This window comes from Acomys russatus, chromosome 17 (genome assembly GCF_903995435.1).
Source record: "Acomys russatus chromosome 17, mAcoRus1.1, whole genome shotgun sequence".
Classification (NCBI taxonomy): Eukaryota; Metazoa; Chordata; class Mammalia; order Rodentia; family Muridae; genus Acomys; species Acomys russatus.
In genome coordinates this window covers 61,508,497-61,647,841 of record NC_067153.1, presented here as the reverse complement: position 1 = coordinate 61,647,841, position 139,345 = coordinate 61,508,497, and the positions used below count along the sequence as shown (strand labels likewise).

Below are 139,345 nucleotides of genomic sequence, written 5' to 3'. Positions count from 1 at the left end.
CTGCTCTTCCAAAGGTCCTGAGTTCAATTCCAAGCAACCACATGGTGGCTCACAACCATCTACAATAAGATCTGGTGCCCTCTTCTGGAGTGCAGTTGTATATGCAGGCAAAACACTGTATACATAATAAATAAATATTTTTTAAAAAAATAAGTAAGTTAAGAAAGAGAACAGGAATCTAAGCTGGGTATTGGAGGTGCACGCCTTTAGTGCCAGCAGAGGCAGAAGCAGGCGGATCTCTGTGAGTCTGAGGGCAGCCTGGTCTATAGAGCGAGGCCAGCTCAACCAGGGCTACACAGCCCTGTCCAAAAAAACAAAAAAAAAACAGGAAGAACAGCAGTGCAGCTGGCCATGATATCCAGGCTGTACAGGTGACTACAGGGTGAAGGTTTAGGGACTGAGGACACCCAGGCCTTTACACTGTACCAGGGAAACAGGAGAAGGCAAGAAGCCAACGTCTGATGGTGGGGCATGGGGCCGTACGGGATTCCTGGCTCTCTAACTTCCACATGAAGAAAAAAAACAAAGTCAGAGTTGGAGTCTTATTGGAAGCCCCATCTTTCTTAAAAAGATGGCTGCTGACTCCTCCCATAGTGACGAGCTGGGAACCAGGTCCCCAAGGGGCATCGGAGCCTACTGTGACTAACATTCCAGCACTAGCCAGGAGAAGAGCATGCAACCACACCAGACACCAATAACCTCCAGGGCATACATTGTGCAAAGGTTAACAAAACAGCGGGCAAGCCACAGGTCTGTCTCACTCTCACTTTTGACACAGTAATGAGCTTAGGAACTTAAACTCAATACAACCACCCCGTCCTGCCAGGCGCCTGGCAGCGCGACAAGTGGCTCCAGCACACACAGGCTCACCTGATGACGTGATTAATGATGATGGGTTCTGGTGGCATAAGCAAGGCATGGAGCCGCTGAGGGATCTCTGAAAACTTCATCCGCTGAGATTCAAAGATCTGAGAGACACACATGGAGAGCAAAGTGGCTACAGATTGGCACTTTAGTGCCACTAGACCCTCCAAACAGAGTGTGCCCCTCACGTACCTGCTGGAGGTACTTGTCACAGACAACAAACTCTCGCTCGTGTGGGTCCTGGAGCTTATGTGTTTTAATATATTGCCACAGTGCCTGGATGATCACTGGACGCGTCTGCGTATGGATGCCCAAGAGCCGAGCCAGGCGAGGGTCTAATTTAAACTGGGGCGGCTGTGGAGAACCAAGAGTGTAGGTGAAGCTAATAGCTGGTTCCACGTGCTTCTGGGGTGCTGAGTATGGCAGCACGTTCACTCTCATAAACATTAGTGAGTCTGAGCAGCAGTTACTGAAGACCTCATGGGATGTGGCCATGAGAGTGAGACCCTTCACGCCTGCAAATACCTGGTAATCGAGCATCAGCAGGACCGTACACCGCACGTTCACGTCGCCCGGCCGCTTCACCTGGAAGCCGTCGGTCTCCTGGGTAGTGGCGGTCCTGTGCCACTAAAGAGAGGAAGATGTCAGGGGGTGCTCCTCCAGAGGAGGATGCTGAGGAGCAATGACTCACCACTCCACGTGGAGCACTGAGGCTACTGGGAAAGAGCAACAGCACGAGGCGTCTCTGAAATCGCATCCGGCCTCGGAATTATCCCCTGTATAAAGCAGAGCCTTTCAGCTCTTAGCTGTTTGGGCTGACTGCATGTAAAATGGCTGGAGTTCCAGTGGGAGGCTACGGCAGCTTCGGCTTACTGCAGGCGGCCCTGACCTTCACCTGGACTAGCATTTCCCTCCAACACCCACAGGACAGGTGTGCCTAGCCCTCCGACAGTGAGAGCAGTGCTCCCTGGGAGGAGGAAGTAACCCAGGGAGGCCAGTGTGTAACGGAGCTGAAGCTTGCGCTCCGACCTGTCTGACTCAAGGCCACAGTCCTCCACTGCTATAAAATCAAGTGTCGTCACAGCCCCTGCGGGCTCCATGACTTACTTCCCCTTAGGTGGCTGAGACCTTCCCATGTCTCCTACTGGTTGAGGTTAAGGGGCTGCAGCTACAGTGGTAAAGAAAGGGCAGGTTAAGTTCACATGGAGCACTGGCCTGTTCTGGGTTTGTGTCCCAAACACTGTTGCTAACACAGTCTTCAAAACATTGTGCAACCAGGTGCTGCAAAGCATTTCTGGCGATTTCATCTATAAATCTAAAGGAAGGTCCAGGGCTAACCTACACCAACACTAGTACTCTATTGGTCGTCCTGCTAACTACAGCAACTGCTACCAGGAAAGTAAAACGTGAGTCACAACTACAGCCCACCAATACTTATAAGCAAGATGCAGAGAAGCCGGAAGTGTAGGGCTCCATCAGAAGGCTCTCTGCGGCACCTCGAGTCAGGAGACTGCAAGAGCTCTTGGGTCCCAACTAAGTGCAGCTAGCGCCACCTAGAGGTCAATGTGCAAGCTGCAAAGGTGGAATCCCACACCTGGGCGAATCCCCTATTTTACGCCTCCCTCTTCCCCCGATGGTCAAGTCTGGCTCCCATTCCCCAACACGGCTGAAACCTGGGAGGCAGAACTACTCACTTCTACCAGATGGTTGTCTGGCCCATAGAGGTCTTTGTCCAGTTCAATCACCAAGGACTTAAAAAAGGAAGAGAACTTTCTCTTTTGCTTGGTGGCATCATATTTGGACAAGGCCGACTAGAAAACAGATGGAGAGGTGTCATGTTACACAAGGCCAGAAACAAGTCCCCAAGACAAAGTTCCTTAAAAAGAGACTGCTAACTCCAATGGGGAAAAGTCCTGGGAAATATCTTCAGAATACGGCAAGGAGGTCCCTAAGTCAGTGGTGGCTGCAGCACTCCTGTAAGGACAGGCTCTCTACTGCCCACTGGGCAAAGGAGCAAGTTAGGCCAACCATTAACATAACAAAGCACACTGAAACAAAGAAAAGCTTGACTGAAGAGGGAAATAAATCACAGGCAAAAAGCTGTGAAACAAAAACTGGCTTTATCTGGACAGAACAGCATGGCCAGCAAACAGACTGGACCTATCCAGAGAAGGCTCGAGCTCTCGTGCACACAGCTCAAAATAGTGCCAGAGTGCAAAGGAAAGACTGGAGAACGAGCCTCCCTAACAGGTACTGAGTGGAAAGTTTGGGGGGCTCTTACTGGTCTGATGTTTCCCTTGGAGCAACAAAGACCCAAGCCTTTGGGGGACCACCGTACTTAAACTGTGGTACCTCCAACGAAATCTGGAAGACAGAAATAACCTCAACGACCCAAAAGGGGACACAGGGCCTCACGTGCTAAGCACAGATGGGCAGTGGGGATGAGGGACCACTGAGAACAACTACCGATGCTGCTAACTCCCAAGGCCAGCACCACCAGGGCAAAGCAAACAACAAATGGGACCCCAGGACAATGCGTACCGGGAAGCTGTGGGAACAGATACAAAGGACCATTGTCTCAGTGTGCAGGGGACATGGAGCCCACCCCCCCCCCCCACTTTCCGGAAGCTCCCAGCAGGAGCTGGGAGCACCAGTCAGGTTTCCTGCTGACCAGACAGCTCTGTTTGGTCCCAGCAACTCCCACCCTGAGCACCAACCACAGTGGACCTTAGACTCACGTCCTCCAGGAGCCGTCCTTCTACCCGAAGCTCCCAGGAGGCCACCGTCCCTTCCCCATCCTCGGCATCCGACTTAGCCGGATTGAAAGTGTTAGAAATGAAAATTCGCAGCTTCCGTTTTTGCTGAGGAAGGTAGAAACAGGGTTGATGGTCGGGCTCCAGTAGTCTGATGTAACTAACAGGCTGGCTTACTATAGGTGGGTAAAGCCTCCACTAGGCCGAGTACGGGCCCCGAGCCTGAGTGTAAGGAAATACCCGGGGTAACAGGTAGACAAAACCATGCAAAGTGGCAGGTTCCCAAGGTAGCAAGCAGTTACAGCAAAAACACCGACAGGGTGTATTTCTGGAGCAAGAGGCGTCGCAAGCTCCCCGCCCCTTTCCCTGCCAGCTGTTCAACTCTTATGCTCCTAATGTAATTCCTGGTTTGTAGGCGGAAGGGAAAGATGCAATTTAAAAGCTGGGGAGGGCTGTGCTGCGCCTTTGATTTTTCATCCTAATCCTGGTGATGGTTTCTGGGTCCCCTCCCTTGACCCTCTGCCTGGTACTTTCCTGTGGTGACGGTTTCGGGGTCCCCTCCCTTGACTCTGTGTTACCTTGATGGGCCGTTTCAAGGCCTCCTGGATATCTAGCCGTTTCCTCATAATAGTCTGGTCCAGTTTCCTTTCAAAAGCCAGGAGATCCATATAGGCCTGTGATTCTGGCACCAATTCCCGAATCTGAGGAAAGGAAAGATGTGCTTGGGCACTAGAGCTGACCACCTCTCATTCTCCAAGTCACTGCACCTTCAAGACCTCTCTAGTCTGCACTCACCCTCTGAGGTAGGATTTTGTCGGCCATCTTCTTTTTCTTTGCACTGTTCAAAATAAATACTATTATCAGGTTGGGGGTAGGAACTAGTCAGAACAGGAGCTAAGCTGCCAACACCTTCGTTTATACTACAGCTAAGGCTGCAAAAATGACTCTCCGTTTACAGACTCTGCCATGACCATCAGCAGCTCCATCTCCACCCCATCACGGGGCCTGAAAGCCTTGCCGAGGGTGAGTTCCCGAAGCACCATTTGGTGACTGACTTAGCACCACCACTCACTTCCTGGGTCAGCACCCCCAGTGCCTGCACCCTCACGGGGGTGCCTCCTCCCATCACCTCCTTTCCTTCACCCCCAAGAGCCATCTTACTTGTGATTTCGGTTTTGGACTGCCTGCTGCTGGACCTGCTGGATCTGTTGAGGCGCAGGTCTCTTGCGGGACTGGTCCACTCCTGACTGGGCCAGGCCAGGGCGGACTGAAGGGTTCCCCCCATAGCCAGGAGGTCCCATAGAAGGTCCCTGAGGTGTCATTCGGCTGCCTGGCAGCATACCTGGTCTCTACAGAAGGGAGAGGACCCAAAGATGTCATACTTTTCCTCGCTAGCCCCACCGAGAAAGGCAAAGTGTTGGAAGCCTGGGTTTTAAGAATGGAACAGAGAAAAACACGCCAGGCTTCTGCGGTAACCGGACCTTCTTCAGGCCTAGCACTGACTTCGTAGAATGTAGTTTAGCAACTAGATTGTACTCGAATTCTCTGGTCTAACCGGGATCCGACTCAGACATCTCTAGTCCTACGTTTACTAGCTGCGGTCTCCTCTGAAGCTGACCTCAATTTGCAGCTGTAACTCAGGTGTTCCTCTGGACCCTGGGGCTGCCCACTCCCCTCTGCATTCCATGCCCATCCCAGGGCCCGCGTCACCCACCCCGGTTCCACACTCACTCCTCACACGGAAACAATGCCGCGGGGAGCAGGTAAGGATGCTAACCTTCCCCCCCCCGCCCCTCCACCCAGGACCCGAGCCCCTCCCAGGGGATCCGTCCCTCCCACTTTCTCCCTCACACTTGTCAGTCCTCCGCCCTCGCTCGGCCCCGCCCCCGGCCCGCGCGCCCCTCCTCCTGCCCCACTCACCGGATAGGCCGCCCCGGGCATCGGGGAGCGGTACAGCCCTTGACCCGGCGCCGGGCCCATTCGCACGGGAGGCCCGGGAGTTCCGCCTGGGCCCAGAGCAGCCGCCACGCCCGCTCCGCCTGAGGCTCCGGCGCCGCCGCTCGGAGCCACAGACTGGAAACCCGCCCGGGCCGCCATCTTCCCGGAGCCGCCGCTGCAGCTGCACAAAGAACCGGAACCGGAACTCCCCCCGCCCCCCGCGCGCCCCCCGAGCGCCTGGGCTGTTTGTGGGCCCGGCCCGCCGGCGGGCACGGGCGGCTCGGGGCAGCGAGACTACGGGCTAGAGGGGGCGGCTAGCGGAACAGGCGTGCTGACCACTCCCTCCTGCCTTGCCGGTCCTGGAGGGAGCACCATAGAGAGGTGATGCGCGGATAAAGAGGTGCCAGGAGCGGGCGCCCCCAGGCGGTTGGAGGACGACAAGGCCTTGGAAAGAGACCAGCCCACCCCGCAGGCTGGCGTGCCGGCTTCACCCGGCACGGTGCCTTCACCTCTCCAAAGCGTTCTAGTCGCTTTTCGTTCTCCTTCTGCTCCGGGTGCTAAAGAGGGAGACGTACCATTTATTCGTTTTACAAACGGAAAAGGAGAACTCAAAGGAGGTAAATGTCTTGGCAAAGACAAATTAGCAAATTAAAAGAAAAGCCATCCTGGATTTCTGTCTCCTGGCTGTTGGCCCGGGCCTCCTTTCACAGGTAATGGCTCAATAGCTCCCGGGGCGGGAATTTAACCCTTCATCTCAGACCTTTAACTTCAGATTTTAATGAATTTTTTTTTAACACGGAATCTTCTCCTGGAAATTTGTTGCCTTAGGTTACTTTGCTCTTCCGATGGATCAGTGTTTACATGATCAAATATGTAAGCTCTCACTCAGGTAGCCCAACCTTGCATAAAACTCACTGTGTAATGGAAGATAGCTGCTTCCGTGTGTTGGGATTACAGGTATAACCACCACAGCAGGCTACTCCTCTGGTTTCCTGGCCCTCAAGGCAAACTCCATTCTAATACTAACACCTATCGGGTTTTCAACAAAGCAGCACAAAAGTAAGCTGTCGGTGGTGCACGCCTTTAATCCTAGCACTCGGGAGGCAGAGGCAGGCGGATCTCTGCGAGTTCAAGGCCAGCCTGGTCTACTAGGTGAGTCCAGGACAGCCAGGGCTACAAGGAGAAATTGTCTCGAAAAACCAAACCAAGCAAACAAATCAAAACAAGGGCAGGAAGAGATGGCTCAGCGGTTAAGAGCACTGGCTACACTTCCAGAGGCCCTGAGTTCAATTCCCAGCAACCACATGGTGGCTCACAACCATCTGTAATGAGATCTGGTGCCCTCTGCTGGCCTGCAGGCATACATGTAGGCAGAATACAGTATACATACATAACAAATCTTTTTTAAAAAATCAAAACAAAACTAACAAAAGCCCAATACCGAACTGGGTGTTGGTGGTGCACACCTTTAATCCCAGCACTTGAGAGGCAGAGGCAGGTGGATCTCTGTGAGTTCAAGGTCAGCCTGGTCTACAAAGTGAGTGCAGGACAGCCAGGGCTACACAGAGAAACCCTGTCTCCAAAAACAAACAAACAAAAAACAACCCAACACTGAAGAGATGGTTGGAACCCAGTTTATTAGACCAGAGGCATGCGTCACCCAGAGCCCCTCCTGCTGTCCCCCCACCCCACCCCCAGCCAGTGCACACTTCTTGGCTTTGCCCCTGGTTCCTTCTGGGGAGTTCTGATCCCTGAAGAACTCTTGGGAACCAAGACTCTGTAGCCTCACTCTCTGGCTCCAGGCCAACGCACACAGGTGATCTGCCCACAAGTCCTGTTTTGGGATTAGAGGCCAAGAGGCAGTGGGGACAGAGAAGGCTTGGGAAGGGGTTGCGGCTCTGGCCTGGGAAGAGTGCCTAGTCGGGGTGGGGAGGCCCTCTGCCTCAACTTGTGGCCCCTTAAGGTAGGGACACACAGCAGCAGCAGAACTTTCAAACCCCACCCCGCCCGCCCCTGGGCATCAACGTGAGGAAGGGGCACTGGGCACCCAGAGGAGAGAAAGGTCACTAAATGGGGACTTCAGCTTCTGGCTGCGGGTACCCACTGCCCCAGCTGCAAGAGCGAGTCAGCAGTCCCAGCTCCCATGTCTCTAACACTTTTGGCTTGGGGTCCAGCAGACCTCCATTCCTGGGCAGGCACCCCCTCTGCAATCCCTTCCCTTGGGGAGGCCACAGTCAGCCAGGCAAAGGGCACTGGGATAGGTGGAGCAAGGAAGAGGGTATGTTAAGGCTGTGGGGAGGGCAGAGGGCGCCCCGATTGTGGGGGCAAAGGGCCAGGCCAGAAAGAGGCAGAGCTTGTGATTCACAGCTTCCTTTATGTCGCCACCGAGACAGTGCGAAGGTTACAATGCGCGTGTCGTCTCCTTGTGCTTCTCAAAGGGATGTTGTACACAGTACAGACACCAGGGGAAAGTCCAACTCTTTATACAGGCAAAGGCATTCAGAGACGGAAGGGGGAGGGGGGGGGGAGGGGAGGGGGAGGGGCGGACGAGGGAGGAGGGGGAGAAACAGAAGGGAGAACTTGGGGCGGGAGGGAGGAAGGTTCTCAAGAGACAAGAGGGAGCAGGGTAGAGACAAACAGGGTTCGAGAAAGTTATGTACAGAGATAATAGCAATATAGAGTCTGTATCTTATAGAAATAGAAAATGCAGATGAGGTTGCCGAGAAGCAGATGAAGCTGGGGAAGAGGACTTGGGAGAGTTCCATAAGAAAATTTATGGATGTGGCCCTCCGCAGCGGCCTCCGAGAGAGAGAGAGAAGCCGTGAGGTCGAGTGCCTGCACCTCTCTCCCCGAGCTGGAAGCTCACCAGTAGGTCTTTTTTTTTAAACTGGGATGTAATGGAGGGTGCCTCTTGAGATGTCTCTCCAGCAGCTCTGGGGGTGGAGGTGACTTACAGGTACTGAGATGTGGCCTACAGCACCAGGGCCACACGGGGTCCCCATCTCAACTTCTTCAGGAGATCCCCTGCCCCCTAAAGATTCCATATGCTTGAGGGAGCAAACTGGGGGTTTAGTTCTTACCTGGAGACTTGGGCTCGTGGGGAGTGACCGGGCTGAGAGAGACTCTTAAGGCTAGGGAAGCCCCGCACTAGCCCCTCCCTTACATACATTCTCTGGTTTGGGGCCAAACTTCAGACCCTAGAGATCCCTCCACCCCTCACTGGGAGGGGGCTTTGGTGACCGACGGCAGCGGAATGTAGGCAGGACACTCAGATGACAGACAGACAGCCGGACGGAATTCAGGCTTGGAGCTAGGGGAGGCAGCATGGAGCAGAGAGCCACAGCCTGAGGTCCTGGCCGGATCTCTCTCTCTCTCTCTCTCTCTCTCTCTCTCTCTCTCTCTCTCTCTCTCTCTCTCTCAGTTTAATTCATTAAAATAAAAAGATGGGATAGAGACTGGGAGAGAACTATGGTCAAGACTCCTTTCTCACCACAGACGAGAGGAAATCACTGCCCGGGAATGCAGTAGCGTCCCCAGGGTAGGGGTGGGGCAGTTGGTGGCCCCTTGCTCTCCTAGCCTTCCCCACCTAGGCCTTTGGTACAGTGGCCTGCAGGGGCTTAGCAGGTAAAGTCCTCAAACGTGCCTCGAGCGGGATGGTGAGGTAGGATGTTGGCAGCGTATGTCATCCCGGCAGGGTGTCCCCGGAGGCCCTCGCAGGGATTCTAGCGGAGAAACATAAGACAGGAGTGGGTTACAGAGAGGGCTGCAGGTAAAAAGGTGGCGTGGAGACCGAGTTGGTGCGAGGCTGTGGGCGGGGGGGGGGGGGGGGGGGGGAGGGCAGGCCAGAGGATGCCCCCTGCCTTGCTCCCTCACGTGTCTTTTGACGTCATCCAGGCTGAGTGCCACGCCCTTATCTGCGCTGCTCCTCTTGGCTTCCTTCTGGCACTTCCCTCGTCTACACAGCCGGTGCTTAATGACCTGGGAGAGGTCGGCGCACGGTGGGTGGGCTGGAACCCCCAATCCGGAGTGGCCCCACCCAGCCCTGCCTTACCTCCTTACCTCGTAAGCATAGTCAAAGAGTTCCAGCACCGTGAGGATGCTGGCCCCAATGAACAAACCCATCTGGCCTCCGATGTCACCTGCGGCGGGGGTGGGGGGGTGGGGGGGTAGAGGCGGGGGTCAGGTCTGAGAGGTTAATGGGCTCAGGACACTGAGAGCCGGGGGGGGGGGGGGGGGGGGTGATACGGCCCAATAGCACTCATGTTTGCAGACATTGGTGCCCGATACAGAAAGAGCAGAAAACCAGACTCTGGCAGGATTTTTATTCTCTCTGCTTTTCTGCATTTTCCTCTTTTCCCCGAAGGAGCAGTTATCATTCAGGAAAAATGAATTCTTTACAAAGCGCATTGCTTTCTTAGTTACCTGGACCACTTTCAAGGAAGTGTGAGACAGTTTCTGCCTCTAACCCTCAACCTCTTCTCCGACACCTGTCTTTTTCCACTCACTTTGTCCTAAGAGAAGGTCCAGTCCCTTTCCTACACTTTCTGCCACACAAGGGAGCTCAGGGAAAGGCCCGCAGGGGACTGGACTGAAAGAGAGCGCCCAGCATTGGGCAGGAGGGAGACACGTCATGTGGGCATCCACGAGCTCACCCAAGAGCCCTGCAATCTCATAGGCCTTTTTCTGCTCGATGGTCTCATAGTTGAGGACTTCAAAGAAAATGTCCAGCACCAGAATGTTCTCCCTGCACAGGGGCGAGAGGAGGAGAGCTAGGTTCAAGTCCTATGTCTGCTGGGCAGCTGATCTTAGCATGTTAGGCTCTCTGAGGCTGGCCTCACAGTCCTAAATGAGACAGTGACGGTGGGACCTGCCTTCTAGGGGTGCTGTGAGGATGAAATGGCCTGGCATGGTATGGAAAGACACTTGGCATGCTGGCGAGTGGGAGGCCATCCCAGTCGCAGCAATGAAGATGGAGTGCTGGCGTTAACTTATTCCAGGCTGATCTCCCCACTCACAATCCACACTCCTTGGTCGCCTCTTGGACCTCCGGAGAGTTACCTCGACTTCTTCGTGCCTGTGAGACTCGCGGTGAAGTCCTCCTGTGCCCTCCGCAGCTCTTGCTCAAGGGCCCCACCCTGCGCCTGCGCGGTGGAGTGCTTACCCTATGTACTGTTCAGATTTGTTGAACTTCTTGGCTAGGTACTTGGCGGAGGCTTTGCTGGGGATCTTGACCATGGACAGCTCCTTGCCGTACCGGGTCAGGTTGCAGGGCATTTCACACACGCAGTACTCCTGGTCTTTCTCCACTAGGAAGTCTGTGCCCAAGCCAGAGGCACTAGTTGAGCGGTGTCCTTCTGCCAGCGCCTTCCCAACATGGACACGCTGGCCCTGCCCAGAGAATCCCTCGGATCCTCTCTTTTGCCTTAACCCTGCATCTACCCTTAGCTCCTCCTCACCCAGCCTCCCCATAGGTATATTTAATTTTACATGTCGTTCCCTCGAGGTTCTCAAGGGCCAACCATCTGAGGCTGAAAGAGGGTGAAGGCCCCTCCCAAGAGGCTCTTGTTGCCTCTCCACAGGGGCCTTGAAGGTGCAACATTTAGAGGCAGATGTGTGTGGAGCAACAGCCGAGTGCAAGAGTTCACTCAGCCTTGACCTCAGTCAGTCCCCTGTACATGTGGAAGGCCGAGTGTGTTCTCTTCCCTCCCCCATGACTGCCCCAGGCCAGAGACGCTCACCCAGGGCGGGGTCTGCTTCCCTCCCCCATGACTGCCCCAGGCCAGAGACGCTCACCCAGGGCAGGGTCTGCACACTCCTTGTACTGTTCTGGGGTGCAGTATGGGGCGTCCCCTGCAAAGAAGAGGAGGTGGCAGGACAGGGAGAGATTAAAGGGGTCTTGTGATGGCATGGCGCGGTGTAAGGAGGAAGCTGGAAGCTGGAAGCTGGGACAGCAGGACGAGACAGCCCTGGTGCCCTGGAAGTGGCCTCCTCTCACAGCCTGCCCCTTTTAGGCCCTTCCCCCCCCTCCCTGTAGACATAGGGAGGGACCGAGAGACAAGAACCAGAAAGGTAAGGACTGACGTGATCAGGGGCAGGGTTAGGAAGGCCAATACAGACAGGGCACAGGCGAGGGGCCCCGTAGCCTGAGATAGCCCAGGGCGTGCCTGGGCTCCTGGGGGCTGACCTGGCATGTGCACCATGCGGCAGTTGCAGTTCTCCACCAGGTAACGAGTCTCGCAGTCAATCCGGCAGGCGGTAATGCTGTAGGAGTCGAAGAAATCCGAGTCCATGGTAACAGCATTGCAGGTGCCCCAGGGCGACGGTAGGTAGATGAGCTGCTGGGAGAGCCGGGGAGCTGGGGCAGTGTGGGGGACATCTCCCCAGCTTAAGATACAGAGCTGGGGAGTCTCAGCCCCGCACCCCCAAAGGGCTTAGAGTTTGCCCTCCTGTTCTTTTTTTAAGATCTTATTTATTTATAATTATGTCTACAGTGCTCTGCTTGAATGTACACCCTAGAGGGCATCAGGTCACGTTACAGATGGTTGTGAGCCACCATGTGGTTGCTGGGAATTGAACTCATGACCTCTGGAAGAGCAGACAGTGCTCTTAACCGCTAAACCATCTCTCCAGCCCCTGCCCTCCAGCTCTCAGTTGAGGTCCTCATGCTTGCGTAATAAGCTCTTTGCCCACGGAGCCATCTTCCCAGTCCCCATCTTCTCAACACCCGGAAGTGGCCTTCTACAGTCCCCTCACCCTCTGCTCCTGGCAAGACACAAAAGTCTGGAAGCCTGGGGCCACGCCGAAGCCTAGCTGGTCAATGAACGGAGGCTCGTCCTGACTGTGGATCTGCACTTTGATGCCCGCTTCGAAGGACGTCTCGTCTGTAAAGAGAAAGGCATACGAGTTGGGAGGACTTACGAGGCCCTTAATCATCTTCAGAGGCCGGGGCAGCACACGTCCCCTGGTAATGTTCACAGCGTCTGCCGGGGACTTGGTGAGGAGGCCACGGGGTCCCAGCACACCTCCAGCCTCCTGCCTCAGCAGCTCCGCGGTGCTCCAGTGACCTCTGCACCCTACACACTTCTCTTCTTACCTGATGCCTGCAGTGTATTTGGATATTTCAGATTATTTCTCCAGAGTATCACTGTCCCAGCCACTCTCCATTCCTCCCCATCTCTCTCCCTGCCCCTACATCCCCTGAGACCAGACAGGCAGGCAGCCCAAGAAGAGAGGGAGTTATTTATAGAGTAAGTGGCGGCCACTGATGGAAGAGGAGGGCTGGTTACCTTGGAGAGTAACTGAACCAGGAAGGAGGAGCCAGGGAACTGAGAGTGTGGAAGTCACGCAGGGGCAAAGGCAGACATGGTGAGATCTTGGGAAAAGGGACGGAGTCTGAGTCTGGCCTCAGGGCCACGCAGTGGACCCCTAGGTGAGTCTGGGGCCAGAGGGGCCCAGGGAAGGGGCTCCTGAGCAGGGTGACATACCAGTCTCTCCCCACACAGGCAAGTATTCATCTTGCTGGATGTCCAGCATGATCTCCAGGCCGTTGCCAGTTCCGCCTTTCATGGTCTTCAGCCGCGGCCGGCCATCTTGGCCAGAATTGAATGTGTAACACTTCCCGTACCTGGTGAAGACCTGGCGGAGGGTGGAGGAGAGAGCGTGAGAGTCCTGCCAGCCAGGACGGCTGAACCACAAGGGACCAGACACAGGCAGACAGAGAGGGGAGTACTGAGCCCTCTCCTTGCCTCTGATACTGGCAGTGGCTTGGCCCCTTTGTGACTGTCACTCTTGCGGGGGGGCGGTCCCCTCTGTGCTTCTTCTGCCTAGAAGTGATAACAATTCCCCACTATGACCAGCTGTATTGGCCCCCCCTTACCAGCTTCTTAATCCTGCACACAGCTCCCCAAACAGCCCCTTTGTTAAAGCCTTTTCAACTGAACTACCAAGGGACCACCTTTTTCTTGCTAAGACCCTAACATGTACACCTCTGCCACCATGATCCTATAACTGCCAAATCTCTGAGGCCTTCTGAAATAGATCTTTATATCACAGCTTTAGGAGTTCACCCCTGAATCAGAAATCCTTCCAAGACCTTCCTCCGCACCTAAGCCCCTCAAAGCTAAGCCATTTCAGCTTCTCCCCCTATCAGCATCTCATACCCACCATTATCACTAGAACCTGAAAGTAGACTCGGTTGCTGTGCCAAGAGCCACACTTGCTCAAGCATTTCACCTCTTCTCCCTGGACTCGGGACTGAATCCTAAAGCAGGGCATTTTGGGGTGCTCATAGAGTTCTGGGGGCCTCAAAAGCAGATACTTTCCTTGCTAGATGATCCTGTATCTCCTGTCTTCCTGAGACCCAGTGGACAAAACTACCAGGTGAGAGTGAGGTGACACCCGTGTGTTCCTACATGGTAAGGCATGGAGGGCCAGGCATCTGCAATCTGCACTGGCCAGAGGGGCATCAGGCCAGACAGGACTACAAGCCTATCTGGGGGATGGTGGGATGGCAGGTGGCTCCTTATCTAGAAAGTCCCAACACCTGTGGGTGTGGAAACCAATGAGGAAAGGTGACATTTTCTGATGACAGCTTCCTCCAGGAAGAAAGTCCTGGCCACTTAATCAGAGGTGGGACCATGGCTTTGATTTAGAGGCTTCCCAACTTCATAGACAGACAAATGGATCTCTCTCTCTCTCTCACACACACACACTCTTACAACTCACATACACTCACTCATGGACTCACACACACATACATTCTCACATACTCACTCATGCACTCACACCCACGCTCACACACACTCACTCATGCACTCACACCCACGCTCACACTCACTCATGCACTCACACCCACGCTCACACACACTCATTCATGCACTCACACCCACGCTCACACTCACTCACTCATGCACTCACACCCACACACACATTCTCACACCCGTGCACTCACACACACACTCACATATACAGTCACACACACACACACACACACACACACACAGCTTGTAAGGCATGGATTCCCACAGGGAAGAGCACAGGAGACAAAGATCTGCTGACCACAGGAGACAAAGTTGTGAGATCTGCTGACCAGGTATTGGAGTGAAGGTGGAGGGTGCCCGCCCCATCCATGACCCCCTTCTGCACTGCTAGAGACTAGGTGCCTCCTCCCCAGTCATGGGCAGCCCCCAGCAGATTGAAGGTTTCCTTCATAGCTAGAACAAGGCTGCGGGGCTTAAAGAGGCTGGGGGGGGGGGGGGGGGAAGGGCAGGTGAGACTAGAGGATATTTCAGGTATCAGAACAGCAGCTAATTATTTGTGGGGACATATTTCATGACACAACTAGGAGAGGCTGTGAACCTGGGCCTCTTTTCCTAGCTCCAGGCTCTGGGATCCCAGGTGAGCTCTGGCCCAGGCTAGGTAGGGTTCAGCAGTTACCAGCCCCAGCCCTAGGTGCTGATGGCCAGAGAGAGGCACATAGCCTCTGGGGTCTCACTCACCACTGAGAAGTTGTGGGGACCACAGGGGCCCCCACAGTAGGAACAATAGAGCAGCATGTCCTCCAGCCGGTGGCAGGAGCGATTGTAGAAACGATGGAGATTAAAGGGCTCCCCGGAGAAAGCCTCTGGCCCAGGTGGAGCAAGGGGTACCCCAGGGTCATCACTTTCATCCAGCCCTAACATGGGGGCCAGGTAGAGCAGGTCAGGGTAGCTGAGCTGGGACAAGCGCACGGCGTTGGTGTTACAGAGGGTGACCGCTGGGAAGACCAGCTCCGTGGTGGCCACTTCATCTAGCAAAGTTACGTGCGGGTAGCTGAGGTAATAAGCAACGCGGTCCCCTACCTGGCACAGAAAGGCACCCAGTGCTATGACAAAGGCCACTGCCCACAGGGCCTGCCTTGGCCCTGGGCCCCCTTCCACAAAGACATGGCTGGCACCATGGAGGGTACAGCTGTTGGCGAAGGCCACCAAGTCCCTGGGTGGGTCTCCCTCATCATCAACCTCTTTTACTGTCTCCTTTCCCTTCTCTTCATCTTCCGAGTCTGAGCTGTCCTGCTGCTGCCGGTGCTGGTGGTGCTGGTGGGGACCCCAGATATCTCCCATGGGTCCTGGGGCCTCCTCTCCGGAGGAGAATGAAACAGAGCAAAAGATCTGGATGGGCATCCTCTCCAGGGGACAGGAGGAAGGTGCCGGAGGGGACGGAGATGGGAATTCACCAGCCTAGCTGTTTGTCCTTCCTCACCAGGGCCTCTGTGGTAGTGTGGCTGAGTTGGGACAGGGCACGGGGAGGAGGAGGAGGAGGAGGAGGCCCAGACTGCCCCGCTGGGGAAGGTGGAGTCAGGACTCATGAATAATTGATGACAGTGGGAGAGGGAGGCCTGCGGGGGAGGAGCACAGCTGGAGACCTTTGCCTGCCACTGGCTCCGGCAAGATGAAGGTTTTAAGCAGAGTGAAAACCCTGGGACCAGTGTGGCTCTTTTGATACCCACTCCTCAGGTGAGGTGACACCTACTCCTCCCTTTGCCGGGATGACCTCGGTGGCTGCCCACCTCCGGGAGCTGCACGGACATGCTCATCCCTCCGTTTCCCCACCCCATTCTGCCTTCGAACTTTATCTAGATCTTCTGGGCCCTCTGAAGGATCTCTAAATCCTCTCCCCCTATGATCTCTCCAATTGTTTCATTGACCATTGACCGAGACAGACAGACAGACACACACACACACACACACACACACCCCACCCAGGCTCCCCTTAGGCCTCTGTTCACTCTTACTATTCCTCTGATATTTAGTTCCCTTCCGGTCACTGAGCCCTCAACTTACTTCCAGTCACTCCCTGAGCCCCCAGTATCCCTGCCCTCAACCCCTTGACCCTCAAGCTCCCCCTCCCCCAGCTAGTCTCTAACTCTCCTTCTCCTTGACCTACAGCTCTATTTTGGGTCCACATCCCTCCCCGCAAGCTCACTACACTTAGGTCTCATCCCCTCCCCCGTCCATATTTTTGTGGCTTGTAGGGCAGTCCAGGTTCCATTAGCAGACATTTCTCATTGACCACAGACTCATTTCGGACCAGTTCCCAGCACTGGGGGGTGGGGGGGCGGGGACTCTTGAAACTGAAAAAGCTTGCTGACAGAACACCACCAACTCCTCCACAGCTTGCCCTTCCCCCCTAAAAAACAAAACAATCACTTTAGAAGGGGGTGTGGGAAGTTCTCCTCCAGGCGGGTGGAAGAAACTGTGACCAGAATGTGACCAGAATGGAGGCAGAAGGTCTTTGGGCAGGTGGAGAGTGTTGGGAACTGACCTGAGAGCTTGCCAGCCCAAACCCTAGCGGCACAGCCCCCTCAGGCCCCTCTGTGTGTTCTGATTACCCAAGGCCACTGGTTGAGGAACTTGAGCAGCCAATTCTCTAGGGCCAAGAAGGTGACCTATGGAAGGGGAGGGGGGCAGGGGAGAGAGAGGGAAGGAGGGAGGGAGGGAAGAGGCAAAGCAGATGAACTCTTTCTCAGTTTTTTCAGCAGCAGCGTCAGCAGTTTGGGCTGAATACTTGGGCTTTCCCATTCCCTGCACTGTAAGACCCATTTGCAGGAGAGACCCCCGGGCTATGTTGGGTTCAGGAAGAGCTGCCTGCTGTGCAACTTTTGGCCTCAGCTTTACTGCTCAGGGCGAGGAGCCCAGGAGAAGAGAAAGCCATGAGGTCTGGTCCCTCTCCAGCCTTCCACTGCCCTTAGACATGTCTCATTTCTTTTATATCCCTCTATGAATGGCAGCGTCTCCTTGTCCGTGCCCTCAGTTCATGTCACTATCCTGCCCAGTTTCCTGCTTAAAACTCCTCCGTGCCTCCTGCTAAAGCTCAGTCCCTAAGATGGACCCGTGCAACTGAAAGCCCTGCGCCCTCATTTCTGACACTGTCCGCCCCCACCCCCGCCACTCCCCCAACCCAGCATCCAGCCACCAGAAGCCTCCCATACATACTGGGCTCACCCACAGCCAGACTCCCCAGCTCCTACTCATTTTTTCTCATCTCATTTATTTTATTCATTATGACAGTGCGTGTTGAGTATACAAATATGGTGGTCGGAAGACAACTTTCAGGAACTGGTTTTCTTTCTCCACATTGGGCTCTCAGAACCAAACTCGAGTTATTAGTTCTCTGCTTTTCCCTGTAGAGTCATCATGCTGTTCCTCTGATGATGATGTCATCACCACCACCATCATCACCACCATCACCACCACCATCATCACCACCACCACCATCATCACCACCATCACCACCACCATCACCATCATCACCATCATCACCACCATCACCACCACCATCATCACCACCACCATCACCACCATCACCATCATCACCACCATCACCACCACCACCACCACCACCATCACCACCACCATCACCACCACCACCACCACCACCACCATCATCACCACCACCATCACCACCATCACCATCACCACCACCACCACCATCATCACCACCACCATCACCACCACCACCACTACCATCACCACCACCATCATCACCACCATCACCACCACCATCATCACCACCATCATCACCACCACCACCATCACCACCACCACCACCACCACCACACCACCACTACCATCACCACCACCATCATCACCACCATCACCACCACCACCATCACCACCACCATCACCATCACCACCACCACCACCACCATCACCACCACCACCACCATCAGCACACCACCCATCATCATCATCACACCACCATCACCACACCACCACCACCTCACCACCACCATACCACACCACCACCATCACCACCACCACCATCACCACCACCACCACCATCACCACCACCATCACCACCACCACCACCATCATCACCACCACCACCATCATCACCACCATCACCACCACCACCACCACCACCATCACCACCACCACCATCACCACCATCACCACCACCACCATCACCACCACCATCACCACCACCACCACCATCACCACCACCATCACCACCACCATCACCACCACCACCACCATCACCACCACCACCATCACCACCACCACCACCATCACCACCACCACCATCACCACCACCACCACCCTCACCACCACCATCACCACCACCATCACCACCACCATCACACCACCACCACCACCACACACCACCACACCACCACCACACCACCACCACATCATCACCACCATCACCACCACCACCACCACCACCATCACCACCACCACCACCACCATCACCACCACCACCACCACCACCACCACCACCACCATCACCACCACCACCACCATCACCACCACCACCACCATCACCACCAACCACCACCTCACCACCACCATCCCACCACCACCACCACCACCACCACCACCACCACCATCACCACCACCACCACCATCATCACCACCATCACCACCACCACCACCACCACCATCACCACCACCACCATCACCACCACCACCACCATCACCACCACCATCACCATCATCACCACCACCATCACCACCACCATCACCACCATCATCACCACCACCATCACCATCACCACCACCATCACCACCACCACCACCATCACCACCACCACCACCACCACCACCACCACCACCACCACCATCACCACCACCACCATCACCATCACCATCACCACCATCATCATCATCACTATCATCATCAACAACAACAACATGGTCTCACTCGATAGCCCAGGTTGGCCTGGAATTTATTATGTAGATCAGTCTAACTTTGAGACCACAGAGATCCAACTGACTCTCTGTGCTAAGATTAAAGGGCGCACCAACACGCCCGGTGCCTCTGATTATTTTTTAAAGTTTATTTTTTACTATTTTTGTTTACGGGATGTTTTGTCTGCACATGTTTCAGAGATAAATTCTGGCCTTGGTTTACCGGCTGAGGTTGCCCATAGCTGCCCATCTGTCTTTTGCCCACTAGAGGGCACTCTCTCCCTCCTTCAGACATCCTGGAGCTGACCTTAACTTGGATTCACAAAAAAAGAGGAAACTAAGGCAGCGGGGAGGGAGCTTCATGCTGAGAGTCCCCACCAGAGAGAAAGCTATGAAAAGAGACAGCAGCTTCAGAGGCTAGCGACTCGCTGTAATTCCTCCACACACTTGTACCAAGGCACACCTTAGAGGCACACCTTACACTCCTACACAGCAACACACAGGCACAGAGACACACACACACATACACACACACGTATACACACACACAGACACATGCACATACAAACAGGAACACACACGTATACACATACAGACACATGCACACACAAACAGGCACGCGCGCGCACACACACGGCAACACATGCACACCCACACATACATGCACACATACCTGTATACTTTCCCCCTCCCCCACCCCTTCCATCCTCCTTCCTTTAAAATTCACTCTTGGTTTCATTTCATTCAGGTAAGCACATTCCAGGGTCCTCAGTACTGGGAAGGCGAGAGGGAGGCCAGGAAACACGCACAGCCTCTGGACATGCACAGGGGCCCCTGGAGAGATGACCAAGGGCATGCAAACACAGGTCTACACTCAACTCTGGGCCCTTGGTGGAGGATCTAGCTTGGCTGTGGAGTGTTCGCTTGAGCGAGGTCCTGGATTCGCTCCCTCAAGCCACATAAACCAGATGTGGCACCATGTGCTTGCAGTTCTAGCACTTGAGAGGCAGAAGCAGGAAGATCAGAAGTTCAAGGCCACTCTCAGCTACACCTCGAGATACAGGAGACCCCGTTTCAAAATGAACACAGAGCTGGGTCTGGTCAAACACACCTTTCATCCTAGCGCTTGGGAGGTCGAGGCTGGCAGGTCTCTGGGTTTGATGCCAGGCTGGTCTACATAGCAAGTTCTAGGCCAGCCAGGGTTACATAGTAAGATATGCATGTGTATATCTATGCACTCTGGCCCATGTGGCCCTGTATGGGCACCAGAGGTTGGGTGACCTCTTCTAGAAATCTCCATCTTATAGTCAAAATAAACATAAATCCAAGAGTAACCAGTCTTGAGGCTTTCCATCAAGGACAAGCCTCTTCTCCCATGTCCCTCCCCCCAGTACTGCTCCCTGGCAATGTGTAGGGACCGGGTGGTTTCTTACTTTCTCTACATCCTTTCTGAATTTCACCTCCTTCCATATCGGGACAAGGTTTGGTGATTTTCAAGGAACAGCTCATGGGTTCTTTTCACAGCTCATCCATAGAGTAACCTCATCACCATTTGATGAACAAGAACAGAAGCACAGGGCTCGGGAGACGCCTTGACCAAGAGGTGACGACAGGTGTCATGTGTGGGCATGAGGATCCGAGCTTGGATCCCCTGTACCAAGTAACACATGGACAACTGTCTAAAACTGCAACCCTGGGAAGGTGGAGCCAGGTGGGCCTCAGGGGCTAGCTGGGTACTAGCTAACTTACGAGCTCCAGGTTCAGTGAGAGAGTCTGTCTCAAGAAGGTAAGTCAAGAGTACTGGATACTCTTTCAGGGGACCTGGGTTCGATTCCTGGCACTCACATGGCAGCTCACAACTGTCTGTAATTCCAATCCCAGGAGATTACACCCCCTTACATGGTACACGGATGTACATGTAAAAATTCAAGCCAGGTGGTGGTGGCGCACGCCTTTAATCCCAGCACTGGGGAGGCAGAGGCAGGCGGATCACTGTGAGTTCAAGCCCAGCCTGGTCTACAAAGTGAGTCCAGGACGGCCAAGGCTACACAGAGAAACCCTGTCTCGAAAAACCAAAAAAATAAAAAATAAAAAAATTCAAATACATACAATAAAATAGAATAATTTATTTCAAAATAAATAGATGGAGAGTGATGGAAGAGGACACCCAACACTGACACACATGGGCAAGAGCAAGCTTGCTTACACACACACACACACACACACACGTACACACACACACACACACGTACACACGTACACACGTACATGAACGAGAGAGAGCGCGCCACAACAATCAACTCAAGTCTCCTGATGAGCAAGTAATGAGATTAGACCAGGCTGTGGAATGGCATATATACACTTAAAGGCAGACACAGGCTAGATCTCTCTGAGTTCGAGGCCAGCCTGGTCTACAGAGTGAGTTCTAGGAGAACCAGAGCAAATAGTTTTTAAAAACACCTCAAGACAAACAAACAGACTGTCAGTAAAATGAGGTCTCTATCGCTAAACCCCTTCTTTCTGCGTTGCTCATCAACACAGTGAGGAACAGAGAGTGGGCCAGACCCTGGCCTTATGGAGTTGTCTAGTGATTTAAGAACATTTACAAAAGAAACTATGATGAGTGTTATGAAAACACTATTGGGGCAGAGGGCCGGGAAGCCTAGCTCAGAGTGGGAATCGGGAAAGCACCCTGAGGAAGTGAGTGAGGTTTGAAATTCATTGGAAACAATCCTCTCCCCCCCCCATCTCTGTGCTGCTGTCTCTGTCTCTCTGTAGTTCCCCGACCCCTGCTGCCCCTTGTGCTTTTCAAACAGAGAAGAGTGAGGAGGACCTGAACAGGGAAGGGAGGAAAGGAGACCAACCAACCGAACAAACCAGAAAGAAAGAGAGGATGAGAGCACGTTCTATCAAGGCAGGCAAGGGAGCCGGGGTGCCCAGTCAGTCTGCACAACCCATGGGGCTGCTCTCCGGAGCAGGCGTGCAGGGCGAGGCAGGCTTTTGGCTCAGTACGTGCTGCCTTTCGGGAGCTTCAAGGCCACCTGAGTAAAGACGCTAATGGAAAATTGGCCATTGGAGCTGACGCTGTGGGGAGCGAGCTGGCCTGAGACATGGGGCTGGCGGCTGGCAGCGTGTAAGTGGTGATCAGCGTCATGAGCGAATGTGCGACTGCCCAAGAACAGAATATAAGCCACGCGCTGGTGCGCACACCTTTAACCCCTGCACTTGGGAAGCAGAGGCAGGGGGATCGCTGTGAGTTTAAGGCCAGCCTGGTCTACAAAGTGAGTCCAGTACAGCCAAGGCTACACAGAGAAACCCTGTCTCAAAAAAACCAAAACAAACAAACAAACAAACTATATATAATATACATAATACATATATAAACAAACAAACTATATATATGTAATATATATATATATTTCAAAAAGAACGATAGAAAGGAAATGAGACCTGATTTGGCAGTATCCACTAAAGCTAAACAGAATCCTACCTTCTGACTTAACCACAGCTCTACACCCAACGGGAATGAGTACGTGTGTCAACGAAACACCAGGAACAAGAATGTTCACAGTCGCTCTATTTATAACAGCCCCAAACTGGTGACAACCCAAATGTCTAGCAATAGCAGAATGGCTAAATGAAGTCACATTCTATTAATGGACTGAGATACCACACAGCGTTGAAGAAGAAGTGGCTGTCACATGACTGACTCTCACAAGTTACCGTGCACAAAAGTAGATAGCTGGAGAAGTACGGTATTTTGGGGACCACAAGACGCACTTTTTCCTCCCAAAAGTGTGTGTGTGTGTGTCAGGGGGGGGAGGAATTAGGGGGTGCCTTATAGTCCGATTGATGTTTTTACTGTTTTTCTTGTTTTACTGCTCTAAAAACTGGGTGCGTCTGGGGGGGAGGAATGGGAGGATACAAGGGATGGGATAAACATTGAGATGTAAACAAGAATAAATTAATAAATAAAAAAAATTAAAAAAAAAACTGGGTGCGTCTTATGGTCAGGTATGTCTTATGGTCAGGTATGTCTTATGGTCAGGTGGGTCTTATGGTCTGAAAAACCTGGTAGATTGAGGGTAAGTACAACTCAGGGACATTTAAAAGAAATTTATCCTTACTGCTAGAACAATGGCCAGCTCTCATGGGGTGGTGCTGACCTGAAGGAACCACCTGAGGTGTTGGAAATGTTTTGTGTCAATGAAAATACATACCAGTGTAGTCACTGTAAGACATCCCAGTGCAAACTTCTCCAACCTGTACCTTTAAGTGATATCCTTATGACTTAGAAAAATAAAACCACAGGCTGGGCCTTGAGTGCACACTGTACATACTAGCCAAGTAGAAGAAGAGATTGAACTGGCAAAGAACCAGAGAAGTGGCCAGACATAAGAGATAAGCCAAGACTTGACAGTCAGGAGACATAATGGCTTAGAAAAACGGGTAGGGTCAATTTGCTGCAGCTCTGGGGATCAAAGCCAGAGCCTTCAGCGTGCAGGCAAGCTCCTTAGCATTGAGTTTTCCCCCACCCCCTTAAAGATTTATTTTTAAACTTATTTTGTTGTTGTTTTCTTTTATGTTTCAGGTTAAAAAAACAAAAGATTTATTTACTTAATGTATATGAGTGCTCTATCTGCATGTACACCTGCATGCCAGAAGAGGGCATCAGATCCCAGTACAGATGGTTGTGAGCCACCATGTGGTTGCTGGGAATTGAACTCAGGACCTCTGGAAGAGCAGAGAATGTTCTTAACCGCTGAGCCCCTTATATTTCCATTTTTAAAGACAGTGTCTTCTGTAGCTCAGACTAGTCTTGAACTTTTTATGTAGTTGAGGATAACATTTAGCCTTTGATCTTCCTGTTTCTTTCTTTCTTTCTTTCTTTTTTTTGGTTTTTCGAGACAGGGTCTCTCTGTGTAGCCTTGGCTGTCCTGGACCCGCTTTGTAGACCAGGCTGGCCTCGAACTCACAGCGATCCACCTACCTCTGCCTCCCAAGTGCTGGAATTATAGGCATGAGCCACCACGCCCGGCTTGATCTTCCTGTTTCTCTCTCCCAAGAGCTGGAATTAAGGGGATGGGCCACTATACCCACGTCTCCACACACCCCCCCCCTGCACTTTAGAGACAGGATGTCACATGTATCCCAGCTGGCTTTGAACTAATTATGTAGGGAAGGGTGATCTTGAACTTCTGATCCTCCTGCCTCCACCTCCAGAGTGCTGAGATCATAGGAACAAGCTACATTACTCTGCTGGATAGGGCTGGAGATAGGACCCAGGGCTTCATGCAAGCACCAGGCAAACCCTCCACCCACTGGGCAGGCCCCCAGCCCTCCCTGGGGTGGTTTCAATGAGAATGACCCCCACAGGCTCATATATTTGAAAACTTGGTCCCCAGTGGGCAGAACTGTTTGGGAAGGATGAGGAGGTGTGGCCTTGTTGGAGGAGGTGTGGCCTTGTTGGAGGAGGTGTGGCCTTGTTGGAGGAGGTGTGGCCTTGTTGGAGGAGGTGTGGCCTTGTTGGAGGAAGTATGCCACTGGGGTCAGGCTTTGAAGTTTCAGAAGTCCATGCCATTCCCCCAGTTAATGTCAATGCCTCCTGTTTGTGGATCAAGATGTGACCACTCAGCTCCTGCACCAGCACCATGTCTGCATGGCTGCTGCCATGCTCCCTGCCATGATGGTCATGAACTCTAACCCCCTGGACTGTGAGACCTAAATTAAATGCTTTCTTTTATAAACTGCTCGATCATGTTGTCTTGCTTTGGCAAAATATATGAAACTAACATGCTAATTGGACCAAGTGAGCAGGAGGCAACAATCACTTCACACTTATTTGTAACATGTGTGATCAGAGTATGCAAAATAAATCCAATCAAAATTCAAGGGCTGCCAGGCGTGGTGGTGCACACCTTTAATCCCAGCACTCGGGAGGCAGAGGCAGGATTGCTGTGAGTTTGAGGCCAGCCTGGTCTACAAAGTGAGTCTAGGACAGCCAAGGCTACACAGAGAAACCCTGTCTCGGAAAAAAAAAAAATTCAAGTGCCTTCTACCTCAGTGAAGTGTCTAGGAGTCTGGTTGCAGTGGGGCACGCCAAGACACTCCTTCTAAGGTGAAGGGCGGAGTCACTGCACTTGGCCCCTCCCACCATAAGGAAAGAAGCTCAGTGCTCAGCGGGCCAACTTGGAGTCTGAAAGCAGCGTGTTCCTTACTTGGGGCGCGTTATTCCACCCGACACACCAAGTGACTTGGAAAGCTGCCGGCTTTGAGAGCGGCCCGGAACAGAAGGGTCCGCAACAGCTTGAGGCTGCTCTACTGCTTGGATCATGTGATTCGGCTGACTCAGTGGCCCTTGAGGTGCCAGTGATGATAAGAATGCTGTTTGGGCCTGACGGCGGCGCACACTTTTAATCCCAGCGCTCGGGAGGCAGAGGCAGGCGGATCTCTGAGTTCAAGGCCAGCCTGGTCTACAGAGTGAGTTCCAGGACACCCAGGGCTACACAGAGAAACCCTGTCTCGAAAAAACAAAACAACAAAACAAAAAAGACTTCTGTGTGGAGCCTTTGGTGGCTGCAATAGGTGGATCCCAGAGGGGACTTTATTTATGGTACCAAAGTCTTAGATACTTTTCCTATTTCCGTGATAAGACAATACGTCTAAGGCAACTTACGAAAGAAAGCATTTAATGCGGGGCTCAGTTCCAGAGCGTTAGAGCCCATGGCCATCATGGCGGGCAGGCGAATGAGCTGAGTGGTCACATCTTGATCTACAAGATACAGGCGCGGCACAGAGATAGCTATCTGGACTAGCATGGGCTTTTGAAACGTCAAAGCCTGCCCCCAGTGGCCCACCTCCGCCAAGGCCACACTTCGTAGTCCCTTCCCAAACAGTTCCAACAACTGGGGGCCAAGTGTTCAAGTACATGAGCCTATGGGGACCAGTCCCATTCAGAGCACCACGCATCTCATCGGGTAGCCTAGGCTAGCCTGCAATTTGGGATCTTCCAGCCTCAGTTTCCTGAGCAGCTAGCTGGGTCTGCAGGCCTGTGCTGCCACGTATGGCTTGGCTCAACAGTTATTTGTTGTTGTTGTTTCGTTTTGTTTTGTTTTTTCCCCCCGAGACAGGGTCTCTCTGTGCAGCCTTGGCTGTCCTGGACTCACTTTGTAGACCAGGCTGGCCTCAAGCTCACAGAGATCTACCTGCCTCTGCCTCCCGAGTGCTGGGATTAAAGGCATGTGTCACCATGCCCACTGGCTTAACAGTTTTGTAAAAAATATTTTATTCATTTATTTTATGTATATGAGTGCTCTATTTGCATGTACACCCGCAGGCCAGAAAAGGATATCAGATCACATTATAGATGGTTGTGAGCCACCTTGTGGTTGCCGGGAATTGAACTCAGGACCTCTGGAAAGGCAGTCAGTGCTCTTAACCACTGAGCCATCCCTCCAGCCCGGCTCAACAGTTTTGTTTTTTTTTTTTTAATTTTTTAATTTATTTTGTTATGTGTACAATGTTCTGCCTGCATGTGTGACTCTCCACAAGATTTCATTATAGATGGCTGTGAGCCACCACGTGGTTGCTGGGAATTGAACTCAGGACCTCTGGAAGAGCAGTCAGTGCTCTTAACCACTGAGCCATTCCTCCAGCCTGGCTCAACAGGTTTTTTAAAGCTATTAAAAATCAAGAATTAAACATGTTCGCCAGATTTGGCAATTGGTCTTTAGTTAAGCCATTCAGAGTGGTAGGATCAGGGAAAGGCAGCTGGGGATGCTGGTCTGGAGGAACCGTGCACTGAGAGCTGCACACATCGCTTTTAATAACACTGCCGAGGAATCCCAATAGTGTGGAGGGACCCCGAGAGATGGCCCACTGCTTAAGCAGCGCTCTTCCAGAGACCTGGCTTCAGCACCCGCCATGTGGTTGCTGCTAAGAACCCTAAGTACCTTCAGTCCAGGGAATCTGATGCCCTCCTCTGGCCTCCCCAGGTACTGCATACACACAGCACACAAGACACAAGGAGGCAAAACACCCTTACACAGAAAATATAGATAAATCTCAAGCTGGGTGTGATGGCGCACAACTTTAATCTCAGCACTCCACTAAGGAGGCAGAGGCAGAAGGAACTCTGAGTTTGAGGCCAGCCTGGTGTACAAAGTGAGTCCAGGGCAGCCAGGGCTACACAGAGAAACCCTGTCTCGAAAAACAAAACAAAACAAAATAAAACAAAAAGTCTAAATAATGTGGTAGTCCTGAGACTACCACTGCAGGGTCAGGGGACCAGTTGTGGGTTCTTCGAAGGTTGGGGATTGGAAAGATGATGAAATTTAAAAAAAAAAAAAAAAAAAAAAGCAGAGTTTTTGCTGGGTGCAAATAGCATATGCTGTTAGTCCCAACATTTGGGAGACAGAGGCAGGTGGATCTCTGGGAGTCTATATAGTTTCCATAAAATAAAACAAAATAGCTGGGTGTGGTGGCGTACACCTTGAATCCCAGCACTGGGAGGCAGAGGCAGGCGGATCACTGTGAGTTCAAGGCCAGCCTGGTCTACAAAGTGAGTCCAGGACAGCCATGGCTACACAGAGAGACCCTGTCTTGAAAAAACCAAAATAAATAAATAATAATAAAAAATAAAATGCTGGGCAGTAGTGGGGCTCGCCTTTAATGCCAGCACTCAGGATGCAGAGGCAGGTGGATCTCTGTGAGTTCCAGGCCAGCCTGGTCTACAGAGCAAGTTCCTGGACGGCTAGATCTACACAGTGAAACACTCTTTCAAATCCTCCCCAAAATAAAAACAATAAAAAAACAGAACAAAACAAAAAAACCCAGACATCTAAATATTTGGTACACTCATGAGGGGGTGGGACTTCTGGGGTCATTTCTGTCTCCTTTCCTTCCCTTCCTGCCCTATCACACTGCTTCTCCTCAGAGCACAAGGAGCTGGGGGAAGCCAGAGCAGCTCGGCCTGCCACTCAGTCCTGTGCCCACAGCCTGAGGAGCCTGGACTTGGAAGACCCAAAGTTAAAGCCCTAGACTGTCATGATCTCTGGCAAATCTAACATCCCTGACCTCAGTTTCCCCATCTTTCCAATGATGGAATCAAGTCTTTTTTTTTTTTTTTTTTTTTTAAGATTTATTTATTGTATATGAGTGCTTTATCTGCAGAAGAGGGTACCAGATCTCATTATAGATGGTTGCGAGCCACCATGTGGTTGCTGGGAACCGAACTCAGGGCCTCCGGAAGAGCAGGCGGGTGCTCTTAACCACTGAGCCATTTCTCCAGCCCGGAATCAAGTCTTAAATGAACATAAAGGGAATTTATAATCCCAAAGCAAGACTGAAAGTTCCTGCCCTGGGCTCCTCCTGCAACGAGTCTGTCTACACAAAAGGCCCCTCCCACAGCACACACAACTGTGGTACCCCCACGGATATCCACATGTGTCCACTCCACATTCTCCCCCAGACGTGGACATGAAGGAGTATGTGCACACTTGCTCCCTAGAGGCACTCATGCAGGGCGTGTGCTCCAAGAAATCTGGGTTTCATGCAGGGCGTGTATTCCAAGAAGTCTGGGTTTGGTCGTGGCTCAGGCCACACTGCCTGGGACACAGCAACTAGAGAGACACAACACTAAAGAGTAAAGCCCAACCTCCAGGGCCCAGAGACAGTCACATCAAAGGCCTGCAAAGGAGGGGTGATGGGCTGCGGGGCTGGGGACTGGGGTGTGTGTGGGGTGGTATTTCCTTCTTAAAACTCATACATAGGATCTCAAAAGATCTTAAACGGCTGCTCATGTTTTTTTTTTTCTCTCTCTCTGTCTCTCTCCCCCTCCCTCCCTCTCTCCCTCTCTCCCTCCCTCCCTCTCCTCTCTTCAGATCCCAGTTCTTACAACCTCTTAAGGGAGCACAGCAGTTTCAGTCTCACTTAAAAATATCACCCAGGGCCAGGCACAGTGGCACACACCTTTAATCTCAACACCAGAGAGGCAGAGGCAGGTGGATCCCCTGAGTTCAAGGCCAGCCTGGTCTACAGAGCGGAGTCCAGGACATCCCATCCAGGGCTACACAGAGAAACCTTGTCTCAAAGAAAACAAAATAAAAAAGAACAACAAAAAGAGAAACAAAAATGTGCCGGGTGTGGTGGCGCATTGCCTTTTAATCCCAGCACTCGGGAAGCAGAGGCAGGCAGATCGCTGTGAGTTTGAGGCCAGCCTGGTCTACAAAGTGAGTCCAGGACGGCCAAGGATACACAGAGAAATCCTGTCTCGAGAAACAAAAACAAAAACAAAAACAAAAAAAAGATAACACTTCAGCACAACCCCTCTCCTCATAGGAAACTGGACCTAGAAACTGAGAAATTAGGTCTGGTGGAACTCTGCCCCTAGCCCAGCCCAGCCCTCCACCCCAGCTAGGTACAGCTTATTCTTGTTTTGTCCTCCTGTCCCACCTTTCAGCCTGCCCACCCAAGGGTCCTGACTGGACTGTTCTCAGCCAGGATGCAGCATCCTTGGCAGCTGCAACTCAGACCAAAACCGAGTGAAAGTTTGTGCCTGGCTAGTGGCTGTGTAGGGTGGTGCTGCACCCGAAGGGTGTTTGGAGTAGTTGAGCTAAGGCAGCAGGTGGAAGGATTCTACCTGGGTTTTGCGAAGTCCCCTGAGGGCTGCAGTGAGCTCTGGCTTTCACTGCCACACCTCAGCCCTAGGGCGGGAGCTGGCACTATGAATCACAGGTGGCTGGTCACCCTTTAGTCCCAACTCCTCATTTCCCTCACCATATCCCCAGCCCTCCCTTCTAGAATCACGACTGCTTTCCACAGAGTCGAAGCCACTCAGGAGTGACCTGTGCCTGTAACAGAATGTCCCCAATCAGCAGCTGACATCCCTTCTGCCCTCAGGACACTGTGGGGTGTAGCACCGTCTCCCAGCGAGCCGTCCAGTCCCGGGGCTGCTGGCTGGGCATTAGCTAGGCATCCAGGAAACACTCCTTCTCCCAACCCTTACTTCCGACTCTGCCCCTAGAGACACTTAGTTACATCAATTCCCTATTACTTTAGGCAAGAGCAGAGAGATCAATTAGCTTAGAGTAGCCTCTTAGCAGATAGCAGTCCGGGAGGACTAGCTGGGGTGGGAGGGGGGGAGGTGCAGGAGTGGGGGAGGGGCGGGAGAGGGAGCCAAGTTGCCCAAAGGCTGTGTGTCTACGCTGGGGAAAGAGGGGAGGACACAGCAAGAGAAGCCGCCGTACCCCAGGGTCTCTGGGTTCCTGCAGCTGGCCTTGCCCACCCGGCTCCTCTCCCCACACTGCAGCTCAGTCCAGGGACTTCCCAGGGAGGAAGGCAGGACGAGGTGTGCGTGTGTCTGAGTTCCTCCAGTGAGTGGAGCCTCTTGAACTTGTTTTTGCCTCCCCTCACTCCCCTGGGCAGGGTCATCAGGACAGCCTGCCTTCCCTCCTCTTCCTCTCCTCACCCTGCCAGCCCCTCCCTAGTGGGAGGGTGATAAGATCAGTCCCCTAAGGACGTTAAGGATGTTCGCTCTGAGGTTCCGTGGGGTCCAGAGGGAGGAAAGGGTGTTAGAGAAAGGGCTGCCATCCCTGGCCTTTGGTTATTTGTTGTTTGTTTATTATTATTTTTACTTTTTGTAGTTGTTGGCGCAGAACCTAGTACCTCATTCTTGGCAACCAAGCACCCCACCCCACCCGCCCCCCACCCTTCCACCCCCATCCCCTCTGCCCTCTGGCCCCTCCACCCCCACATCGCTAAGCTGCATCCCCAGGCCTCTAGTTGCTTTAGATGACCCCTCTCTGTCCCCAGTCTGAGCCCCAGGATCACACCTCCTCTTAGATTAGCACCTCCCTCCAGCATTCCAGAACATTCTTGTCTCCCTTCAAAACGAAGCCTGGAGGAGGGCCCACCCCGTTCACTGGGTGATTGTCCCCACTTGAACATCTAGAGGAATCCTGCTTGAGATTGCTGCTCCTCCTACCACACCCCTACTTCAGAATACCCACGGTCTGTTTCCTCTTTCTCTCCCGAGGCCCAGACATGAATCCCTGCTTCTTTCTCCCTAGGCGAAGGCTGCAGGGCTGGCACAGGGCGGAGTGGGCGACCATCTGCAGGCCCCCTCCCATCGGTGCTGCTCAGCATTCCAGCCACGTTGCTCTCCCAGTGCCAGGGATGGATAAGGCGCAGCTGGGGGCTGCCACCAGCTGTGACTGTGCTCACTCCAGGCCCCCCTCCCACCACCCGGAGACTGGCAGCAGCTGAGGCCCCACTCCCACCCGGCCATGGAACCCCCCCCCTGCCCTGCCTTGGCCTGGCTGCCCTCAAGGTGAGGAAGGAGAGATGAGCTGCAGACTTTGTTGTTGCTCCGGTAACCAAGCACCCCACTGGGAAGGAAGGGAACTGGCTAGGAAAGAAGGGGCCTTGTCTTGGGTCTTCCTTGCTTTCTTGGTTACTCAGATGTCTGATCTCTACCCAACTGGTTTACCTAGAGTATCCCGTCCTGTACTGCCACCTGCCTTTCTTCAGTCCCAAATGACTTTCAACATAATTTCTCCCAGACTTAGCTCAGGCCCCACACTCTGACCACCGGTCCTGCACCTCCTGCGGGTGAGCTGAGTCCACAAGCACATCTACAGGGGGGATGGCCAATCAGGGGCTACGGAATCCTCAGGCACTGGAGTAGCCCCGTTCTGTACCTTCTCGAACAGTCCTCACAGAGTAGCTGCCGTTTACACGACACACAAAGGGGCCCACATATGCCCATGCACACCGTATCCGCAGAGTGAAGGCTTGGGCCCTCAGTGAAGACTCCCAGCTCGGCCGGGCGTGGTGGCGCACGCTTATAATCGCATCGCTCAGGAGGCCAAGATAGAAGAATTGTGAATTTTTAGACCAGCCTGGACTACAAAGTAGGACATCTCCTTCATCTCAAAAGTAAAACACAAACGAACAAAAAAGACCCCTTTCTCTTGAGGGATGTCAGGAGAGTCTCCTGTCAGCTCTGACCCTGAAGACAAACGTTTTCTCTTAGTGCTGCGCTGGCTCCGAGGTTAGATCCACGTCCTCGACACACTTCAGGCATAGGGGAGAATGATAAGGCTGGGAGGAAGATGTTCTTATAGGACCAAGGAGGGGAGGGGAGGGGAGGGGGAGGGGAGGGGAAGAGGAGGGGAGGGGAGGGGAGGTGGAGGGGAGAGGAAGAGGAGGGGAGGAGGAAGAGGGGAGGGGAGGGGAGGGAGGAGGAGGGGAGGGGAGGGGGGGGGGGGGAGGAAGAGGGGAGGGGAGGGGAGGAGGAGGGGAGGGAGGGAGGAGGGGAGGAGGAGGAGGAGGAGGAGGAGAAGAGGGAGGAGGAGGGAGGAGGAAGAGGGAGGGGAGGGGAGGAGGAGGGCAGGAGGAAGAGGGGAGGAGGAGGGGAGGGGAGGAGGAGGGGAGGGGAGGAGGAGGGAGGAGGAAGAGGGGAGGGGAGTAGGAGGGGAGGGGAGGAGGAGGGGAGGAGGAAGACCGGAGGAAGAGGGGAGGAGGAGGGGTGAGGAGGGGAGGGGAGGAGGAAGAGGGGAGGAGGAGGGGAGGGGAGGGGAGGGGGAGGGGAAGAGGAAGAGGAGGGGAGGGGAGGAGGAAGAGGAGGGGAGAGGAGGAGGAAGAGGAGAGAAAGAGGGGAGGAGGAAGGGGGGAGGAGGGGAGGAGGAGGGGAGGAGGAGGGGAGAGGAGAGGAGGGAAGGGGAAGAAGGGAGGGGAGGAAAGGAATGGGAGCCACCTTAGGACTGGAGAGCCAAAGGAGAAAGCCATCCAGGCCCTTCTGCACCAAGGAGCTATCACTTGCAGATCGCTACAGGCAGGCATGGTGGTGCTCTTGAGGAAAGAGCCTGGTGGTGAGGTCCACCTGCCGGCAGTGGGCAAAGGCTGGAGACTTTGGATTCAGTCAGCCTAGGGTCTGCTCTTTGACTCAGGCTGAGAAGCAGCATCTCTAGTGTTCCCTGACAATACAGAACCAAGAAGTGCCACAACTGGGTCTTCAGGACACTGGCGTGTGTGTGTGTGTGTGTGTGTGTGTGTGTGTGTGTGTGTGTCCCCTGAGCGAGAAGCCACAGCTGGGTCTTCAGAATGCTAGCATGTGAGTCTGTCCCATGAGTGAGAACTCACATTGGGGCTGGAGAGAGGGCTCAGCAGTTCAGAGCACTTGGCGCTCTTTCAGAGGAGCGAGGTTTGAGTCCCAGCAGCCACATCAGGCGTTTGTGACTGCCTGTAACTCCCAAGGGCCCAATGCGCTCTTTCTAGCCTCTAAGGACACCCACACACGCATGCCCATATGTACATGAGGAAGCACACACACACACAAATAAAAATAACATAATTTTTAAAAAAAGGACAGGTTGCTTTAGAACTATGCAACCCAAACACATCTCTTTCTGACAGCTTAGAATTGTCTCTCCAACAGTATGGGCCACTCCCATTTCATTACATGTGTGTGTGTGTGTGTGTGTGTGTGTGTGTGTGTGCGCGCGCGCGTGCGTGCGCGCACCACAGCACTCATGTGGAAGTCAGAGGACAGTTTGTGGGAGTTGGTTTTCTTCCACTGTGCGGATCTCAGGGTTTGAACCCAGGTCGTCAGGCTTCGTGGAAAGCACCTTTACCCACTGAGCCATCTTACCAGTCCCCAACTAAACTTTTCATGGCCTTACAACATCCGTATTTTACACCTTAGCACCTCCCTACTTTGAGCCATGCACTTACCTCCTGCATCTTACACAACTAGCATCTAAGCCAGCCGGTTCCTCTCCTCCCTGGTGGTCCCCTTCTGCTTGTATAGTCAATGTGCTGGAGACAGACAGCTTCTTTCTCTCCTGTCTTCACCTACAGTTCTAATTCTCTTGGAAACACAGTTTATGAGCCTGGGAAGGTCTGGGGAATCTAGGACTTTGCTGTTGTGCAGGAGCAAAAGAGAAAACGTGGCTGCCCCCGGGGTAACAGCCTCCCACATGGCTGGGCAGGAATTGTGGTCTAGGAACCTTTGTCGCAGGATTGACAAAGGCCCCCAAACGGGTCTGCATCACAGAGCTTAAGGAGACTGGGAAGTCTTGTGTAAGCTCGCAGGGGATGTGAAAGCATGCTGGGGCTCTAACCTCTTCACACAAACAAGCGGGCCCATGAAAGCCTAACACCAAGAGGAAGCAAGGAGGCTGAAGAGACAGGTGGTCAGGGAGGAGAGAGAGGGGTACTAAGGGTGGAGAGTCAGGAAGAGGCAGAGGAGGAAGGAGATCTGGGGAGCAATGTCAAACTTGGGAGTGGCACAGAAACTTCAGGGCCAGCAATACTAAGATAAGAGCATAGTGCCCTGGCACCTATGGAGACATGGGTTCTAATCCCGGATCTGTCATGAACCAGCGGGCTAGTGAGCTGAGGCAAATTATTCTGCTTCTTTGTGTCTCTGTCTGCACATTTGTAAAATAGAGATAATGTGGTTATTTATCAAAGGATTGAGAGAGTCTAGACTCCAGATCCTTAGAGTTTTTCTAGCCTTTATGTGTGTGTATTGGTGTGTGGGTGTGTACTGGTGTGTGTGTGTGTGTGTGTGTATTGGTGTGTGTGTATGTATATCAGTGTGTGTGTGTATGTGTATTGGTGTGTGTGTATATGTACTGGAGTGTGTGTATGTGTATTGGTGTGTGCATGTGTGTGTGTATGTGTATTGGTGGGTGTGTATATGTATTGGTGTATGTGTGTGTATGTGTATTGGGGTGTGTTTGTATGTGAATTGGTGTGTGTGTGTATGTGTACTGGGGTGTGTGTATATGTGTATGTGTATTGGTGTGCATGTGTGTGTGTGTGTATTGGGGTGGGTGTGTGTGTGTGTGTGTGATCTCCCTACAGAGCCCAAGCCGCACACCTTGAACTCAACCTCCTCTTGCCTCCGTTCCTTATGTTCTAGGACTACAGGCTTGTGCCATTGTAGCCAGGGGATTCATTTGTTCAGTTTCAGAAAGAGCCTTATTTTGTTGCCTAAGCTGGTCTCGAACTCACAGGCATTGACTGTTCATCTTGCCTCAGACTCCTAAGTATCTGGGACAATGTGTCAACATGCCTGTACACAGTTTTGGTTTGTTTGACACAGGGTCTAGCTGTGTAGTTCAATGGCCTCAAAGTCCCAATTGGGCTCAGCTTTCCAAGTGCTGGGATTGCAGGTGTGTCCCCCCCAGCAAGCTGTGTGTGTGTGTCCCCACAGTCAGCTATATGTGTGTGCTCCACAGCACACTATGTGTGTACACCCCAACAACCAGCTATGTGTGTATATCCCCACAGCCAGTCATGTATGTGTGTACCCCCACAGTTAGCTCTGTGTGATTTTTAACCCTGAGGAATCTGTGTGAATTGCCCAAGAGTGTACCCAGCATATCAGTCGCCAAAGTCAGTTCCCCAGAACCTGTGGTGTCAGCTGAGGGCATTGCCAAGAGCGTCAACAGGATTTGGTATAAATGGCAGGGACGGCATCTCCATTTTCAAGAGGCAAAGAAAGCCTCCAGTTCAGCTGTGACTGTGCTGCCCTGCGAGTGTGTGTGCACTCACGTGTGCGCGTGTGCCTGAGTGTGTGTGTGGTGAGAGCGTCGTGGAAAGAATGACCCGCGTGGCTGCTCCCTCGGAAGCTTCCCTTCCCCTCCGGCTTCACAAGCTTTTTGACAAGCAGTCATGTCGCCCAGGAGGATCTTAGCCGACGCATGCAAACTCGGTTTCCCGGCTTCCGTAGGGCTGGGAATGTGGGGTGGCAAAGTCACCCGTTTCTTCCAAGCTCCCAGGTGACAGCCTTGCTACTTTTGAGTAATGAGACTGTAGCTTACCTACCACTAACAACTCTGACCTCTGTGGGCCATAATGTAAGATTGGAGGGGTTGGAGCCACTCAGGGTGACGTGTGTTTGTGTGTGTATGTGTGTGTGTGTGTGAGTGTCTGCATGGGTGATTGGTGTAGTGTATACCACAAGCTTTTCCTCTCTGCCATCACGGATCCAGAGCGCAGGCCCAGGTCTTCAAGCAGTACAAAGGTACCATGTGCTGAAAAAAGTCCTTGTCGGCCAGAAGTAAACCCCAGCACACCCAGAACGGCTTCCTCCTTGTCCCGTCCCCTTCTAGGGACGTGGGTGACACACTCTATACCAGGGACTCACTCACCACTTTGAAGTCTTCAGCGCTGCAGGCCTCCCCTCGGAAGTGGCAGGAGAGCAGCATGTCGCGAATGTCATGCCCTGCTCTATCGTAGAACTCACGCATGTTGAAGGGCTTGGGCTTGAAGCTACGGAAGTTGGCCTTGTCCTGCAACATCTCCAGCTGCTTTTCGTCGGCCATCTGTGTGTCCGGTATCTCATACCTGGAGCCCAGGGGTGAGTGGCACATGGATGAGAGTGATCACCAGGGGCTGTGCCCTACTTGGGGTGGGGTGGGGGTGGGGGGCAGCGCTCAGGCCCCGGAGGATCAGATCTGGGCGCAGATAGGCAAAGGAGGAGAGCTGGGCACGTCAGGAGAACCTGACGCACGGGATGTGAGGAGACAAAGGACATGTAGTGGCTGCTGGGGGGCTGGGATGAGAAACATGAACAGATCAGGAGCTATAGGTAGCACGGTGTCTCCCCAGTAAAGGTGGTCCATTGCATCCCCTAAGTGAGGCAAGGAGGATACAGTGGCAGGAGGAAGGTAAAACTCACTCCAGGAAAGGAGCCACAAACACAAAGCTCAGGCTAGGTGGGGACAGAGCGGTTCTGACCTATGCTGGCTCAGGTTGTGTGTAGGTATCTGGTGCCTCTCTGCTCTGAGTGGCGGGTTTAAGGGGGTGCTAGAGGGCAGAGCCGGTTGCCTTTTGGTGGGCTAAGGAGGCTGCCGTTCTGCAAGCCATGCAGAGGGGTGGATGGGAGCTGCCCACCTGTTGTTGAGCAGGGCCAGCAGCTCCCCAGCGTGGTACAGGTCATTCTTTGAGACTTGGCTAAAGCGAAACTCGTTGAGGTTGCAGAGAGTGACGGCAGGGAAGGTGAGCTGGGAGGCAGCCACCTCGTCAAGCTTGGTGACGTGATGGTAGCAGAAGTAATATTGCACGCGCTCAGTGCACACACACAGCAGGACGGCCAGCGAACCCAGGAAGCACAGGGCCCACAGCGCCCGCTTCAGAGACAGCCGCTCGTAGGAGAAGATGTGCGCCAGGCCGTGCAGCGTGGAGCTGCTGGCGAAAGCCTGGATGCTCACGGGCTGGACACCACCCACCTCCTCCTCCTCGGTCTTCAGTTCCATGCTTGCCAAGGGATCCTGAGGGAAGGAGAGACAACACTCTGTCACTGTCCTGAGATGGGGGCACGTATAGGACCCCTCCAACTATGTCCGGAGGTCACTGCTCATCCAAGGGAAGGCTTCCCCTGGTGTGCAGGCTCCAAGGCAGCCTGACTGAGGGACCAGCCAAGATGATTAACCGTTCAAATATAGAGGCTCGGGGTGTCAGAATGTTCTGCGAGGAAGCTTCCCAGACTGTGGGAGACCCCAGAGGGAATGAGGGAAGTCCCTATGCATGCATCCACAGGCAGGCACGGGAGTTCCCTCAGGATGTGAGGTCACTCTGGGACAGGAATGTCTACCCCAGCTGAGAGATCAAACTCCCCATGATGGGGTGAGGCGCTCTTCTCTTGATGAAGGGTATCCCCAGGAATATGCTGTCACCTTAAGAGCTAAACCAGGGCCAGAAAATCTTCAGAGGTGGGAACATCTGGGGAGGGGCCCTGCCTGACCTGCCTGAATCCTCACCTTCTGGGTCTCCCGTTCTCAAACAGGCACAGGCGCAGGCTGTGTGTGTGTGTGTGTGTGTGTGTGTGTGTGTGTGTGTGTGTGTGTGTGTGTTTGGGAGGGGATGGTAGACTGCCTGAGGTGGATGTATGGAAGGGGGGGCGCGGTTCCCTATGACAGCCAGTTGTCCCCGCCCCGAACGCACCCCCCCCACCTAGTCCAGCTTCTCCGTCGCAGTCAGATTCCCCGCTCGCCCCCCCCACCCCCTCCCCATCCGCCAAGCCTCCCCAGAAGCTGGGGAAAGCTACAAGGGAGGAGAGTCTCTCTGCTTTGGGGCGCCGGGGAGCCCCGTGGCCCAAGGCGGCCGGGTCGGAAACCCACCTGAGGGGGCTGGTGAAAGCCGGCCGCCGCTGCAGGTCCTGGAGCGCGAGGCCGTCCGTGGGTTCAGCGCCGCGCCGCGGAGGGGCTCATGGCCCGGAGCCCGAGCCGCCGGCCGCCGCGGCACCCGCGCAGAGCCCTGCAGGGAGCGGCTCGCCCGGCCGGCTCGGCTCAGCTCGGTCCGCCGCCCGCGCGTGCTTGCTCGCTCGGCTCGGTCCGCCCCGGGCTCGGCGCGCTGGCGCTGCGCGGTGCTCTCAGCCCCGGGATCTGCAGGGATCCATCGTCCGGCCGGGAGGCGGCGGGAGGGGAGGAGGAGGGGAAAGGGTGCGCGTGCGCGCCTACGAGTGTCTGCGAGGGTGTCTCTGGGCCCGTGTGCGCGCCCCCCCCCCCCCGGCCCGGGAGCGGAACCGAGGGCTCCCCCCGCTGGCTCGCCTCCTCTCGCTGCTCTCAGCAGAGACGCCTAGCTCGGATCCCGGAGCCAGCTCCCTGCTTGCGAGGCCCTGTGGCTTGTGTGTGAGTGACTATGTGTGTGAGTACGCGCGCACGCGCGCGGGCAAGTGCGCGCAGGAAGGACGGTGTCTGCCCCCAGCGTCCCCCTCCCCACGCTGTCTTCTTTGGACCGAAGCTCCTGCCTCTCATTTCTGCTTTCTCTGGTAGCACATGAACACGTGTACACACACACACACACACACACACACACACACACACACACACACACACACGCTCCGAGTCACAGTCACACTTGACTGATTCAAGCACTTGCCTGTGTGGTGATAACAGACACACACAGACCAGACACTTACCCTGTCACTCAGCCATCTACACGTTACACATCCCTGAAGCCTAACCCACACGTGAGCACTTACCTATTTGTGCGCATTCACTCACCTGCTCTTATACTGCTTTCCACCTATATGTGACACACACACATGCACACATATAAACACCTTTGGCCACTCGGCCCCATTTGTGTGTACCACTGGATTTCTTAAGGAGCATGTGTGCAGGCGCTCTTAAAAAACAAACAAACAAACAAAAACCAAATAAAAAACAACAAAACAAAAACCCCTGCCAAGCCGGGCGTGGTGGCGCACGCCTTTAATCCCAGCACTCGGGAGGCAGAGGCAGGCGGATCGCTGTGAGTTCGAGGCCAGCCTGGTCTACAGAGGGAGTCTAGGACAGCCAAGGCTACACAGAGAAACCATGTCTTGGGGAAAAGAAAAACAAAAGACAGAAGGGAGGACATGGCCAGAGTGGGGCAGTAAAGACAGCAGTGAGGAAGGGGAAAGGTGGGCCAAAGGGGTATAGAGTGAGGAAAGGCTGGGGAAAGGAGTAAGCTTTGGGATGGAGCAAAAATCTGGGCGTTGAACTTAGAGGCCTGGAGGCGGTTACTGTAGCTGTCACCTCCCTCCCTCCCTCTTTCTTGGAGGCCTTGGGGGGCCCTCCCTATCCAATTAGCAGAGAAGGAGCAATCAAGGGGAAGTTGTTAATTTGCTGATGCTCATTAGGGGCTCTTAGCACTGCGGCTGTTGAGGTCTGATGGTGTCAGATGATGGTGTGGTGTGTGTGTGTGTGTGTGTGTGTGTGTGTGTGTGTGTGTGTGTCCCGTGTTGCAGGACCAGAATTCTATCTGTAATCGGCTCCTTTGCTCCACTTCCAGGCTTGGTGGTGCTCTGAGAGAAGGGGAGAAAGAAGACGGTATCCGGGAGACGTGGTTCCGGGTTTGTGTTAGAGGAACGACCCTGACGACATAGGGGTTGATGAGAACTTGTGAGGGGTGGGAGTCGGGGGTACCCTGGAAACCAGTGAAGGGATCTGGAGAGTCCCTACAGAGGGTAGGGGCCTTAGGGCTGGGGAGAGATTGAGATCCATTCAGCAAGATCCAGGGCGCCACGCTGCCAAAATAGACATTGAGGCTGGGAACTGTCCAGCAGCACAAGCGGTGCTGGTGGGCTGCCATGCCCCCGGGCAGCCACTGGGTGACAGCACTCTCCCACATACTCACAGGGAGACGGGGCAGCAGCTTTTGAGAGTAGGAATTACCCTAGGAGGGTCACCAACTAGATCTAAAGAATCGAAGATTCTAACACTGATCCCAGGCTTGGGAATGTTCTTGGGGGAGGGGAGGACCATTTTGGAACATCTGTAATCCCTCTATTTTCCAACCCTCACAAGCTGAGTGACACGTGGAGCCTCCTCTAATGGCTGCAAATTGCTTCAATCACCTGAGACGTTTCTGAGGGAGCAGGGAGCAGCGGGGGTGGAGGGAAGGTGATGAGGTGAGGTGGAGGCAGTGAGGACTGATTGAGACCAATGAACAGCCTCGGGAGGAGCCTGGGGGAAGATACAAGGCATGAATCAGTTATCAGAGCTCCAAGACCTGGTCCCCACCACTCGATACCATAGGCAGGACCCTTGATCTTTCTGAGCTTAGGTTTCCTCCTCTGCTTGATGAAGATTTTTGTTGTTGTTGTTTTTCGAGACAGGGTTTCTCTGGGTCGCCTTGGGCTGTCCTAGACTCACTTTGTAGCGGGCTGGCCTCGAACTGACAGCGATCCGCCTGCCTCTGCATCTGGAGTGCTGGGATTAAAGGCATGTGCCACCACGACCAACCAGCTGACAAAGATTATTTATTGCACCTTGTTTTTCAAGGATAAAGTGAACTACCGCATAGAAATGCTTAGCACATTGGGCTATGTTAGTAAATTCTCAATAACAAACATTACTGGCATTCTGATTTGGATCTGGAAATAGAAATTTGCAGTGTTGCCACATCAGGACAGACTCTGAAATGGTAGTTCTTATTTCAGAGACTTGGAGAAGTCTTCCAAATGGACCCACATTAGAGTAATTAAATCATACACTTGGTGGGGAGAGTTCAGATTCCCAAATGTTTTGTTGTTGTTGTTGGTTTTTGTTTGTTTGTTTGTTTTGTTTTTTCTTCCCGAGACAGGGTCTTTCTGTCTTGGCTGTCCTGGACTAACTTTGTAGACCAGGCTAGCCTCGAACACCTGTCTCTGCCTTCCAGAGTGCTGGGATTAAAGGTGTGCCTCACCACCGCCCGGCCCTGTTGTTTTGTTTTGAGACAGGGTTTTACTACAGAGAACTCACTATGTAGACTAGGCTGGCCTCAAACTCAAAGTGATCTGCTTGTCTCTGCTTCCCGAGTGCTGGATTAAAGTTGTGTGCCACAGTGCTTGTGTGTGTGTGTGTGTGTGTACGTGTACATTATATAGATATACACATATGAAGGAGAGATAAACCTGTTTTTTAGGATCCCAAGTGCGGGATTGGAACAGTTTTGTGAGAGAACAGGTGAGGTTAATCCACTAGAAGACCGACCACCTCCGGCAGGAGCTTGATTGTTGCCAGCTGAAAAGATCCTGTGAACAGACTCTGGGAGGAGATATATAAATGGGCCCAGAACTGGAGGCGGGGCTTTTTGGAGACTTGGGATAGTTTTGGCTGTTCATCGCTGCACTTCCGAGATGCTCCTAGAGAGAACCGCTCGAGGGAAGGCTTCAGGGCTCCGGCTCCTGCTGAGATTCTGGGTTCTGGTTACTCTAGGTTCCAGCAGAAGAAATCCTGCAGATTGTGCCAGGAGAATCGTTCCTCGGAACTGATATCTTTACGGTTTTGTTATTGTGCCCATTAATCCTCGTTTCCTATTGTTTTGGTTAGTCGGGTTATAAGTGATGTATGCTCAGTCACTAAGTTGTTAATAAAACATATTGGTTAAGAAAATTGAACACAGATACACACATATATGTATGTATGTATGTATTAAAAACTTATTTTATGTGTTTATGTGTATGGTTGTTTTTGCCTGCACTATGTCTGTGTACCACATAAGTGCCTGGCGCCTGTGGAAGCCAGAAGAGGACATCAGATCCCCTGGAACTGGAGTTGTGTACAACTGTAAGGCAATATGTGGGCGCTGAGTGCTCTTAGCCACTGAGCCATTCTTCAGCCCCACTCAGGCTTTCTTTTCTTTTCTTTTTTTCTCCCCCCCCCCCACCTTTTTTTCCTTTGGGTTTTTCAAGACAGGGTTTCTCTGTGTAATAGCCCTGGCTGTCCTGGACTCGCTTTATAGACCAGACTGGCCTTGAACTCAGAGATCTGCCTGCCTCTGCCTCCTGAGTGCTGGGACAGCACCCCCTCCCCTCCACATAAGCTTTCTAAGACCTCTAAAAACAGTCCCTCTTGAGAAACTTTACTCAGAATCAGTGGATCTGAACCAAGACATCACATAATTACCACAAGCCGCAGCTGCAGGAGCCTAGTTCTTACACCTATCCTAAATCCCTCCCTTCGTCTCCGCTGAGAGATAACTGCGCACAGCCACCCTCCCCCTCCCCCTTCCCCTGCACCCCCTCCCCCTCCCCTCCCCATCCTGCTCTGGCCCTATACATTGCAACAAACACCTGCTGAAGCTCTATCTGTGTCAGACCTGGGGACACAGCGAGCAACGGCCATGCTATATAGTCCTTGCGTCCTTCAGAAAACCTCTCCTTGTCAAAGTGGAGTTTGTTCACAAGTGACTCCAGAATAAAGGTCAGTTGTAAAAGGAGTTGGGGAGACTCAGAGGGGTAGCAGGAAGTCAGAGGTTAAAGACACTTGAGGGATGGTGAAGGGGGGCTGTAATTAATGTCCCACTGCTCCTCTCTGCTTCTCTGGCCCCACCCACCTCTCATCCAGGCCTTGGCAGATCCTCCTCCACACTTAATGATGTCGGCTCCATAGCCTTCCTCAGGCAGGAGAGAGAACCTGGTCCCTCCCTCCTCTAGAGAGGAGCTGCAGCCTAGGGGTGGCCCAGGTTTTGTCATCTAGCCGAACCTGAGTTCCAATCCTAGTGTGTGTCTGTCACACCAGGGCTGTGTGGTCCTGGCCAGGAAATGTAGTCTACTTGAGTCCCACTTTTCTCCATAAACTACAGAATGCAACTAATGCCCGGGCTGATGAACCAGCGTGTGCCTGGCTAACAGCAGGCGCTCCATCTACAGCACCAGGCACGGAGATCATCCCTGAAAGGCTGATGGGGGCAAATTCCCAATGGACACTTTCCTTGCGTATGGCCCCATCTGCTGTACGTACAGAAGCACCCTCTAGCCTGTCAGAGATGGGTGGGGGAGAGGGGAGGGCAGAGGGGGCGGGGAACGAGCACACCCCCCCCCCCGGGACTCCTAGGCAGCTCTTCTCGCTCCCCCCTGCGTGAAATCACGCACACCCCAATCTGTCTACATCCACTTCCTTTGCCAGCTCAGCAAATGCAGAGACGATTAAAAAGATAATTAGCAGCAGAAGGGAAGGGGCTAGGGACTCATGGGCACCCTCCTTCACCCTTCTGTGCCCCACCCAAGACTCTCATTTCTCCCCCTGCTGTCTTGGTCTTCTGGTCCAAATGCACCTTTTGCCCTCTTCCTGTGCGTCTCTGGCACCTTCGCCCTTTCTACCTTATGCTCTGCTTACTTCCGACCCATTCTTCTTTCCTGCTCTTCACCCCGCTAGCTACCCAAGTCACCCCCTTCTTTGTATGTCAAGGCTCACTCCTTCTCCTGTCAGTCGCCTCTCCTCTTCCACCTTAGCGGGTCCTGTCCTGCAGGAGTTAGGATCTCTTGAACCGGCTCCACACCTGCTACGGAAGTCGGCCGCTTCCCGGGTGCCCCTGCAGTCCTGGGGGAGGCCCCCTCTGCCCTTCGGTTCTGACTCCTGCCTCTCTGGGTTGCTCAAGGGCTCTCTCATTTACGCCAGGACCGGACATGCGGCAGGAGGGATGCGGGGCTGGGGGTGGAGTTGACTTCTCCTACACTGTTGCCCTTGCCTGCAGAGCCATGGCTGAGCTTAAACCTTTCCTTTTCCTTTCTTCTCCCCATGGAGGTGGGGTGGGGTGGGGCTAGAAGACGCACCTCTTTTCTACCACACATTCTGAAGTCACAGCTTTACAAGGGAAAAGATCCTAAAAAAAAAAAAAAAAAAAAAAAAAAAGGAGGGGGCAAGGTAGAAATGGATACAGAGGGAAGGAGTGGGTTAGCGAGGTAAGGAAAGCTGGGGACATGGAGACACAGCAGCGTCTGTGTCCTTTCCCTGCCTGGAAAGTCTGGGTCTTTGAAGAGTGAGAGCAGGAGGGAGTCAGAAGACGCCAGGGGCTTTTCTTACCCCCAGAACTTCCCTGGTTTATTTCCTACCGTAGCACTGAATTCCAGCCCCTCCCACCCCCCTGCACCGTCTGCCTTGCCTTCTCTTTGGTGTGCTATGGTTGCTTGGGAACAGGTCTGTCCTCCCATCTTTTACCCGCTTTAGGTGGGACGTCCCAAAGCAATCAGGGGTTGCTTTGATTTCCACTGTGCTTGAGGTGGGCCTAGGCAAAGATGCTCAAGTCCTTTAGTTGAGGGGCCCGCAGTTGGGGTACAGTATCCAGGGCATCCTGGGGGAGGGGCGGGGAGGGACTGCAGTTCTGATTGTGGGATGCAGAGACCTGGCGTGAACCTGGCAAAAGCAGCTGAGGAAATAGCATTTAAGGAATTGCATAAATGAAAAGCATTCTCCGGGAGTCCTGGCTGGGTTAGACAGGGTGTGCGCGTGCGTGAGTGTGACTCTGTGTGTGTGTGTGTGTGTGTGTGTGTGTGTGTGTGTGTGTACATGCGCGCACGCGCCTTCCTTTCCATCAGTTTGTCCTTAGGGCGCTGGGGTCTCGGAGCTGTTCCTAGCAAAGCACAATCCTCCACCAGCTCGCAGGACTTCTCCAGTCCACTGCCCTTCCCAACGGGCCCCTCCCATCCTAGCCGGCGCCCGTGGAAGGCGCAATCTCAGCGCCCAGGGCGGCCAGCGAGCCGGAGGAGGCAGAGGCGGTGAATAATTCATAGGGCTAGGAGGCCCTTATCTCCCCGGCCGGCCCCACCCGGGGCCCCTGTGCTGGGCTGCAGTCCCTCGGCTCTCCGCTTTATCTCGACGCCCAGCTTGTAATGCAGCCCTCCATATCACAGGCAGAAGGGGAGATTAATTTTCTGGTTTTTGCATGGGCGGGGAGGGGGAGAGGGCGAAGGGAGGTGCCGAGGAGCAGAAGCTGGGATCTTTCCGATTTCAGACTCCAGCGGCTTAATCCTCTCCCAGGCCTGCAGGAGCCGGAGGAAGAGGGTGTTGCAAGCCAAATTTCATCATCGGCGGCAGCCCCAACAGAGGAAGGAGGAGGCGAGGGGCAAACAGACGGCAGAGGCAGCAGCGCTGGCGCGCGAAAAGGGGAGCTGTTTGGAAACAGGGTGTAGGGTGGCCCTCTCAGCCTGGCCGCGCACGAGGCTGCCTTGTGGCAAGCTAGAACTCCTTGCCCATATGGGGACACGCGTGGGCACACGTATATGACACAGGGAGCTCGGGGCACGTGGGAAAACGCCTCTTTAGATGCTGACACCACCCTGAGGTCTGCCTGGCCTAGCACAGCACCACCCCCTAAAAGAGTCTGAAGAAACAGAAACGTTGTGTTGATTATCTGAGCAGACACAGCGCCACATGCTCCTAGAATCTGGTTCTGCCAGCTTCTTGCCATCTGCCCCGTGGGCCCTGGCACATGTCCACTGCTGGTTCCCTTCATTTGGGTGGGGGTGCGGGGGCTTCTATGATTTGCACAGGACAGTGAGGCTCTCTGCCACAGAAGTGATTGCGCAGAACTAGAGGAGCCCACCACCTGTTAGCTGAGCACCCGTTACACATAAGGTCCCGGGCAGGCAGCCCTGTGCGTCCCACAACCAGAAGTGAGTGCTGCTTTCACAGAACTAGCCCACCCGAGAGAGATGAGTGGCGCCTGCGTGGCTGATTCCGTGAAAGAAAAGCGTGTGATACTAGGAAAACGCGCCCAGAGGAGGGAGAGTTGGTGAGAACTAAGAAAGCATTTTAGAATGTGGTGCGTGAGGTGCGCTTTTGTTCTTTATCTGAATTGGTTATGATGGCGTGAGAGCGAGGCGAGGCATTTTAGTCTGAAGGGGAAAAATGAGGATGGGGCAACGTTAGGGGGAAGACACAGTAGTTTCATCTGTTTAGTGGATGGTGGGGAGTAAGTGAGGGTCAGGGGCTGGGGGTCAAGTGGAGATGCTTAGATCTGCCTTGGGAATGCAGGGTGGCAATTGATGAGTTGTGAGTAGGAAGGGGCAAGGTCAAAAGGTACCTGTGGGCAGGTAAACATAGCCAACTTTACAGAACATTTGTGTGCTGGGCATTTACTGGATGCTATGGAAGAGATGATCTCATTACACCCTTAGACAATAAGGCCATGCGTTTTACACTTAACCTTAGCCAAAAGGCTGAAAAGTGATGCTATCTCACTGCTAGATGCGAAAACCCACAAAGCTGTTGGCAATAGAAAGGGAATCAATGGAAGATGCAGAGATTGGGGCAATAAATTATTTAATGACTCCATCCACTTTCAGGCATGGAAAAAAAGATAATTTTTTTTTTGTATTTTGATGTCCAATTTACTAATCTTTATTCACTCATTAGCGTTCCTCTAAATAGTCTAATAGTACTTATACAACCAAAAATCAAAAAAAAAAAAAAAAAAAAAAAAACTTCTGCAATTAGCAAAGTTTATTTCTTCAAATATTTAAACATTGATTGCAAATGAAGTCAAGCTCTTCAAGAATCCATCAATTTTTCTTGAAAGCCTTAAACATCATTAAAAGTAGACAAAGCATCCATTACCAAATCAACGCCATGCATTTAAGTCCCTTTGTGTGATATTTCTTTTTTTTTTTAAGATTTATGTATTTATTATGTATACAGTGCTCTGCCTGCATGTATGCAGAGGGCATCAGATCACATCATAGATGATTGTGAGCCACCATGTGGTTGCTGGGAATTGAACTCAGGACCTCTGGAGGAGCACTGAGCCATCTCTCCAGCCCCCCTGTGTGATATTTCTAATGCTACTTTCTTTGTTCTTATTGTTTTGTTTTCCTTCCCAGACATAGGATTTTCCTGACTTAAACTAGAGAGTGACACTTTGCCTTCTCTCACAGGCTCACTACTGGATGAGATTAGGTAGCCGGTGGGTGCACAAGCCCTAGGGGTGGGGGGCCTCTAAGGATTGACTTTCTTCTGGAGTTCATTAGGCATGTCCCACCCCCACCCCTGTTTCATCCGAAACTGCTCTCTTTCCAGTCAGGCCAATCACAGGCTCTGATATTTTTGTACGTGACCCTAATCTTCCCCCCTCCCAAAATGATTTGGTTCTAAGGTCTTATCTTTACAGAGCAGCCCACCAGACAGTGCTGTTCTGGCGGGGGCCTGGTCTGGTTAAGCTGAAAGCCCTTGGTTAACCAGGACTTGAGCCTTTCCTTCTCATCAGCTGCTGAGGCCTCCAGCATTGTCAGCCAGGCGCGCTGAAGCAAGTCTCTAAGATGAGGTATTAAAGGGCTTAAATTAGGGCAGTGGCGGTGGAAATAAAAAGGAGAGGACAGTTCCTCAGACAGTTTTTAGAGAGTCCACGAAGGCGAAACTGGCTTCGGCTGACTGGGGGATAATATTGGCCTCACTGAATCAACGAAATACATGGGAAGCCTTTTGTACTTTATAAGCACCACTAAATCCTTTTCCCCCCTTCCTTTTTGTTATTACATTATTATGGAGATATGGCTAAGAAAAGAACCACACAGGGTTTGCAGTGAAGAAGACAGGTGGGGAGCCGGGCGGTGGTGGCGCACCCCTTTAGTCCCAGCACTCAAGAGGCAGAGGCAGGTGAGTTCGAGTCCAGCCTGGTCTACACAGCTAGTCCAGGACAGCCAGGACTATGCAGAGAAACCCTGTCTTGAAACTGCACTCCCCTTCACTGCCAAAGAAAGAAAGAAGGAGAGTGGCACTAAGAAAGGTTAGTTGAAGGGGTGACGACAAACCAGAAGTTGTCACAGAGGCCAAGGGGGTGGGGACAAGAAGCGTGTGTTGCCAAGGCTACGAGAGAAGCAGGAGAGGCTGAACTAGGTGGGGCAGTATGGGTAAGTCAAGAGAAAGGGATGTAAGAGGCGTGGTGGATTGGTAGGATGTGGGGGCCACAGAGGAGCTGGTGACTAAGGCCGGGCACTTGGGACCTGAAAAGCTGCAAGACAGGAAAGGGAGGATGCCTCTGGGGTCCTGGCGTGCATGGGCCAGTTTGCCTCTTCTTGGTGAACAGAAACTGTTCGTACCATATGGTCCTCAGTCTTCTGGCATAGCTACCGCCTCCCCACTCAAGCTCCAGCCCTTTCTCAGATTCTGAGAAGTGGAATTGCAGAAACTTAGGACCAGCAGGAACTCACCCGGGCGTGGTGCCGCATGCTTGTGATAACCAGGATTTAGCATGTGGAGGCAGGAGGATCGTATGTTTAAGGTTAGCCTAGGATACAAAGGGAATTCCAAACCAGCCTGGGCTATATCGAAATATCCTGTTTCAGAGTACCAAGTGCTAAAAGTGTAGCTCAGTTGTGGAACATGTCTAAGATCCTAGGTTCAGGCCCCAGCACTGGAAAAAAACAAATCAAGCCAGACCCATGTACTGAGGCTGGAGAGCAAAGTCATGTGTTTAGAGCATCCTGTCTGCCCCAGTCTTATCTCTTTTACCTGCCGCTCACTGTGGAGAGCCTGCTGCATGAGGCCTTGGTCACCTGGCTGTCTGAAACTCCTCTCCTGTGTAATGAGGGCTTGTTTTCTGTTTTTGTCAGGCTCAAACATACTGGGGTTGGGATGGTAGGCACGGATGGATTTAGTGGTGAGGCTTCCGCAAAGATGAAGAAGGGGGTTGTGTTGTGGGAGTTTAAAGCAGCAGCAGATAGAAGTGGGAAAAGATTGGAGGTTGGAGACAGAGGCCCAGCCCAGGGCTCCCTTGGGTTCAGAGAAGACTTGTGGGAAGGCTGAGAAAGGGAAAACGGAGGGATGGTGGCATGGAGTACATCTACAGATGTGACAGCAGGAGGTGGGAGGGGTCAGTGTAGGGCAGGGAAGTGACTTAATTTAACTGGAATTAAGTGCAGCACCTCTCTGTCTGTCCTGGGCCATGTTACCCTCCTCCCTCTGTCTGCTGGTGGCAATTGCTCTCCATTTAGTCATTACTTAGCTCATTAATTGCCCAAAGGAGAGGAGGAGCCTAGAGTGGGGGGTGATTGGCAGCAGGAGTAATGGATCAGATGGTCTCTTGGGGACAGGGATAGACTGAAATGTGGCACTGTCTAAGGTAGAGTGGAGCCCACTTAGATCCAGTGTGGGGAAGCATTGCCCAACTGTAATATGGACACCAGCACTTTCCCTTCCAGACACCCTGCTATCCCCAATACAGTCAGCACCATTAGCTCCATTTTCTTTCGGGTCATGGTCACCACAATTACCATTGTGGTAGGCATCCTCTAAGATGGCCCTCAGTGGCCCCCACCTCCTGGTATTTGCATTATGCACAATCCTACCTCTTTGGGTATGGGTTGTAATTAACAACTCATTTCTACTTGAAGTACTTTTACAGCTATTTACTTATTTAGTGTGTGTGTGTGTGTGTGTGTGTGCGCGCGCACGCGCATGCATGTGTGCGTGTAGTCAGAGGATATCTCTTGGGTTAGTACTCCCATAGGTTCTAGGGACTGAACTCAAGTTGTCAGGCTTGTGGTCAAACCCTTTGCCCACTGGACCACCTCAGAACTCCCAATAACATCTCTTCTTAACACAGTCTGGTCATGTGACTTTAAGACTAAACCACAGCTGGGCGTGGCGGCGCACGCCTTTAATCCTAGCACTCCGGAGGCAGAGGCAGGCGGATCACTGTGAGTTCAAGGCCAGCCTGGTCTACAAAGCAAGCCCAGGACAGCCAGGGCTACACAGGGAAACCCTGTCTTGGAAAAAAACAAAAAACAAACAAACAACAACAAAAAAGACTAAGGTGGAGGCAGAAAGTTCAGGAGTTCAAGGCTAGCTCTAGCTATATAGAGAGTCTGAAGCTAGCCCAGGCTACCTGAAAGCCTGTCTCAAACAGATGAATGGATGGACAGATTAGTTTCCAAAAACACTGAGGCTTCCATTTTGGGTACTGTTTCTCTTGTGTTGAGAAGAACCAGCTGGTGTGGTGGCAATGACCCTGGAGGGACTTCACGGAAAGCAACCTTAGGTCAACCCCCAGCAAGGTCCCAAAGGCTGAGAGGAACTAAACACTGCCAATAACTGTGGTGACGGATTCGGGTGCAGATAGCCAATCATCCAGTGAAGGCAATAGATGAAGAGATGAAACTGTAGCCCCGCTGTCACCATCATCACTGACTGGTGAGAGACACGAGGCAGAGACACCCCCTTAAGCCATCCGAACACCTGGCCCACAGACACTCTGTTCATAAACGTGAATTGTCTTGAGCAGCTTAGTTTTGAATAGAATCTCTTAGACAGCCAACATGGTCATCATCACCACCATCGTCACCTTCAAATGCATGTCAATTAATATCACAAGAAGCACCACTGCCAGCCTTTCTATACCCAGTAGGTGCCAGGCCCTCCCTATGCCCCAGGGTGGCAAAGACATAGGAGACATATTCTGCTGTCAGTTGGGGACTGTAGTTGAGGAATCAGGACCCAGACCTAAAATGTGAGCAGTACATCAAGGAAAGCTACACTCGTTGCCTCTAGATCAGGGTATGTCTTAGTCTGGGTTTCTACTGCTGTGACAAAACACCCTGACCCAAAAGCAAGGTGGGGAAGGAAGAGTTTGCTTGGCTTACACGTCCATATCTCTATTTATCAAAGGAAATCAGGCCGGCCGTGGTGGTGCATACCTTTAATCCCAGCACTGGGGAGGCAGAGGCAGGTCGATTTCTGTGAGTTCGAGGCCAGCCTGGTCTACAAAGGGAGTCCAGGACAGCCAAGGCTACACAGAGAAACCCTGTCTTGATCAAACAAATAAACAAAAATCCTGAGTGTGGGGGCTGGAGAGACGGTTCAGTGGTTAGGGCCATTGCTGCTGTTGTACAGGTCTTGGGTTCCATTCCCAGGCCCCACATGACAACTCGTAATCATCTGTCACTCCAGTTCCAGGTTATCTGATGCTCCTCTTTTGACTTCTTCTGTGGGCACTTACACGAGGTGCATGATCATACATGCAAGCAAAACACTTAGACACACAACATAAAGCTAAATAAATCTTCTTTTAGAAATGGAAGGAAAAGCTGGGCAGGGGTGGCACAGGCCTTTAATCCCACCACTCGGGAGGCAGAGGCAGGTGGATCACTGTGAGTTCAAGGACAGCCTGGTCTACAAAGCCAGTCCAGGACAGCCAAGGCTACACAGAAAAACCCTGTCTCAAAAAACCAACAAAACAAACCAAGCCAGGGTATAGAAATGAAAATTCATTTGGAAAAAATAATGCTTAGAAATAGGGAGACATCAGACTCATGCTAGAAAATGACTGCATGGGCCGGGTGTGGTAGCACACGCCTTTAATCCCACCACTAGGGAGCCAGAGGCAGGTGGATCTCTGTGAGTTTGAGGCCAGCCTGGTTTATAAGAGAATCCAAAACAACCAAGGCTACACAAAGAAACCCTGTCTCAAAAAAGGAAAATGAAAAAGAAAAAGAAAAAAAAAAAAAGAAAAAGAAAAAGACTGCATGGGTGAGGCAGGAGCTTGACTTCTGTGGCAAATGAGGGAGAAGAACCCATGATAAAAAAAAAAAAAAAAGCCTGTTCCTAGCCAAGGTTACACAGAGATGACTCCTGGTCTCTGGATGACAAATACCATCTTTTTCTTTTTCTGTTTCTGTTTTTTCCTGTCATGGTCCCATGGCTTAAAGAGGCTCAGTGACTGTCCTGGGCTGTGGAGGTTGGAATCCTGGCCCCCTCGCCAGCCCCCAGAACAGCAGAGTTCTTTCTGCTTCATCACCCTGTACCAGGTAGAAAAACTGCTTTGGGGAAACAAGTTTGGCAGAGGCAAGGGAGAAAGGAGGAGCAGGCAGGAGGAAGGAGTGGGAGCCCTGCAGGTAACTGCAGAGAACAGAGTCCAGGGTCGATAAGGAGATGGGAGAGTTGGGACACCAGGGTCCCCAATTGACTGAGGCTGGGACCAGCCTTTCATACTGTCAGGCCCAGGCCTGGGGCTGCAGGCTGCCAGTGTTCTTCTATCAAGACCCCTGGAGAGCCTGAAATCAAATATGCCTCCTCCCCTGCTCAGGCTGCCTCATTGCCATTGACAGCAAATGTATTGCTCTAATCTTTTCTCATTTTGCCAGGGTGGGCTCCATCCTGACCTCCCTCCCAGGCTTGAAGGCTTCACGAAGGTGGGAGGGAGGTAAAAAAGAACAGAGGCAAAGAAATGGGAAGGATGGGAAGGGCTGGGCTGGCCGTGGGCTGGCCGCAGCGACCCTAGACTTGGCATGGCCTCTCTAGACTGATGAAAGTTCCTAGACATGTAGGGGCCCTAGAGAAAGCCCAGGGACCTCCCTGTGGGTTCAGGGTGGGTAGTGAGAAAGCAAGCCCAAGACTGCAGAGCAATGGATCACTACAGAGCACTGTGTGTGTGTGTGTGTGTGTGTGTGTGTGTGTGTGGTTAAGGGGTGGTTTGCCTGTCTGCCTGTTTGTCTGACCCACTGTACTCTGCTGCTCAGAGAAGCCTGGCCAAATATGCATATTGCTACTCCTTTGGCTGTCTTTTTTTTTTCCTGGCCTTTTCTACTGAGGAGCCTTTAGTTGGAAACCACAGCGAGGCATTCTGTAAGGGCCAGATGTGTGTGTAGAGGAAGGGGACTAATAGACTTGAGAGCCTAAGGGATACACTTGTTATCTGAAGCCCAGATAAGGGGCAAAGAGGGTTAAGAGGGAGCCTGCCTGGGTGTGGTGGTGCACACTTTTAATACTAGCACTTGGGAGGTAGGGGCAGGTGGATCGTTTTAAATTTGAGGCTAGCCTGGGCTATATAGTGAGTTCCAGGACAGTCAGGGCTACATACATAGTAAGACCCTGTCTCAAAAAATAAAAACAAAACAAAACCAAACCCCAAACAACCAAACAACTAACCAAAACAAACAAACAAAAAGAACAAGAGTGAGTGGTTAGACAAAGTGACGGAGACGTGGGGCGCTGGTGACATATGAGACAGAAAGAGAGGATGAGCAAGGTGTGGTCCCAGTGGGGTATGGTAGCAGCTCTAAAACCCAGAGGCAAGCCAAGTCAGCCACACGCTCCGGCTGGAGCATCTGGAGATGGGGTGGGGGGGGGGGGGGGCTGCAGCTCTAGGCTTTTCATTTGTCGTGCTAAAATTAATCCTGAGCTTGTGTGTGTGTGTGTGTGTGTGTGTGCGCGCGCGCGAGCACGTCTGTCTTTTCCAGGCATGTGTAGAGTCCTGCCTATCTCTGCGTGGATCTTTAGGCTGGAACAGAATGCTTTCTGCATTGTTAGTTACTGGTGCAATAGCTAGGGCCTCAGCTTCTGTGGTGTGGGAGGTGTATACACAGACACACACCAAATTCTCTCTTTGAAGCCCTCTGACCCCTTCCAAAAGAAACCCTTGATGGAATGGCTGGGCTGGGCAGGGCATAGCGGAGAGGCGGGAGGGTGGCTGGTGGTGGGGTCCCTCTGCCTGTAAACTGCAGCCTCCTGATGCCAGGCAAGCATGTTGTCCACCGGGAGAAAGGCTTCCAAGCTTTGTTACCCAGCTTGCTAAGTCCTGCCCTTTCTTTGTCTCCTCTCTGTTCTCCCCACTTCCGCCTCCCACCGTCTCTCTATTTCGTAGCGCTGGCTGTACTGGAACTCAATATGTAACACCAGACTGGCCTTGAATTCACAGAGACCCAGCTGCTTCTGCCTTCTGAGGGCTGGAATTAAAGGCCACCAGGCCCTGCTTCTCAGTCCCTTCTTGCTTCCTGCTTCATAGTAGTATCCCACCAGAAGAGAGCTGGGGTGGGATGGGAGAGACTTTCCATGCGGTTCTGAAGTCTGATCAGACAAAAGAAGACAAGGAGATACAAAGTAACAAATCGCAGCTGGGCGAGGCTATCACTCATTATGTGGTAGAGTGCTTCTTTGCCAGAGGATCCTGGGGTCTACGCCCAGCAAGGTGTAAAATGGGTATTCTATACCACTCTTGACTTCATGGGGAGTTCCAGGGCAATCTGGGCTTTAGAAAACTTAGTCGAAAACAAACAAGCAAACAAAAACAAACACTCAACTAATATTCTTGGAGTACCGCATGTGCCTAGCTCTGTACTGAGTTGTGTAACAGGTGTGATTTAGTCCCCGCAACAGCCTTTACCATTTTTTGTTTGTTTGCTTTGTTTTGCTTTGTTTTTCGAGACAGGGTTTCTCTGTGTAGCCTTGGCTGTCCTGGACTCACTTTGTAGACCAGGCTGGCCTTGAACTCACAGCGATCTGCCTGCCTCTGCCTCCCGAGAGCCTTTACAATTTATTACTACCATCACACCCATTTAACAGTCAGGAAAGCGAAGGAACAGAGAAAGCCCCAGGAAGAGCATTTAACTAGCTTGACCTGGTAGGAAGATGTCTTACTTAATCGGCTCTGTGAAAATAATTTTCAGTCTTGTCCCCAGACTTCCAGCAGCCTTGCACTCCAGTCACACTGCCTGGGATCCCCCATTTCCCTTGACATGTCTGCCTGCTTCACTTTCCATCTTTTGGGTTGGGGTCTGCTCCAGCTAGCTTTGGACCTCAGTCTCAGTGCATCTGCCTTCAGACTGCCAGCCCAAGCCGGGCGGTGGTGGCACACGCCTTTAATCCGGCCCAGAACAGAATCCCTAACCTGGTGCTGTCTGAGATCAGGCCTCGCCTCCGCCACCCTTACAGTGTGCAGGACTCACCACTTTCCCCGGGCAGGAGTGCTCACAGCTGGACTGCGTGTGTGTGGTGTATGTGTGTGTCTGGGGTTTACTGAGACCCTCAAGTGGAGGCTTAATTTGCATCTTTGGAAAGAGGCCGGGAGCAGAGCAGAGGAGAACGAACAGGAAGCCACAGTCATGGTGTGGGCGAGGTGAAAAGACAAAAGCGCACCGACCCGAGCCCAGCTAATCTGGTGATAGCGCCTCTGTCGGTACCTTGGGCTTGTGGCTTGGAGGTGTTCCGGCAGGGCGGGATGGGGCTGCTGGGCAAGGGTCCTTGCTCCGACGGGAATGACTCGCCCCACGACGGCGGCGCGTTTCCACACACTGAAGTCTTTTCACATGCTCCACCCGCATGCCGGCACTCGGAACCACTGCGTCTCCAGAGGCCGGAGAGATTGAAGAACCAGGTTAAAAGGCAGCGCCTCCAGTAAGTGGCAGAGCTAGGATCGAACGCTAGGCTTCCAGGAATCGGAGACTTGGCTTTTCCCGGTTCAAGTGGAGCCCAGCGGGCACCCTAGGTAGAAAACTCAGTTTGGGAGCGAAAGGATTTTAACATCCCTACCCTGACTCCTTTCAGCAACCTCCTTTATTTATTATTATTATTATTATTATTATTATTATTATTATTATTATTATTATTATTATTATTATTTGTTATTGTTATTCTCAGCAAGCTGGTGCAGCAGGCAAAAAGGTGTTGAGTAGGATGATTCTTGGCTTCAGGTGGAGGTGGAGGAAAGGATGTGTGTCCCGCCCACCCACCCCGCCCACTTCTCCTTCCTCCATGCATCATTTGGAACCTGTAGATTGTGTAGTGGGGTGGAATACTGCCACCATCTGGTTGAGCTGAACTCACCTGCGCTTGAATGACTTTATCGGGGCTACAATGGGAAATGCAGTGTTAAGTAAAGGCGTACTGCTGCTGTCACCTGAAGCTGCTGGTCTGGCAAGCAAGGCAAGGGATATTTACTGAGCCCTTGCTTTGTACTGGGACACGTACTGAGTTTTACAAGGACGGCTGAGTTATTCCTCTGAATGACCCAATAAGTTAGAACCCCTGTCTTTTTTAGGGAGGAGAGGTGAAGTGACGTTACTAGGGGTCTTCAGCAAGGAAGAGGCATGGTGAGAGCTGGGTTTGTTTGTTTTCAGCTTTGTTTTTTAAGATTTATTTATTTATTATGCATACAGTGTTCTGCTTGCATGCACCCCTACACATCAGAAGAGGGCACCAGCTCTCATTATAGATGGTTGTGAGACACTATGTGGTTGCTGGGTATTGAACTCAGGACTTTTGGAAGAGCAGTCAGTGCTCTTAACCTCTGAGCCATCCCTCTCGCCCTTGTTTTTTTGTTTTAGGTGGGTCTGGAGCTCACTAAAGAGCAGAGGCTGGTCTGGATCTCTCAGCCTCCATGTCCCACAAGATGAGATTATGAGTGTGTACCGTAGTTTAAGGAGCTCAAGGAAGGGTACACTGTCCTTGGTGGTTAGACTACTGAAACAGACCAGGCTGGTTACAATAGTTAGAAGTGGTGTGGGCTAACCTGGAGCTCACTACATAAACCATACTGGCCTTAAACTTACAGCGATCCACCTCCTCTGCCTCCAAAGTGCTGGGATTAAAGGCATGCGCCAGCGCACTGCCTGCCTCACTGTTTCTAGTATGCTCTAGCTAGGCCAGTATTTTGTGACGGTGCTGGTAGTCTCTCTCCCTATTGATTAGTAAATTCAGGAAGGAAAGGACTCCAACACACAGAGAAATAACAAAAGAAGATGAGAAAGACTGAGAGAACACTAACAGAATAAGGGTGAACAGTTCACTGATACATGGTTGTAGTATAAATGTCTTTCTTTTTTTATATATATATATTTATTTATTATTATGAATACAATGCTCTGCCTGCATGTACACCTGCAGGCCAGAAGAGGGCATTAGATCTCATTATAGATGGTTGTGAGCTACCATGTGGTTGCTGGGAATTGAACTCAGGACCTCTGGAAGAGTAGACAATGCTCTTAACCGCTGAGCCACCTCTCCAGCCCATTAATGTCTTTCTTTCTTTTTGGTTTTTCAAGACACAGTTTCTCTGTGTAACAGCTCTAGCTGTCTTGGAACTCTCTCTGTTTGTTTTGTTTTTAGGTTTTAGATTTTTTTCAAAACAGGGTTCCTCCGTGTAGCCTTGAATGTCCTAGACTCTCTTTGTAGACCAGGCTGGCCTCAAACTCACAGCGATCCACCTGCCTCTGCCTCCCTAGTGCTGGGATTAAAGGTGTGTGCCACCATGCTCAGTTGTAAAGTGTCTTTGTTTGTTTGTTTGTTTTGTTTTGTTGTTTTTCAAGACAGGGTTTCTTTCTGGCTGTCCTGGAACTCTCTTTGTAGACCAGGCTGGCCTCAAACTCAGATCCTTCTGCCTCCCAAGCGCTGGGATTAAAGGAGTGCGCCATCACAGCCCGGCCCGCTTCGCCAGATTTCAAGTGTTCTTTATTAAGCGGAATTATAACACTTCATTTTGTATTTCTATTTGTTTTCTTGAGCTGTCTTCCCCATTCATAGCTACTGGAAAGCAAAGACCACATGATCTGTATTTTTTCTACTTCCTAGCAGAGAGCTTGCTATGAAGTTGGCATAACTTACTGTGCATCAAATAAAAGTCTGAATGAATGCGTGGATGAATGAAGGGATAATTATAGCTCAGTAAATATGGTTAAAATGATTGCTGCTCTGTCTCCTTCTGGAATTCTTCCTGTTCTACAGTGAGACCCGAAACTATTCAGTTATTAGTTTCCAAGAGCCCTATTTGCCTGCCTGGGAAAACAGGGAAGCAAGAATAATATGCAATTAGTCAACAGGTCATTAGAATAATTGCAGGAAAGAGAGCCGGAGACGGAGACGGGGGTCTTACACGGACCACAAAACAACCACTACCTCCTCAGAGCACCCCACGATGCCCCCACCCGAAGTATGACCTTAGTCAAAATGGCCGCCTTTTGGCGTCTCCTTAACTTAGCGCGCATGCTCACTTGCGTTTTGTACCCGCCCCCACCCCCGCCCCTGACGCATGCGTCGTCATGAAGCTGCTGTCCTCAGTGATTGGCTGGTGCGCGATTTTGAACCGGATCTAGCGGCGGGGTTCCACACTGCCGTTAGTGAGGCGCGCAGCCGGTGAACAGCAGCCCTCCTGGGGCTCGGCGGCCGCGGAGTGAGCGCCGTGGGCCGAGCGGGGCTGCGTGTGCGCGGGGCCGGGAGCCTCGGTAAGCCGGTCCGAGGCCGCGAGCGGGCGGCGGGCGGCGGGAGGGGGCTGCCCTCGGCGTTGCGTTCAGTCCAAAGTTAGGGGCGTCCCTTTGAGGCGTGGCCGGGCAGGGGCGGGTGTGGCTCCCCAAGGTGGTCTTCGGGAACTACAGTGCGGCGTGTGGGGGAGTGGCTGAGAGAGAGCCCCCTTTACCCTTTCCCGAGGAGCGTTCTCTTCTGAAGAAGTCAGGTGTTGGAGGAGCCTGGGCGGACTCTGCCTCCTAGGCTGTCTGTCTGTCTGTCTGTCTCTCACAGGGCTGATTAGAACACCCCACATTGTGGAGAGTTGGAGTGTTAACAAGTTCGGAGCCTATCTCGTGTGAATTTTTTTTTTAAGCTCCTCTTTTAATAGTAATTCATTGCCTAACTCTGTCACTGACCATCCTGTGACTCGCATGTGAAACCCATTGGGATGTGTTAATATATATTAACTGCTTCCACCAACAGAAAACCTAGGACTGTTACCTGGTAGCATCAGGAACCTGCTTGAAGCGCCCAGCAAAGGGCTTTAAGAGTTCCTTGATTTGTGACTTTCTTTTGTTCTTAGCTATAAAACTTAATGGGACTGATTATATCAGAACACGGTATGTGGGTAACCTGGATTCATGTACCAGGGCCAGGGCCACTTATATTTGGCTTATGAAAGAACACTCGTTTCCCTTGGGATGAGAGCTTTGTTTCTGTGCCTGAGAAAGACAGAGAGACTGCAGAATTCCCAGTAGAGTATTGGAGAGTTATTGGAGTCACTGTTTTCCCTTTCAAAGTTCTGACCCTTCTAAATAAACTGCACAGTGTGTATGTGTGAGGGAGTCTTAATGTAGCCCAGGTTGGCCTCTTGTAGCCAAGGATAACCTTGAACATCTGATCCTTCTGTCTCTGGAGTGCTGGCATTACAGACATTACAGGATAGTTTGGGAGATTACAAGTGTGGTGCACCATTTTCAGTATTTGTTGTACTGAGGAACGAAGCCAGGGGCTTGTCAGTCATATTAGGCAGGTGTGGTATCAGCTAAGCTGCAGGCCAGCACAGCTACATGCTTCTTCAAGTCCAAGGAGATTTTTATTTTTTATTTTTTTGTTTTTTTAGACAGGGTTTCTCTGTGTATCCCTGGTTGTCCTTGAACTCTCTTTGTTTTGTTTCATTTTTGGTGTTTTGGAGACAGGGTTTCTCTGTGTGGTCCTGGCTGTCCTAGACTCACTTTGTAGACTAGGCTGGCCTTGAACTCACAGTGATCTGCCTGCCTCTGCCTCCCGAGTGCTGGGATTAAATATGTGGGCCACCACACCTGGCTGGAACTCTCTTTGTAGTCCAGGCTGGCCCCCAACTCACAGACATACTCCTGCCTCACCTTCCCAAGTGCTGGGATTAAAGCCACCACGCCCAGCTGCAAGTAAAATTCTTAACATTGGCTTTTTCCCTCTAGGCATTTCTGTTGGCAAAGTCTTGCTAAATTTTCTGGTTGGCTTCCAATAAGGATTGCCCTGCTACAGCCACCAGAATAGTGCTTACAGAGAGAGGGAGGCACATGCCACCATGTTCAGTCACTACAGTTGTTTAAGAAAATATTTTGGTTGGGCTGGAGAGATGGCTCAGAGGTTAAGAGCACTGACTGCTCTTCCAGAGGTCGTGAGTTCAATTCCCAGCAACACATGATGGTTCACAACCATCTATAATAAAGTCTGGTGCCCTCCTCTGGCCTGCAGGTGAACATGCAGACAGAGCACTGTATACATAATAATATAATAAATCTTTAAAAAAAAAAAAAAAAAAAAAACAAGAGACAATATTTATCAAAAGCCGTGTAAGGCTTTTATACCATGCTATATTATTAATTAAAAACCTGTTCCATCTCCCTGAAGACCTAAAGACTACTGGCCATGAGGAGGTTCACTCACTCAGTATCAGATCTCCTACCAGGCACAGTGTTCTACCCGTGCCTCTGCAACAAGCAAAATGGACAGAAGCTTGCTTTCCAGACAGTAAACTAAGGAAATGTAGTGGAGACATGTGATTGGGAGCAAAGCAAACCAGATGCTTCAGTAAAGGCTGCAGTGTTTAAAAGGGCGGTTAGTAGAGACTTCACTGAGACGTGAAGATTTCTGGGGTAGGGTGGACAGGGATGGGACGGGACGACAGACCATGCTAGAGACCGCAGGCTGAGAGTGTATGAACAACTGTCAGTTACCTAAATCCAAAGAGAGTGACCACCAGTATCCCACCAACTCTTTAGTTCTTGCTTAATGGAAACAAGACGCTAAAAGTCAAAAAGTGGACATGCCTGAGTGGAGCTCTGGTGAGGCATGATGGGTAGAGGGTGTGGCTTAGGGTTTCTCTGTCACTGTTGAAAGGTGGTGTCGACATTGTGTCTCCCACCCCCAGCATATATTCACATGTGAGACAGTGTGACATTATGTGTCTGCCTGAGTTGACTGAAATCTGGAGGAAAAATGATTGGTGAGACGTACTCTGGCATTGAAGAAGACTGGGAAGGCCTAATCAGGAAACAGGATGCCAGTGTTGAACTTACAGCGTCACTCATGTTGAGCCGAGGACACCCTGGTGTCTCTTTCTGCAGTTGGCTTGTGGGAACGTTAGGCCTCATGCTGGAGTCTTCTGCCTCTGGATGGAGCAGAAGCTGGGCACTTAGGGAAATGAATTGCTCTCAAGTGCTTTTGAGTGAAGACATCCTAGCATAGAGCTTGTTTTAGGGGGTGTTTTTTCTTAGCCTCAGGAAACCTGCATTGTTAATTTCCTGGGAATCTCCAGAACAGCAATCTGTATAATAATATTTTTCATTAAAACACTTTTCTGGGGGAAAAAAGTCGAACAATCTGCCATTGCTTTGTCTTATGCATTGTAACACTCTTGATGCGTCTAAAAACTCTGATACATCGTTTTCTTAATAATGTTGTTTGTAGGATGAGTATAGATGCTTTTCCCAGGGTACTGTGCAATAAGATCTGTAATAGTCTGTTGTTCTGAAGGACTGTCTGTCTCTTTGCTGGGTGATTGAAATTAAATTGGGGGCTCAAAGCAATCATAGCAAGCTGCGGCTCTCTCCTGGTGCCGTCAAATTGCTCCCCGAGGGATACTCACAGATTGGGAATGTAACACAGTGACTTCTCCACCTCTGGGGCTCCCCATCAATAACAGCTGAGATTCTGGGCACCTTTTGTTTAAAAGGCTCTGTAAACTGATTTCCTTGTGCCACACCGGGGCCGCTGCAGTGCTCTGGAAAGGCAGCAGCCTCTGCTGTGGGAAGTGACAGCTGCTTTACAGCTGAGTGCAGCGCTCTCCAGCACGACTGTCCCTGTCCCCTTTCGCATTAGTGGGTCTCCTAGCCATGAAGCTAACTAATAAAGGGCGAGGAAACAGACAGGAGGATGGAAATGTGGCCCAGCAGGAAAATTAAAGCCGTTCTCAATTGACACGGAAAAGGATGGTCTCCTCTCCAAGTTCAATTTGGCTGAGATAGTGAGAGTTAGTGTTGATGCAGAGAGGTATTTTCATCACCTGTAAATAATTCCTGCGAGCCACTTCTGCAGAGTGTTGGTAAGAATATGCAAACCCTCAGCATACAAAGATGAGTGTATTTTACTAGTGCCAGGCTTTGGTTTTCAAAGCAAACCCATATTAGAGGGGGAAATGAGCTTTCTGCAGAAGCAAGAGCCTCATCAAGAACAGCTTACTTGACAGGTCAGAAGTTTGCTGTCTTTTTTTTGGTCTAGGTTCTAGCTGACATCTGTGTTTACACATATACACACATAGCTTTGCTTTGTGTGATTCTTATGATTTGCAGGTGTCTGAGAAAACCTGCAGCATATACGGCTGATACTTTTATAACATTTTAGTGTGTTAGGGTGGAAAGAAAATAGACACCTGCATTTCATTGTGTGCTCGGCATTTAGTCATTTTAGGTTTCTGAGTCTTTAAGTTGTCTGTAAAATGGCAGCTTAGTTAATTAGATTCACAAGAAGAAAAAAATGAGAACTGTCAAGTTTAGTACTCAATTTACAGCAAAGGCATATATTAAATATTATGTAGCACTATTTTAAAAAATGGTCTGTGCTTCTGAATTTCATGGCGCCTCATGTGGAGACAGTCTAGACTACTTAGGAAAATTACTAGAGTTGTGAATCACTCTTCCAGAATCTAATTAACAGCTATCAGACCCCATAACCACAAAGGCCCATTTTATATTTTCATAAGCTCTATTTTTTATAAGGTTCAGTTAATGCATTATAAAATTTCATCTATATTTTGGAATTTCTATGAAGCAGGTGGTACCTGTACTCTGTAGAGGGTCTCAGCAGTTACTTACAAGGTAAATCCTTCTGCCTGCACAGGCTCCCCTGGAGTCCATAGTGAGACCGAGATGGTATGACAGGAGTATTGTACGTGCATATATTTTGTGTCTAGGCATCCAGTTAAATACTGAGTGATGTGTATTTAACACCGTAGTATCAGATGCAAGATTTCTGCCCTCAAATTTGGTAAAGTTAAATTAGAGTGAAATTAATCTGTGTAGCAACTGATAAGAGTGGCAGAGGATTTGCTGGGGGATCCTGGAGGCAGGTGAGGCAGGCAGTCAGTAGGACTGAGCAGAGACGACTGCAGGGGATGTGGAGGCGCTCCTCCATGTAAGAGGAAAGTCCACAGTTGTCAGTTATTCTCACAGAAAAGGGGGAACCAAAGATATTTATGAAATTTAGACCGGAATGACTAGAAGGATGAAGAAAATAGGGAGATAAAAATTGGGACTCAGAGCCAGTGGTGCACACCTTTAATCCCAGCTCTCAGGTCGCAGCCTGGTCTACAGAGCGAGTTCCAGGCTACTGCACAGTGAGACCCTGTCTCAAAAAAACAACAGGAATAAAAACCTGGGAGTCCACAGGATACGATGTGTTTGAAGGGGAGATAATGCCTCAGTCAAGCATAGCATTCAGAGCACCGGCGCACTTGAGATCCACAGCACTGTAATTAGACTAGCTGAAGAGAGAAAAGTGGTGAGCTGTCAGAGCTCAGGTAGTGGCTGGAGTAGTTCAATAAATTCAGAGAATTTGACGGGTTAATTTAGGTGCTGCTTGGCACTAGGAAGGATACCTGGGGTGCTGGTAAACGATGAGGAACTGACAGAGCTGTAAGAATTGGCCTCTGCTCACGACGGCAGTAGGTACATAGACATCCGGGAGGCCAGTGTGAGACTACAACAGCCACTATAGCCCAGTGTCTCCCATAAAGTCTGTGTTTGTGGAACCAGGCTTGTTTTCAGGAGCCTACCTCTGTCTTCAGCTGGGCAGAGTGGCTCATGCCTTAGACTGTCTGCAGTTGGGAGGCTGATGATTCAAAGCCAGCTCGGCTGTCTGCAAACAGCCCTTTCCTTAAAACAAAGAATACAACACAACAAAACCACAGCAGAGCAACCTAACCTAACTCTTTGGAGTACATACAGAAACCAGAGTAACAATGAGCTAAGAAAGCTTGAGAAAATGGGAGAGTTCTGTTTTTATTCCTGCTGCTGTAACAAAATATCTCAAACTGGGTAATTTATGAAGAATAGATGTTTTGGGCTGGAGAGATGGCTCAGAGGTTAAGAGCACTGCCTGCTCTTCCAAAAGTCCTAAGTTCAATTTCCAGCAACCTCATGATGGCTCACAACCATCTACAACGAGATCTTGTGCCCTCTTCTGGCCTGCAGGCATTACATGTAGGTAGAACACTGTATACATAATGAATAAATAAATAAATCTTTTTAAAAAATCAGAATAGATGATGTGTGTGTGTGTATGTGTGTGTGTGCGCGCGCGCGTGTGCGCACGTCCAGTGTTTAGTGTTTAACACCTTTAATTCCAGAGGCAGGCAGATGTCTGGGTTCCAGGCAGGTCTCAAAACTAAGAAAAGCCCCTCCCTTGTTTTCAACATCATAGTCGCCACAGAACCTGCTGCTTCTCTGAGTCCCTTAGCAGAAGTTTTCTTGTTCTGAGTTGCAGCTACACTTAAGGTGTTGAGGTGGAAGAGATCAATAGCCTATCTATGTTAAAGCTGCTGACTAGCAGCCTCCATTTTCACGGGAGCCAGAGGAAATCATCATCAGAATTGATCCTGAGTGCTCTGCAGCACCTGCCTGTGGGTTTGTTAAGTCCGTGGACCTCCTGTGACCCAGCACATGTCTTCCTGCTGGGTTTAATGTCACTCTACTTTGTCTGCTGTGGAGGAAGATGTCTGTAATACGTCAGCTAGTTTGGTTGTTGAGCAGCTTGCCATGGCTGGTCGCTTGGAAGCAGACACACTGTCTTTGGAAGAGCATGGTTTCCAGCCCTGTTGCGGTCACACTGCAGGCAGGCCTGGGACTCACAGAGTTTATTTTACCTCCTTGCTATTATAACAGTTGTTGAATGGCTACAAATGAATATTTCTGTAGTGTTAATAGAAAATATTTTTATGCTCATACATTCCTTTGTTCTTTGTGGGGGTTTGGCTTGTTTGTTTCTTTTCCTTTTTCCATTTCTTAGTGTCATAGCTTATAGTACCATCTTAAAAACATTTACAAAATCACTAAAAATTCGAAATAGAGTTCTGAAGCTGTTATTTAGATACATAAAGTAACGAACTAGACAAAGCATCAGGAGTGAGAAGGGCGTGAGAGTCCTCTACTGTGCTTCTAAAAATATTTTATTTTTGAGTGAAATTTGACGATTTTCATTCCTTAATAATAATTTTTGTCACATCCAGTAAATGTCTTTCTTGACTATTAAATGAAAAATGTGTTTTCCTGGTCCATTCTTGGTTGAGCCTGTGTGGAGCAGAGCTGCCTAGAGGCCTGAGTTTTAATGCCGTCTTCACAGGTCTCTGGGAGGAAGCACAAAGCCTGGGATCCCTCGTACAGAACACTAACAATGGTTCTCCTCTGCCCTTGTCACTGTGAAGGTGGCGCATTGTCTCCTGATGCCAGAGTGGGAGAGCGTAATCCTTCGCCCATATTTAGTATAAATTTATTAGACACAGTCCCTGTGTGCAGTCCAGCTGAGAACCCCGCACTACAGAAATAATTCTTGTGTTGCTGAGCTGGCAGTTTCCCCACTTAATCACTGTGTGATGTCACCTGTGCCATTGGTGGGAAATGTGCTGACCATGTCCTGCCTTTTAAGAGACAGTTGTGACAGGATATTAGCCAAAAGTGAAATTAAAAATAAACATTTTAAGTTACATTATAGGTTTTCAAAGTCTGAAAGGTTGAAGTAGCAAAAAAAAAAAAAAAAAAAAATATTGTTAGAGTTAAAGATCCACATTTTGTGCTGTTATTTATAATCCACTGGCATGCTCATTCCTACTGCAGGCAATTAGCATAAGCACCATTTTTGGGTTTTTTTGTTGTTGTTGTTGTTTTTGATTTTTATTTTGAGATGTGGTTTCTCTGTGTAGCCTTGGCTGTCCTGGACTCACTTTGTAGACCAGGCTGGCCTTGAACTCATAGAAATCTGCCTGTCTCTACCTCCCAGAGTGCCGGGACTACATGTGTGCACCACCACGCCCGCCTCACAGGCATCTTTGTAAGGAGTGGGGATTGGCATAGAAGTAGACAGAGGAGGTGTATGTCATCCGTGGTTTCCAATGATTTTCTACTTCATAGTGAATCTTTTTGTTTTGTTTTGTTTCCCAAGACAGGGTTTCTTTGTGTATTCTTGGCTGTCCTGCAACTCACTGTGTAGACCAGGCTGACCTTGAACTCAGAGATCCACCTGCCTCTGCCTCCTAAATGCTGGGATTAAAGGCGTGTCCCACAACCTGGCTTCTTATTGCAGCTTTGGTCTGGCACATGCTTCTAATCCAACATTTGAAAGACCAAGGCAGTAAGATTGTGAGTTCAGGGTTAGCCTATGCGACATGTAAGACCTTGTCTCAAAAAAATAAATAATCAGCCAGGCATGGTGGCAGATAGGTCTCTTAAATCAACCAAAGAGAGAGGTACGGATAGGGAGAAAGAAGCAAAAAAATGAAACAAAACAAGAAGATAACTTTTTTTTTTTTCTTCGAGACAGGGTTTCTCTTTGTATCCTTGACTGTCCTGGACTCTCTTTGTAGATCAGGCTGGTCTCCACCTGCCTCTGCCTCCCAAGTGCTGGGATTAGAGATGTGCACCACCATGCCCAGCCAAAAAGATAACTTTTTAATATAAATTGGGATCACACAAAATTGTGGCTTGAGAGTCTTGTAATGGTGGTTGCAGGTAGGAGAGTCCAGGTGTTGGTCACTGATGGACTTACTAGACTGATAGTAAATCTTTTGTAAGGGGAGAAGGCAGCTTCCTAATGTATATTTGATTTCTTGGCAGAAAGATGGATACTACAATGGTGAATCTGTGGACTCTGTTTGAGCAGCTTGTGCGCCGGTTGGAGGTTATCAATGAAGGAAATGAAAGCAGTAAGTCATTGGGAGCTGGGCTGTGGAGGACGGGAGGGCGCGTGGGGAGGCGGAGGAGGGAATAAGAAGAGCCATCAGATGGCAGCTTTGCTGCTTATATAATGCGGAAGGGTGTTGAAATCTGAAAGTTGTTCTTTCAGTTTCCTTAAGATGGCTACTCACGGCTAGAGCTTACTGAGCCCTCATTTCAAAAGGCTATTGAAATTTATTATGTAGTTATAATTTTTTAAAAATCCTGTGGTGTGTGTGCCTGTGTGTCTGTGTTTGTGCATGTATGTACACATGCCTGTGGAAGCCAGAGAGGGCACAGGAGCTTCTGGAGCTGCAGTTGCTGGTGGTTGTGAGACAGAGTTTTCCTGTGTAGCCTTAGCTGTCTTGGACTCTCTTTGTAGACCATACTGGCTTTGAACTCACAGAGATCCACCTGCCTCTGCCTCCTTGAGTGCTAGAATTAAAGGTGTGTACTACTACCTCCCGGCTCCAGCCCTATTTTTTTGATATTGATATTTACTTTGCCTGTCATTCTATTTCCATACGTACCTTTTGCTAAAATTGGTCTGCTGCTATGACCTAAGTTCCCTTGTGACTCTATTTTTTGAGACAAGATTGAGACATGCTTTGAGACAAGAGAGAGATGCTTAGAGACAGGCTCAGGTTAGCTTGGGAACTGTCAGGCGGTCATGCAAATACACGGCAGGACAGTCTTCCTCAGCTGCGGGGATCAGATGAGGGTGTCTTGCATTGAGCCTTCGGTTGTCTTTGTGGACATTGAACAGAGTCCCCATCCTACTACCTGTGACTTTCTAAGAGCTGTGTGGTCACCTCTGCTTTCACGCTAGAGTGTTTACTTATCTTTCAGGGCATTGTTAAACAGCAAAAGCAACCAGCTCCTTATTTCTAATCAATAATTTGTATAATTATCACTGAATGGAGTCACAGGCCTTAGCTATCTCTAATGCTAATGTAAACCAGGAGAGCATATTGTAGCCGTTGTCCTAGGTTTGCTGTTTAACCGTGGTCCAGCACACGTGAAGATAACGGAGGCTGTTTTTGTTTCATGTGACTGTCCTGGTGTGTGACAGCTGCCCCAAAGGTCTCCCTCTTTGATCACCTTCTGTTCAGGAGCTTTACATGTTGGTGACATCTGGAGCCAGGTGACTAGCGACTGGTACGGCATACTCCATACCGGATGCCCTGGCTAAGCCACAAGTGCGGAGCCTGTTGAATGAGCAGTTGCTTCGCTCAGCTTTTGTGCAAAATGACAAAACAGGGTTTGTTCCTGGTCATTTTCAGCTATGTTTGATAATAATTCAGCAAGACTTTATTTTGGGGATGAAGCAAACTGTAGGACCTAGTTATTTGAACAGCTGTATTCTTACTACTTGGATTATTGAAATTTTTACCTGTCCTTAGTTGAATTCATCCAGGTTGTAAAGGACTTCGAGGACTTCCGGAAGAAGTGTCAAAGAACCAACCAGGAGTTGGAAAAATTCAAAGATCTGTTGCTGAAAGCGGAGACGGGGCGGAGCGCTCTGGACGTCAAGCTGAAGCATGCGCGGAACCAAGTAGATGTAGAGATCAAACGGAGACAGCGAGCTGAGGCCGAGTGTGCCAAGCTGGTGTGTACTGCTTTGCACACTAGGCTGGTGATGGGAGTGGGGAGACACTGTCCATAATGTTCATCTGACATCTTGCCTCTGATTGGAGATGAAATCAAAACCTGTGAACTCTATTTTTTAGTTTGAAGTTAAAATTTATTTTTTCCTTTAGACTTGAAGCTGTTTTTCACTAGACAGATTTCAAATGAGAGTTTAAAGCATTTTAAGACAAAGTGGCTAAGGATGCAGTACAGTTGGTGAAATGCTTGCCTTGATGCACAAAGGCCTGGACCCAGCACTACATTCTTTTAAAGAATTAAAATGAGGGAGAATAATAACAATTTTCTAGGATACTTGTCTAGCACAATTTATTTGCTATTCTGTAGAGCGGTGTGTGTGTGTGTGTGTGTGTGTGTGTGTGTGTGTGTGTGTAGTGATTCTTCTGCCTCTGCTTCCAGAACCCTAGGTTTGGTGGTGTGTGCCGTCATGCCCAGCCTATGTTGTTTATTATAAATGCCAAGAATATTGGCCTCCTTTTATGAGTTGGTGCCATGGCCCTCTGTCATTGAAACAGGCAGGGTGACTCCAGTTCCTCATCACTGCTCTCTAGCCCCTGGGTAAAGGGCTAGAATGGAGTCAAGGAGTGGGGCATGTGACTGGCGCACAGCACCGCTATTTTGGTGTGTCAGGATGGGTCATGATGCAGTGCAGAGCATTACTCAAGGGGACTAATCCATCTTAGCTCAGCGGTAGGTGTCTCAGTAAACCCAAACTGTCTGCATTACAGCTTTGTATCTATTTTAATGCATTTTGTTCCATCATTTAGAAAAACGTGACTGCTTTGATCCATAAAAGAAGCCAATAATTGTTCCGATAAAAATGATACTTGAAATATTTTTGCTATGTGAAATCTATTTTGGAACTCACGGTCTGTAACACTCCCCTTGGATTGCCAGTTTGATCTAAAAATCTTATAGCAGAGACCCCACTATTCTACTTGGAGTTGATTTTACTCGTCAGAAACCAGCCACAGTCTTGATGTGAATTAATATTCTATTGTTGCTATGCCTTCTTGAAGGCCCATTTGCATAATGTTGTATTTTAATGTCTTCTGCCTATCCCATAAATTTGAGGTGAAGTTTTCTTTCCTGGCTGGTTCCGATGTTCACTCTGCTTTGGTCGGCAGGAACAACAGATTCAGCTGATTCGAGACATACTCATGTGTGACACATCTGGCAGCATCCAGCTGAGCGAGGAACAAAAGTCAGCCCTGGCTTTCCTCAACCGTGGCCAGGCATCCAGCGGCAACGTCGGGAGCAATAGGTGGGGGGCTGCATCTGCTGTTAGCTGATCACGGCAGCACAGCTGTCAGAAGTCCTGTTATCTGACCTCTTAAATATACTGCTTCCGGGATGTGTGCTGAACAAAGCAGAAAGAGCTTAGGGAGGGTGGTGGGAGGGAGGGTGGTGGGAGGGAGGGCCGAAGAGCCCACCCCACCCCCCATTTGCTTTCATTATTTTTTTGAGCTTTCTTTAGGAGGTTGTTTCACCATGGGTACAGTTTTGATGTTTGTATTAAATTGCACATCGATAACTGCTCCTGTGCATTTGAAGGGAGCAGCCCAGCAACACGCACAGTGTGTGCTCTCCAGAGAGCTCTTGTGGCTGCGGGGAGCTCAGACCAGACAATCACTTGGTTCCATAGTGTCACTAAAATAGTCTCAGCCAGGTTTGGCCATAATACTCCCAGTACAATAAGTAGGAAAAGGCTTACACTCTTAGAGTTGTTTGTTTTGTTGGCTGCTTGGTCCACAGGGAATCTTACTTTGTTTGGTTTGGTGAGATAGGGTCTTAGGGTATAGCCCTGGCTGGCCTGAATGTATTGTGTAGACCAGGATGGCCTTGAATTTATAGAGATCCACCTTTCTCTTCCTCCTGAATGCTGGGGTTAAAACTGTGCTGCCACTCTGCCCAGCTCATGTAGAATCTATAGCAAAATAGATATACGAACTTGATTTCTACTTTTTGTTTGTTTTTTTTTTTTTTTTGAGACCGGGTTTCTTTATGTAACAGCTATCCTGGCTATCCTGAACTTGCTTTGTCAACTCACAGAGAACCACCTGTCTCTCCCTTCCAGGTGCTGGAATTAAGGCGCGTGCCATCACACCTAGTTAGGTTTCTACATTTTTGTTTTGTTTTGTTTTGGAGACAGGTTTTCTCTGTGTAGCCTTGGCTGTCCTGGACTGGCTTTGTAGACCAGGCTGGCCTTGAACTCACAGAGATCTACCTGCCTCTGCCTCCTGACTGTTGGGATTAAGGTTGTGCACCAACCCTGTTGGCCTTGAACTTCAGAAGTGCTGCAGTTGCCTACTTGGACCACTACATCCAGTTTAGGCTTAATGTCTTAAAAAGCCAGTGCTGGGGCCGGGGATGTAGCTCAGAGTGAGTCTGGCATGGTTCAGTCCCTAGCACCGTGTAAGCTGGCCTGCGGGCACGCTTGTGTAATCCAGCCTTAGTGAAGCAGGCACGGGAGGGTCAGGAGTTGGAGATCCCCTGCAGTTACTCAGGAAATTCGTGGGCAGCCTTGGCTACAGGTCTTGTCTCAGACAAAACAAAAAGCAACAACACCAAACCAAAAGCCCGGTGCTGGGCAATACTCACCTGTTAGCAGCAACAGACATGATTGGAACCAACCTGACCCTCAGCCTGCTTGTACTGTGCACTCAGCGACAGAGGCCCCCACGGCCCTGCCTGTGCTGCTCCTGCCCTCAGGGTGCTCCGTGGAAGCAGCGAGGTATGGGTGCTGCCCGCCCAGCGGGACCAGTGCTGCTGGCTTTATGTTCTCTGTGCTGTGTCTAACATTGTGTTATTGTTTTTAATCTAGACTGTCAACAATTGATGAATCTGGTTCCATTTTATCAGATATCAGCTTTGACAAGACTGATGAATCACTGGTAATAAACATTTGATCTCTCGAGTTATCTGCTTTTGTTAGCCTGCTCCTGTGGGAGCATCTCTGCGCCTGTCCTCGGCCACCCTTTATGACTGTTTTATGAGTTGATTTGGTACCAATTCTGAGCTAGCAATTTAAATCCACACAAGCTATAGGACACTGACTTAAACATTTAGTGAGAATGTGAAATTCGGGTTTGCTGTGAGGTTGAGGGTCTCTGGGAGGAACCTGTAGTGATTGATTATATCTTACCTTGTCAAAACCCTAGCTTGGGTAGAAACTAGAAAGACTGACCAGGCACGTGTTTTACTTTTAATTTTTGAGACAAGTCTCAGTGTGTCGTTGTGGCTGCTGTGGAGCCTGCTATGTAGACAGATACAGGGTTAGCTGCTGCTGAGGTGGATGGATTGGTGACGTGTTCTCAAGTTAGTCCAGCTCCTGAGGAAGGCTCAGCCACCTCCCCTGTACTAGAAGGGAACTAAGGCCCTTAACTGCAGCCAGGAGGTGTGGTTTACGTTCCTAGGCAGCGTGTGGTTCTTGGGTTAAGCAGTAGCTGCTGTGACTAAGTCGTTGCCTTGCTTTGTGGGCAGCAGAACTGGTGGAATCTTTGTGTAAGTGGCAGTGTTTCCCATACCTGCTGACATCACAGTCTTTAATGTTCAGGAGACCGGCAGTGTACTGGTAACTTACCGTTTCTGTGGGAGGCTAAAATCCAGCAAACAAAACGCAACACAGGAAATTGTTAGTGCTTGGTTTGATGCAAAGCAGGACGAGGACTCACCAGGTGCCTAGGGGTGGTTTTGCTTGTTCAACCAGAGAAGCAAATGTCCATTTTAAGGTTGTAAATACTGGACAGCCACCTTCTGAAATAAAGAATGATACAGAGCAGGTCTGGGGTATATAACCAAATGTATGAGGTGCGTTTTGAGAAAAGCCTTACTGTGTTAGCTGTTGCCATTGGCGCTGATCAGCCCAGGGCTAAATTACTTGACCATGAATTGGGGGAGGTTCTGCTTATTTGGAGCTGCTGTTGGTTGGACTCGCTGTTTCTAGGGGCTGTGTTTTTAGGGGTGACCAGGAGTAAGAGAGTCACAGGTAAATACTAAAATGAATCCAATGACTACAGTAATGGAAGTGAAACTAGACTATAGTATTATATTCTCTAAGTTCTAAAGCTAATTAGAAAAATAATCAGCAATAAAGGATCGGGCTCCTGAAATGGTCACGGCAGGAGGTGACTCTCTGACCTTTTCCTGTCTCTGTGGCCTTGGTTCCTGACTCTGTTACTGTCACTTCAATATTTGAAGGAAACATGTTAACTGCAGCTTTGAAGCAAACTCCAAAGACCTTTGTAACTTCCCTCTCCTGGGGCTTAGATTGGGCTGCCTGGCTTGTGTGCTGTAAATTTATTTGCGCAGGATTTATGAGTAACCTAGCCAACGAAAGAGATTAATGTGGTCTGATTGCCAACAGGACTGGGATTCTTCTTTGGTGAAGAATTTCAAAATGAAGAAACGAGAAAAGAGGGTAAGTATGTTCTCGTTGCCCCTCCCCCACAGCCCCCCCCCCCCCCACGGCAAGTGCTCTCTCACTGTGTGTCTTCTCAGCCTTTAAAATACTCACTAAATGCCAGGGTGTCCTTAACTTGCTGTTTAGGCAAGCTTTGACTATGATCCTCCTGCCTCAGCCTTCCAAGTGGCTGGGTTATAAGCCTCTGCCGTCAGCCTCAGATGTTGTACATTTATAAAGTCAGAGTGTTCTTGCCTGGCATCATGCCCCACACTGTGATCCTACTTTGAGTCAGGAAGATCATGAATTTGAGGCTAGCCTGGGCTACTTACCAAGTTTGAGAAACCAGATTGAACCGCATTGTGATATCCTATTTGAAAAAAGAAAAAAAGACAAAAAAGAAAGGGCCTGGAGAGCTGGCTTACAGTGAAGAGGACTTGCTGTTTCTGTAGAGGGCCTGGGTGGAGTTCCCACGAGGTGACTTTAAAACGTCTGTCATGTCGGGTGGTGGTGGCACACACCTTTAATCCCACCACGTGGGAGGCAGAGGCAGGTGATCCCTGTGAGTTTGAGGCCAGCCTGGTCTACAAAGAGAGTCCAGGACAGCAAAGGCTACACAGAGAAACCCTGTCTCAAAAAACAAAACAAAAAACAAAAAAAAGCCTTCGTGGGCTTTAATCATGCATGTGGTGTACACACATACACACAGGCTAATAGTCATATATATAATATGAAAATAAAGGTTAAAAGAAAAACCAAACCAACCAATCAGGCAAAACAAAACAAAACATTACTATCTGTAATAGTTTTACTTTTGGGGGAAATATGGATACAAAACTGACACATCTTTAGACATTGTTAAACATAAAAACCACAAAATGTAGGTCAGCCATGGTGGCATACTAAAAGAGTAGTGCAGGCGCTCCGGAGGCAGAGGCATGATCTCTGAGTTGGAGCTTACCCTAGTCTATGGAACAAGGTCCAAGGACGGCCAGGACTCCATACAGAGATCCTGATTCAAAACAAGCACTAGTGGAACGGAATTAATGCTGGTGGGGCAGTACTTGTGAACTTGAAACATGTACTTAATACTATTATTGTTTATGTCATGTGGCCATGTGAGTGAAGGCACGTGCGTACCTCAGTGCGCAGGTTCTGTCCAAGCACCTGTGGGTCCTGAAAATTGAACTCAGGTCATCAGGCTTGCACAGTGAGCCCCTTTACCCACTAAGCCACCTCGGCAGCCCTGTGGGGCTGTAGTGGTGCTGATTGAACAGTGACTCTCGGCAAGACTCTGCTTTATTGTGTGGGTCTAGGAAAGAATATATGTGAGCTTGTCGTGTGGATTTTTATGCAGGAGTTTTGTGCTTCTAATGCATGCTTCAGATGCAGTGTGTGTAATGGGATATGGAGATCTGTGCTGACGTGCTTAGGGTATTTGATGTGTTTCCAAAGACTTCCTGTCCTTAGATAGGATTACAGTTCTACTTTTTCAGATGCTGTCTCCAAAGCTTGTTTCTTTTTTCTATAGCTCTGAAAGCATTTTTGCGTTTGTTTAACAAACAGGCCACGAGAAAGAGGGCATTGTTATTTATTGTAGGCCTGCTTCTTAGAACTTGCATGTCGTTGCTGATAGGATTACTGTGTTTTCTGAGCTTCAGTTCTACTTGACGCTAAAGTCGCTCTTACCCGCTCTCCAGCGCTCCAGCAGCCGGCAGTTTGTCGATGGCCCCCCTGGGCCTGTCAAGAAGACCTGCTCCATTGGCTCCACAGTAGACCAGGTGAGAGGAGTCAGGGCTGGAGAACTGGGGTTCTAAGCACACCCGGGGTTAGAGGCTCTGCTCAGTGATGTGGCAGTGTCATTGCAGCGCTGTCTTAGAGACGTTAGAGTTTCTCTGTGTAGTAAGGTCCTTTCTTGTCCAGATGAGTGGGCTTTGAATAAGAACTGTCAGCTAAGCCGGACGTGTAGCACGCCTTTACTCCAGCACTCTGAAGGCAGAGGCAGATGAATCTCTGACTCTGAGTCCAGCCTGGTCTAGTGTAGTCTCAGGACAGCCAGAGCTACAGAGCAAGAACCTTTTTCAAAACAAACAAGAGGGAAAAAAAATCAGAACCATTAGCTATAGATTTGATTGCATTTTGCTCTATCTATAGCCCTACAGTGTATGAGATTTTGATTTAAGGGTTGTGGGTTGGAATATAAGTCTTACTCAAGATCTGGGAATTTTTACCTAGTAGAAAATGCCTATATAGAGACAAAGTTAGTCTGTTTATCTTTCTTTAATTATGGCTTTTGTTTCAGGCAAATGAATCAATAGTTGCAAAAACTACAGTAACTGTTCCCAGTGATGGCGGCCCCATTGAAGCTGTGTCTACTATTGAGACAGTGCCATCGTGGACCAGGAGTCGAGGGAAATCAGGTCGGCTGGGGTTATGGCTAAGTTTCTTCCTCGTCTCCACAGAGCTGGCTGTGGAGACACACTGGGAGCAGGGCCAGGAGATAGTAATTGGGGGGCAGCCTAGGCTTCACGTTGAGTTCAAGGCCAGTCCCTGTGTACATGGTGAGACCAAAAAACAAAGAGAGGAGCTGCAGCACTGCCTCGGCACCAGCTGCTCCTGCCGTGGACACAGGTTTGACTCCTAGCACCCAAAGAGCGGCTCAACTGCCTGTAACTACAGACCTAGGGAATCTGACACCCTCGCTCTGGCCTCCATCTATGGTGCACAGATCCTTTAGACACTCAGACACATAACTAATAAAATCTCAACAACAACAAAAGAAAGAAAAGAAAGGGGCTGGAGAGATGGCTCAGAGGTTAAGAATGCTGGCTGCTCTTCCAAAGGTCCTGAGTTCAATTTCCAGCAACCACATGGTGGCTCACAACCATCTATAATGTGATCTGATGCCCTCTTCTGGCCTGCAGGTGTACATGCAGGCAGAACACTGTATACATAATATTAAATAAATAAATCTTAAAAAAAAAAAAAAAAAAAGTCTTTCTCACGCACTCTGGTGCCTCACATTTGACCATGTCCCCTGGAGGGGGAGACCTGGTGGCACTCAGAGGAAGGACAGCAGGTTGCCAAGAAGAGACTTGATACCCTATGAGCATATATACAGGGGGAGGAAATCCCCCTCAGGAACAGTCATAGGGGAGAGGAATAATGGGAAAATGGGAGGGAGGGAAGAATGGGAGGACACAAGGGATGGGATAACCATTGAGATGTAACAAGAATAAATTTTTTAAAAAAATTTAAAAAAAAAAGAAAGAAAGAAAGAAAAGAAAATTAAAAAGAAGGAAAGAAAGGAAGAAAGAACAGCCAGGCTTGCTGCCTCATGCCCAGAAATGAACCACCCAAATTCTGAGACAGGACAATCAATCATATGTTTGAGGCTAGCCTTGGCTACCAAAACCAAATATACATAAACAAAACACTGGTTAAAACTGGGAGTTGGTTTCTGAGAAGCCTCTTGAGACAAGGATGAACTGGGGTCAGGAGGTTCTTACTGGCTGCCGCTACTGCCCTAGAGCTGCCTGTGCTGTCCTCTACTTCTGGCTGGCTAGGTTGTCTGAGTGTACTACCAGTGGAGAATTGTAGCTTTTCTTGGAAACTGTGTGTGTTCACTACTGCCAGTTATATTACAAATGAAGGTAAAAGAGGAAAAGTAAGAAAATTGAAAATAAAAAATGGGATTAAAATTCATAAGGATGTGGGGGCTGGAGAGATGGCTCAGTGGTTGAGAGCACTGCCTGCTTTTCCAAAGGTCCTGAGTTTAATTCCCTGCAACCACATGGTGGCTCATAACCAGCTATAGTGAGATCTGGTGCCGTCTTCTGGCCTGCCGGTGTATATGCAGGCAGAGCGCTGTATTCATAGTAAAAAATAAAAAAATCATAAGGGTGAAGCTCTCCAGGAAAGAAGTTTAAACTGGGTTGTTTTCTAGGTCCGTTACAGCCCGTGAACAGTGATTCCGCTCTGAACAGCAGGCCACTGGAACCAAGAACTGAGACAGACAACTCAGGCACACCTCAGAACAATGGAGGCATGCGCCTACATGACTTTGTCTCCAAAACGGTAAATCTGTGACGGCGTCACTTCCTTTGAGGCAGTTTGTTTTTTGGAGACAGGTTCATTTCTTTGTAGCCTGGGTTGGCTGCTAGCTCTGTTCACATCTTGCTTAGGCCTCCCAAGTGGTGGGATTTTGGCACCTCACCACCTCTCCTGTTTATCTTTTTATTTAGGGAGGGTCAGAGAGCATTGTTTCTTTTTGTTTAGTTTTTTTCAAGGCAGGGTTTCTCTGTGTAGCCCTGACTGTCCTGGACCTCACTCTGTAGATTAAGCTGGCCTTAAACTTAGAGATTCACCTGCCCCTCTGCCTGAGTGTGAGATTAAAGGTGTGTTCAACCACACCTGGCTTTATTGAGCTTACTTTATATACAATCAAATATACTGATTTTATTTAAAAAGAAAATATCATTTTCTGTGTGATTGCTGAGTGGGGGCACACATACACTGTGGTTGGTTCCTCTTCCACCATATGAGTCTTGAGATTGAACTCAGGCTTGGTGGCAGGTCCCTTTATCCATGGAGCCACCTTGCTGAACCCCAGTATACAGATTTTTTAGGGCACTTGTCATCAGACTGCCAGCAGACAGCCATGGGACTCACATTCTAGTCAGGGCATCACACATTGTTTACTTCCATGAAATTACTGTGCATGATGCTGGCGATCTTGACGTAGTGCAGATTATTTGGAGCTGGAGCTGCCCCGAGTGGGTGCTGGGCGGCCAGCCTGTGTCCTCTCAAGAACAGTACGTGCCCTTAGCTGCTGGGTTGCCCCTCATTCCCCTGGCCTCTTGCATGCTGGCATTAACAGGTGTGAGCTACCATTGCCTGGCGTGACTCAGCCATTTAGATGTACCATTCAGTATATTTGTAGAATTCACTATCTGTTACCATTGTCACTTTTAGAACATTTTCACCACCCAGAAAACGAAATCCCGTACCTAATAGAACCCCCACCATGCTGTGCCACAGCAGCATCCAGCCGCTGGAGGCTGCCACCGTGGGCACCACTGCCTCTCTGCTCCACTTTAAGACATTTCGTGTGCATGAAGCCATGTAGTAGGAGGGTGTGGCTCTTTCGTTTACTCACCTGTTCTACAGCCTGTGTGTTTACTTCTTTCCTTTCTTCAATGAATGCTGTTCAGTTATCTGGAAGCACGTGTCACCTATTCACTCACCTGTGCATAGACCTCTAGGGCTCTCCATGCTCAGCCCTAGGAAGAACGCAACATGCGCACAGGCTGCATGTAGGCGTGTTCATTCCTGCCGGCTGTGTGTGCCTACACGCGGCATCACTGCGTTGGATGGTAACTAGGCTTAATTTTCTGAGAATCTTCCAGGTTTTTCCCTAATGTGGCTACTGTATTTTAAATTTTACAACTAATACATGAGCGTTTCAGTTCCTCTATATCATGTCAATACTTCTTATTAGGGGTGTGTGTGTGTGTGTGTGTGTGTGTGTTTGAGACAGGGTTTCTCTGTGTAGCCCTGGCTGTCCTGGAACACACACTGTAGACCAGGCTGGCCTCTAACTCAGATCCACCTGCCTCTGCCTCCCAAGTGCTGGGATTAAAGGCATGTGCCACCACCACCCAGCTATTAGCTGTCTTAAGAGTGTGACATTGTTTGTTTATTCTTTGTGAATTTTAGACATGCATATAATGTGTTTGATCATGTTTCCTCCTTTTGCCACTCCTCCACATCTTTAACATGTCCCATGCCCTCTTTACTTTTCTTTAATAATTAACTGAGTCTAATTAGTGCTGCCAGCGTGTACACAGTGTGGAGATTCCTGCAGTGGAGCAGGAGCGACTTCCCAGCCCTGAGGCTCCGCCCTCCCTCCTGCAGCAGCACGGGTGGGGGAGGGCCCACGGGGACCCACCCCTGCGTGAGGAGGAGCTGGCGCTTGATGACTTCTGTTAGGGGTTTCATTTTATAGCTCACAGAGCTCTACCTGTCTTTGGCTCCTGGGTACTTGAATTAAAGTATGTGCCGCCATGCCCATCAGTCCACTGCTGTTTTAAAAATGAAAACAAGACCTATTTTATAAAACTTTTGTGGGTTACATTGCATTAAAGTGTGTCATGGCCCTAAAAGCTGTTTCATACATCATATGTGCATAGTGCGCGTGGTTGGCGCTGCTTTGTGGTTCATGTGGTTCTCCTGCTCCCGCCCTGTCTCATCTACAGGTTATTAAGCCTGAGTCCTGTGTCCCCTGTGGAAAGCGGATCAAGTTTGGCAAGCTGTCCCTGAAGTGTCGAGACTGTCGTCTGGTCTCTCATCCGGAGTGTCGGGACCGATGTCCCCTTCCCTGTATCTCTCCCCTGGTGGGAACTCCTGTAAAGATTGGGGAGGTAAGACCTATGGGGGCCAGCGGTCACTTATTACTTCTTTAGTCTTTAGAAGGTGTACTGCCAGGTCTTTGGCAGGGGACAGGGGGGTTGCTTTTTCTTTTTCTTTTTTTTTTTCTGTCAAGATAGGGTTTCTCTGTGTAGCCTTGGCTGTCCTGGACACACTTTGTAGACCAGGCTGGCCTTGAACTCACAGAGATCCACCTGCCTCTGCCCAGCTATGAAATTATTTTTGAAGATTATTTTATTATTATTATGTGTATGTATGCATGTGCACATAAGTACCAGAGCCTCCCAGCTGGTATTATAGGCAGTTGTGAGCCATGTGACATGGGTGCTGGGGACTGAGCTCAGGGCCTCCGCAAGAGGACTTTTTTTTCATGACAGCAAGAGTGGCTAGAATTTGACTATGATCTGAACTAGTGTATGAGGGTGTGTGCAGAGAAATGGCTGGAGAAAGTTCTGGGGTTGTGTTTTGTGTTTTTTGTTTTGTTTTGTTTTGTTTTGTTTTTTTTGTCGGTTTCTCTGTGTAGCCTTAGCTGTCCTGGACTCACTTTGTAGATCAGGCTGGCCTCGAACTCACAGCGATCCCGAATGCTGGATTAAGGGAGTGAGCCACCACACCTGGCATTTTACTAATCTTAAGAGTTCTTATTAGGGGGCTAGAGAGATGACTACTAGCTGTTCTTCCAGAAGACTCAGGTTGGATTCCTAGCACCCACATGCAGGCAGAACACTTAGATGTACACAAAACAAATCTAAAATATATGCAGGATTCATGTCACTACATTTGTTGTTGTTGTTGCTTTGGCTTTTCAAAACAGGGCTTCTCTGTGTAGCCTTGGCTGTCCTTGAACTCGCTCTGTAGAACAGGCTGGCCTTGAACTCAGAGATCTGCCTACCTCTGCAGGATTTAAGGCTGTGGCTGTGCCTCCACACCCAGCTCATATCTGTAATCTCTTCATTGCTTGCTTTCTCTGGTCTTTGAGTAGAAGAAAAGGAAGTCCACAGCTGGTGGCATTATTACTTTTGCCCATGATAAAGTTTGGTACATATAAATCAATCACAGCATGAAGGTGGGAAAAGAGACCAAGACCATTTGTCTGTTTGTTTTTGAGGCAGGAGCTCATGTAGCCTAGGATGGCCTCAATCTCACTATGTAGCCTAGGATGCCTCAATCTCACTATGTAGCCTAGGATGGCCTCAATCTCACTATGTAGCCTAGGATGCCTCAATCTCACTATGTAGCCTAGGATGGCCTCAATCTCACTATGTAGCCTAGGATGGCCTCAATCTCACTATGTAGCCTAGGATGCCTCAATCTCACTATGTAGCCTAGGATGCCTCAATCTCACTATGTAGCCTAGGATGGCCTCAATCTCACTATGTAGCCTAGGATGCCTCAATCTCACTATGTAGCCTAGGATGCCTCAATCTCACTATGTAGCCTAGGATGGCCTCAATCTCACTATGTAGCCTAGGATGCCTCAATCTCACTATGTAGCCTAGGATGGCCTCAATCTCACTATGTAGCCTAGGATGCCTCAATCTCACTATGTAGCCTAGGATGGCCTCAATCTCACTATGTAGCCTAGGATGGCCTCAATCTCACTATGTAGCCTAGGATGCCTCAATCTCACTATGTAGCCTGGGATGGCCTCAATCTCACTATGTAGCCTAGGATGGCCTCAATCTCACTATGTAGCCTAGGATGCCTCAATCTCACTATGTAGCCTAGGATGGCCTCAATCTCACTATGTAGCCTAGGATGGCCTCAATCTCACTATGTAGCCTAGGATGCCTCAATCTCACTATGTAGCCTAGGATGGCCTCAATCTCACTATGTAGCCTAGGATGCCTCAATCTCACTATGTAGCCTGGGATGGCCTCAATCTCACTATGTAGCCTAGGATGCCTCAATCTCACTATGTAGCCTGGGATGGCCTCAATCTCACTATGTAGCCTAGGATGGCCTCAATCTCACTATGTAGCCTAGGATGCCTCAATCTCACTATGTAGCCTAGGATGCCTCAATCTCACTGTGTAGCCTAGGATGCCTCAATCTCACTATGTAGCCTAGGATGGCCTCAATCTCACTATGTAGCCTAGGATGCCTCAATCTCACTATGTAGCCTAGGATGCCTCAATCTCACTATGTAGCCTAGGATGCCTCAATCTCACTATGTAGCCTAGGATGGCCTCAATCTCACTATGTAGCCTAGGATGCCTCAATCTCACTATGTAGCCTAGGATGCCTCAATCTCACTATGTAGCCTAGGATGGCCTAGGATGCTCAATCTCACTATGTAGCCTAGGATGGCCTCAATCTCACTATGTAGCCTAGGATGGCCTCAATCTCACTATGTAGCCTAGGATGCCTCAATCTCACTATGTAGCCTGGGATGGCCTCAATCTCACTATGTAGCCTAGGATGCCTCAATCTCATTATGTAGCCTAGGATGGCCTCAATCTCACTATGTAGCCTAGGATGCCTCAATCTCACTATGTAGCCTAGGATGGCCTCAATCTCACTATGTAGCCTAGGATGCCTCAATCTCACTATGTAGCCTGGGATGGCCTCAATCTCACTATGTAGCCTAGGATGCCTCAATCTCACTATGTAGCCTAGGATGGCCTCAATCTCACTATGTAGCCTGGGATGCCTCAATCTCACTATGTAGCCTAGGATGGCCTCAATCTCACTATGTAGCCTAGGATGCCTCAATCTCACTATGTAGCCTGGGATGGCCTCAATCTCACTATGTAGCCTAGGATGCCTCAATCTCACTATGTAGCCTGGGATGGCCTCAATCTCACTATGTAGCCTAGGATGCCTCAATCTCACTATGTAGCCTAGGATGGCCTCAATCTCACTATGTAGCCTAGGATGCCTCAATCTCACTATGTAGCCTAGGATGCCTCAATCTCACTATGTAGCCTAGGATGCCTCAATCTCACTATGTAGCCTAGGATGGCCTCAATCTCACTATGTAGCCTAGGATGGCCTCAATCTCACTGTGTAGCCTAGGATGGCCTCAATCTCACTATGTAGCCTAGGATGCCTCAATCTCACTATGTAGCCTAGGATGCCTCAATCTCACTATGTAGCCTAGGATGCCTCAATCTCACTATGTAGCCTAGGATGGCCTCAATCTCACTGTATAGCCTGGGATGGCCTCAATCTCACTATGTAGCCTAGGATGCCTCAATCTCACTATGTAGCCTAGGATGCCTCAATCTCACTATGTAGCCTGGGATGGCCTCAACTCACTGTGTAGCCTGGGATGGCCTCAATCTCACTATGTAGCCTAGGATGCCTCAATCTCACTATGTAGCCTAGGATGGCCTCAATCTCACTATGTAGCCTGGGATGGCCTCAATCTCACTATGTAGCCTAGGATGCCTCAATCTCACTATGTAGCCTAGGATGGCCTCAATCTCACTATGTAGCCTGGGATGGCCTCAATCTCACTATGTAGCCTGGGATGGCCTCAATCTCACTATGTAGCCTAGGATGGCCTCAATCTCACTATGTAGCCTAGGATGCCTCAATCTCACTATGTAGCCTGGGATGGCCTCAATCTCACTATGTAGCCTAGGATGGCCTCAATCTCACTATGTAGCCTAGGATGGCCTCAATCTCACTATGTAGCCTAGGATGCCTCAATCTCACTATGTAGCCTAGGATGGCCTCAATCTCACTATGTAGCCTAGGATGCCTCAATCTCACTGTGTAGCCTAGGATGCCTCAATCTCACTATGTAGCCTGGGATGGCCTCAATCTCACTATGTAGCCTAGGATGCCTCAATCTCACTATGTAGCCTGGGATGGCCTCAATCTCACTATGTAGCCTGGGATGGCCTCAATCTCACTATGTAGCCTAGGATGCCTCAATCTCACTATGTAGCCTGGGATGGCCTCAACTCACTGTGTAGCCTAGGATGGCCTCAATCTCACTATGTAGCCTAGGATGCCTCAATCTCACTATGTAGCCTGGGATGCCTCAATCTCACTATGTAGCCTGGGATGCCTCAATCTCACTATGTAGCCTGGGATGCCTCAATCTCACTATGTAGCCTAGGATGGCCTCAATCTCACTATGTAGCCTAGGATGGCCTCAATCTCACTATGTAGCCTAGGATGGCCTCAATCTCACTATGTAGCCTAGGATGCCTCAATCTCACTATGTAGCCTGGGATGGCCTCAATCTCACTATGTAGCCTGGGATGGCCTCAATCTCACTATGTAGCCTAGGATGCCTCAATCTCACTATGTAGCCTAGGATGCCTCAATCTCACTATGTAGCCTAGGATGGCCTCAATCTCACTATGTAGCCTAGGATGGCCTCAATCTCACTATGTAGCCTAGGATGCCTCAATCTCACTATGTAGCCTGGGATGGCCTCAACTCACTGTGTAGCCTGGGATGGCCTCAATCTCACTATGTAGCCTAGGATGGCCTCAATCTCACTATGTAGCCTAGGATGCCTCAATCTCACTATGTAGCCTAGGATGGCCTCAATCTCACTATGTAGCCTAGGATGCCTCAATCTCACTATGTAGCCTGGGATGGCCTCAATCTCACTATGTAGCCTAGGATGGCCTCAATCTCACTGTGTAGCCTGGGATGGCCTCAATCTCACTGTGTAGCCTAGGATGGCCTCAATCTCACTATGTAGCCTAGGATGGCCTCAATCTCACTATGTAGCCTGGGATGCCTCAATCTCACTGTATAGCCTGGGATGCCTCAATCTCACTATGTAGCCTAGGATGGCCTCAATCTCACTATGTAGCCTAGGATGGCCTCAATCTCACTATGTAGCCTGGGATGCCTCAATCTCACTGTATAGCCTGGGATGCCTCAATCTCACTATGTAGCCTAGGATGCCTCAATCTCACTATGTAGCCTAGGATGCCTCAATCTCACTATGTAGCCTAGGATGGCCTCAATCTCACTATGTAGCCTAGGATGCCTCAATCTCACTGTGTAGCCTAGGATGGCCTCAATCTCACTATGTAGCCTAGGATGGCCTCAATCTCACTGTGTAGCCTGGGATGGCCTCAATCTCACTATGTAGCCTAGGATGGCCTCAATCTCACTATGTAGCCTAGGATGCCTCAATCTCACTGTGTAGCCTAGGATGGCCTCAATCTCACTATGTAGCCTAGGATGGCCTCAATCTCACTATGTAGCCTAGGATGCCTCAATCTCACTATGTAGCCTAGGATGGCCTCAATCTCACTGTGTAGCCTGGGATGGCCTCAATCTCACTGTATAGCCTGGGATGGCCTCAATCTCACTATGTAGCCTGGGATGGCCTCAATCTCACTGTGTAGCCTGGGATGGCCTCAACTCACTGTGTAGCCTGGGATGGCCTCAACTCACTGTGTAGCCTGGGATGGCCTTCAAACCCTGGTCCTCCCGCTTCTGTCTCCAGAGAGCTTGGATAGCAGACATTGATCACTGTGGGATCAAAACCAGGGCCTCATGCTTGCCTGCCATGCACACTCCACTAATGGAGCTGCACCCCATTCTTCCAGGATTTTAAAAACATTTATTATTATTTAAACAATGTATAGGTGGGTGTGTGCACATGTTCAGTTACCTCTGGAGGCCAGAGATGTCAAACTCCCCTGGAGCTGGAGTTAGAGGGGCTGTGGGTGCTGGGCAGTGAGCTTGGGTCCTTAGGAAGACAGCAGGTGCTCTGTCTCTCAGCCCCCAAGGTGTTCTAAGTGTACTTTGAGAAATTCCCTAGAGTTCAGTGGCGGCTCTTTGCATGTGGCCTTTGTCTCTTGGTCTCAGTGGTGTAAATAACACAGCTCCTTTTTCCAGGGAATGTTGGCCGACTTCGTGTCCCAGATGTCTCCAATGATCCCCGCCATCGTTGTCAGCTGTGTGAATGAGATCGAGCAGCGAGGCCTGACTGAGGTACAAGCAGACTCTGCACGGGGTGGGCTTGTCGTTTGTATCAGGGGTTAGAAGTTCGTAAACAAGTGTGGTCTGTTAACAGGCAGGCTTATACCGGATCTCAGGCTGTGACCGGACAGTGAAAGAGCTGAAAGACAAGTTCCTCAAAGTGAAGACTGTACCCCTCCTCAGCAAAGTGGACGACATCCATGCCATCTGCAGCCTCCTCAAAGATTTCCTTCGAAACCTCAAAGAACCCCTTCTGACCTGTTGGCTAAGCAAAGCCTTCATGGAGGCAGCAGGTAAGGGCAGAACTTGACTGTGATTCCAGAACTGAGCTTTGCTCACTGGCGTTCAGTCTAGGATGATGGGTAAGCCGGGTGGTGGTGGCACATGACTTGGGAGGCAGAGTCAGGCGGGTCCCTGGGTGCATGCCTCTCATCACACCGTTTCTTCCCCTGACTAGAGGGGTTGAGAGATGGCTCAGTAGTTGAACACTGGCTGTTCTTCCAGAGGATCTGGTTTTGAGTCTCAGCGTCCACATGGGTGGGCCACACTGTCTGTAACTCCAGACCCAGGCGATCTGATGCCCTCTTCTGGCCCCCTCGACCACTACATACATGTTGGCAAAGCACCCATACACGTGAAATGAGGGGAAGAGTTAGACTAAACGGGACTTAATAGGACTGGTCATAGCTCTTTGTTCATGCTCAACTTTCAGGTTGTCCCTTTGAAATTGGAACTGTCTTTGATTCTTTTCTTTTCCACCACAACTCTTTTTTTTTTTTTTTAATAATTTATCCATTTTATTTTATGTGCATTATATGTCTGTGGTTGTCAGATTTTGGAGTTACAAACAGTTGTGAGCTGCCATGTGGGTGCTGGGAATTGAACCCCGGTCCTCCGAAAGAACAGTCAGTGCTTCCGACCGCTGAGCCATCTCTCCAGCCCTCTACCACAACTCTTGTCAGCAGCCTTGCAAATACACCTTAAATGTGGTATTTGTTACAAGTCATGGCACTTACCTGTCCCTGAGCTATGCTAAGAACCTGCTAACAGCTTGTCCCGGCTCTGCTGTGCCTCCTACAGGATAGTCTCCACACAGGTGCTGCTGTGGTCCCTTTGCTCTGTTACTTCTGCCCATCATTTGTATTTTATTGCTGTTTTGTTTTGTATTTTTGGCTGTCCTGAAACTCATTTTATAGATGAGGCTGGCCTCAAACTCAAGAGATCCACCACCTGTCTCTGCCTTCTGAGTGCTGGGATTAAAGGCGTGTACCGCCACTGGCCAGCTTACCCAGCACTGTTAGACTCAACTCCAGTCTTTAGCGCGGTTGAAGAGACCCTGTGTGACTTGGCTCCTGGTCTCGTCTCCAGCACCATTTTGCTTTATGTCCCTCCTTCCTCTTTTCTAACCCTGGAGTCTTGGGTTTCTTTTTATTTTATAAGTATAGGTGTTGTGCCTTTCTGTGCCTACAGAGGCCTGGATTGGGTGTCCTCTGAACCTGGAGTTACAGATTGTTGTGAGCTGCTAGAAACTACACCCAGGTCCTCTGCAAGAGCTGCCTGTGCTCTGACTGTGAACCATCTCTTCAGGCCAGAGTGTCAGACTTCTTAGCACACACCCACCTCGAGTCCTTTATATTTGTTGTAGTCTTTTTTTGTTTGGTTGGCTTTGGTTTTGGTTTTTGACACAGGGTTTCTCTGTGTAGCCGTGGCCATCCTGGACTCACTTTGTAGACCAGGTTGGCCTTGAAGTCACAGGGATCCACCAGCCTCTGCCTCCCGAATGCTGGGATTAAAGGTGTGCGCCACCACCACGCAGCTTTGTTGTAGTCTTAACACCAACTGTTTCCCACTAGTTCTCTTTGTAGTTTGCTCCTTTATTCCTCCTCCCCAGTTTCTCTTCATATATTTTGTCCTCAGAAACACCTTTCCTGGGACTGGAGAGATAGCTCAGTGGTTAAGAACAGTGGTTCCTCTTCCAAAGGTCCCAGGTTTAATTCCCAGCACCCACATGGCAGCTCACAGCTGTCTGTAACTTCAGTTCCAGGAGATCTGATGTCCTCACACACACACACAAGCAGGAAGAGCACCAATGTGTGTAAAAAATAAAAAATCAAAACAAAAGCCCACCTTTCCTAAGCCAGGTGTGTGACGTGCTAGTCCAGCACTTGGGAGGCAGAGGCAGATGGCCAGGTGTTTGAGAGCTGCTTTGGCCACATAGTGAGTCTGAGACTGCATAAGGCTTCCTGGGACCCAGTTTCAAAAACTAACCAAAACAAAACCCCACGTTTCTGACCGTCTTGTGAAGCAGCAGGCCCTGGCTTTGTAGCACTCCATGGCCTCTTTTTCTTTGTCTCATGTGCCACTGCCTGACACATGTTTTGTTTTTCCTGACCAGCTTTTCCAGTAGTGCTTATTCCATGAGACAAGGGGCCTTTTTCTCTTTGCTTCATGCTCACATGTAAACATAGCACCTGGTGCGTGTGGGTCCTGAGATGGTGTGTGAATGAGCTCCTTGTCATGACTGTCATCACTGCTGTGTGTCTTCCCAGCAGACGGGGTGCCAGCTGCTTCCTCTAACTGCAGCGGTGGTTTTTAGGAAGTTCTGACTTCTCATTGAACTGTTAGCCAGTGCCCTGCTTGTTAATGAAACCAGAGTCCGAGGCTGTCATGAACCTCATCAGAGGCCTCAGAAGCTTGGCGTACAGATGGGCCTCGTGGTCGATGGTTTAGAAGCCGCTGTCTGGGCCTTAGTGCTTTCTGTTCATTACAGAGATAACAGATGAAGACAACAGCACAGCCGCCATGTACCAGGCTGTCAGTGAGCTGCCCCAAGCCAACAGGGACACCTTAGCCTTCCTCATGATCCACTTGCAGAGGTCAGTACAGCAGAGACTTGTCTTGGGAGATAGTGTACACTGGGGGTTAGGACATGTGGACAGTGAGTGGTTTTCTAATAGAATGTATATTTTGGTATATATTTAAGAGGTATAATAAGTTTTTTTTAATATAATATACTCTTCTGTTTAGAGTGGCTCAGAGTCCGAACACAAAGATGGACATTGCCAATCTAGCTAAGGTCTTTGGCCCTACAATAGTTGCCCACACTGTGCCTAATCCAGATCCAGTGACAATGTTCCAGGACATCAAGCGTCAGCTCAAGGTAGGGGTGATGTGCGTGTGCACGTGACACACACACACACACTCACACACACACACACTCTCTCTCTCTCTCTCACACACACACACACACACACACACACACACACACACACGGATACATAAATTATGAGCTTTGCAATGCATGGCACAATGACAAAATAAGCCTCGCACACTGTGCACATGCACTGGCAGGCTGTGCCAGGATCATCTGGACTGCAGAGTGAGACTGTCTCAGAAACTCAACAAGAAAAGGAATATGGGAAGTGAGCCTTAGGCGGATCTCTGTGAGTTTGAGGCCAGCCTGGTCTACAAAGTGAGTCCAAGACAGCCAAGACTACACAGAGAAACCCTGTCTCGAAAACCAAAACCAAACAGCCCCATGAAGTGAGCCTTAACTGTGGTGCCTTTAGGTGGTGGAGCGCCTGCTCTCTCTGCCCCTGGAATACTGGAATCAGTTCATGATGGTGGACCAAGAGAATATTGACATCCAGCGAGGCAATGGGAACGCAACACCACGGACGCCAGATGTTAAAGGTCAGCCCTACCCCATGCTTGCTCACTAGGGCTTGTGCCCATTGCCCTGAGCTTGTTCAAGCTGTTTGAAGTATCCTGGCCAGGTGTGGTAATAAGCATGTGTAGTTACTTTGGGAAGTGGAGGCAGGAGGATAGAGAGCTGAGGTAACCCTCTGCTGCTTAATGCGTTCAGGGCCATTCTCTCAGCTCCCTCTAGTGAGCCTGCTCCAACCCTCACAGTTATCCCGAGAAGTCATCGTTTTTTTCTTAATTACATGTAGTAGCACTACGCCTAGCGCCATGGATGTACCCTAAGGGTTAGCTCCCATCTTAGGTTTGTTGGCATGTTTTACTGATTTGGTTTCTCTTTTGAAAATTGCTATTACATTGTATTTGTTTTATGAATGTGGGTGCATGTGCCATGGTGCATTTGTGGAGGTCAGAGGGCAACTTGAGGGATTGGCGCTCTTCCCCCATGTGGGCCCCAGGGATTGAGCCCAGGTCATGAGGCTTGCTGGCAGTGCGTTGCTTCTTAGCCCTCAGTGGCCTCCCATCTGCCTCTGCTGTGACCTTTGCATTTGTGCTGTCACCAGCATTCTGTGTGAGTAAACTCATTTACTCCCACCACATAAACATATTACAAAATTGTTTGCAAGACAAGTGTCTTGTTTCTTCTAATATGTGTAAAAGTCAGATGCTCCGGTGTCGGCTTTGTGAAGTTCAGAGCTTGAGGATGGTCTGCATCCGGAAGTGAATGCCAGCAGGTCCTTGGGTTGTTGCCTGGATAGTTCAAACGATCAGAAGCGAGTTACAAAATGGGCAAAACCGTCAGGGTTAGTCAGTGTGAAAGCCATCTTCAAAGGTACTTTCTTTTTCCCCATTCTCTTAAAACTGTGTCTGGATTTTATTTGAAGTGAGCATCCTGGGGCCTGTGACCACTCCTGAGTTCCAGCTTGTCAAGACTCCTTTATCAAGTTCCCTGTCACAGAGATTGTACAGCCTCTCCAAGAGCACTCCCAGGTATGCAGAAGGCGTGAGTCACAGCAGCAGGCTGAGGTCAGAGCGCTCTCCTATCTACCGTGTGGTTCCTAGAAAGTGAACTCGGCTCTGCAGGTTTGAGGACAGTAGTTTTCTGAAGCTGGACATGGCGATGCATCTCCCTGCAGTCCCAGGAGTCCTAGCACTTGGGAGACCCAGGCAGAACAGCTACCGGGAGTACAAGGCTAGCCAGGGCCTTAGCTTAAAAAAAAACAAAAAAACAAAAAACAGTCAATGAAAAGACTAACCGAGGCTGGGCGTGGTGGCCACACGCCTGTGATCCCAGCACTCTGGAGGCAGAAGCAGATGGATCTCTGTGAGTTCAAGGCCAGCCTGGTCTACACAGTGAGTTCCAGGACAGCCACTTGTCTTGAAAAAAGAAAAAAACAAACAAAGAATAATTGAACTAGAAGTAGCTAGATGCTAAGGGGCCCTGTCAGAATGAAGGTCTTTGCTGCGACCTGACTTACTGGGTGTCAGCAGCACCTTACAAAATAGCCCTACACAGCCGGGCGTGGTGGCGCACACCTTTAATCCCAGCACTCGGAAGGCGGAGACAGGTGGATCACTGTGAGTTCGAGGCCAGCCTGGTCTACAGAGTGAGTCTAGGACAGTCAAGACTACACAGAGAAACCCTGTCTCGAAACAAAACACACAAACAGAATCGCCCTACACATTTCCTATGCTTAGTTCTTTATATCAGTAACATTTTAATTGTCTATTCAATATTTTTAAATTTAATTAATTTTTATTTTATGGGCATTGGTGTTTTGCCTACATATGTGTCTATATGTGGGTGTTGGACCCCCTGGAATAGGAGTTGCAGACAGTTGTGAGCTGCCATGTGGGTGTTGGGAATTGAACTCAGGACCTCTGGAAGAGCAGTCAGTGCTCTTAACCACTGAGCCATTTCTCTAGCCCCTGTTCAATATTTTTATAGAATGCTTTCTTTTAGAAAATGTGTATTTGTGTGCATGTGCACAATATGTGTGTGCACCATGGAGGACAGCTGTGGGGTTGGCTCTTCCTTCCACCTTCCTGTGGCTGCCAGGGATGATCAAGTCCCCAGGTGTAAGCAGTGACGCCTTTCTTTGTGGCACCGCCCTCATCAGCCCTGTAGAGTACTTTTCTGACTCCTTCTCTCTCTCTCTTTTTTTTTTAGATTTGGGAACAAGAGCAAGTCTGCCACCAACTTAGGTCAACAAGGCAAATTTTTCCCTGCTCCATACCTCAAGTAAAGCCATTTCTGCCTGGTGTCCAGCATTTGCTACCAGCAGGAAACATACCTGCTTGCTCTCAGCCTCATTTGTAATTACTTCTTTTAGCATTTTCCAGGCTTTAAATAAAGTTTAATGTGTATTAGAGTTTAATTTTCAATACTCCCTCTTGCCTCGTGACTTAATAGCACCTGTGCTAGCTGTCGGGAGCTTTTAGATAGGGCTGAAGGGTTGGTTAGTAGGGATTGGTGGTGACTCTTTAAGTGTCCCTTTGGCTTAAAGCCAAATACTGCTCATGAAAGGTGTCTCTTCCCTTTGGTGTCACTTAGACAATGACAGAAATCTTACCTCTTAGATAAAGCTGAGTTATCTCAGGACAGAGGCTGCAGGATGGCCCTGCACAAAGCCTGGCTCCCCGTCCTGCTCTAGGGACATGGAGCCTCAGCAACAGGATAGAGTGAGGCGCTGGTCTGAGGTACCTCAGTCATCTGGGCCATGGACAGTGCCACAGTCTGCAGCCCACACCACGCTGGACTCTGAGTTCAGTGGGGCCAAAGCCCGATGGATCTGTCCGGATTTTGACAAGGGACCCTCTTGTGCCTTATCCAGTGGAGCCTGTTTAAAAAGTCAGCTAACTTTTCAGGAGACTGTCAGTATTTTCATATAGCAAAAATGTTGGTTGCTTCTGTCTTTGCACTTTGGGTGGTGAACTTTTCCCGTGAAACAGATGCATATATGTCAATGTTGGCTCTTTGATTTACATGTTCCCAGTGTCCGAAATGGCTTCCATCCCTAGGGAGCTTTCTGACTCTCACTAGCGCTTATCTGTAAGACATATTTAGATATTTTGAATATTATGTGGAAAAAATAAATAACGTTTTCAAAATGAATGTGAAGTTGTTTCTTGTCCTTCCGCACTTTTCAGCGGGTTCTTCTTCTGAGTCTGCTGTTCATCTCTCCTACTTGTAGGCTTTGCTTCTCCTTTTTATTCAGTCTGTTTTTCTAGACTAGTCCTAGATTTCTTATCTTCTTGTTTGAAGAAAGCATTTTAGACGAAAAATAAACTTTTTAAACTAGTCTTTAGGGATCAGAATGGTGCAGATTTAAAGAAAAAAAAATTTTGCCGCTGGCTGGCTGCCTGGAACATTCTTCACTGCTGGAAGTGACTCTGGAGTGAGCTGGGATGATTAACCGGGGCACCTGCACTTACAGCACTGACTCTGGCGAGCAGAACACATCCAAGATTGAACGCAAACAGTCGCAGGCGTAATGTGTAGCAGTGGGGAGAGGAGGCCACCTCCTGGCTTCTCTCCCAGGAGGGGGCAGCTCTCACAGCAGGGCCCATCTGCCTCAGCAAACTGACAGAAGATGGCCCCAGCTCCCAGTCCCCCCCCCCCACACACACACACGCCTGCTAGGCTTTTTTCTAACTTTGTCCTAGATGATCCCTCTTTTCTACTCTGCAAGCTTCAGGTTGGCTGGGTGCCACAGCTGCCTTCCTGTAGCATCTCTCCGAGGTACACTTGGAGTCGCTAATGGGAAGAAGCAAATGGGTTGTGTAATGTTAGTGAAGGCACAACTGCCCTACGCGGGAACTGATGGCCCGTTAATGAAGAAGGAAACTGTCCGGTGTGCCAGCTGTTGGCAGCTGCTTGCTCAGGTTCTAAGCCAAGCCAAGAGTGCACAGCCATGGAAATGGGTCTGACGTCAGCGAAGGGAAGGCACCTGCTTTCAGCTTCCATAACCCTTCACACGCAGCAGCCCCACTGTCCCAGGCCTTTTTAATTAAAGGGATCCAGTGCTTTGAAGTGGCTGGACCTGTATCTCTTGCTTGTAAGTAACCTTTCTCTTGTTGCCTCTCCATCCCTCTTGTTGTGCGCCCGTGTCTCTCTCTCACTGAGGCCCAGGCTGGTTTGGAATTTACTTCACTTTTGATGCTGTTTAACTTTGATGCAAAAAAATGTGAGAATTCTATTTTTAAGGCAGTGTCTCAACGTATCCCTGGCACTTCCTATGTAGGCTGCTTTTATGGCTGTCCCATGGCCTTAGCACTCCAAGTTCTGGAACTATAGACACGAGCCACTATTCCAAGGCTAATAATCGAGGATCTAAACCTCAAATCTCAATTTATGTATAACTCTCTGGTGATGTTTACTCAGCTGGGCAAGCATTACATGGCTTGATTCAACAGCAACAATTTTAGTTTATTGCTGGGTGTTTAACCATTTCTTCTTTCTCAAGAAGATGAATTTGTAGCTGGGCTTGGTGGTGGCGCAGGCCTTTAATCCTAGCACTTGGGAGGCAGAGAAGGTGGGATTTATGAGTTTGAAGCCAGCCTGGTCTACATAGTGAAATATAAGACAGTCAGGAAGAAAAACAAACAAGCAGAGTTTGTGTTGGGTGTTGTGGCACACGTCTTTAATTCCTGTAGTCAAGAGGCAGAGGCAGGTGCATCTCTGATTTCCAGGGCTGTACAGTAAGACTGCATGAAAAGAAAAAAGGGTGATTTTGCCTCTTGTAGAAATAAAAAGGGTTTATTAGCCACATTAGGGTGTGCGGCTGATTTACTAGGGAAGAAAGTAACTTCTGGCTGTGAACTGAAAATGTGCCAGTACAAGGAAAGGGTTCTTCATTTCTTCATGCTTAAATTATTGGGCAGTCCCAGAGGACAGGCAGGGGCGTTATAGCTTGCTCTATTCTTCTCGCCCCCACCCCAGACAAGGTTTCTCTGTCCTAGACTCCCTTTGTAGACCAGGCTGGCCTCAAACTCACAGTGATCCACCTGCCTCTGCCTCCCAAGTGCTGGGATTAAAGGCGTGCGCCACCAGGCAGGCTCCTCCTCCTCCTTTTCTTCTGACAGGGTCTTATTTTGTAGCCTCAGCTGACATGGAGCTCACAGAGATCTTGCTGTACCTCTTAAGTGCTGAGGCTACCACTGCCATGCCCTATGCAATTAAAGGAAGCGCTTTACGGCTTCTCTTTTGTATCCAAATCGTACTCTTGTGCCTGAAGCCATCATTCAGTAAAGCAAGAATTAACCTGAACACAAGCACCGTGAGACCCTGGCAGTCAGTCTGACAACAAGTGCTTAACAGATCGTGTACATCACCTGTAAACAGCGGGCAGAGTGGCGGCGACTCATTCCAGAGAGGACAGCAGAATTGGCGTGAAGAAGGTATTGAGCTTACTAAAAGTGTTAGCAGTTGTTTACTTGTGGGATTTTCCAATTGATATTTTTGGGTCGTTTGATGACCGGGGAATTGAAACTGCATGAAATGAAAACACAAATGGGAGCACCTGTTATATTTGTGCATATGTGCATAGCTGCATACATTACTTTACACACACGTGCCCGGTGTGAACTGTTGTACCCATCCATTCCACACTTACAGTGTGCTTTTGGAGATGTGCTGTTCTGTTTTTCCTCCTAGGACTTTGAACATGAATGGGGAAGAGCTGTTGTGGAGATCCAGCTCTGAGAAGTAAGTGTGACCATGGGGGTCAGTGTTTAAGTCAGCTCATCTCACACAGTAGGTTCTTAACCAGTGTCCTTTAATGTGGTCTTGGCGATGACTCAGGCTTAGCCATATTAGGGTGCAGAGAACGCTGAAACCTGTAGATCTGGGCCTGTTTGCATTGTGCTTTTAGTGTACACAGGCCTTGGAGAACCACTTAACCTAAGAACTTGGTGATATTTTAAAATATCCTCGCTGTAGCTGGTTTATTTTGTAAATAAAGGAAGGCACCAGGCCAGGAACTCCCTGGATTCTCAAAGCTATATTTGTTGATGGTTTCTATTCATAAGTCAGGTGGAAAATGGCCAGTGTCGCTAGGAATAACCTTGTGTGTGCGAGCTTTGTCCTCATGGTCATGTAGGGTGGGAAAGAAGGCCACTTGGGGACTCATCACTGGACGCAGGGATTTTGTTTGTTTCAGTTTTATTTTTGTTTGTGAGATAGGGTCTCAGGTAGCCCATGCTGGTCTCAAAACCTGCAATGTGACTGAGGGTGACCTTGAACTCCTGACTGTTGTGCTTCCACATCTAGAATGCTGGGATGGCAGCTGTGCCATCACACCAGTTTACAGGGTGCTAGGGCTCATACCCAGGGCTCTATATGTGCGTATGCTAGGGAGCCACTCAACCATCTGAACCAGATCCCTAACCCTCCCTTTGTTTTTATCATGTACTGCTGTTCGCCACACAGTTGGCCACCATCTGTGTGCCTAGTTCAGACACAAATGAATATGTAGGCTTCTGATAGGCACTTACCAGTTACTCCTGCTCATCACTGAAATTAAGGATGGATTCTCCATAAAATCTCTAGTACTTAAAAATGCTTCTTATAGATTTATGTATGTGTCTTATATGCATGTGTATATATGCATTAAATGCATGCAGATGCCCAAGGAGTCCGGAAAAGGACGTCAGATCCCGGGCAACTGGGGTTACAGGTGGTCGTCAACCTCTGTGTAGGTGCTGGGAACGGAAGCCTTGTCCTCTGCCGTAGCAGACGTAGTGCTCTGAGAGACACGGTGTTCTTCACTGGAGCAGCTCTCCAAGCTCTAGGACACTTGAGAGAGGGATTTATCCCATTTGAGTGTTAATACTTACTTGCCCTCACTGTACCCTCTGACAGCAGAGGTGTGGCCCAGTCGGCAAATTCACTGAGATGATTTGACCCAAATGCCTACAAACTGTAGTTTACCTGGGATTAGAACCTTGGCGTTCCAGCTCTTAGCCTGCAGACTTCTTATTAGCATAGTCCTTTCAATGGTACTTAATACCTAATAGTTTGAGTTGTCTTTACTTAGACCCAGTATTATTTGTATCCACCAATGCTCAAATAGTAGGTGAGCAGAGCTGGTGGGCCTGGTAGCACAAGCTTAGGAGTCTAGCATCTCAGGAACTTGGCCATGTCAAGGCCCACCTGAGACAGTTCTGGGCAGCTTAGCGAGACCATGTCTCAAATTTTAGAATTGAGAAAACAGTGTTGAGACCAGGAGTGGTGGCGCACACTTTTAATCCCACCACTCGGGAGGCAGAAGCAGGCCAATCTCTGTGAGTTCAAGGCCAGCCTGCTCTACAGAGTGAGTTCCAGGACAGCCTGGAAGACATAGAGAAACCCCGTCTCAAAAAACAAAAACCAAAAAAAGAGAAAGACACAGGGTTGGGGATCTGGCTGGTGGGACAGTGCTTCACTAGCAGCTGAGAGGCCCCAGGGGTTCAGAACTGACGACAAAGCTGTAGTGAAGTGCTCGGTGAGGGACAGAGCGAGGACGTTCCCAGCATCTGCACAGTGGTTACAACTGTCTGCAACTCCTGTTCCAGGCGGTCCACCTGCTTTCTAAGGGCAATACACGTACATGGAGACAAAACACTTACATACAGTAAACAGACAAACAAAAACTCCGTAGTAAAGTGGGCAGCAGTCATCTCCGTTTCAAAACTCTCCTTTCTCATCATTCTAAGAACTTATTTGAGACTAGGTCTCACTCCTGAGCCAAAGGGATGCCACTGCACCCAGCCTTGTAAATCAAGCCTGCACTGATAACTCTGTGTCCACGCGGCCCAGTGTTCTCCAGAGATGGCCCAGAAAGCGCAGGGCAGCCACACTGCAGGGGCAAGGGCTGGGGACAGAGTCCCTGCCGGGTGGGGTATTGCAGGACAGAATGGAGGGCTTGCACTTGATGGCCCTGGGCTGTCCTCTGTGTGGAAGGGGAAGGAACAGGGTTGTTCCTGTGGTGCCCTGTTCTCCGCCACCCATGCATGGCCTCTGTGGCTCAGAGCCAAAGACAGACAAGTCTGAGCCAAGCTCTCAGCCAGCTTTAAGGAACGCGTCCTGAGATTAGCTCGTTGGCTCTCCCTCTGAGTGGCATTAGCTCTCCCTCGTGTTTACCATCTGGCTTTGAGTAAGAAGTCTTCGAGTGATCTCTGGCTGCCTGCGCTGTGCCAAGGTTTCCCGAAGGCTGTTCAGCTTTCCCCTCATCAACCCCGGGCCTCCGTGCTCTCCACAAAGCAGTCAGTCTGTTGTGCCCACATGTGTGCATGCCTGGGACCAGAACTCGTTAGGCCTTAGAGAGGGGAGAATGGGCTTCCAGAACAAGGAGTCTGTGCTTAATGGTCCAGTCTTTCTGTTGTCAAAACTAACAAGTGGCTTTGCCCTTAGGTGCGTCGCTCATACCGCAGAGGGGCGATGACGTGCTCTGTCCAGTCTACAGTAGCTAACGAGATGCAAAGGGGCTGGGGTTTTTCATCTTTGGAAAGAGAAGCCCGGGGTGGGGGGTGCTTCAACAAAGCACGGCCTTTCCTCCCAGGGAGCTGGCTGCTCTGCACTCCTGGGCTAATGTGCACTGACTACGGCTAACCGCCTGATGCATCTGGATGGTGTCCAGCCCCTCGACAGAGCAGTCCCATCAGAGCTACAGCTGCCGGCATTAAAGAAGGGCTAAGCCCTTTCCAGCTGCTTTGCTTTAATGGGAACCTCCCGCCATCGGTCGGCAGCTTAAGGAAGCCATCTTAGCTGGGTCAGAGGAAATGACTAATCTCTGCATCTTCCCATGGTGCCGCTTGCGCTCCCTCGGAGGATCCGGGAAAGATAGCCTGGTGGGGTGGGAAGTGGCTGGAAAATAGTGTTAGAGTGCTGGCTATTATCATCCTGGAAGTGCCAGAGCTGAGCTGTGCCACACAGAGCTGCTGCAGCCCCCTCAGGAACACCACAACCCAGTCCCTGGGAAACCCCAAAGAACCTGGACCCAGGCATATAAGGGATACCAGAAGGTAAAGGCTAGGAAAGCGGCTCCAAGAGCCGAGGAGGCAGGAAGAGGCCCTGGCAGGATGCCAAAGAGTGAAAACTGAGAGAAGCTGAGGGAGGTCACGCAGATGTGTGAGGAGAACTTGGACGAGACTATTGAGCTTGGTGGAGCTGGTGCCAGTCATGCCAGTCAGAGACTGCCTGCTAAACTTCGGGCAGAATGCCGGCTCCAGAGAGCTCCAGTGTGTTCCAGCACTGGCTTTAAGGACACTTAATGGAAGGGTGACACGAGCAGAGTGGCTTCAGTGAAGCGAGCGTGCTCTGTCAGGTGTGCAAGAGGGCCCAGGCTCCAGGCACACACCCAAACAGTACGACTGGTGTTTGATTTGAACAGGCGTGGAAAATTGGGCTCTTGGCAAGAAACAGCTCTTAAACAGGGAGCAGCTATGTTGATGAGGACGCGCTGGGCGCCTTGAGAAAGGGTCTCCAACAGCTTATGAACTACAGAAGAGCGCTTTGTCCTTGGCTGAGGTGCGGAGCCCTACAGAAAGGACCAGGAGACTGCTCTGCGAGGCTGCTCCCCCTCTCCCTCCCCCCAACTCTCCTCCCTCATTTTACACTACTTTTCCACCTCCCTCAAACTTCCCTCTGCTGCCCTGACACTTCTCCCTAGACCTAGAGAGCAAGCTCCCTTCCCTTACCCCTACACAGTCACCTACAGGGCAAGACAGGAGGTAGGAGGCCTCACCCCTACACAGTCACCTACAGGGCAAAACAGGAGGTAGGAGGGTGGCTGATCCGCTGCTGTTGAGTTTGCTCCCACCCAACCCTGAGTAGATCCACTGCTGCCGTGGAGGGTGGGCAGGGCATGGGTTCAGCTTCCCTGGTTCCCTCACGTGCCTCGAGGGGCTTCTCCATGCAGCGGAGGAATCCTTTCCTTTGCTGTCCTCTGACTTTACCCTAAGCTATGCCTACTCCAAGTCCCGTCCACCACAAGGACAATGGTGTGGCTGTCTGCTGGGTGTTCTGGGTGTGGAGAGGGTGGATGGACAGTGGTAGCCACCTCACTGGGAGCAAGACTTGAGGCCTCCCAGTATGCCTCCTGCTTTGGCCTTTTGTTCCTATTAAATCCTGATTTAAAGAGCCAAGATTTGAAAGAGAAATGATCTTTTCATTGTTTATAAGATGCGCTTTAAAAATACCTGGCTAGGGCTGGAGAGATGGCTCAGAGATTAAGAGCACTGACTGTTCTTCCAAAGGTCATAAGTTCAATTCCCAGCAACCACATGTTGGCTCACAACCATCTATAATGAGATTTGTATACATAATAAGTAAATAAATCTTTAAAAAAAAAAAAACCTGACTAATGCTGGGAGGTTTGGGGCATCTTATAATCAGTGGACTTTTACAATGTACCCTTTGTTCTTTTTCTTGTTGGCTCATAAAATAACAGCATATATTCCTACATTCCATGTTATTTTGGCATAAGCTGTTCTGTTAGTTGGTAACCCACCACCTTCCATGATCAAAGACAATTCTAGTATGTAATGGTTCAAGGAGAATGGCCCACATCAGATTATATGTTGGGACACTTGATGCCCAGTTGGTGGAATTATTTTGGGAAGGATTAGGGGGTGTGGCCTTGTTGGAGGGGAAGTGTCACTATGGGTGGGCTTTAAGGCTTCAGCAGCCCACACAATCCCAGCCCGGCTCTGTCTACCTTTGTGTCCCGGTTGCTGTCTCATCCTGTCAGCCCTTAGCTTCTACTCTAGCGTGGTGCCTGCTGACCTGCCGCCATGCTTCCCACCACAGTGGTCATGGACTTTACCCCCTGACACTGTGAACCCAGCAAGTAAATGCTTCCTTTTGTAAGTTGTTTTGGTTTTGGTTGGTGTCTCTTCATGGCAATAGAAAAGTAGCTAAGACACAGTGAGGCAGTGCATGCTCAGGATGGAGGGGCGGAAATTGAATCCCGCAGTTCAGTCCCTGGTACCAACTAACAAACAAAACCCCAGGGAAGCCCTCGTCTGAGCATAGCTGCTCCAGGGAAAGCAGAGACACCAGGAATCTCCACAATCTCCGAGCACAAAGGAGCAGACAGACAACTTGTAACACAGGGATCCAAATCTGTCCCTGTCATCACTCCCAGAGCAAAGGGAGAAACATCGGGCGGTGGTGGCGCACGCCTTTAATCCCAGCACTTGGGAGGCAGAGGTAGGTGGATCGCTGTGAGTTTGAGGCCAGCCTGCTCTACAAAGTGAGTCCAGGACAGCCAAGGCTACACAGAGAAACCCTGTCTTGAAAAACCAACCAAACAAACAAACAAAACCCATTGTCAGACAGAGATGAGTACGTTGACGCAGAGCAGTCTGTAGGTGGAAAGGGTCCCATCAGAGCAGGCCATGGGCACTGTCTCACCAAACGCACAACCACCAAGGGAGGTCTTTCTTACGATGACATAGATCACGATGACTCCAATGAGGCTGAGGCAGAAGGATTATTACAAGTGTGAGGCCTGCCTGGGCCACATAGTTACGTGTCACCACAAAATGAGACTGGGAGAGTTATGACTTGGGAAACTGATAGGGGAACCGTGAACCCGCTAGTGTGGGACAGACGACACTAAAGTCAGGGAAACTTGTCCTCAAATTAGTAGACTAAAAATGCAATTTTCTTTAAAAGGCCTTTTTGTGACAGGTGCTCAAATCTTACAAAAAGGTGTTCTGTGCGAGGGCAGAATCAGGGTAGAGTGTGGGAGCAGAGGAGGGAGAGCTAGAAGCTGACGCGCTCAGCACTCGTGACGTAAGGCTGGAATTCAGGAGAAAGCCAGTTAGCGAGGGGCCTGGAAGCTGTCCCCAGGTGGAGAGCATTGAGCCCATGGCTCTAGACTCAATGTCACAGATGACAGTCCTGGGCTGGGCTCTGGCCTGTCAGGGCGAGAGTTCCTGGTCCCTGCCCTTCTCTGGCCTCCTCCTTCAGGCGCCCTGACTTCTTCATCTGCCCTAATCAGAGCTCTGAAAAACCATTTTCCATCTCTCTCTCTCTCTCTCTCTCTCTCTCTCTCTCTCTCTCTCTCTCTCTCTTTCTGTCCACTACCTGCAGTCTACTAATTAGTGCCATCAGACTTCTGTCACCACCCCCCTTCACTGGTGGTGCCTGGCCTCCTCAGCTTTGCTGAACGTGACTCTGCCTTGGGTAGCTCTCCCTGAGAAGTGATTGCAGATCTTGCCTGTGGCAGCCCCCTGCCATGGCTGCCCAGAGTGGCCACAGCGTGGCTAGAGGGTTCATCTTGATTAGCTCTTAACTTCCTCGCTGCCTTTCTCTCTGACACTGCTGCAGCTGGCCCTAAGCTTAGGTTAAAAAAAAAAAAAACAAAAGCAAAAAACCCAAAACCTATCAAGCTCCTTTTTTCTGGGTTCTTCCCTGCCGTCCCTGGGCTTGTTCTGAGGCATGGAGGACAGCGCGTGGGAGCAGCATTGTGGGTAATCCTCTCTCCTCACCCAGGGGAGTCTTCCATCAGTTCAAGGTCACTAGCAAGAATCTTGATCAACTTGCCATCATGGGACCTTGTTACAGATAGCAAGGATACTACCGTATGCTGTACCACAAACCTCAGATCTGATTTGGTGCTCTGTCTGTCTGCTTCACTCTCTCTGCCTCTGTCTGTCTGTCTGTCTGTCTCTCTCTCTCTCTCTCTCTCTCTCATTACTATTGTTTTATTCATTGTTTTATTCATTAACTATCCAATTCTGTGCAGTTTGGTGTATTTTATTTTACACTGTAAATATTGAAAAAAACAACACTATAAGGGCAATGAAAAGACAAAGAAAAAACATTTACTTATTATGAACAAAAGGTCACATTCCTAAACAGAAAAGGCTTCAGAAATTACTGCAAAAGTAACAAGCAGTAGGAAGTGGTGCAAGGGGCAGTATTCATGGAGAACGAGCTACAAGGAACCCTTTAGCAAAGAAGAGCCTGGGCGCTGGGCGTGGTGGTGCACACCTTTAATCCCAGCACTCAGGAGGCAGAGACAGGTGGATCTCTGTGAGTTCAAGGCCAGCCTGGTCTACAAAGTGAGTCCAGGACAGACAAGGCTACACAGAGAAACCCTGTCTCGAAAAACCAAAATAAAAATAAAAATAAATAAAAAGAAGAGCCCAGATTTGCAAAGGAAAGTTTCTGAAACCTGAAAGATCTCTTTCTGTAAGCTCCCTGTAAATATAGTACAGTGGCCGATGGAGCGGATCAGACCCCGCTAAATGCCGTTCGTCATTTCAGGTATGTGTGGACAACAGGGTCAGCCTCAGCTTCCAGAGTAGCTGGGACTCCAAGTGTGCCAGCTGCACTGCACTAGATGTGTGTACTCGTACGTGTGTGTGTGTGTGTGTGTGTGTGTGTGTGTGTGTGTGTGTGTGGTGTCTTCCTCCAGCTGTCACCAGGAGAGACAGTCCTTCCTTGACATCCTTTGCCAGCATTTCATCAGCCACAACACCTGTGCCCCCGACACACCTGAGCTGGTTGTTGGCTAACACGAGCAGCCCTGTCCTGGGAGAGGAGTCTGATGAGAACACGGACTAAACGTGGTGTCATGGAAGTGGCTCTCGGAATTACTCTTCAAACCTTGTGCAAACCCACACCTCACTCACAAAGTTAGAAACTCAGAAGACCGAAGCCATTTCAAGGAGCAGAAGTCAGCTGGGGGAGGGGCTCTCTGAAGAGAGAGTTGCTCTTAGTTGTTCCTGTGGGTGTGGGGTAGAAACCCCAGATTGAGAAGCTGAGTTTTTTCTGAGGCCCCCAAACTGACTTTAGCCCTAGTTGATGTGGGTCCAGAAAGCTGGGTGTACCTGCAGGCAGCTGTAGCTGTTCTGGAAGCTGGCTCAGGCCTACTGTAGACTGTAAGACGCTGGGGTTGCAAGCCAGCTCAGGGAATCCTGTGCAGTGCAGAGAGCTGGGCTCCGGGGTCTTGGCGAGGCTCTGGTGCTCTCAGAGCTGTCTCTCAGGCCTCACCTCCCTGTGGAGGCTGGATGGCAGCTCCATGCACCTCAGTGTTCTGAGGCTGTCCCAGGGGGCCGGTACACGTGCCGGGCTGGCATAGGTGGGGGCTGTGCTGACGGCATCCATGGTGCAGCCAGCCTGGCAAGTGAGAGCCAGCCCTCCTCCTCTTGTGTGTTCCGCACTTCCCGCCTTACCTCCAGCTCCTCCTGGTCACTGAGCAGTCCAGGAAGAGTGCATCTGGCTCAGCTGCATGGCGTGGCTCGTGTGTGGGGGGGGAGGGGGGCCTGGAGCCTGTCTCTGTCTCTGGAGTACTGGGACCACAGGTGTGCGGCATCACCCTCGACTCCTGTTCCTTTCACTTGAAGTTCAAGTCCGCAAAGCCCTTTTCACTCTATCACCAGCCTCCTCTAGTCTCCAAGCTCCTCCAAGTCAGCGCTCCTAGCTGCCAGCTCTCCAGGGCTCTGAGAAGCCCGTTACTATGTGATTTCTCCTCTTGTGTGTGACTTTTTTGGGGAGTCCACCTCACTTCTAAGAACACACACACACACACACACACACACACACACACACACACACACACACGGCTCGGCTAAGCCCAGGGTATGGAAAAGAGGCAATGTCTTCCTTAGTAGCAGCCCTTCCTTTGCCCTGAACCGCACAGGAAGTAGCCATGCTCACATGTGTGAAATGGCATTTAGCACGATGGTGCGAGGAGCCATGAGCTCTGACTCAGTCGCATGAGGTAAGAGCAGACCTCACACGGCTTTCCCAGCCACCTTCACTGCAGAGCTTTCCGGATGAGGAAATGAGTCGGTGACCTAAAAAGCTCAAGAGCCTACAATGCCTTCAGAAGCTGAGGCAGGACTTTTCTCTCACGTTCAAGGCCAGATCGGGTTACCGAGTAAGACCCTGTTTCAAACCAACCTTGCTGCCCTCTCGCCCCCAGCTCCTGAGTGCTAGGATTACAGGCATGTGCCACAGCACACTCATGTGGTGTTGGAGGTCAAACCTAGGCCTTTGCCCAGCCTAGGTGAGCATTAGTCACGTCTTTTCCTCCAGCCTTGGCCTTAAACCAAAGTGGCTCTCTTGGAAAGAGAGTCTCTCGTTTGGTCCCCATTTTCCCTTTAACCCGGGAGCCAAATGTGTCCCAGAGCCTGCCCCTCTCTGGACTTTCCCCGCCTTGCACAGTATGGTCCCAGATGAGGCCTGTCCTCTTTACACCTGAGGTGGTGGGTTAAAGAGGAGCAGTGGGGGGTGGGGGGGACAAGGGGCTTCCTGCCAGCCAATCGGAAGTAACTGCCTAGGCTCTGGGCTCATATCAGCTGCTCCCGCTAAGACAATCATGAACATAAAAGGCTAATTGTATTAATCACCAAGGCACCCATCCCGTGCCCCCCTCCCCTTCGAGAGAATTATGAATTGCCACTGCAGATGGCTCTGCTGATTGAAAGCAGTACTCAGCAGGAAGAAGGGCCAGATCAGATTACACACCATTAATTAAAAACTTCCCCTGACAAATGAGAGAAGGGGGTGGGGGTGGGGGATGCACACTGAAGGCCTGCCTGGTGGGTCTCTGTCCTCCCCAGACCTTTTGTCCCCAACCAGCCCCAGGGACTGTGGTGGTGAAGCCTACTTGGCCAGCTGGAGCTGCTGCGATCTGGAGCACCGAAGGCCAGCTCTTCCCTCATCCAAACAGATGGCCTGTTGTCCTAGTAAAGTCTCCAGAGAAGGAGACGCCAACCTTTGCTCACTAACTCCGTCCAACTTCCCCGAGCTCTTCAGCTCTAACCTGATTCCTCATTTCTCAGGAAGCCTGGCCCTTGCTCTGCCTCTCCTCCACAGAAGGCCTTCTAAGGGACTGTCTGTGAAAACGGCTCCCAGCTCTCCCTCAAGCCACCTCCTTGCTCTTTTGGCGTCCCTTTGGGGATCTCTGTGACCACCACAGGCAGCGGAGTAACCGTCTGCAGGAGGCAAGAAGGCTGTTTGCTTCAACTAAGCAGCCAGTGCTGGTTCATAAATTGGGAGTCCAACCCCGAGAAGTTTATTTTAGGCTTATTTAAATGCAGCACAATTTGGTGAAAATTTTCTTGATAATTGATAATAATTCAATCCCCTGTGTGCACAATGAAGCTTAAGGCGCCAAGTATGTCAAGACTCTTTGTAACGTGTATGTGACATATCCCATAAGGAAGGGGCCTAAGGCTGGGCATGGTGGCTCACACCTTTAATCCCAGCACTTGAGAGGCGAGAGGCAGGCAATCTCTGTGAGTTCGAGGCCAGCCTGGTCTACAAAGCGAGTCTAGGACAGCCATGACTACACAGAGAAAGGCCAGCCTGGTCTACAAAGCGAGTCTAGGACAGCCATGACTACACAGAGAAACCCTGTCTTGAAAAAAACAGGGGGGGCGCTAAGGACTATCAAGGCCATGATAAGGATCTGAGAGGCAGATCGGTGTGGTCTCGATCCCTGCAGACATAGTTCAAAGGTCACTAGGCCATTAACCACTCCCACTCCCAGGCTTCTGGGCAGATAACAGGTTATATGTCCCTCCTTTTCTTTTTCCTTATTTTTTGTTTTTCTTTGTTTGAGCCAGGGTTTCCCTGTGTTGCCCTGTCCTGGAACTCACTCTGTAGACCAGGCTGGCCTCGAACTCACATCGATCCGCCTGCCTCTGCCTCCCGAGTGGTGTGCGCCACCACCACCCGGCTGCATCCCTCCCTTTGAGGGAACAGGCCTGTGTGTTTCACACTCCTGGTTCCCCAGGTGCCTGTCCATGAGCACAAGGACCTTTGTGCTTCCCACGCGTGAATTCTAGGGTTGCCAAGGATGCTCCAGAGTCGGGGGTGGAGACACAAACTCTGGCTCCCACCCTCTTCCCAGCCCTGCGAGGAGCAGGGGCTTCTCAGCTGCTGTCATTTGGGCTCATTTGGAGCTGCAGGTTCTGAGATCTCCTCTTCCTGATCAATTACTCCCTCCCCTCCCTCCCCTCCCTGTCCTCCCTCCCCAGCCTCAGTCACTCATTCATCAAACTTGTACTGAGCACCCAGTGTGTGCTTGGCTCCGGGGGGCACAGAGATAATTTTTCAAGAGGCTTAAAAGCCTACCGCAGGAGCTCCCCGCCACAGCCCTCCGGCCCCTGCCCCCTCCTTCCAGCGGCTGCAGCTTGTCTGAGACCCCATGGAGCTCTACTTCAGAAAATTCTAACCTGGGAGCTAGGGAGACCTTAGGGGTCTAAGCAATGGAGTCAAGTGACCTCTGGCAAGTCAATCACGTCCTCAGTACACACACACACACACACACACACACACACACACACACACACACACACACACACACACACACACACACGGCAGCCCCTGCTTATAAAAGGGCACAGGAGAGAGGCAAGAAGCCCCTGGGGCTTTCCATTGTGAAGATGAATGACCAGATGACAAGGGCTCAGCTTGGAGAGACGTGGATAGCCCTTGGCACCAATGAAGTCACAGATATCACAGACTACAGAGCATAGATGCTGGGCCACAGACAGGCCACTGCAGTAGTCACAGGCTGCCTCCGTCAACCTGCCCTTGTAAGGCTTTGGCAGCCCCTCCCATTGGAAGGAAGATGTTGGAAAAGGATCTATCACTTGTCTTTTTTTTTTTTTTTTAATGGATTTGGCTGCTGCATTTCAGGGTACCATGGTGATGGGTACCATAGAGATGAGAACCGGCTTGAACTGGCTTATCTCTTCACTCCAGGGCCCCTCCCCACACCCCACCCCAACAAAGCTCCCAGGTCAGTAGACCCCAGAGGGTTCTGGGTAAGCTGACCCAGCGAAAGGCAGCAGAACCTGCTTTCCCTCCCTCCCCTCCCTTCCTCCCTCCCTCTCAATCAACCCCCTCCTCTTCCCCCCTTCCCATTACCAACAGCAATTGTATTCAAACCCAATAATTACAGTGACTGCAACAATAATCATCATTTATTGGCGATGTTCTACCAGCGTTTAACTTCCCAAAGCATTTTCTAACTCAATGTTGCCAGCAGCATTCCCCGTGGGAGGAGCATGCCCATTTTACAGCGGATACGATGAAACCCAGATAGGACCCCACCCCCAGCCCCACGACGCCTCCGGGCGTAGGCAGAGCGGATGTGCAGCAGCCTTCACCACTTAGCGAAAACAGTCAACTCCCAGCGTCCTTCAGAGGGATTCAACTTCTAACCTCTGCTTTCTGGGCCATCCCTGCTCCTGTCATTTAACAGGACTTAGCAGCTTCTGTGGGGTCCATGATGCTCCCCCCCACCCCCATGACTACACTGAGAGGCCCTGAGGGGGGGATGTGGAGGGGGGTGGGGGCGTGAGGTGGGGAGGGGGGAGGCCTATCTGGCCCAGAGCTCCCATCTTAACCAATATGAAGGCTCCTCTGTGTCAGCTTGTCCCAGGGTAGGGACTTCCCTGAGCATTTGTGAAATAAGAATGAATGTCTTTTGGAAGAGCCGCCTCTGTCCTTAGAAGCCCAGACCACACCCAGAGCTCAGGCTGTCCCAAGGACTGGTGTTCCCCTCTTCTCTTCAGTGGGAAAGTCTGGGGGTTCTGAAGTTCCCTCCTCAGAGTCCAAGCAGAATGGCTATTTGGACCCCAATTCCCATCTCCCCCAAGACAGGGATCCAGAGGCCCAGGGTGCCCGCTGGGGTCCTGCAGTCTGATTTCTGTCTCCCTTTGCTCTTACCTTTAAGAAATGGAAAAGGGTCATGAAACTAGAAACAGGACCATGAGAAGATGGTGGTGTCGGGGAGGGAGGCTGGGGAATAGGGGGGAAACATGTGACATGAACGCACAAGAGGAGGACCTGTGGGGAGGACGGGGACCAGCAAGAAATGACCAGGAGGTGGGGGGGCAGAAAGGGGGGTCGGCGAGCCAGGCAGAGGATCCACAAAAGAAAAGTGTGAATAAAAATGGCCTATCCAAACTGCATTACTTTGTATGTTAAAATTTAAAAACTGAAAAGAAAGAAAATGAAAAAAAGAAAAAGCCAGGAAAGCCTTGGATTTAACTGCGTGGATTTAGCCCTCGGATTCTTTCTGTCTGGAAATACAGAAGCCAATCATGGCAGTGTGCCTAAGTCCCAGCTACTTCATAGGCCAAAGCAGGCAGGTTGTGAATGTGAGGTCAGCCTGCTCGATGAAACCAGGGAGGAGGAAACAAGTGTTTTGTTAGGGATAGAGATTGGTACCCATGGTTAGAACACAAGGCCGGCCTCCTGATCCCCCACACAACAAGGAACGCCTCAAGCCAGGTCACTCAAGGCATGCTGCCCACCTGCAGGCTGCCCTGGGGGCTCAAGGGGCGGGGGGGGGGCGCGCTGTCACACGCTTACTTCTGTATCCTCCAAGTTTGTCTGGGATTCTTTCTTCTGGGGTTCCACATCTACCACTTTCTCCACCTTTGCAATGCCCACGAGGATGGCCAGTCGCTCCCCGACAGTCTTGGTGTCCGGGAACAGGATGAAGTTGTAGATGAGCGAAGCCAAGACGGCCCCTGTGAGGGGTCCCACCCAGAAGATCTGAGGAGACGGAAGCAGGCGATCAGCACCACAGGCTGGTTTGGGAGCCCTGCCTGTTCCCCTGGCACTGACTTGTCCTCAAGCCCAGCCTCATGGATGCTTAAATGCCTACAGGGCAATAACCTGAGAGCTACGGGCCTAAGGGTGAGGGGACCTCACCTTCCCTGGAGTGGGGGCCCTGAAGTGCGCAGCCAACGCTAAAGCTGGGGCTCCGGTCTCCTCACCCACTCCTGCCTCTCTCCTCTCACCTCTCCTGTTTTAGCTCTGACTACTGCCATTTCTGTCTCTGCCTCTGTGTGGTCTATTTCTGTTTGTCTTTTTCTTTATTCAAGTTTGAAAATTGGTCCAGCTGGAGAAAGTGAAGACAGAAACAGACGGAACATGAAGCCTGGGCCAAGGCTGCAGTTCCTGCCCTGGCCCACTTCGTGGGAGTGAGTCCCTGGATACTGCAGGATGCTGGAGCTGAAAAAGAGCTGGCACAAGCCAGGACACTCACCTTGGCCCTTTGAATGCTGGGAACTCTGCACTCCTAGGTGGTCTAACCAGCCTGGGGCCAGGAGCTGGTTTATCTAACACCACGTGGACTCCTAACGGAAACCTACCACCTCTGGTCCTTCTGTTTAGCTGCCACAGCCCCGAGGCTATGCCAGCAGAGATCCTCACCCAGTGGACGGCAAACTTCCCAACAATGACCGCAGGCCCGAAGGACCGAGCTGGGTTCATGGAACATCCAGTGAAGTAGATCTGGGGAAAAAGTACAGGCAAATATGAGGGAGGGTGTGTGGTTGAGGCAGCCTGGTGGGGGGGTAGGGTATTCCCCTCTGCCCGAGCTCAGACACACACACACACACCCCGCCACTAGCAACACACATTGTATCCTACTTTGTCCGTAATTACCCCAATGAGGTGGCCCAGTGCTACGGAGGTCCCGATCATGGCGGCCGGGGACGCCAAGGTCTGCCGACCGTCCATGGAAGCGAAGACACAGAGCACCAGCTGCAGCGTCAGGACCAGCTCCACAGCCACAGCCTGGCCGATGGAAGTGCTGTTGTGGACCTTGGCAGAGAGGATGGCACCGGAGTGGACGTGGGGCTCTGAGCCCCGGGGCAGTGAGACTCCTAGGCCCAGTCTCCTCAGGCGTGAAGGGCGACCCTCACAGAATCAGAACCTAAGGAGATCTGTGCAGCTGGCTCACATCATGTCCGGTGCCTGCGCCCCCCACCCCCGCCCTCCGTGGAAGTGTCTAGCACCTCTCCCACTCTGCCATTGAGTGAGGCCTATGGATCACGGGGGGGGGGGGGGGGCGGGTGACGCCAAAGTAAGGGAGTGAGAAAGCTTGAGAAAACAGTGGAGGAGGCCTGTGGGTAGGAGAAGAGGCAGGTGGGACAGAAATGATTAGGGGAGTGAAACAGGCCCTAGAAAACTGGGGAAATGGCGGAGCATAGCATGCAAAGTAAAACAGGAGCAGTTAGGGCCTCTATCTCAATGCCAGCCCCGCTCGGCTATGCCAGCCTTAAGCTGCCTGGCCTTCTGACTCCCTCATCTGTGTATCGCCTTTCCCTGCCCCATGCGTTCGGCACACCAAGTTTCCATTCCTCGCTGGCCTAACCGAACACTTAAGCCCATCGCTCCAGAATGCGCCGAACACATGGTAGCACGCCTTTCCCTTCCCTGCCTTCTTCCCTGCCTCCTTCCCCTCTGTCTGGCCTCCCATGCTGACCACCTGACTCTCTCAGGTGCCCTATCAGGTGCCCCAGCCTCTTTGCACCTACCACGTTGACCCCAAGGGTCTCTCGGACACCTCCTGGAGTTACTCCATAGAGAAGAGCCGCGCCCACAGTGGCCCCTGCCAGCTGAGCAGCTATATAGGCCACAGCTCGAGGCAGAGAGATATGGGATCCCACGAGATAGGCCAGTGTCACAGCAGGGTTGGCGTGGGCCCCGCTGGTCTTCCAGGAGATCTGCACAGCTGTGGCTGTGGCCAGGTTGAAGGTGATGGCAATTTGTAGCACAGAGGGGAGTGCCACAGGCCAGGGCAGGACGGAGCCCACACCAAAGAACACGTAGAGCCCGGTGGCTAAGAACTCGGCAAACAGCGCCTTGCTGATGGCCGTCCAAAGCCCACCAGCCAGCAGGTAAGCCCTGCCACACAGCCCTAGCTCCATGTCACCCCCCTTTTCCTTCAGGTCTTCAGCTCCTCCCTGCTTCTCTCGGTTCCCCCAGCTCTCTTGTCCCCTGCCAGACTCTGTTGTCCTCCCTGGCTGTGGCAGGTCCCACTAGCCCAGCTAGGGGCACCTCCAGCACACTGCTGTCCTTAGGAGCAAGCTGTGGGGAGCCTGCCCCTGGGATTATGTGTGTCTGGGGGTGGGAGGTACAGAGTGCTCACGTGCCTGCCCCAGCTTGGGCTCACCTGACCGGAGGGGGCCAGACCACTAAGAAGGTAACACTGGCCACTGAGCTGGAACCTCCCAGGACAGCCAAACACTGGCTGCTGAAAGAAACCTAGCCTGAGAGCTAGAGACTTGCCAGGCCCCTAATGTTATCTTAGCCACAGCAGGGTCACTGAGAACCCCATGTCCAAGGCCTGCTTCAGGGGTGCCCGTGTCCTAGTCGCCTGGTCTCTTCTTCCAAAGAGATGGAGTGTGTTCTGTACCCCGTAAGCCTCAGTGTGAAATTAAGTTCTTTCTGCTGTTCCCGCACGAGACGTCGCTTCCAGGTCGCAGATGTGAACAGAGCCAGCTTCACTGAGGAGGTGGTCCTGGGTACGTGGAAAGGACCACTCGGACTGTGCCAGCTGCACCACGTGGCCCTGAACCTGTCCACCAGTGGGGATTTCCTCTGGCCCTTCCCTTACTTCCTGCCTCTACGCCTTCTTTCACCCCCTTCACAGCCTTGGCTCCTCTGTCTACCTCTCAGAGTCCTCCCTTCCCCCCCACCCCAAATCCTGTGATTGCCAGGTGTGGTGGCACGTGCCTTTAATCACCATCACTCCAGAGGCAGGTAGATCGCTGTGAGTTTGAGGCTAGCCTGGTCTACAAAGAAAGTCTGTCCAGGACAGCCAAGGCTACACAGAGAAACCCTCTTGGAAAAAAAAAAATCCTGTGATTTATTAAATCAGATGATTATCGTGCCAAAGTGTCACCCACGCCTAGGTGTTATCCCTTTGTTATCCAGCAGCATGAGAAGTCATTTCCTCAAGCAGCCTGCCCTGGCTGCCCCTGCCTGCCCACAGATGCCCCTGGTTATCCGCAGACTCCTTACAGTCTGCCTCAAAATGCAACCCTCTCCTCCTCCCCCCACCCTTCTTTCCTCCAGCGCAGTGGGCAGCACCTAAGAAGCGTCCTTGACCCCTGACCCCAGAGCAAAGGCATCTAGCTCTGCTGGTAATTGAACCCTGCGCGTACCTGGGCTGCACCTTTTTCTTGCCACCCTGCAGCCTGGCCAGCCCGTGGCCTCGCTTTTCCCTAGTCAGTTCTCCACAGTGCCGTCTGAATGATGTTTCAAAAGTGCACTGCCAAAGTCTCCGCTAGGCTACGCCACCGTCTTTGGGGATCCGAGCCTCTCCCTTTGTCCCCCAGCATCCTGGGATGAGCACTCTACCTATCTCTGAGATTCTCCCTTCTTGGAGAGCCCTTGGCGCTCTCCGTTCCTGGGTACCTCCTACCTCATCCCTGAGGATAGCTTCCAGTGTCTGGGTAAGGACATCCCTGTGTGTTGTCACATAGCTAGGCATTTCCATATACTAGCCAGCACACTGCCTTGCTGTGTCTCTCCAACAGGGTGATAAGCCCTTAAGAGGAAGGGGTCACATTTTGTTCATCCCTATACATAGCGTCTGTCATGGAGACTGGCTCCATAGATACTCAATAATGAGAACAGGGGACTGTCATGATGGCTTCCTTCCGGTCTGCTGTTCCTGTGGCTTTCCCCCTGCGCCCTCACAGGACAGAACCCTCTGACATTTTCGAGGGAAATATCCAATTCTGGACCACAGGTTCCACCGTACCCGCCCCTGTCTCAGTCCCCTACTGCCTCCTGTCCTTCCCAGCTGTCCTGGCTTTCCCTTCTCTCTCCTCAGAGGAACCCTCCGTTTCTTACTGGGCACAGCACTCTCCTGCCAGTGCCCCACCGCCAGTCCCCGCCGGTCCCCCTGCCCTTTCCGCTGCCCCATTCTTATTCTTATCCACACCTCGCCGCCTGGTCTGCAGTGCCAGGCCCAGCTGGTGGGACTGGATGCCATGCAGGCACGGCCAGAGTGACGGGAGGTCTCTGTGACTCCCATTCCCTCCTCCCCCCAGCTTCTTACCGGATATGTGACATCAGCCGGATCATGAGGATTGGCGGAGGCTTGGAATCAGTTCCCTTCTATGTTCACCCCCTAGGTTGACTGTGCTGGGGCCAGCGTGCCGTGTGCCCTCTGGCCTCATCAGGAGCCAAAGCTCTGCTCGGTCATCTTTCCACCAGTCCAGTGGCCCCAGAAGGTTCGCTCCTTTTCAGTTTGTTTCTTTGAGACAGGGTTTCTCTGTACAGCTCTGGCCACCCTTGAATTCACTTTGTAGACCAAGCTGGCCTGGAACTCACAGAGATCCGCCAGGTTCTGCCTCCCAGAGTGCTGGGGTTAAAGGTGTGCGCCACCACCTGGCCACTCTCTCCCATTCCTAAAATTTGTTTGTTTGTTTTGTTTTACATTTTCATTTTCCTTTGTATACATGAGTATGTGCACATAATACTGTTCCGAGCACAGCTTTCAGGAGTCAGCTCTCTCCTTCTACCACCTGGGCCCTAGGGCTTGAACTCTCAAGGTCAACTGGCTTGACACGGATGTCTTTCTCACTAGCCGTGCCCCCAACCCCCACCCCCGATCTATCTCTCCCATTCTTCAAACCTACCCACTCTGCACAGACTCCTTGCTCCTGTGCGCCGTGGGCCAACCTCCCGTTCTACCTAGAAAGCCAGGCCACCACCTGGGACCCACATCCTACCTAGCTAGCTGCCCGTGGCTCTAAGCTAGAGGGGGGGCTGTCTCTTGCGCCAGAGATCCTTCCAAAATGCCGTACTGTTCACATCACCCCACGGCCCATCAAACCTTTGTTGGCTTCTCATCACCTCAGGTTCAAGTCTGAAAGTCCACGTCCAAACTGTGAGAAAGGATTACTTCCTCCTGTTCCTCGCCGGCCCCCCTCCCCCTCTCCCTTTGGCTTTGCTACATGGAGCCAAACACAGTGTTCTTTAATGAGGTTCTCCACACCGGAAGAGACATTTCTCCCCTCACTCCCTCCACAGTTCTCAAGCGTGGTCCCCTGTGAAGTGTTCTCTGGTGTCCCTCCTCTGCAGAATCAGAGGGAGCTACCTAGAGAAGCAGGCTTGAGCTACAAATAAATGAGCATCGCTGAGGGGCCTGCTTCCCTGTCCTCTCCCGGCCTGGGCCTGGTAGCAGGATGGGCATTTACCAGTGCCCACGTCTGACCTTGGCTGGCTTGGGACGTGTACCAACCGCAGGTGCCTGCATGGAAATGCTGTGGGTAAGACAAACAGGAGCACGCTGACTGTGGCCACTTGTACTGCCCTCCTCACCAACTGCTTGGTTCCTGTGATCTCAGCATCGGGCTTGTTGTAATCTTTTTTTTTTTTTTTCCTCCAAGACAGGGTTTCTCTGTGTAGCCTTGGCTGTCCTGGACTCGCTTTGTAGACCAGGCTGGTCTTGAACTCACAGTGATCCGCCTGCCTCTACCTCTAGAGTGCTGGGATTAAAGGTGTGCACCCGCCACCACGCCCGGCTGCTTGTTGTAATCTCATGTCCCCCCATGTTGGGAGAAGTGCCTGCAGACACCTGGAAAGTGTTTCTAGTCAGAAACGCTGTTGTATCACACTCCTTCACCTCCAGGGCACAGCAGTGGAGATTAGCTGGACTGGGAAGGGTCTTGACCTCTGGCAGGTTGGGGCCAAGGACCACCTGGGGCCCTGCTCTGGCTACGCAAGGAGAAGGGCTTGTTGTGCAGCGACCAGCTTCTTTCCCAAGATCATATAGGACGGAGCCTCCTTGGATCCAGCTTAGCCTGGGACAAGGTCTTTCACCCCCTGTGGGCAGGCAGGCATTGCCTACTTCCTGTTTTTCCTGCAGCAGCCAGCACCTTCCTGGGCCCAGGCAGCTCTGAGCTCACTCTTGCTCAGAAGCCTTTTGTCCCAGCCCTATACCTGACTATACCTGACTGCCTGCTGCTCCTCCTGCACGTGTGGAATACTGAAGCCTTCTCAGCCCCCAGGGAGGCAAGGCCAGCAAGAGAGAACAAAAGCATTAACTTGAAGGAAGGGGTTCCAGACACTTTCCATGCCATTGTCCTGACTCTGACCAAACGCTGGCAGGCTGCCAGGTTGAGTGGCTCGTCTTATTCACTCTTGTCCTGAGGGGGGAGGGGAGGGGGTGCTGAACTGAGCGAAGCTGAGACCGGATCCTCCCCCGAAATCCTTCCCTCTGCCCACCACTGTCCACTTTTAGCTCCACTCCTCTTCCGTCTGTCCCAGCACCCTGTCCATGGAGGCAGGAGCAGATTGCGGAGGAGGGCCAGGCCTTCACACGGAGAATCTGGGCTCTTCTTACATTCCTTCTTCAGGCAGAAAAGTGTGTCAGAGACCTGACAGAGCACGTGTGTGCCTGGGTATGACTTCATAGAGGTGTGCTGGAGAATGCATGGAGAGTGACCGGTGGCTCCAAACACCTGGAGCGAGCGTGCCCATGCTGAGAAAAGAGGAGCACACCTCCCTAAGCATAGGGCTAGAGGGCTAGAAGCCCCAGAGTTGTCCAGGATTAGTGTGTGTGTGTGTGTGTGTGTGTGTGTGTGTGTGTGTGTGTGTGTGTGTGTGCGTGCGTGCGCGCGCGCCCACTGTCATGCGGCTTTATCAGTTCTGGGACCATCACTTGCAGGCCCGCAGTGCCCCCTGCTGGCAAAACAGCCCAACCACAGCAACCTGCCAGCCCAAAGCCCTAGTTGGATCCTCACTCAACACCAGGAAAGATGTCACCTGCAGGAAGCAGCAGACCAGTATGTAACTCCCTCTGGCTAGGTTTTCCACCCACGCTGAAAGATCTGTCTCTTGCAGGCCCCCTGTGCATCCTGTCACACAGTCCTTGGGGTCCATTAGAGAGAGGAATGCAAACCGGAGCTGTCTGAAAGCTGTTCTCTTCTGAATCTCCTCCTGGGCGAGGGCTAGTGAGGGGCCGCTCCCTGGTGGCCTCAGGAACCTACGCCTGAGACGCCCTTTGTGCGCTTGATCCTGCCTGGCCAGAGCCCAGTGCCAGAGATGTGATGACTCTGGATTTGGTGGGCGAGTCTGCCCCCTGCTGGCCAGAGCTGGCATTTGCAGTCAGCTGGGCAGGTTTCCTCCTCCCCCACGTTTCTGGGTGGCTTGGTGTTCCGTGGAAGCCTGTGGGGAAGGAAGGCTTTGGTCCTGTAGTTTTCACTGCCTTTCAGACCCCAGGCTGCTTTGGAGGGGCGCTGGCCTGGCCTCCCCATCTGGGTCTGCAGCTTCTTCGCATTTGTGTTGCCTTGCGCCCTTCTGAGGCAAAGCTGAGGGACGAGGGAGAGGCCCTACTGTGTGTCAGGCAGTGCCTAGGGCAGCCCGCGTGGCTCGCCCGTCTCTCAGAGGTGCTGTCCTTGCTAGTGCCTAACCCCCGGTCATTATCCCATACTCTCCTCACGGCGGCCCATATGGCAGGCAAATATATCCCAATGTAAAGACCCATTACTCCAGTTGCAAAAGACCTGGGTGTGGGGCTGGGCGCTAGTGCTGCAGCCCTTAGTCCCAGCACTTGGAAGACAGCAGCAGGCAGATCTCTGAGTTTGAGGCCAGTCTGAGCTACAGAGCAAGTTGCAGGACAGCTGGGGCTACACAAAGAACCCCTGTGTTGTGTGTTGAAAAACCAAAATAGTATACAAAAAAAAAAAAAAAAAAAAAAAAAAAAAAAAAAGTGGATGCCGATGGTCAGTTTCCACTCTGGACCCTTTTTTTTTTTGTTTTGTTTTGTTTTTTGTTTTTGTTTTTCAAGATAGCCTTTCTCTGTAGCCTTGGCTGTCCTGGACTCGCCTTGTGGACCAGGCTGGCCTTGAACTCACAGGGATCCTCATGCCTCTCCCTCCCAAGTGCTGGGATTAAAGGCGTGTGCCACCACCGCCCGGCCACTCTGGACTCCTTAACCATGACTCTGGGATGAGTCCTGAGCAGCTTGTGTGTCTTTACCCTGTTTCTCACAGAGAGGCAGTGGGGACCAACCACCCTTCACCCTCTTACCTCATCTGGTTCCTCACTGACGTGTAAGGAGAAAGTGTTGTGATATATTTCACAGGTTAACATGGAGGCTCAGGGCCTGAGACATGATGGCTCAGCAGTTAAGAGCACTGGCTGCTCTTCCAGAGGACCTGAGTTCAATTCCCAACTACATAGTGGCTCACAACCATCTATAATGTGATCTGATACCCTCTTCTGGCATGTAGGTGTACATGCAGATAGAGCATTCATATATAGAATAAATAAAATCTTTTTTTAAAAGAACATAGCCTCTGCTGGACCGTGGTGGCACACGCCTTTAATCCCAGCACTTGGGAGGCAGAGGCAGGCGGATCACTGTGAGTTCGAGGCCAGCCTGGTCTACAAAGCAAGTCCAGGATAGATAGTCAAGGCTACACAGAGAAACCCTCTCTTGAAAAACCAAAACCAACCAACCAAAAACGGAAGCTCAGAAGTTTCCTGAGTGTCGGTGGCATCTGAACAAGCAAGCAAGGACAGGGCAGGAGGGGGTAGGGTGTGAAGAGGCCTCCCTGCCCTCAAAGGGAAGGAGGAGCAGGGTGAGGTGAAGCTGCAGTGCCTCAACCTCTGAACACAGGCTCCCAACACATCACCTTTTGGAAATAGTGGGAGACCCAGAAAAGGAAGCTCCAGGCGGGGCCTGAACCTGATGGGTCATCCCTTTGGAATCTCAAGGGGCTGTGGCTGGTTCACCTCCCCACCCTGCCTGGCACACCCAGGCCCTCCTCAAGTGGCTGGGACTTGACATAGCTGAAGGGAATGGGCGGGAGGGTCACGTGACTTGGACACGGCCCCTGTTCTTAGCCCTCAGCCCTCTCCTGTCTCTACAGCTGGTCCTACAGTTTGGTTTCTCCTCCACCCCCACCCCACCCAACTCTCTGGTCCTCTCAACCTCGAGTAGCCTCAGCTTCCTTCCCTTTCCTTTTCACAGGACTCCACTCTGGGTCTTTGAACCCTCTGGTGAGCATGCGTGAGGGTGTGGCATCACAAAGGAGAGGCTGACTGGCCGCTGCCCCAAGAGGCTTCTAGAAGGAGACGAAGAAGGCAGAATATGAAGATCGGTGATTTATTGGGAAATGCCCAATTCAAATACCAGTAGCGCCCCTCACCCACCTACCCTTGACCAGAAATAAATAAGATGGCATACAGTGAATCATCTGAGGTCCCTCTGCCCGCCTGGGGGCTGGCCGTGGCACCTGAGTTGCTGGGTTGGGTGGGATAAGCAGGCTTCTCCTTCTTTCTCTGCTGCTGGGCAGCCTGTGAGCTTGGCGCTGCGTTCACAGTCTCTGAGCCCTGGCCCATGGCAGACATTCTGCCTAATCCCAAAGAGGCCCTGTCCCTGTCTGACTCCAGCACCTGCCCCAACCCTGAGTGTCCCATCATGAGCTTCTGCTCCCATCCCTGTCTGCAGCACAGGGATCCGGTGCCTCTTCCCCAGCCAAGAGGACCGTCGGGGAGAGATGCTTTGAGGTCTGCTTTGATTCTTTTTTCTCCAGTAGTTGAGGAGCGGAGGGCCTGGCCCCTGCCTGGTGGTGCTGCTCAGTGCGCTGTCAGTTCTATAGTCTTTTTCCGCTCCTCTCGGTGATCTTCCCAGTCTTCCTCCGGCTCATACGTGCCTTTGACGACAGCCACGCGGTCGCTGAGGCTCAGGGAGGAGGGAAAGAGCAGGTAGAAGTACAGAAGGGCAGCCAGGACGGCCCCCACAATAGGTCCTACCCAGAAGACCTGTGAAGACAGGGTTAGGGTGAGCCTCCAGCCTCAGGGACTGTGATCATCCTCACCGGATCACAGACCTGTGGACCCCCGAGAGGAAACAGACATGTAGACTTCCAGGCCTCCAGAGGGAAAGATGCCTTTCCATCTTGGGGGGCCCAATACTATCAGCCAGTCTTCAATGACAAAGTCACAGACCTTCCAAGGAGCAGGCAGGAGGGACAGGTTTTCCAATCCCACTCTACAAAGAGGCAAGCAGGCATTCTGAGGAGACAGAGCCTCCAACACATGTGTCGTCCAGAGTGGAGGGCTGGGCCAGCCGCATCCCTGCTGAAGCTCCAGAGAGGCTCTGCCTCCCTTTTTGGAGCTCCGAGCCTGGCTGGCATATGGAGGCACTTTGCTGGCCAAGGGAACAGTCCCAGGAGAACACACTCCCAGTTTCAGAGGAGAGACACACAGAGGGACAGACAAAAATCCTCAGAGGAGACGAACAGGGATCCCCAGTGCAGCTCTAGAGAAACTGTGATCTGGCCCACCCCGCGCTTCAGCCCCTACTGTCCTCTCTTCTCTTCCCCAACCCCCAACATCCACAAAGTCCTTTCAGTCTAGCACGCTGCCCTGGCTTCCAGCACTAATTAGGGAGCCAGGAGAAGGCCCACACTCACCCAGTGAGAGGGGCTGAACCGATTCATGACCACCGCTGGGCCGAAAGAACGGGCTGGATTCATGGAACAGCCGGTAAAGTAGATCTGGATAGATTAGGGGGGGGGGTGTCACAGTGAGGAGGGTACCCTCCCTTCCCTTCCCACAGAATTCTGTCTCTCTCAAGGTCCCACAGTGCAGGGGCCAGCCACATCCCAGTTCCATGCAGCCCAGCTGTCCCCCAAACCACAGTACTCCTGAACCGTGTCCTCTTGCTTTCCAGCCTCGCCTTGGGCTTTTATTCACATTGTTTTGGGAGGAGGGCTAGGGTTCAGGGAAGCTACAGCCCCAAGACCAGGCCTTCAACTCTGCTGGGTCTCGTCCATCTGGAGGAGATGGTGTTCTGGGGCTCCACTGTTTATCTCCGTGACACCCCAGCTTGCATCAGCACTACTCACCCCCACAAGGTGGCCCAGTGTGACGGACAGGCCAATGGACAAGGCTGGGGAGCCCACCGGGCTGGTTCGCCGGGAGTCAGTGGAGGAGAAAATGCAGAGCGCCAGCTGGAAGGTCAAGATTAACTCCACCACTGTAGCCTTGCCTGATGTTGTGTTGTTGCTCAGCTGCAAGGGAGAATTGGGGTAGGACCCTGCTGCCTTCGGGGCTCGGTCACAGGGCTAGCCAAGCAAGGCTCTGGGCTTCAGGGACACCAGAGCCTAAGCTGTTGGAAGCCAAGCTGTGTGCATGACCCAGACTGGCAATTCACTGCAGAAACTACTTCAGTGTGCACAAGCTCGAAGCTCAGGCCTGTAGCCAGAGGGTAGGGTGTCAGCTAGTTTTCCTGGGCATCATCGTGTCAACGGCTCTGCCCAATCGCCAGCCCCCATGAGCTGGCATTTACCCTCCCTCCTGTGGGCAGCTGCCCAGTTTGCCTACTGCAAACAGCCCCTGGCCTCCTATCTGTGCCTGACCCGCTGCTGGTGCCAACCTCAAACCCGTCTCTCCAGTGTGGCTGACTCACGGCTTGACAATGGCCGCGAAATTCCTCCTCTGTGTTTGATTAATGAACCCAGTTCACATGGGACAAGGGGGGGGGCTGAATCTAGGGCTGCAAAAATGGGAAGACAGCAGGGGGGCAGGAGCAGGGGTCACAAAAGGGGGCGGGCCAGTATGGGTTGGTTATTACATCCTGGCTTTTAAGTGTAATCCACCTGACATTTGCTGCGCTATGACCATCTCCATGTCCTGATTAATCAACTGGAGACCCAGGGACATCAAAGTTACCCCAGATCATGACTATCCACCACCAGGGACATGGCAGGTGAGACTAGAGACCGGAGAGGTGTTTTGGTAGCCATGGGGAGTGAGACCAGGCAGCGCAGTGTAAGAGCAGAGGGTAGGTGAAGTACAGTGTTGGGGGGCACAGGTTGGCCAGGAGATTGGTTCGCCTGTTCTTCCCGGCAAAGCCGTGCACCACCTTTTTTAGTTGTACCCATTCTGAAGATGGAAAAGCATGGAGGGTCCCTGCCCCACCCCTCCACAGTCTGGTGGACACTCACCGAATTGATGGCCAGGTTGCCCCGGGCATTGACTGGTGCCAACCAGTAAAGGATGCCTGCCCCAGCAATGGCGCCCACCAACTGGGCTGCCACGTAGAAGGCAGCTCGGAGCAGCGAGATCTGGTTGCCTACTAAGAGGGCTAGAGTGATGGCTGGATTGATGTGGCCACCACTCACAGGTCCCAGGGCTTGGGCCAGGGTACCTATGGCCAAACCGAAGGCTATGGAGATCTGCAGGATGGAGGGCAGTGCCGAGGGCCACTTGAGTGCGGAGCCCAGGCCAAAGAAGACGAAGATGAGGGTGGCCAGGAACTCGGCGAACACAGCCTTGAAGAAGGCAACCGAGCACACCTCCTTCTTCATGGTGGCCTTCGGGGCCCGGTGGCTGCGGCAGCAGCGTCGCTGGGCGGCCGTCGGGGCTGCACTGGCAGCGGCGGGCGCCTGTCTGCGGGGCTCTGCGCGCGGTGCGGTGCCCACTCCGTGGCAGGCGGCCTGGCGCGGGGCTGGCAGGGGCGCGCTATATAGAGGGCGCGCGCCCCGCGGCGGGCAGAGCGAGGGGGGGGCGGGGGCGGTTCCCGTGCCCAGGGGCCAGCGCAGCCCGCAGGGAGCGAGCCTGGCGGGCGCGCGCTCACCACCCGCGGCCCCGCGCGCCCCCTGCCCCCCGCCCGCACAGCGGCGGACCCGCCCGGGCCATGTGACCCACGCGGCGGTGTAGACCGGCCCCGTGGTCTGGGGCGCGCGCATCCTGCGCACCTCCGCGTTGCTCCTGCGCCCTTTTGGCCGACGTGCGTGCGGGGCGCGGTCTGGTCTCTCTGGTCGCACAGAGCTCTGGAAATCCCTCTCCGGCCGGCCTTTACTGGTGTCCCAGGACGGCAGGCAGACCTCCCTTTTTCTCCTCCTCGGACTTTTGGTCCAGCTCCTCCTTTTCCTCGCGCGATCGGAGCATCCTGACCCGGCCTCAGCCAAGGCCGGGCCAGAGTGATGCGATTTTCTGAGGACAGCGCCTCTTAGCTCCCTATCCGCCCGTGCCGGGGGCGGTCCAGTGATCGTGGGCCTCTCCCCGGTCCGGCCCGGCGGGAGCGGGGGCGTTCGGTTGGGAGCACAGCGCCAGCCTGCTCTGCCTTGGCAATCCTCGACGCCTCGTGTGGCAGCGCTGGCTCTAGGCAGCAGGCTCTAAGAGGCATTCTCCGCGGCAGCCCTTAGGGACCTTGCTTGGGGTAGTAACCAATTAGGACTTGTTTGGGCGTAGGGAAGAGGCCCTGGGCCTGGGGTTAGAGGGAAGAGCCTCGGCCTCTCCTGTTTCCAACCCTTTTGACCTCGGCTTTCTTCTCTCTTCCTCCTCAGTTACCTGCCATGGTCCGTTTAAACCCTCATTTAATTATTTAGTTTTGGTTGCTCTCCAGGTGGCTGTGTCTTTCTGTCAACGTGGCAGTCTCTCTCTCTCTCTCTCTCTCTCTCTCTCTCTCTCTCTCTCTCTCTCTCTCTCTCTCTCTCTCCCCCCCCCCCCCCCCCGTCCCTTGTCTCTTTACTATTGTCTCTTTTTCTCAGTCGTCACTTTTTGACCTCTAAGTCTTCCTCTTTCTGCCTGCCTCTCTGACTCTTGGTTTCTGCTTCTTTCTTCCTTTTACTGTCACTCTGTCCATCACTGTTTCTAGTTACTATGTATTCCACCTTCCCTTCATCTCTTTTATGTTTGTTTGTTGGTTTTCTTTTTGTTTGTTTGTTTTTTCGAGTCTGAGTTCCTCTGTGTAGCCCTGGCTGTCCTGGACTCCCTTTGTAGACCAGGCTGGTCTTGAACTCACAGCGATCCACCTGCCTCTGCCTCCTGAGTGCGGGGATTAAAGATGTGCTCCACCACCGCCCGCCTCCCTTAGTCTCTTTCAATCCGTGGCTCTTTGTTTCCACCTGTCTCTGTCTCATTTTCCTACGTCTGACTCCCATACAGTTTGTCTTTCCGGCCCCCGGCCCCCGACTCCGAGATCCCCACCCCATCAAGGCCTTCCACTCTTCAGCTGGGCACACTTTTCTAGTTCCCGGCTCCCTCTTGTCCTTATCTCTCTGGGCTCCAAGATTCTGTCCATTTGCCTCTTTGATTCCTCCATCTTTCCCTCCCCAGGTGCTGTGTGTGTGTGTGTGTGTGTGTGTGTGTGTGTGTGTGTGTGTGTAAGGAGGCTCGTGGGCGTTCCAGGGCTTTCCAGAGCTTGGGGGCAGGGCAAGGCCCACCCTCAGGATCCTGGAAAAGGAGCTGCCCTGCCCTCGCCCCCTCCCCGACCCAACCCCCATTCATCCTAGAGCACTTTGCATGGGAAAGTCATCTCATACCATAATCCATTTTAAAAGCCTCCTCCTAGGGCAATTGAGCCATAGGGTGCAGCAGAGGAAGAGAAAAGAAGTGTGTGTCCAGCAAGGTATGGGGGGAGGAGCCCACAGAAAGGCGAGAACCTGGAGGAGGGACTCTGGGCCAAAGAAAACAGGGTCCAAAGAAACCCCACTATTGTTCCCCATCCTGCCTGGCATTTCCTGCTGGGCAACTCCTCCCCAACGGCTCTGGTCAGGTGGACTGTTCTTTTCTCCGTGGAGGTGCCAGGCTATGCCCCCAGCAGGGCATGACAGCTACATTCAGGATTTTCCTCAGACCTTGGGACTCAGACTGGAAAATGACCGTGATCATCTCAGAGACCTTGGGGCCAGATATCTTCCTTACGGCTGCACTTAATTTGCCTTCTCTAGGCACCCTCCCTCCCTTTTAAAGTTCATTTTCTCTGCCCAGGCACTGTCCTCCTGACTCCACAGGTCTCACAGTCTATCTTCTTAGAGTGGGCAGGACTCAAGTGCTCCCAAGAGACAGACGCATCAAATTTGAGGCCTGAAGATTTGAGCCTACTCTTTCCCAGCTAAAAAGGATTGGAAAGACCAAGAATCTGTTTTCTTTCTGGACATTTTCTTTCTGGACATATAGCTCAGTAGTAGAGCCCTTGCCCGGCATATATGGGGCCCCAAGTTCAATTCCCAGTGCTGGAGTTGCGGGTGGGTAAGCTAGCTTTGGCCAAGCATGGCAGCTTTTAATTCCAGCCTTTGGGAGGCAGATCTCTATGAGTTGAAGGACAGACTGATCTACTACAGAGCCAATTCTAGGCCAGCCAAAGGCTACATGGTAAGACCATGTCTCAAAAACAAACAAACAAAAGGGCCAGTTCCTGCCATTTTATGGATTAAAACATAGGTCAGAATTGTGCCTACTTTGCAAGCAATTTAGCTTCAAGGGACATGTGAGGAGCTCAGAGCTCAGAAGTCGCTTGCTTAGGCTGGCACAGCAGCCTGGAATAGAGACTACAAGTTGTCCCACAGACTTGGTCACAAGGAATGGTCCCATCTGTGGAGGTTCCCCCAGGGGGCAGCCGATTCGATTCCATTTCCAAGGCTGCGTCTGAAGCCTTTCCATCTCTAACCATCAGGGTCACTAGGTCTCTTACTGAAGATAACGTGTGGTAGAATCGCTGGTAACATTATATGGGGATATGGAAAGAGAAAAGAGCCCCTCAGCCCGGAGACCTGTGAATTCCAACACAATTAGCAACATTTGCTTAAAGCCTTTCTCTCTCCCCACCTGCAAACCCTGAGTTTTCAGGGTCTGGAAGGAAAGACCCCCCCCCCCCAATGCCACAAAAAGGTGTCCTAGCCAACTTATGAAGTCGTGGTACCTGTCAGCCTTTCCTTATCTCGTGGAACCCCACACAAGGCACGTTGGAAGCCACCTTATAACCTGTTATAGAAAGGGGACTCGCTGGCTCAGAGTCGGTAATTCCAATGCAATTAGCATTTCCTTCTCTGTTGTAGACCTGCAATTTTCTAACAAATCTCACCAGAAAGAGCCTTTACAGCAAACAACCCATCGTAACCTCTCTTGCACAACCCTAGTGGTTTCTGGTTTTATTTTATCAAATTGTAATCCTATCCAGAGCCACCCTGGAATCTCACTTATTGAAGAAAAAAAGTTTCTTAGCAACCCTTTGAGAGTCACCAAAACATTATAAATCGCTGGTGCTTAGACATTTCATCTGGTCTCTTCATTGAGAAGCTCATACCCACACACTCAGGAGGTCCTTATTTTTCTTTTAATAAACTCCAACTCACTTCAGACTGGCTTCTCCTGGAGTTCTTTTCTGTGTCAAAGCCAAGGATTCAACTTGAACTAAAGATTAAGGGAACTTGGGCGCTTGTGGGTGACAATGGGCTGTGACTGCTGTCATAGGTGTGATGTTTTAAAACTGGGGCTAGAGGGATTATTGGCTGTGCTGGGCGCAGTGGCACACGCCTATAATCCCAGCACTCGGGAGGCAGAGGCAGGCGGATCTCTGTGAGTTCGAGGCCAGCCTGGTGTACAAAGCAAGTCCAGGACAGTTAAGGCTACACAGAGAGACCCTGTCTCAAAAAATGAACAAACAAAACACTGGCTGCTCTTGCAGAGGACCTGGGTTCGACTCCCAGCACCCCCATGGTAGCTCACTATGGTGTGTAATCGAGTCTGAAGGATGCCCTCCTCTGGTTTCCATGGGCACCGGGCACACACATGGTGTAAAGACATATATGCAGGCAAAATGTTCATAACACACAAGATAAAAGTGGTAATAATAGTAAGAAAAATTGTCAACTGGATGACGGTGGCACATACCTCCAATCCCAGCACTTGGGAGTCAGAGGCAGGGGGATCTCTGTGAGTTCGAGGCCAGCCTGGTCTACAAAGTGAGTTTCAGGACAGCCAACACTACATAAAGAAACTCTGACTTAGAAAACAACAATAACAAAGCAAATACCAAACCAAACCAACAACAGAATTGTCTCTGCCCTGTGCTGTTAAGGTCCTGGCCTTCCTGCTCACAGGAAGTTCCCTGGGATTTTTTTGGGCTGGGAAGTGTTTTCCCACTTGTGGCAAAGAAGCTAGCATCTCTCTTAATTAGGGACCTCTGGATTCCCTGGGAGGAGGAGAGGCCTCCAGTAGAAATGTTAGGGGCCTGGGACTATCTCTGGTGTCTGAACTGTACCGACCACTTCTCAGTTGTGCGAGAAAACATTTATTGACAAGTGAGCATTTATTGAGTGTTTGCTCTATGCCGAACAGTGATTTATTGACAAATGAGCACTTGCTGAGTATTTACCATAGGCAGAGCACTGCGTCAGATAAGGCCAGGGGAGAACGTAGGTAAGAGACTGCCTCACCACCCCGAAGAGTTTACACTCTGCTGGAGGAGATGCATGTTGCACATACAAGGTCACAGCCTAGTGATACAAACACGGAAGCAGCTTTTGGAGGTGTCAAGTGGGAAGCAGGGAGGGATGCTACTGGGACAGGTGGTCAGCCACTTCTTCCTGCCAGGCCCCTAGCCATGTGTCCCCCAGCGTGGAGACCTGGAAGCCTGTCCACCTGTGTTTGTCCAGTTCGGGTGTGCCTGGCCTCCACCTTCCTCTCGGGGTGCTCTTCAAGGGCAGGAACCATGCAGGAGTCCTTCTGTCATTTCCTCCCAACCCAGCCACCGCCCTCTTCAAGGCTCCTTGTCCTCTACGTGACAGGGGTCTGGTCTGGGCTGGGCTGGGCCAGTCCTGCTGAATGTTCTGCCTTCTGCCATGGGTTCTCAGGAAGAGCCTAGTAGGGCTTTGCCTCCGTGGGAAGATACGGGATTTGTGTAAGGGGTCCTGGGTCCATGGGTTGGCTCTACTGCGTGTGGCTGTGTGTCTTTGGGGCAGCCTTCAGGGCCTCGCTTTCAGAATTGAATGGGGAAAGAAACGGTTGCTCTGCCTCTCTCACGAGGTTCGGGGTTCAGAAGCTAAGGGAATTGCCTGGAAGTAGTAAGGCCTTACGTGGCCGGGGGCTACTTCCTGAGCCTGGACGAAGAAGGTTTGCATGAAATGAGTTCACACATGAGAGGAGGGCAGCACCGCTGGCTGCTCCCCCCACCCTCCGTTATTTAGATGTGACTCAGAAAGACGTTCAGATACATTTTTTGACCTTCTATAGGGGTGTGTTGAGGATAAAGGGCCTTGACGCTGTCAACTTTCAGGGCAGTGACTAAGAGGCAGCCCCCAGAGGTCACTGATGCCACTCTTCCAACAGCCATGAAAGTCACGCCACTGTCAGCAGCCGCTGGAGTATGGGAAGGTCCTCTCCACAGAGCTTATGTCCAGTGTTCCTCTTCATGCCTCCAAGGAGACAGAAAGGTCAGTGACAGATTTCCCTAACACACGGTCACGTGAATGGAGTACCAGAGTCAGAAGGCCTTGAGAGTGTGGGGGTGACAGCATAGAGGAGGGGCTCAGGCTGTGACCCTTAGATTACTCAGGCAGCCGCTGGAGAAAGAGAGAGAGGGAGAAGCCGGGTGGGTGAGGAAGGAGGTGGAAGCTTGCCAAGGTGCAGGCAATAAGGAAAAAGCTCAGAGGCCAGACCAGGACAGGGCGATTGGCAAATATTGGGGACCCAGGACTCTGCTTTAACCACCAATTACAAGAAACAGGGGAGGTTAGAGGTCAAGGTAACAATAATGGAAATGACCCTGATAATGTGTGATAATGGCATTAAGAGTCACAGCGCCTTTGCAGCGGGCATCATTCTACTTAATCCCAGCTTAATCTCCTCTGAGGAACGTTGCCTGGGCCCAGGCATTTAGAAAGAAGCCTGGGTTCTAGATTCCCACCCGCCTCTGCCGGCTGCAAGGTTCACACCACAGTAACTGTCAGGCGGGGGTGGGGGGGGGCTGGAAGAGGTGGGGCACAGGGCAGGGAAGAAGGCAAGAGGGAACTGAGATTCCGGGGGCGGTGTGGGGTGGGGTGGGGTGGGGTGGGGGGAATGGGCGGATGGGGAAGAGGGACAGCGATGGAGGGTGTTGCCCCGGTCCTGTGTCTGCATGCCTCACACCTTGCCTTGCCAGCCATAGGCATGTGCTCTGTGCTGGACTCCAGGGCTTACTTGCGAAATTGAGTGTCTCCTTTCACGCAGTGTCTAGTTGCAAATCGCCCCCGCCCCCTCCCGGCACAAAAGCTGGGGCCCCACAGAGGGCTTTTGTTTTCTTTGCCCAAGTGGAAGGCTAATCTTTAGGTGTATGTGGGCTCCCTGGGGATGGGAGTCGCGCGCGCACACACTCCCCCTCTCTCCCTTGAAGAGCCAGCCCTCCCTCGGGCCAGAAAGAAAGTCCTTGGATACCCAATCCTGCCTTCACTAGAGGTCATGTCGAGGGGATTTATTCTCTAGTTGACACGTTCCTTCCAGCAATGGGTCCTGGCAAGTCTTTGGGCCGAGGACTGATGGAACCTTGTGGAATCTTCCCAGAGGGTCGAAGAAGGAGTTGGAAACCAGCTCCTCCCCCTTTTCCTGGGGCTAGCTGCAATGGGCGACTCATCCATAGCAGAGGAAGTGGATTTATTGCATGTGTAGGAGGAGGCCGAAGCGGGAGTGAGAAGTCCCCTGGCCCTGTATCACCACAGGCATTCGGGGTCACACTCAGGCCCACGCAGGCCCTGCACGTGAGGAGAGAAGCACGAGAGAAGCACAGAGATGGGCGAGCGCTTTTACACCCTAACAAAACCAGATGCACCAACCACGGAGGGCCCCGCCCCCGCCCACCAAGGTGGTCTCTAAGCATTTCTCTCCCGGCACCAGGTGCGGGCTCTCCAGAGCTCTCCGTCTCCCGCCCGTCTGCCTTCCCTCCGCACCGCCCCGGTTCCCAAGTGCCTGGTTCCCTGCAACGGGCGAGCCAGAGGGTCGATCGGGCCAAGGCTTCGGGGCGGGGGTGCTGCCAGGCTCTGGGGCGAACCCCTTTTTGAGGCTCACCGCGCTCGCGGGCGCTGGGGCAGCCACTCTGCACTGAGGCCCGCGGCGGGCCAGGGGGAAGGAGGGAGGGGGCGGGCCGTCGGCCGGCTGCGGTGCGGTGCGGTGCGCTGCGGGGGCGCGGCGGGGGCGCTCAGGCCTTGCTGCCGCGCGGCAGGCTCTGCGGGGAGTGGAGCTCCACCGACTGCCGCCGCCGCACCTCGCGCTCCTCCCAGTCGGTGTCGGGCTCCAGGCCCTTGAGCACCGCCAGGCGCTCCTGCAGGCTCTTTGCCGAGGGGAACAGCAGGTAGTTGTAGAGCAGGGAAGCGATGATGGCGCCCACCAGGGGTCCGATCCAGAAGACCTGAGGGACGGGAGAAGGCTCTAGCACCCGCTCAACCAGCTCGCGCGGCACCGCCTGGACACGCTGCTGTACCGGCGTAGGAAGCGGCCCTTTACCTCTGATAGAGTGAAGACTTATGCAACAAAAGTCGTTATGAGCCGCCAAGGGCGATTCGTTAGTGTGGGGGGCGAGTGGGCAAATTCTGAAGTCGGCGGGCTGCCTGGCTGAGTCTTAATTCCATCACTAGTGTGAACTTAGACAAGTCACTCTCTCCGAGCCTGTTGCCTTTCCCTAAAAGGCTTTGCAAAGCTCTGAGAAAGACACACTAGGCACCCACCAAGCTACCTGTTAACCATGAATATCATTTACTGGGCTCTGGATGCCAGGCACTGTGTTACGGAGATAAGCTTGCTCAATTTCCCCAAGAAAGCCAATAAAATACTGACTGCTATTTTCGTTTATAGCAAGGAACAAGGGAAGATAGAATCTTTGGCACCGCTCCGGAGGGTGGAACAAAGGTTTCTCAGGGCCCCAGGACAAGTGGGGAGGGATTGGAAAATACCCCCCTCCGCCCCCGCCGCCCCCGATACACACGTGTATTATAGGCCCTAATGTATCCCTGGGATGAATTCTAGGAATGGGGAAGGCAGGGGTTTGGCCATTACCCAGTGATCATCAAACTTGCCGGTGACGACCGCGGGAGCCAGGGAGCGGGCTGGATTCATGGAGCATCCCGTGAAATAGATCTGTAGGAGGAGGATGGGGGAGGGGTGAGAACACGCTGAGCGGTCTTCATCTTCCGTTCTTGGGAATGTTGGCTTCAGCTTCAAGTGAATCCATAAAAGGTGAGACTAGATCTACACCTTTCATCCCAGCACTTGGGAGTCAGGAGCAGGCAAGATCTCTGTGAGTTCAAGGCCAGCCTGGTCTACAGGGTGAGTTTCAGGACAGTGGCTGGGCTACATAGTGAGACCCAGTCTTAAAAAAAAAAAAAGAAAAGAAAAGAAAGAAAGCCAGGCGTGGTGGCACATGCCTGTAATCCCAGCACTCGGGAGGCAGAGGCAGGCACATCACTGTGAGTTCGAGGCCAGCCTGGTCTACAAAGAGTGTCTAGGACAGCCAAGGCTACCACCCTGTCAGAAAAACCATTCACTTTAGGGCTATCTGCTCTTTAGGAGCCACAGCTTGGCGTTCTGTGTCCTCCTTGGGCAATTCTGTGAGGCGGTCCCTCTGAGGAGTTGTGTGTGTCTATCTCTACAGTGGTCGGTGTGGCTGTTTCTTTGGGGGACATGTGTGTTTTGGTTCTTGTAGGGCAGCTGGGACCCGTGGCCACGACTGACTTACCCCAAGGAGGTGGCCCAGGGTCACAGAGAAGCCGATGGAGAGAGCAGGGCTGCCTAGGTTGTCACTCCGGCGATCGTCGGTGGAGGCGAAGATGCAGAGCACCAGCTGCAGGGTCAGGAAGAGCTCCACGGTCACCGCCTGGCCAGCTGTCGCATTGTTGTGGAGCTGGGGACAGGTGAGGGGAAGGGGTGAGTGCAGGGAGCTGGCCACACTGCCTGCTCCTCGCTCTGGCTCCGTGGGGACCTCGAGGCTGAGACCCGAGATACTGCCCCCTCCGCCTTAACTGTAACCACTGGGATCCTGGCCCCAAGGCAGGGGGTAGACCTGGGACAACCTGAGGTTGGGAGGTGGATCCCAGAACCTAATAGACTGAGGAGGCTGAGGTTTGTGAGAGGAAAGAGATGCTGTGATTAGGATTTTGGCAAGAGGTCCCTGTTGCAGCAGGAAGCATTGGACCTGGTACAAGAAAAACCTTTAGCTAGGCGGTGGTGGCTCACGCCTTTAACCTCAGCACTTGGCAGGCAGAAGCAGTTGGATCTCAGTGAGTTCGAGGCCAGCCTGGTCTTTTTTTTTTGTTTTGTTTTGTTTTGTTTTTTTGAGACAGGGTTTCTCTGTGTAGCCTTGGCCATCCTGGACTCACTTTGTAGACCAGGCTGGCCTCGAACTCACAGCGATCCACTTGCCTCTGCCTCCCGAGTGCTGGGATTAAAGGCATGCACCACCAAGTTCGGCTCAAGCCTGGTCTTGAAAAACCAAAAAGCAAAACAAAAACAAAAAAAGCAAAACAAAAAGAAAAAAGGAGCTGGGAGTGGTAGCACACACCTTTGATCCCAGCACTTGGCAGGAAAAGGCAGGTGGATTGCTGTGAGTTCAAGGCCAGCCTGGTCTACAAAGTGAGTCCAAGACAGTCAAGACTAACATAGAGAGACCATGTCTTGAAACACAACACACAAACACACACACACACCAAAACAAAAACAAAAACAAAAAAAGAAAAAGAAAAAAAAAAAGGAAGAAAGAAAGAAAAAAGAAAAACCTTTATTTCTAGGTCATACTGATGCAACAGGATGTCTAGGGGTCAGTCTTCCTGTGGTCCCATGGTCAAGGACCCTATAGTCTGGTTCCCCTCACCTCTGTCTGCCTCTCCCTCCCCCTATTGCACTCAAGCCTTGCTGTTCTCCCTGCTCAGGCCGCCCCGTGGCATCCTGTGGAGGCTGCAGACAGGGGCTTTAGAATGCTGAAGATGAAGCCTCCGTAACCACGGAGGGGTCGGTCCCTGTAAACCCCTGTCCTGGGAGCTCAGAGGCCATTTCCTAACCTGGCCACACCCAGTGCTGGATGTCTCTCCAGATTTTGTCATCCTGCGCCCCACACCCTACCCTCTGGGGCTGAGCGCTGCACAGGGTGGACCGGTGACAGCTTTTAACTCCCACACTTGTTCTCTAGGCCCCGAGCTCCCAGCCTGGTGCTTCAAGGTCTTCCCAGGTCTGGCTTCAGCCTCTGCTATGCTCCAGTCTCCTAGAGAGGGGACTGAGAACTCGGGACTTCCGCTTTGGTCCCCCCCTCACCGCCCCCCCCCATTCACTGGGACACTATTCGCTTTGGCCTCAGTGCGTCATTCTGTACAACATGGGTGATACCTGCCAATCCCGGATGACTGAGGGTGACAAGGACGAGCCTTTAACCCCCCTCTTGATGGTAATGGCCGTTCAGTGGGGTCTGGTATCACACAGCCGGCTCCTGTGATTGGGGTCTGTTGAATGCTGAGTTGAAGCTACGGGGGTGGGGGTGGGGACTCCTCAGAACCCAACTTGTAGCGCTGTACCAAGGGAAAGATGGGTGTGGCCTGGCAGAGGGCAGATCTGTGTCAGTGGCAACTTCCTAGGGGCTAAGCTGACTCTCGGTGGCATCCTCAGGCTTGGGGTGGTCAGTGGCCTCTTCCTAGCCTCGGGGCAAATGAGTCCTGTGCTGTCTTATTGCAGGGTTCTCTCTGCCACTCAAGATGGGTCAACGCAGAGGGATGACAGTCTTTGACACTGAGTGAGTGCCAGGGAGCCTGGGGTGTGATGGAGGCTAAGGACGGACTGGCTGCTCCCCAGGCCTAGTTTTCCCCAGTGCCTCGCTGCTGCAGCAAGCCTGAGGCATGCTCTCAGCAACCTCTTTGGCTGTAGCCAGAAGTCCCTCTGTGGTAAAACAAATGTATTTGGGTTTTTTTTTTTTTAAGATTTATTTATTATTTATACAGTATTCATACCAGAAGAGGGCCCAGACTACATTATAGATGGTTATGAACCACCATGTGGTTGCTGGGAATTAAACTCAGGACCTTTGGAAGAACAGTGTTCTTAACCTCTGAGCCATCTCTCCAGCCCCCAAAACAAACGTATTTAACAATAGAAATTGACACACTCTATTCCTCACCTCGGCCCCTCTGTCCTTTTTGGCTCTAGGGGCCCAGCCTCTCTGTATTTTGTGTGTTTGAAGAGTGTTCCTTGACTGGAGGGCCTCTGCCCCTCTCACGAGGGAAGCCGCCTCTACAGAGGACTGTGTGTGCAGGGCTGAGGGAGGAGGCCTGGGAGGTGCGTGCTTTCCTGGCTTGGGGTAGGGCAACAGAGTGCGTGCTGACAGGACCCCCTAGGCCTGCACAGGTGGAGAGGAGGAGACCGCGGCTTCACCTTTAACGCTCAGCATGCCCTGGGTGCTGTCTTAACATGCAGGCATGTCCGGTCAGTCGGCCTCTGCTAGGGTCTGGTGTTAACAGACTCTAGACTGTCTGAGCTACCACGTCCCTTCCCAAGTGTCCTTTTCTTGGCTTGCAAGACAAAGTCCAGATCGAGCTTCGGACAGTTGGTTGAAGAAGAGATTGTGGGATTTGTGGTTGAATCAGGAGCTGGGGGTTTAGTGGAACCCCTCCCGTCCTTGCCACAGCCTGCCCCTACCCTACAGAGCTGGCAGTGTTTGCCTCGGGAGGGGTGCTGGGGTGCTGCTGGGGTGTCACATCCCTTAGGCCCATCCGTGCTGGGGCGTCACATGCTTGCTGCACTCTGTCTTAGCCCTCCCGTGGAATCCAACAAACCTGAGGCTGCTCGTCCTCGGTGGTGCTGGGAGGAAGGCCCTCTAGATGCCACCAGGATTCTGCGCCTGGCACTCAGGGCTCTTTCCTCAGATCTCCGAGGGGAGCTATGTTCCTGGCCTTAGGCTCTTATTTCCCCCACTCAGGACCTGCCCCACCCATTCCCCCCTCCACAAAGGCCTTTGCTCTGTGTCTGCCCCTCCTAGAAGGGACAGAGCTCAGGCTACTCACAGCGTTGACAGCCAGGTCCCCTCGGATCTCTACTGGAGTTATCTCATGGAGTATGGCCGCCCCGGCCACAGCCCCCAGCAGCTGGGCAGCCACATAGAAGGCAGCTCGAAGGAAGGAGACGTGGCAGCCCACCAGGCAGGCCACAGTCACAGCAGGGTTGATGTGGGCCCCGCTGACGTGGCCCAGAGCCTGAACCAGGGTGCCTATGCCCAGACCAAAGGCCACAGCAATCTGGAGCACAGAGGGCGGGGAGCTGGCCCACTGGAGGGCTGAGCCAAGGCCGAAGAAGACAAAAAGGAGCGTGGCCAGGAACTCGGCCAGCACCGCGCGGGAGAAGGCTATGGACCGGAGTTCCCACATGCTGCCCAGCCTTCTGAGTGCTGGCCAGGGGTCTGGGCCACAGGGGTGGGAGTGGGGTGGCTCTTCCTCTCTCTCTCTCTCTCTCTCTCTCTCTCTCTGGGCCTCTAGGGAGGCTGGACCTTGGGCACTTATAGAGCCTTTCCATCCTAGACTTGGGCACGTGGGGTAGAGGAGGCGTTCCTGCCAATGCCATGTTCTCCCATGGTGGCCTTGCCCCCTCCCCTCCCCCTGCCCACCCTAAGGCCTATCAACCCATCTTAGCTTTCACAGATGACTAATGTTCTCCTCATTAATGGACTCCAGATAAGGATTGACGTCCCCAGTTTTCCGTGTTTGTTCCCTCGGTTACCCCAGGGAGTTGCCCCAGGGCTTCCTCAGCCCCCACAGTGACCACCAGCACCAGTTGCTGCTGAGGAGACTGATTCCAGCAACCTGCTCTTTGGCCAAAAGGCTGGTCGAGGAAGGGGCAATGGCTCACCCCAAACTGTGAGGAAATGTTGGCGCGACCTCTCCGCTGACAGGATGGACGTTCCTTCTGGAAGGGGATGGAAAACAACTGGTTGGCCTGTGACAATTTTCCAAGGCTGTCTTGGGCTTGATTTCTTGCAGTTAATCACCCATAAGCCATTATGGTTCGCCTTCCTCCCAGGAATCCCAGCTAGGGAGTAACTCCTGTTGCCTGGAGCCAAGGGTGGGTTCAGTGGCCCTGGGATGCTGGCCCTGTGTGGTAGAGTCGTCCAGGGTCAGCTGAGGAGGACAAGGGCTTCCTTCGGCTCCGCAGCATTCGTTGCTGTCGTTGAGATGAGACATTTCTGGTTCGTCTCACTGGCTCTCAGGAAGAGCTCAGGTCCTGTCGGCCATTGCTCAATGCTATTTGCATTGTGAGGCAAATAGGTCCCCCAAATGCAGAGTCTCTGAAGCTGCAGCAGATGCTGGATACCGCCCCTGAGCCCCTGAGCTCGGAGCCACCCTCAGCACAGGAGGAAGCCATTTCTGTGGGGTGATCCAAATCCGGGAAGGCTCACGATGCATCCAGAAGGCATGCCTGGTCCTCCTGGCCAGGAACAGAACTTTGAGAGGGACTGACCGGTGTGGAGTGGAGACACTTATCCTATGGCTAACGTGGGAAACTGAGCCAGGGGAGGGCCAGTTACTTATCCTAGGTTACCCAGAGGTTGGTGGCTGAGCTGGGACTAGAACCCAGTGTGGCGAGCTTTCCATGACTCTCTACTGCCCAGGCCTGGCCTGAGGCTTGGCCTCCTCACAGGACAAGAATGTCAAGGATGTTTCTCCCCCACATTTGTTTTCAGAACATGCAAGATGCACAAGAAACAAACACCTACATACATAACACACACACGTGCGTGTGCAGACACACATATACACATATACAGAGACACACACACACCCAGAGAGAGAGAGATACACACAACACACACACACACACACACAGATGACTTGTAACTCCTGCTGTTACAGAGAAAGATGAGAGTGTGGAGGAAGAAAACCAAAGAGGAAAGCTGCAGAGGAGGAGGGAGCCTCATAGGCCTTGGGTCTCAGGTAACGCTTGTCCTACAAGGGACCTGTTCCCCAGGTGCTCCCAGTTGAGGGTCCTCTCCCCTGATTTAGGCTCTCCAGAGAGAGCCAGAGGTGAGGGTGGTAGAGCCCTGTCTTGAGAAAGGTACCTGTGACTCAGTTTCCTCCTTTAACCCTAGCATACCCGGACTTGGTACATGAAAATGGCCCACCCAGGGGATGTATCTTGCCGGCATCCTGACGATCCATACCGTGCACTGTCTTCCTCTTATGCTCAGTCTCGGCGTGTCTCTGTGTGTCTCAGGGGTGCCTGGACATGCCCCCCGCAGGCCTTCTGTGAGCTACAGTGTGATAGGAGCTCAGAACCCACCCTTAACTGTTGAGTTCCTGTGTGGCCTTGGATGATCCACACCCCTTTCTGGTATACACCCTGCTTGTGATCCAGAGAGCAGCGTTCACTGGTTCTGATCCAGCCTGGTGCCACAACAGACCCAGCATAGGTGTCTCTGTCTCTGTGTGGCCCATTGACACCTTGCCACAGGTTTGTGTGGTTTTGGCATACATGGGGCTAGGCTGTGGTTCCGTGGAAGAGTGAAGCCCTGGGCTCTGTTCCCAGCACTGGAAAAAAAAACAAAAAACAAAAAAACCAACAAAAACAAAATCCAAGGCTGGGATTATACAGACCCTGACACCTGTGGGTGTCATCTCATAGACTAGAACATATTGTCTGCAGAGACTGTGCTTCCAGGAGCTGTCAGAATATTCTGGTCTGGCTCCAAGCCAGGCAGGAGGGGGAAGTCAGCCAGAACTGAACGCCCCATTCCCTGGCTTTGCCCTCAGCCCTTCACTCATGCCAGGGAGGAAGCCGCGATCCACCCAGGCCTCAGCCTCCTGCTGTGACTTTTAGTCAGCACACTCACCAAGGCCACAGCTTGGTTTGGCTTTTATTTTTATTTTTGTTTTTCCTTGCCCCTCCAGCTCCTAAACTGTGGGCCACAGAACCGAATGAGGGGATCATGACAAATTTGGCAACAGTAAAAGGTTTCTTCTGAATTTACAACAGCCAAAAACTTAGCTAAAAAACAAACGTCTGATGGATCCCATGGTTTGGTTTGTTTTTTTTTTTGCAGGCCCAGCTCTGCTGTACTGTGGGACTTGCTGAAGCCCTAGTTCTGGGCATAGTGCTCCTGTACTTGGTATGCACATGTGGCGTACTTCCCAAGGCCAGCAAGCCCCGAGTGAAATGCCTTGGTGAGATTTGACACTGTTGTGTTGTAACTTGCAGTGTTTTTACTGTACATATTCAGATTTCTATGCATATAGAAATTTAATGGTTTGGCTGGGCGTGGTGGCACACACCTTTAATCCCAGCACTCAGGTGGCAGAGGCAGGTGGATTGCTGTGAGTCCAAAGCCAGCCTGGTCTACAAAATGAGTCTAGGACAGCCAAGGCTACACAGAGAAACACTGTCTCAAAAAAAAAAATTTAATGATTTAATTATGAAAAACAAAGATTTTTAATATTTTCCTACCATCATTTCTCAGTGTATACCATGATCAAATACCTGTAGATTATATTATGTTAGAATGTTTGTTTTTTTAGAAAATATTGCTCAGGAGGTAGCTCAGTACATAGGGTGCTTGTCACACACATGGAATTCCTGGTACTTCCCTATCAACTGGGAGAGTGTGGCAGCCTGCCTGTAATCCCAGTACTGGGAGGCTGAGAAAGGGGCCTCAGCCTCCTGCTGTGACCTTCAGTCAGCACACTCACCAAGGCCACAGCTTGGTTTGGCTTTTATTTTTATTTTTGTTTTTCCTTGCCCCTCCAGCTTCCTAAACTGTGGGCCACAGAACCGAATGAGGGGCAAACTGACCAGCCACATGCCAAAGTGCTGAGCTCTGGGTTCAGGGAAAGATGCTGCACATACATCTGCACATGCGTGGGCGTGCACACGCGCACGCGCACGCGCACACACACACACACACACTGATACACAAACCTCATACCATGTACACACACTATAAAAAAGAAAAACATTGCTGTTCAGCTAAACATGGTGGTTAATATCTGTAATCCCAGCACTTGGAAGGCTGAGGTAGGAGTTCAAGACCAGCCTGGGCTAAAGAACAAGTTCAAAGCTAGTCTGGGCTCTGTGAGGCGCTGTTCTTTAAAAAAACAAAACAAAACAAAAAAACCCACACACAAATAAATAAACAAACACATTTTATTGTTAAAAATATAATAAAAGTTGCTGATTCCATTTAAAACATCTTTTTTTTTTTTTTTTTTTTTTCTGGTTTTTGAGGTTGTCCTAGACTCCCTTTGTAGACCAGGCTGGCCTTGAACTCACAGCGATCTGCCTGCCTCTGCCTCCCCAGTGCTGAAATAAAAGACTTGTGCCACCACGCCTGGGCTTGTTTTTTGTTTTTTGAAACAGTATCTCTCTGTGTAGGCTTTGGGCTTTCAATCTAACTTTTCCAATGGTTTCTGCACTGACTGGACAGGTGCTTGCTTTGTACTTTATATTTGCATGAACCAGTGTTCCTGTATTGACCACTGTAAAATCCAAGTAGAAACTAAATCTAGAAATGCTGAACATGTCCACCTTGCAGTATCAAACGTTTCGCAAAAATAAACAATCTGTTAGGATGCAAATTTGCTTTTGCTTTAATAAACAGTAACGTGACAGGTATATTAAAGAATTTTCTAAAAGAAAATTTCTTTATGATTTCTAGTCAAGTCTTTGAGTTGTGTTCCTATTTTACACACCTGTATACCTGGGTTTGCATGAAAATTTCTTAGGCATAAAGAGGTTCTGAGAGGGACTTAAGTCTCAGCCTGTCTGTCCAAGCACCCACTGAGGTCATGAGGGCCAGCTACGCATCTGTGATTCACAGATGATAGATAGGAACGCACCTCACAGCCCTGAAGTTAGGAAGGCTTTCTGATGGTTACGTTGCATGTGATGCAACAATTAAAAAGACTATTCTTAAATTCAGAGAAGTAAAAATGCTTTCTTACCACTTTAAAAAAAATATATATGTGTGTATATATACATATATATTTAATTTTAATTTATGTGCATTGGTGTAAGGGTGTCAGATCTTGGAGTTACAGACACTTGTGAGCTGTCATGTGGATGCTGGGAATTGAACCTGGTTCCTTTGGAAGAGTGGGCAGTGCTCTTAACCACTGAACCATCTCTCCAGCCCAACTTAAAGAATCTTTTATCTTTCCTTAGAAATTGATTCTTCAAGCCAGAAACACTGCACAGATAGCAAAGGGTCCCCAGGTTACTCCCATTCAAGTCCAACTTTGGCTGATAGGAGATGCTCTTTTTTCTTCCTTCTCACCCACTTCTGTTTCTCTCTCTCTCTCTCTCTCTCTCTCTCTCTCTCTCTCTCTCTCTCTCTCTCTCTCTCTCTCTCTCAGTTTTTTGAGACAGGGTTTCTCTGTATAGCCTTGGCTATCCTGGACTCGCTTTGTAGACCAGGCTGACCTTGAACTCACAGCAATGCACCTGCCTTTGCAGGTGCTGGGATTAAAGTCGAGCCGCTTTGCCCTGCTCTCGCCCACTTCATGCTTTTGAGGTTTCACTTTTGTATCCAACACTGGCTTCAGAGTCTGATCCTCCTGCCCAAGATGCCCCTCCTCCTTCTCCTAAACCCCCCCCCCCCCCCCCCCCCCCCGCCTTTCAAGGGTAGCTTCTGCACTATTCTGTGCCACCGGGAGCGGTAATGAGTCGTACCATTTTCATTAAAACATTCATTTATTTAGTGTGTTGGGAGGTTGCTCGTGTACTACGGCACGCAGGCATGCGTGTGGACGTCGGAGAGAGAGTCGCTTCTCACCAGCCATGTGGGTCCTGGGAACTCAACTTGTCTTCAGGCCGGCCAGGTAAGTGTCTTTACCTGCTGAGCCATCCTGCCGACCTGAGGTTTGACTGACAGCTGCTGCTCCC

General features: G+C 51.3%; 6 protein-coding genes across 6 annotated transcripts in view; 1 reads left to right on the top strand and 5 right to left on the bottom strand.

Moving 5' to 3' along the window:
- Positions 1-5,920, bottom strand: part of Smarcd1 (SWI/SNF related, matrix associated, actin dependent regulator of chromatin, subfamily d, member 1) — an 11,421-nt gene extending 5,501 nt beyond the window's left edge. Inside the window, exons 1-9 of the mRNA XM_051160340.1 lie at positions 5,538-5,920; positions 4,779-4,966; positions 4,413-4,455; positions 4,196-4,318; positions 3,603-3,725; positions 2,559-2,675; positions 1,390-1,491; positions 1,057-1,218; positions 871-968 (exon numbers count right to left, since the gene is read on the bottom strand). Of these exons, the coding sequence (XP_051016297.1) occupies positions 871-968; positions 1,057-1,218; positions 1,390-1,491; positions 2,559-2,675; positions 3,603-3,725; positions 4,196-4,318; positions 4,413-4,455; positions 4,779-4,966; positions 5,538-5,714 (1,133 nt within the window). The 5' untranslated portion in view covers positions 5,715-5,920. The remainder of the gene's footprint in view (positions 1-870; positions 969-1,056; positions 1,219-1,389; positions 1,492-2,558; positions 2,676-3,602; positions 3,726-4,195; positions 4,319-4,412; positions 4,456-4,778; positions 4,967-5,537) is intronic.
- A 3,060-nt stretch (positions 5,921-8,980) lies between these two features.
- On the bottom strand, positions 8,981-15,730 carry Asic1 (acid sensing ion channel subunit 1). Its single transcript, XM_051160339.1, has 10 exons — positions 15,053-15,730; positions 13,040-13,190; positions 12,309-12,436; positions 11,740-11,890; positions 11,349-11,405; positions 10,717-10,870; positions 10,208-10,299; positions 9,615-9,694; positions 9,429-9,533; positions 8,981-9,277 (listed from the first exon to the last, which is right to left on the bottom strand). Exons 1-10 carry the CDS (start codon positions 15,713-15,715, stop codon positions 9,173-9,175), a joined length of 1,686 nt encoding a protein of 561 aa, XP_051016296.1. The 5' UTR covers positions 15,716-15,730; the 3' UTR covers positions 8,981-9,172.
- A 20,725-nt stretch (positions 15,731-36,455) lies between these two features.
- Positions 36,456-91,704, top strand: Racgap1 (Rac GTPase activating protein 1). Its single transcript, XM_051160338.1, has 17 exons — positions 36,456-36,596; positions 66,783-66,871; positions 68,285-68,490; positions 69,656-69,792; positions 71,353-71,422; positions 72,895-72,948; positions 74,631-74,711; positions 75,233-75,350; positions 76,877-77,007; positions 79,188-79,352; positions 85,183-85,278; positions 85,361-85,559; positions 88,037-88,142; positions 88,294-88,426; positions 88,836-88,959; positions 89,853-89,958; positions 91,139-91,704. Exons 1-17 carry the CDS (start codon positions 36,457-36,459, stop codon positions 91,212-91,214), a joined length of 2,031 nt encoding a protein of 676 aa, XP_051016295.1. The 5' UTR covers position 36,456; the 3' UTR covers positions 91,215-91,704.
- Positions 91,705-108,280: 16,576 nt separating this feature from the next.
- Positions 108,281-110,839, bottom strand: Aqp6 (aquaporin 6). The gene is made up of 4 exons (XM_051159436.1): positions 110,257-110,839; positions 109,382-109,540; positions 109,148-109,228; positions 108,281-108,484 (listed from the first exon to the last, which is right to left on the bottom strand). The coding sequence occupies exons 1-4, from the start codon at positions 110,647-110,649 to the stop codon at positions 108,287-108,289; spliced, it is 831 nt and encodes a 276-aa protein (XP_051015393.1). The 5' UTR covers positions 110,650-110,839; the 3' UTR covers positions 108,281-108,286.
- Positions 110,840-118,219: 7,380 nt separating this feature from the next.
- Aqp5 (aquaporin 5) lies at positions 118,220-121,157 on the bottom strand. Its single transcript, XM_051160337.1, has 4 exons — positions 120,700-121,157; positions 119,599-119,763; positions 119,164-119,247; positions 118,220-118,510 (listed from the first exon to the last, which is right to left on the bottom strand). The coding sequence occupies exons 1-4, from the start codon at positions 121,060-121,062 to the stop codon at positions 118,325-118,327; spliced, it is 798 nt and encodes a 265-aa protein (XP_051016294.1). The 5' UTR covers positions 121,063-121,157; the 3' UTR covers positions 118,220-118,324.
- Positions 121,158-128,622: 7,465 nt separating this feature from the next.
- Positions 128,623-133,906, bottom strand: Aqp2 (aquaporin 2). Its single transcript, XM_051160335.1, has 4 exons — positions 133,486-133,906; positions 130,182-130,346; positions 129,503-129,583; positions 128,623-128,858 (listed from the first exon to the last, which is right to left on the bottom strand). The coding sequence occupies exons 1-4, from the start codon at positions 133,843-133,845 to the stop codon at positions 128,649-128,651; spliced, it is 816 nt and encodes a 271-aa protein (XP_051016292.1). The 5' UTR covers positions 133,846-133,906; the 3' UTR covers positions 128,623-128,648.
- Between the last annotated feature and the right edge of the window lie 5,439 nt (positions 133,907-139,345).

What these genes read in the sequence shown, in the direction of transcription:
- Aqp6 (XM_051159436.1), bottom strand. Translation starts at nt 110,649, where the DNA reads ATGGAGCTAGGGCTGTGTGGCAGGGCTTACCTGCTGGCTGGTGGGCTT. An exon ending in CACTGGGCCACCTCATTGGG is followed by an intron (nt 109,229 to 109,381) that starts GTAATTACGGAC and finishes CTTTTTCCCCAG; the next exon opens with ATCTACTTCACTGGATGTTC. An exon ending in GGAAGTTTGCCGTCCACTGG is followed by an intron (nt 108,485 to 109,147) that starts GTGAGGATCTCT and finishes CCGTCTCCTCAG; the next exon opens with ATCTTCTGGGTGGGACCCCT.
- Racgap1 (XM_051160338.1), top strand. Translation starts at nt 36,457, where the DNA reads ATGCCCTGCTCTATCGTAGAACTCACGCATGTTGAAGGGCTTGGGCTT. An exon ending in ACAAGACTGATGAATCACTG is followed by an intron (nt 71,423 to 72,894) that starts GTAATAAACATT and finishes GATTGCCAACAG; the next exon opens with GACTGGGATTCTTCTTTGGT. An exon ending in CTCCTGTAAAGATTGGGGAG is followed by an intron (nt 79,353 to 85,182) that starts GTAAGACCTATG and finishes TCCTTTTTCCAG; the next exon opens with GGAATGTTGGCCGACTTCGT.
- Asic1 (XM_051160339.1), bottom strand. Translation starts at nt 15,715, where the DNA reads ATGCCCATCCAGATCTTTTGCTCTGTTTCATTCTCCTCCGGAGAGGAG. An exon ending in GTCCCCACAACTTCTCAGTG is followed by an intron (nt 13,191 to 15,052) that starts GTGAGTGAGACC and finishes ACCCTCCGCCAG; the next exon opens with GTCTTCACCAGGTACGGGAA. An exon ending in CCGCATGGTGCACATGCCAG is followed by an intron (nt 11,406 to 11,739) that starts GTCAGCCCCCAG and finishes TCTTCTTTGCAG; the next exon opens with GGGACGCCCCATACTGCACC.
- Aqp5 (XM_051160337.1), bottom strand. Translation starts at nt 121,062, where the DNA reads ATGAAGAAGGAGGTGTGCTCGGTTGCCTTCTTCAAGGCTGTGTTCGCC. An exon ending in GCAACCTGGCCATCAATTCG is followed by an intron (nt 119,764 to 120,699) that starts GTGAGTGTCCAC and finishes TCTCCCTTGCAG; the next exon opens with CTGAGCAACAACACAACATC. An exon ending in GGTTCAGCCCCTCTCACTGG is followed by an intron (nt 118,511 to 119,163) that starts GTGAGTGTGGGC and finishes CTGTCTTCACAG; the next exon opens with GTCTTCTGGGTAGGACCTAT.
- Aqp2 (XM_051160335.1), bottom strand. Translation starts at nt 133,845, where the DNA reads ATGTGGGAACTCCGGTCCATAGCCTTCTCCCGCGCGGTGCTGGCCGAG. An exon ending in GGGACCTGGCTGTCAACGCT is followed by an intron (nt 130,347 to 133,485) that starts GTGAGTAGCCTG and finishes ACCTGTCCCCAG; the next exon opens with CTCCACAACAATGCGACAGC. An exon ending in CCCTGGGCCACCTCCTTGGG is followed by an intron (nt 129,584 to 130,181) that starts GTAAGTCAGTCG and finishes CTCCTCCTACAG; the next exon opens with ATCTATTTCACGGGATGCTC.